At 37.0% G+C, this 112,992-nt stretch overlaps 1 protein-coding gene and 1 long non-coding RNA gene across 6 annotated transcripts; one reads left to right on the forward strand and one right to left on the reverse strand.

Moving 5' to 3' along the window:
• Positions 1–4,441: 4,441 nt before the first annotated feature.
• On the reverse strand, positions 4,442–99,718 carry LOC106054184 (GRAM domain-containing protein 4-like). 5 transcript variants are annotated; one of them, XM_056025802.1, is made up of 20 exons: positions 99,519–99,718; positions 91,216–91,364; positions 90,972–91,098; positions 79,194–79,416; positions 78,720–78,840; positions 65,058–65,137; positions 63,869–64,019; positions 62,816–62,841; positions 57,758–57,849; positions 52,241–52,332; positions 45,977–46,025; positions 45,723–45,838; positions 36,013–36,122; positions 35,748–35,902; positions 29,586–29,709; positions 28,727–28,817; positions 27,995–28,076; positions 27,817–27,885; positions 10,027–10,144; positions 4,442–6,048 (listed from the first exon to the last, which is right to left on the reverse strand). In XM_056025802.1, the coding sequence occupies exons 3-19, from the start codon at positions 91,074–91,076 to the stop codon at positions 10,034–10,036; spliced, it is 1,797 nt and encodes a 598-aa protein (XP_055881777.1). In that variant the 5' UTR covers positions 91,077–91,098; positions 91,216–91,364; positions 99,519–99,718; the 3' UTR covers positions 4,442–6,048; positions 10,027–10,033. The 5 variants fall into 5 exon arrangements, with proteins under 5 accessions (XP_055881777.1, XP_055881778.1, XP_055881779.1 ...); XM_056025803.1 differs by having other exon boundaries at positions 99,450–99,535; XM_056025804.1 differs by lacking the exon at positions 99,519–99,718 and adding an exon at positions 15,903–15,918 and having other exon boundaries at positions 91,216–98,614.
• Positions 99,719–104,989: 5,271 nt separating this feature from the next.
• LOC106068073 (uncharacterized) lies at positions 104,990–108,641 on the forward strand. The gene is made up of 4 exons (XR_008777361.1): positions 104,990–105,351; positions 106,726–106,868; positions 107,289–107,388; positions 108,527–108,641. It is a non-coding gene; the product is annotated as an uncharacterized LOC106068073 (long non-coding RNA).
• The last annotated feature ends 4,351 nt before the right edge of the window (positions 108,642–112,992 follow it).

Raw genomic sequence — 112,992 nt, forward strand, 5'->3', positions numbered from 1 at the left:
TTGGCAACTTGTGCACATCTACCTGGTTCCAGTAAAATACGGACATTTCATATTCCCAAAGTTAAATGATGCCATCTGAATAAGTAGAGTTGTCGGCCTAACAGGATTCGTTCAACTTTCCCTGCACAGCTTCAGAAGTCTCCTTAGTGGAGCTCTACTCTCGCCTCTGACTGTTTGTGTTTGTGTTTTGGCTATTTTTTTTTCCATGGACAGGTTGTTAGCCTATCGCACCTAAAATTATAGAGGAATTTACATTAAAGATGCTTGCACTCCATCATGGACATACGGTGGCAGGACCACACTACAAACAGCGATGTCCTTGCGAACGCCGGTATGGACAGTATAGAGGGACTTCTTATGGTCCGACAACTACGCTGGGCAGGGCACGTATCCCGTATGGGAGACGAACGTATGCAAAGGCAGTCTTTTTTGGTGAGCTAAAAGGTGGTCGACGTAACAGAGGCGCCCCACGGAAACGCTTCAAGGACCAGCTTAGGCGTCAACTTTCCTTGGCTGACATAGAAGACAGCACCTGGTTTTCATGCGGCGTCGGAACGAGACAGCTGGAGGTCACTCACGAAGGCCGCGGGATACACATTTGAGACCAAAAGAAAATCTGCTACCGAGGACAAACGCAGACGACGTAACGAAAATCTAAATCGACCACTTGTGGACAAAGGTTATGCATGTCCTGGATGTGGCAAAATATGCAGCTGGGGATGCGCAGCCACGGGAAATACTGTACCTGGTATTCCTCAATCTTCGGACTCGAAGACAAGCCATATTATCTTCATGTTAAGCGAGACCTCTTGAAATAAGCTTGTTTTGGCCAGCATAAGACAATCAACAGAACGATAGTTAAACGCTCAAAAATATATAATTTTGAATAATGTTTTACTTGAAAAATATTGTAATATGAATTTATAGGCCCTTACTACATCGCAAATACAAACGATTTGTTACTTGAAAAGACACCCTACAGATTTAGATAAAGGCTTTGAGGATCGCCGCCGAAAAAAAAAACAAACTCGAAAAATAATATTTTTTAAAAAAGCTCATTTATAAGTGATACATTTTGTTCAATAGGCCTGTTTGTAACTTTGTTTGTTATAGAACAATAATTCAAAGCTCTAAACAAACGAGTTCGGAAGTGGAGGGAGAAATTAAGTGGACCAATTCAAATCTACTCTAAATTTTTGGCTTTTTTAGAATTCAAGCATAAATTATGAGTTACAGTTTCAACTTCATTTATACACTAGACAAATATTCAGAGAGTGAGTAGTAGGAAATTGGCGACTAGGAAAAGAATTTTGGGTTGAGAACTCATCTCAATTGTTACTCTTAAACAGAAACATTTCGTATGAATTCTAAATTTTCCCAAACAAAGTCTTTCTGAAAATAATTATGATAAACTCAAGTACATAAACTATGTCGCCATATTTAACTATTCTATTTTAAAACGTCATGTTTTCGTTTGGGAAAAGGAGGAGCGATAGAGTGGAATTGATTAATCCTCGCTCCTTGTTATAATTTCTGTGATTGCATTTGGCATTAAAGAATAGGGGTGGGGCGACTCGATATAAGAATTTAATTTAGAGCTTATATTCATTATATTAGTGACAGATTTTTTTTTAAATTTATAATTTCTTGACTATAATACAAAAGAAAAAGTATTGGTTAGTCCGATAGGTGGAGGGCGATCACATGTGTTGCCCCTCCCACCTGGTACAACCCTTTTTCATTTTTATATTTAATCATAAAATATGAGATTAGATTGTGATGCGACATAATATACAAATGGGTTCAAATATCAATATGTAGCGTATATTATATAGATATTCAACTAATTTTGTTCACAAACCTTGATTTCTCCATAAAAGTAGGATCGCCCCCCCCCCCACTCAAAGGGTTTAGATGGGAAGGGCAGTAAGATGTATTCGCCCACGCCACCGGGGAACGACATATTATATGAAGATCGCTTAAAATATCAATATATATATATATATATATATATATATATATATATATATATATATATATATATATATATATATATATATATATATATTTAACAAGCTGTGATTTCTACAAATAGCTTGGACTGCCCCCCCCACTCGAAAATTTATGGTGAGGTGGGGATTGATGCGATCGCCCCCTCCCCACCCCACCGAATCGGTCAACATTGGCGTACTAGAGGGGGGGCGAAACAATCTTAAAATAGGGTGAAATATAACTTATTAATATATATTATTAACATAAGTAATAAATTAGTATACAAATTGTGTGATTTTTTTGATAAAATTCGCCGCCCCCCTCGATCCGACCGAAAGTGCTTCTGTAAAAACCTGGCTCTGGTGTTGATGTCTAATCATAGTCTAATATATACATATAGAGACCTAACAATTTACTTTATGTATTAGATAACCACAATCATAGATCACCACAATCATAGATCACTATTGACAATCATCTGTCAAGAAACAAAAGGCGCTATTGTAAATGAATTTCACCTTCATTTACCAATAATACCAAAACATGCAATGCTTAAAAAAACAGCATGCCCAAGGCTGCCTATGAGTTTGTAAACAAAAACTTCCTTTGTTATCTTGTTTTTATTTCTGTTAGTTTAAAAACAATGTGTATGTTAAATTTTAATTTTATGATTTTAAAATAAAAAATTTATTACATTAACATTTATTATAATTATATGTATAAATAATTTAACCAATAGGCCCACAGAACAATGTAGCCTATGTCAAGAGTATCAATGAGTCAAGTTTTCAAAACACCATGTTCAAGAGTCATGAGTGATACCAGGAATATTATTGTTGATGTTAAAAAATTTACTATAATCATATCACAATAACTGAATAGGAATGGTATAAAGTTTATCAAAAATTACAGTTAAAAACAATAATTGTGTAAAAACATTAAAATGATTGTAATGAAAATAATAATTCAAATATAATTCATTATCTGAAAAATAAGATTAATTTATAATAATTGAATCAACAGTCATCCAAGAATGGGAATCTAATTGGAGCATGTCTTTCCACCCAGAAAAATGCAACTTATTATGAGTAACAAAAAAACTAAAAAAACCCAAGAAACTTCTTATTTTATTCATGGTTAACTAGTTATGCAGACTATAAACTCAAAATGTAATAATAAATGAAAAGTTATCAAGAAATTCCCATATTGATGTAAGTATTAAAAAAACAAACAAAACATTACGGTTTATTAAAAGAATTTTTTACAAATCAAACAGGAACATAGAACTAAAATGCTATTTAACTTTAGTTAGCCCAATATTAGAATATGCATTCTTTGTTAGGGATCCCTCAACTCAAGACAAGAAAGAAACTAGAACAAAAATAAACCTGTGAGATTTATAACAGAGGAACAAAAAAAAACCCCATTCACATTTGATTAGAGTAACACCCCTTTAATAAATCACTAAATTTAGAGAAGCTGCAAGACAGAAGAATAAAAAGTCAAGTAGCTATAAGACATAAAAAACTGAATCATAATTTACAAATAGAAAAAAAACAAACCTAATAAAATACTCAGAAAGACACAAAATGAGGCAAATTTCTTATTCCATATGTTAGGACCATTTCATACAAGTGCACCTTCTTCTCTAGTGCCATTAGAGAAAGGAATGGGTTGACTGACTTAGCCAAGAAAACCAATGACTTAGTAGAGGTTTAAATCACAGATTAACATGCATGACTAGTTTGACACATGAAATGCGTAGGACGTAATTATCTTCTCTTTTGAAATAATGTCTGTAATTTATAAGATAAGAAGAAACAATTTAAATTTTAATAATAAAAGGTTAACAAATGGCTAAAGTGAATCACACATTCTACACACCGATTAAATGTTTCCAAGCACAATTTCATTTCAAAATCACAATTATTTATCAATTCAGCAAATAGACTGAATTATATCTAATAACATATTTTTTTTTTAGTATTGAAAGTAAGGATGGAAAACAAAAAAGAAAAAGAGAACAAAACACTTTAAGACTTATACCTATAATAAAAGTAGAAAACAAAAAGTCCACAAGTGCAACAGAATTGGTGACACAGCCATGGTTTTATGTGTGCTGAATAACAAGTAAGAGTGATTAGAAGTAGGATGTAAAGGTTTCTGTGGCCCACAGTTAACGAGGGTGTCATGTAGCCAGCACAACGACCAACCGCCTCTACTTTTCCCCAACTAATGCCATTAGAGCTGAGTGGACTCAGAGGCGCCCATGAAATATAATATGAAAATTAATTTTGTGGCATTTTACATCTCGAGAGACAATCTTTTCCCTTTGCAACTTCTTGTGTGACTAAAGAGGCCAATGAAACATTAATTAATTTTTTTGATACTGAGAAACATGGTTTATAATAAATAATTAGGCAAATGATTCCTAAGGTAATATAATGGATAAAAAAAACTGAACAGTTTTATAAATTCTTCAAACTGGTTAGTCCTTTTTTTTTTTTTCATAAGTTCAGCTAACTGTCAGGTCTATCATTTTTAGCGGCCCCCGAAAGGGGAAAAGACGCTATTAGTTTTGTGCGAAATGTCTGTCTGTCTGACCATCTGTCCCGTTTAGATCTCGTAAACTAGAAAAGATATTGAAAATCCAACATCACAATATTTTAGACCATTCAAAGTTCTGATGCAACGGCTACTTTTATTTTTTCTGAAAGCGAAAAATCTAATTCTTAAAATCAGTTATGCAAGCAGTTTTTTAAAGAGAAAAAGCTAATTAGTATGCATTTTTATGAACATTTTTTTTATTGCGGAAATTTTTATTTATTTATTTATTTTTTTTTTTTGAGGATTCGAATAAGAGATTGAGCCTTTTCAAAACAATTGGGATGGCTGCCTGGTCGTAAGGTTTGCGCGCTGGACTGTCGTTCGGATTTATCGATGGTCGAGGGTTCAAATCCTGCCCGCTCCCATCCCCCGTCGTCCTGCGGGAGGTTTGGACTAGGAAGTAAACTATCTTCAACTCTGAAGGAACATCCGAAATATGTAAAACATTTTACAAAACAAACAAACAATTGGATCAATTATAAGACATCAGTTAGGCCAAGGGAAGCACGGTGGCTGAGTGGTAAAGCGCTTGGCTTCCGAACTGGGGGTCCAGGTTCAAATCCTGGTGAAGACTGGGATTTTCAACTTTGGAATCTTTGGGCGCCTCTGAGTCCACTCAGCTCTAATGGGTACCTGACATTAGTTGGGGAAAAGTATAGGCGGTTGGTCGTTGTGCTGGCTACATGACACCCTCGCTAATCGTAGGCCACAAAAACAGATGAACTTTACATCATCTGTCCTATAGACCACAAGGTCTGAAAGGGGAACTAGTAAGGCCAGGTTCACATCTAACTTTACATTCACTTTCACTATTCCTTTGATCTGTGGGACCGTTGGGGCACTACACAAGTCTGTTAACCTTCTTTCTCCATTCTTATCTCTCATTTGTCTTTGATATAATTTCATTTGCATGTTCTTTCTGAAAATATTGAAGCCTGCCTGGATGGACCTTTTCGGGGGCCGATTTTGAATTTGTGTTTCCACACAAACTGTCTTTTGTAACCTTGTTTATTAATAAATTCTGAATTTATGAAAAGTAACATTACTAATTATATAAATGAAATCTGAATAAATATTATTCAGGAGTCAAACCTTTATTTGATGGACACATTTTATGTAAAAATATCCAACATTCCAAAACATAAAAAAAAAGGATAAAATCACAGAACAATAAAAAAATTGTATGAAGGATAACCATATAAATTATATAGATCTATATATTGCACATAATAAATAAAAAAACAAATATAATAAATTAGTTATAGCCAAAAATGTAAAAAAATAAAATAAAATAAAAATATTAGAGAGTCATTTAATCTAATGTTACAAATATTTCTGAGCTACTTAAGCCATTTGAGAACAAGTTGCTTATTTTCTTGTGCCCATATGTGATGTTTTTTTTTTCTCCTAATATGTGTAGATGTCTAACTGTGATGTCATAAAAACATCCTGTGATGAATAAAGCATAATTAATCCATAAATTGAAATTTAAAGCCTTTTGTATGAGTTAAATCCATAAATATTCAATTCAAAAGAATTATATTCATTAAGAACTTTGCCACTATACTTGTTAGGTTGAGTTTGACTTTTGAGTTTTTGGCACATCTGCACAATTTAGGCCATGTCCTGCCCATAATCCTTCAAGGATTACTCTCCCTTCATATCACCAGAGCTAAATTCCATACAGTCAAATAATTAAAAGCAAGGCCTATTCACAGTTAAAATAGTAAGTTAATTAAAAATTAAATAATTTAGTAAAAATCTTTTGTAAATATTATATGTTCATAATTTCACAAATCAAACCTTTGTAGACAACCCCACCTCCCGGATAAAGCCCAGTACTTTCCCAGGGTTGACACTATCGAACAGTGTTTTTAAGTTGTGCCCTCTAAAAAATTTTCCCCTAATATCCTGGTATATGGGGCAATCAATGAGGATATGTTCCACAGTGAGACGAGAGTCACAGTCTCACAAAGTGGAGGTTCCTATCTCTTCAGGACAAAGGAGTGCGTGATGTAGGTGTGGCCAATCCTAAGTCTGGACATAGTCGTGCTTCCACGCCTTATCAGACCCTTAGATGTGGGCTGCCACCTGACATCCACCACATCCTGTCTGAGTTTGTTGTGGGTCTCAGCCTCCCACAGGATGTCATGTAGATTTGGAAGTTTAATTTCTGACTTCTAGAAAGTGTAAACAGGATGTCATGTAGATTTGGAAGTTTAATCACTGACTTCTAGAAAGTGTAAACAGGATGTCATGTAGATTTGGAAGTTTAATCTCTGACTACTAGAAAGTGTAAACAGGATGTCATGTAGATTTGGAAGTTTAATCTCTCACTAATAGAAAGTGTAAACAGGATGTCATGTAGATTTGGAAGTTTAATCAATACGAGTAATGTCCCTTTGTTTAGTTATCAGATATGACATTGTATAACAATTATGCTTGTTAAAAACGGCAACAAAAACTTCTGATGATAAATAAAAACCCAAATTTCCGATGGTCTTAGGCGACCCCTGACAAATGGTCATTCGACCCCCAAAGGGGTCATGACCCAAAGGTTGAGAACCCCTGCTCTATGCCCACATGGGAGGGGATCCAGATGAAGGTGACATCCCTATGGTCAGCTGTTATTTGGTCCAATAACTTTAGGCTCTTATATACCAATGGAATGTCAGTCTTTATCCATCCCAAAGCTTGCAATGCAGATTTGGAGTTGGAGCAGATTATAAATTTTCTCCTTTCTGATGCTTTGATGGCCATTAGTGCAAGCGATACTGCATGTAATTCGGCCATAAAGATGGAGCATCCAACAGGGAGTCTACGGGAGATTGTTATGTTCCGAAAGGAGCAGGTACATGCAACCTTTCCATCCATTTTGGATCCGTCAGTGTAAATGGTGCCACAGTCTCGTAGCTTTCCTGCAGTTCCCTAAAGTGGACTTGTAGTAGGCTTGGGTCTGTATTTTCTTTTTTAAAATTAAGCAGGGATAATTTAATTTAGGTTTATTCATCAACCAAGGAGGGTTCTGTGGGATTTCTATTTTAAAGATTTGGTTGATGGGTGGGGTTAAATTTTGGAAGGGGTTCTCTCATCTGAAGGCCCAACGGCTGTATGACGTTAGGCCTTCGATTGTATAGTTCTACATCTGTAGTTTTAATTCTCCAGATGGAGACTTGGGATTGGTGATGTACGAAACGCGCCGAGACAGAGACGCAGGGCAGCATTTTGTATGGGCTCCAGTATTTTTAGATAAGAATTCCTTGCTGCTCCATAAATTATGGATCCGTAGTCCAACTTGGATCAGATTAGACTCCGATATAGAAGCAGCAAGGTATCTCTGTCAGCTCCCCAGTCCTTATGGCTGAGTACTCTAAGTATGTTTAATGACTTTTGGCATTTCTTCTTAAGTTCCTTAATGTGGGGAAGAAAGTTAAATTTGGAATCTAGGGTGAGGCTTAAAATTTTTTGTAGTTTTCACAACAGGGATCTTCTTTTTGTGTATAAATAGTTCAGAGTGTGGGTGAATTCCTCTTAAATTACAAAAATGCATGCTAACTAATTTAAAACCATTATCGTTTGCCGAATTTTGAATTTTATTTAAACATAATTGTAATTTTCTTTCTAGAGTATTCATGTTTTTCCATGTGTGAAAATGAGAAAATGACAAAATCATCAACATAGAGAGAACACTCTATGCCAGGGGACAGAGTCTTTATAATACTGTTTATTTTTATGTTAAATAGGGTTACTGAGAGAATGCTGCCCTGGTGTACACCCATTTCCTGGTCATAAGTGTCAGAAGCGGAGTTGCCCACTGCGACCTGAAATTTCCGGTCCTTTAGGAATTCCCCCACAAAGCAAGGAAGTGTCCCTTAAGCCCAATAAGCTCCAAGTCACGTAGAATGCCATGTTTCCAGGTTGTATCGTAGGCCTTTTGTATATCAAAGAATACAGCTACTAGATGTTCTCATCTAAGAAGTGCATTTCTGATGAAAGCTTCCAGCCTTACCAGATGGTCAGTTGTTGTCTGCCCCTGCCGGAATCTGCACTGGTAGTTGGAGATTATTTTATTTCTCACGAGGTACCAGACCAACCTATTGTTTATCATCCTTTCCATGGTTTTGCAGATGCAGCTTCTTAGTACTATTGAGCGATAGTTAGCTGCGTCAGACCCATCTCTTCCCGGTTTAGGTATTGGTATAACTGTGGCTTTCCACCAGCTGTTTGGGAAAGTGCCTGTTTGCCATATATACATAGTTATAGATTTTTAGCAGGGTTGCCAATGAGGGTTCGGGAAGATGCTTGAGGAACTGATAATGGATTTCATCTTCTCCTGGCGCTGTGTCATGTGATTTGTCCAGCGAGTCCCTCAGTTCTTCAAGTGAGAACGGTTTGTTATAATCTTCATTGTTCTCTGACCTGAAATCAATGGGGTGTCTTTCCTCCCTTATTTTGACTTTTTGGAATTCTGGCTTGTAGTGTGCAGTAGATGATTTATCTGCTATTAAGGATGCAAGGCAGTCAGCTATTTCTCTGGGGGATGTAACAGTTCGTCCTTGGTTTTTCAAATGCCCTATTGCATTTGATTCTTTCCATTTGATCCGCCTTACTGCCTTCCAAACCGCTCTAGCAGAAGTTTTGGCATACAGACTGCTCACAAAATTCCTCCAGGAGTTCCTTTTGGCTGACCGTATGGTTTGTCTAGCCTTCGCTCTAGCTATCCTGAATAGCTTTAGATATTTTCCTGGGAAGGATTTTTTATAAATGCGTTTCCTATCACCAATATTTGCTTTGAAATACCATTGATATTTAAACATCATTCAAGTCATAATATTCATTCATTCATTAAATTGTTGAACATACACTCTTGTTGTGAACTCATGTAACTTAACTTATTGTTATCATTGATAGTGTTTGTGTTGAACAACTGTTGTTCAGTTGAATGACATTTATTCGGTGTTTACTAAGCCATAGTTCTAAAGGCCATTACTCTTTATTTTGGTTTACACTGATTATGAGGGGGAGCCCAGGCAAATACATCATACCCTAGATGAGCCCTCCCCCCCCCCTCCCCCCAACAATTAGAACTAACAGAATCACAACAAATTGATCTAGATCACTTAAATTATAAGAAAGCAATAATATATCTAGGCCTAATAGTTTGTTGCCTTTTCGTGAAGTAGTCTAATTTTAAGATGATTATATTTTGAAAAATTAGAACTGTCAAACCAGAGTTTTCATTGTGAGGCTAATTAGCTTGTAATTATTTTCCCAAAGATATATATGAGCTGTCAAATTTCTATGAAAATCGTTAGCGCCATTTTCAAAATCTGTGTCCACATAGTATCTGCCCACCCTGAAGCCCTGAAGAGTTTGCAAACTACAAGTGGAAACATCAAAGTTCACCTAAGAAATCAAAGATGGTACCTTCAAGTTATTCGGCAGGAGATGGACATCTAGACCATGTAAGCCCTGCTTTCTTACCAGCCATGATCAGAGAGTCATAAACTTCATCTCTATTTAAAATGGCTCCAAAAATGTATGGCTGTTGAGGAAAACATTTTAAAACTATTTATTTAACTATTAATACTCATGTTCAATACAGCAGCCTATACTAAAAATGTGAGAAGTTTGTGTTCAACCAGTCAACATAATTCTAGGATAATTAGAACTAGATAATTTTGAAACCAGTTCTAGATCTATTCATTTTAAACTATCATTTATTGTGGATTTCTATTGTTTCTAGAGGAATAATATGAAAGTTAATCATATTCCTAGTTTATGTTTTTGTTTGTTTGTTAATTTATTTTCAGGTTAAACTCCTTATGCATTAGTAACTTTGTTAATTCTAATAAGATTAAAAATAAATTCAAGTTTCTGGATCACTAGTTTTATCTTATGTGGAACCAATAAACAATACCATATCAATTAACCCATATTGAAAACATGTATAATGTAGGCCAACGCAAATTATTTATTTTTAAGTATTGGTAAGGTGTAATACTAAATCAATGTTACAAATTAACCAAAGTAAAATATTAGGGTACCAACCATTACAAAAATAACCAAGCAAAATTTAAACCAATGTAAAATACTAACAATTAATTTGAAATTCAAGTTTTAAAAAATGTAAATAATTAAGTGAAGATGAAATCATTCTAAATGAAAAAGAAATTCAGACTTAACAAGTTGTTTGATAGCAGTATGTAGATTAGCCTCAGAGTACAAACTTAGGCTGCAGACAGTACCCATACAAGAACTAATGCATTTCTTGCCAACAGCTAAATTTATAGACATTACCAACCAAATGAAGTGTAGTGTAACTGAGTTGATTTTCTGCGTGCGTCCAGCGTGTCTGAAGGTCATGGCCATTGTGTGTGTTTCATGTCCAGTGTGTGTGTGTGTATAGACTGCATCAGTGGTATGCTAGACGTGCTGGTTTCATTCACTGTTTACTGTAGTCTAATTTTGTCGAATAAAGCCATGTTATTGGTATTCTAGTCGTTATCATTTCATTACAATTTATTCGCCAAATTATGTATCTGGATTAGTGTTGGATTCCTTAATTTACAATGGATAAAGTACTCAGACCGAAAGAGTTGCACATTGATCCTAATGCTCCTCTGGCCTCAGAAAAATGGACTCACTGGTATGACACATTTCAGAATTTTCTTTCATCCATCAAGGATATTAACGAAGACTATAAACTAAAGTTGTTGAAGAATCACGTATCTGCTACGGTTTATATGCTCATCAGTGATGTATCGTCCTATTCGATGGCCATAGACACACTCAAGACTACTTATATTAAGGTAAAGAATGACATTTTTGCTAGACATTTGGTTGCTACATGTAAACAGCAGCCGGGCCAAACGGTAGAGTCCTTTATGCTAAAGTTGCGAAGCCTGGCCCGGGACTGTGACTTTAAAGAAGTAACTGCTGAACAGCACAGAGACATTTGCATTAGAGACGCCTTCATAACGGGTCTGGCATCCAACACTATTATACAGCGGTTACTGGAAAAGACATCTCTTACTCTACAAAGCGCTTTTGACGAAGCTAGAGTGTTAGAAAAAGCGACAACGCATGCTCAGGCTTACAATTCAACGAACGAAATCTCCTGTGGGGCAATGAAAACACCAACTAGCTCCCATCTAGAAACATACATTTCTAATGAAGACCAGGAATTAAATGCCATTAAGTCGCTATGCTACTTTTGTGGTAGGAGGAGACACTCTAGGACTGAATGCCCTGCTCGAAATGCCTTATGTCATCAGTGCGGTAAAAAGGGACACTTCCAAACTGTTTGTAAATCAAGTAAAACAACAGCCAACAAAAATGACAGCAAAATATCACTGACCAGTGTGATAACTCCATGTACCTTGTCATCAACGCATTTCTCTGGGCTTACACAGTCTACGGCCCAAGTGAACGTCAACGGGTTGCTGTTGCAAGCTCTCATAGACACTAGCAGCTGTGAAAGCTACATATCAGAAGCCATCGTCAAGAGAAATAAATGGCCAGTACGTCCGTCTACAAACAGAATATTCATGGCCACTACACATCTTTCTGAAAAGACATTAGGACATACATTTGCCGATGTCCAGTACAAGGGAGAACACTACAAAAAGGTCAAACTTTCTCTACTTGCTGGATTGTGCTCGGATGTAATCCTTGGTGTAGACTTTATAAGTCTTCATAAGGAATTGACCATACCGTACGGAGGAAAACGCAATCCTCTACACATCTGTGGTCTTAAAGCAGCACGAGTCGAAACACCGAGCCTATTCAGTAATCTAACTTCTGACTGCAGACCAGTGGCTACTAAGTCCCGAAAGCACTCAATAGGTGATAACAAATTTATTGAGTCTGAAGTTAGAAAACTCCTCTCGGACAAAATCATTGAACCTTCAAAGTCTCCCTGGAGAGCACAGGTGCTTGTGACAACAAACGAGAGACATAAAAGAAGGATGGTCATTGATTACAGTCAAACAATAAATCGCTTCACCTTACTGGATGCATACCCAATGCCCCGAGTCGATGAACTGGTAGAACAGATATCCAACTATTCCGTTTTTAGTACTCTAGACCTCAAAAGTGCTTACCATCAAATACCAATTAAGACTGAGGAAAGGCCGTTTACTGCATTTGAGGCATGTGGCAAACTCTACCAGTTCTGTCGCATCCCTTTCGGTGTTACCAACGGAGTTGCATGCTTCCAGAGAACAATAAATCAAATTATTGAGAATGAAAAGTTGCAGGACACCTTTGCCTACGTGGACAATGTAACGGTATGTGGTCATGATCAAGAGTCGCACGATGAGAATATGCAAAGATTTCTAGATGCTTCTAGAAAGTATGGGATCACATTTAATGAAGACAAAAGTACGATAGCCACAGACAAAGTTTGCCTATTGGGATACGAAATTTCTAAAGGCCTTCTCAAGCCAGACCCTGAAAGATTCCAGGCTTTAAGAAACCTTCCTCCTCCTCATGATATGCGCGCACAAAAACCAATCGTGAGCATGTTGGCGTACTACTCACAGTGGATCCCAAATTTTTCTAACAAAATAAATGTTTTGGCAAATAACACGTCGTTCCCTCTTTCAGAAACAGTAAAGACAGCCCTTAATGAATTAAAGCAGGAGCTGGAGAAAGCTGCCATCTTCACCATCGACTATACTCGACCTCTGACGGTTGAAACATACGCTTCGGATGTTGCAATAGCTGCCACCCTCAACCAGGATGGCCGCCCCGTGGCGTTCTTTTCAAGAACACTCTCGAAAAGTGAAAGGCGGCACTCAGCTATAGAAAAAGAAGCTTATGCCATTGGAAATCGCTTTACCTTTGTCACGGATCAACGCTTTGTGGCCTTCATGTATGACAAACAGAGCAAAGGGAAAATAAAGAATGAGAAAATTCAAAGGTGGAGACTGGAACTGAGCTGTTTCCACTACGATGTCTTGTATAGACCAGGCAAACACAATGTAGCGGCTGATACGTTTTCTAGAAATGGGTGTGTGTCAGCTATGAGTCGAAATGAATTGAAACTGCTCCATGACTCTCTGTGTCATCCGGGAGTAACAAGACTATAGCATTTAGTGCGAGCGAAAAACTTACCTTTCTCTTGTGAAGATGTTAGGCTGGTTGTCAACCAGTGCAGAATCTGTGCCGAAGTAAAACCCAGATATTTCAGTAATTCTAATGGAACTCTAATTAAGGCGATGCAACCTTTCCAGAGACTAAGTATGGACTTCAAAGGACCGCTCCCTTCTACATCTCGGAACACATACCTGCTAACTATAATTGACGAATTTTCAAGATTCCCATTTGCATACGCCTGTTCTGATATGTCGGCTTCAACAGTAATCAGATGTCTAGATAATTTATTTGGACTATTCGGAATGCCTGACTATGTACACTCTGATAGAGGTACCTCATTCATGTCAAGAGAGGTGCAGGAATTTTTACACAAAAGAGGGGTGGCCACAAGCAGGACGACACCTTATAATCCAAGAGGGAACTCTCAAGTAGAAAGGCTAAACGGGTCATTATGGAAAGCTATAACTCTGGCCTTAAAAACTCAAGGACTCCCGGTTTCCAGATGGGAGCAGGCGTTAAACCAAGCCCTGCACTCTCTTCGTTCTCTGCTGTGTACCGCTACAAACGAGACACCTCACGAGAGAATATTCAAGTTCTATCGCAGGTCCACCTTCGGCAAATCACTCCCGACATGGTTAACTCAACCAGGAAAAGTGTTGTTAAAAAGGAAGTCCGTGCATCAAAATATGACGATGGTACAATAGCTGTGGACTTAATTACATGCAACCCACAGTATGCCATTGTAAGACTTCCTGATGGAAGAGAAGAAACAGTGTCACTACGACATTTGGCCCCCGCTCCAAGAGAGGTGTATCAACATATGGAACATGAAGACTTTGAGCCAGAGACAAACCCTATAACACAGATGCAGGTGCCTACTGACCATGTGACTATAGAACCAATGGCTGCTCCTAACACATATGTACAACAAGGGGAAAATGGACATCAAGAAGAAGTAAATGCAGGGGCGGAGTCTCCTGTTAGAGAGCCGCCGATGTCACCAACTCCAAGCGACGGCAGTATTGGTCCTGGTAGATATAACCTAAGACCAAGAACAAGCAGACCTAATTATAAGGTCTAACATTTATTTAATTATTTTTCCATATCACAAGTTCTAACTCAGTAATTGTAGGCTTAATATGACACACTTTGAACTGATCATTTTATAGTGTATAGCTTTTCTAGTTAGACTTTTTGTATTGTATTACTAATTACATTATTATTCAAGACAACTGGTCTTAATATATGTATGCATAAGGGACTGATAATTTTATAGTGTATAACGTGTTTGTTTATAGTTATACAATGCTTTTCAATAGAGTAACTCTGTAAGTATTCTGTAGGGATACTAAGGCCTCTTATATCGCTGTCCTTCACTATTATTCACATGTTTATGTTCCTATAACTTTTAGGCGGGGTGATTGTAGTGTAACTGAATTGATTTTCTGCGTGCGTCCAGCGTGTCTGAAGGTCATGGCCATTGTGTGTGTTTCATGTCCAGTGTGTGTTTGTGTGTATATAGACTGCATCAGTGGTATGCTAGACGTGCTGGTTTCATTCACTGTTTACTGTAGTCTAATTTTGTCGAATAAAGCCATGGTATTGGTATTCTAGTCGTTATCATTTCATTACATGAAGACTCCAAAGTTTCAAATTTTGGTCATTATAGTTCATAACAGAAAAACAAATAAATATTTTAAATAAATGAGCTTTCTAAAAATTGAACAAAGAAAGTTTTATTGCAGCTGAGAACTCTTGAAGTTGAAACAAAGGTTGTTGTTTTCCTGGGACTTTCAAATGCGACATATGTGAACATTTACCTAGAACTTTTCTAAATAAAATTTCACAAGACCTTTTCCATAATACATAAATTACAAAGACTTTTGGTTATTTAAAAAAAAAGATACATTTATGTGTTTTCTCAAATAATGCCAAACATAAAGATGAATTAATAGAGATAAGTAGGTTAGAATGTGCAAAGATGATCATGTTACAGATATTTTCTCCTTCATAATTACAGTGACACTTTTTAAAATATTTTTTTTTTAATTTAGATTTAAGATTTTTTTTTAACTGCATGGTTACATGTAGAAAAAAATTATATTGAGTACGGGTAAACTTTATTAAAGATTTTGACTGTTAACCATGCAAGCATTCAAAAAAAAAAAGAAAAAAAAAGGAAATGTAACATTTAATCATACCTGCCAGAATTAGTTCCTGTCAATAATAACAATCAAAGAATTATGACTGGTTTAATAAACATCATTATTCATAGGATAACGAATAGAGCCATGAATGTTAAATCATGGGTAACTCAAATCATGATGCTCATTTATAATAAAAACAATTCAATGTCAACATTGCCAAGTGTGCCAACCTTGTAATATAAGGAAGTAAGACGCTTTTAAAATTGTACACTAATTTACTCAACAGCAAAATTCAATGAAGCTACACAATGAGATTTGTTAATTCTACAGAAAAAGTTGTCAAGATTTTGTGGATTATTAAGTTGGCATCTTGCCTGGGTGTGTTTCTAAATTCTAATAGGGCTTCATAAGCATCTGATTTACTTTCTTTGGATTTTTTCATCACATTCTTTAATATTTTCACTGCTGCCTCTGCTTTGTCCTGGTGAGGATTTTAAATGATGGGCACCCCATGATTCCATAAATGTGGTAAATTCAACAGATGAAGACTGAGGTCCAAAATCACTGATGCAAACTTTTGGGGACTCCATATCTGGCAAATAAGTTTTTCAGTTTACTTCTAACTACTTGACTTGTTGTCTTGTGTTCCACTTCTATGAAATTTGAATTGTAGTCAACCAAGGCAAGGTACTGTTGGTTTGTTACGTGCGCTGCATAGTGTGAATGTGGAATGGTGTGAATGCGTGTTGAAAGGAAAAGTGGGAGAGAGGCTTTTGAAATGGAGTAATGTAAATGAAGATATCTTAATTGACATATTATTATTTGTTGTATCAAGATTAAAGTCCTCATTATATATTAAATATATATACGAGTATTCCAACTTTATCCCATGGTTTTAAAACCTCATTATGCTGCTAAAACTCATGATCAATAATATGTTGTTCTGTTTTTTTGTAAGTAAATAGCATATAATTGCTAAATGAAAAACTATATACTGACTTATCATGTTTCATTAAAAAATAAATTAGGTTAAATGATTGTTTGAAATCGCATAATTGAATTATATTACCCTTATATTCTTGGACAATACGCCACTATGGTTTAATTACCAATATCAAATTGTTCTATTTTTAAACTTAAAACAAATTTATGTCAAATGACTTTTTTTTTAAGAATATCGACTATTTTAAAATAAGAAAGTAATTTACTAGAAACTATTTTTGAAAATCATTTTTTGGACTCAATTTACATTTAATTTTCTTGCTGAAACATCACTAAATACTTTTTATCGGTAAAGAATGTTCATGATTTTGTTTTGAAAAAGAAATCAATCTAAATTACTTTAATTTTCTTACAAATCATCACCAAAAGTTTTCTGAATTTTTTATGAAAACTCTACTAACACCAAATAACTGTATGAAATCCCTCTTTTAATAAATAAAAATAATAAATAATTTTCTAGGTAACTCGTGGCAAAAACTCATTTATGAAAATCGGTTGTTCTGGATTTTTATGAAAAACATTTCAGCTCTATTTATTTTAAATCACACTTCTATCTTATACTATATTAAATTTTCTAGCTAAAACCTTACAAAATCTAATTATCGTTAATATTATGTTCCGGATTTTTTAGGAAAACAACTTCCTAACACCAAAATATAGTATGAAAATCACTCCACAAGGCTGTGGTACAATCTAATTTTCATACTAGACCATCCCAAAAATTTAATTAATGGTATTTGATTTATCTGGGATTCTCTCTTTCTCTCTCTCTATATATATAAATTAACATGGGGAACAATCTATTATCAATACTTTAAACTATTGCGATGTTTCGGAGGGAAAATTAAAGGTTAATTAAGTGGGTTTTATGTCAATAACAACATGACGGACACACAGACTGACAGACAAAACGCCCCAAAAAATGCGGCTTTTATCCTGATATATGTTAATCTTTAAATGAAATGCTATAAGAACTCGATGCACCCATGTCTATGAACCCTTGTTAGCTCTCTCATGTTAATAAAGACATTTTTTAGTCTAACTAGGTCATGTGACGTTATGATTTTTTTTTCCTTTGATGTCATATGGAATGAGTTCTTTAAATGAAATGCTATAAGAACTCAGTGCATCAATGTTTATTAAACCTCGTCATCAACTTTCTCATATCAGCAAAAAAGGGCAGCAAAGATTACGACTACTAAGAAAACTGTCCTCGTTTAATGTTAGCGAAAAGGCCTTGGCTATGTTTTATCACGCTCACATCTGCAATATTTTAAGTTTCAATATCACTGCCTGGTATGGCAATCTGAGCATTAAAAATAAAAATAAACTTAATAGAATCCTAAATGCTGCTGGCAAAATCATTGGCAAAAAACAAACCCCATTTGGGCAGTTTTTTGAGACAAACATCTATAAAAAAGCTAACAAGGTCCTCGAAATAAAGAATCACCCTTTGTGTCAGGATTTTGTGATTTTACCATCACAAAAGAGATACAAGACACCGATAGCAAAGACAAACAGACACAAACACTCTTTTGTTCCCCTGGCAATCAAATCATTAAATAAGAACAATCTGGTATAAACTTTGTCACATGTAAATTATGAGTGCGTCTGGTGTGAATGTACACTTTGGTTTCTTATAGTTATAATGTTTTTTGTTTGGTGTAATGCACAAATTGTAAGACAAATTTCCTTACGGATAATAAAGATTATTATTATTATTATTATTATTATATTGATAAGACATTTTTTAGTCTAACTAGGCCGTATGAGGTAGTTGATTTTTTTCCTTTGACGTCATATGGAATGAATTCTTAAAATGAAATATTAATAAACCTCGCCAGCTTTCTCGTATCAAAAAAAGACTAGCTTTTTACACTAGATCTAGATTTAAATTCTAATTAAAATCATTGTAGATTCTATATCTAGAATTTCTAAGTATAGTTTAGAATTATATAGACTAGATCAAGATCTAGAATTTCAATTTCTAGATATAAATCTAGACTTAAAGTGCTAAATTAGAAGTTTTAGGTAGATTTACATCCTTATTCTAGCTCCATTTAAATGAAAATGCCAATAGTTCTGTTGATAGCCGTGCTGAGACATCGAGCAGACGTTGCCAAAGTACAAGCTCAATATCTTCTATATCAATTACAAAACAATGCCAAAGATTATCTAAAATTGCTCGTCTCACATACTATACATATTTGGTAGTTGTCATGCCAAAATTTGCAATATATCTCTTTATCAATAATAGGCTATTAGTTTGTTATTAAGTTAACAGCAATGCCTTGTCGTGCGGACTGATTATCTAGGAGGTCCCGGGTCCATAGTCGCTCGCTGCCATCCCCCATTGTCCAACGGGAGGTTGGACTAGGAAGTAGATTATCTTTAACTTTGAAGGAACATCCGAAACATGTAAAATATTTTACAGAAAGAAAAACACCTTTTTACAACGCAAAATGAGTCTTTATAACATTATTACTTTTGACAATCAAAACAAAATCACATCCTCAATATTCCTTGCAAATAGCTGAATTTGATAGGATCTGACAGGGGCTGCCTCTGAGTTTATGTGATAATCTTTTTCAATTTAAATCAAAGTTTGTTTATTCAATATCCTACTGAGATTAAAGCCGAAATGGATATTTAAAATAATACAATCAAACTTTCACTGACTTTTTTAAATATTTGAAAATATTTTTTTTTATTACACTAAAAAAAACAATAGTTTAAAACAAATTAGGCCTAATTAAAAAATAGCTTAACACTTTTACCCACCAGCTAGTCCATTATCATTACAATCTCATTCAAAATTCCAAAAACCAATTCCAGTGAGATTATTATGAGCCCTCAAATCTGATTAAAAATATGATTGAAACTAGTGTCAGTGTGACAAGTCGAAAACTCGCTGTCAGAGTCACTCAATTTTATCACAGCATTAATTATTATTTATCATTATTTATTTATTTTATTTTAATTATTTCCCCATCCTACCTCCAATTTCTTCACCCGCCCCACCTTTTCCTCTCTACCAGGCTAGACTTAGTCCACCACCTTGGAGAAAACTAGGCCAGTCCTTTCATTTATCTGCCCTTGATCGGGGAAAGATAATATCTTTAGTCTTATCCGCGGAGGTCCGCCACAGTTGACATCCCCCTTGGGTGGAATGTAGGTCACTCTTCCCCCCCCCCTTCTTCTCCCACGTCTCTCTTTGATCTAAGAGATTACTCAGGTCAACACACCGCGTGATACTCCAAGGTGCGACTCTTATCGGACTTCACCCACGTGTAAGACAATTCTTAGCCTAGGACATTTCCTGTTTCCGCCCGCATTTTCCAGGCCTATATAAAGTAGATCCAAATCAAATCAGACTCTCTTTCATTTCTCATTCTATCACTGAGCAATCGAGTCTGGACTACTTTATTTATTCTCCCTCCTAGAGGAATACCTGGTGCCTCCCTCAGGTGTCTGCCTATTTATTGGATCAACGATCTATTTACCTGCCTATTTATTTGCTATCGAGAATCACCTATTTGCCACTTAGTGTCTACTCGACACTACTCAACTATTTGCCATTTGCTGTTCAGTGTCTACTCGACACTACTCAACTCTACTACTTGGCGCTATCGGCCTTGCCCGCCTATTCGACAGCCCACCTGTCAACTTATTAGGTGCGACGTCCCTATAGACCCAGATCTGTGTGAGACGTCATAGCTACGCCAAACCCTCTGCAACTCACTGGACTTATCCTGTCATTACACTGCCCACGGCAGATCAGCTCTGCCCGCAGTAACCTTATGCCCATGGTAGCCGGCCACCCGCCCTACTGTGCCCACTACAGATATCAGAACTTTGGATTGAAACTCCACAAGAACTGAATCACAAGCGTCCCTCTATCCGCTAGAGCGCCACCTCCAGCTGCAGAACCTCAAGCCAAGACACAGCCAGCTGCGACATCAACAGGAAAACCAGCTAAGTCAGAGGACAAAGTGACATACTCTCTTATTAGGTGCAGGAGTGATGATTAAATCTAGTATTATTTAGAGATAGATGCAAACCCTCCCCCTTTTTATTCTTATATGTATATTTATGTAAATAAATATTCTTCATTTTTAACTCTTGTATCTATCTTTCATTGCTTGTCCCATTGCGTGTCTGCTCCCGATTTATATGCTGATAGGTTGGTGTGTGATAGCTTTAAAAATAATCATCCCCTAGACATAAAACGCGCCAAACATACGTCACATTTCCCCACCTGTCACAGTCAGACCCAGATCTGCATCTAAGTTGTCATTATAACAAAAGGAATGCTGAACGTTTTTTGTAACTACATAGTCAACAAGAAAAAGAAACTGCAAGAGTCTCTTTTATGAGCATATGAGACTCTTTAAATCATACACCAACACAGAACTATAAGGTGTAGATTATGAGAACTTGAATCCTTTTCAATGAATAATAATGTCAATAATATCCTGAAGAAAAGGCTATTAATTCAGTAAACAATACCTAAAAGTCTTTTTATGAAACTATACAAGGTAAGCAAAACAAACTATCGGGGTCATTATTCAGTAGTCATTGTTCAGTAGTAACTATTCTGTAATGGATAGTTATTGTTCATCAGTATATTCACTGTGCTTTACTTATTTAACAATAATATTCTAACCGTCCCGAGACATGACGTTAAACTGCGCTCCTCTTTCCTTAGCACTTTTGGAGCTCAAAAGTGCCCTACTTCTTTTCTATCATTGTGTCTGCCTCCTCTTTTCCTCAGTCTGCCTTCATTGATCATCACCCTGTCTCCTTATCTCTAAATATCTCACTACGTCCTAGACCAGTCCGTTTGCCGTGGACTGCGACGGGTAAGGGGGGATAAAGAGATCCTGGTGTTTGAGTGGTGGCTATCTGAGGATAAACCACAACAACACAATACTTTGGCTCCAAGTTCCCCTAGACCTGAGACCCAGATGGCCCACTCTGGGTCAACCGGCTGGTCATGCCGAGCTACCAGCATAGGTCGTCGACCTATGCTGGAGGGCGGTGGCTGGAGGGTCAATCAGGGAGCTGCTGTATCGGACACATGTCCGATGTAGCAGCTGACTGAGTATAGCACCTGTGTAGCCCTGGCGGGCTCATTCTGGACATCCGAATGGCCCGCCCCCTTGTTGGACTCGATGGCGGGTGGGGAGCACAGGTGCCGAATTAACAAGTATATATATGGACAAAAAAAACACACAAAAAACTACTTGCCCCAGACCTATGTCTGGGCAAGAAACGTCGAATTGATGATAAAAAAGAGGAGGTCCCAAAAAGCTGTGCCACCTGGCCATCATTTCTGGTGGTTAGGTGCACAGAGGAGGGGAAAAGCCTGACAAAGTTGAGCCCTTTTATTATCTATAAGGGACTCAAGTCAGTAGTGGGAGAGCCCAAGAGTGTGTCTAAGCTACACAAATCAATGGAACTCCTTGTAGAAGTAGACAGCAAGACACACTCTGATGGGCTTTTAAGATGCAGAAGACTCTGTGATCTCCAAGTGGAAGTCATGCCACACAAGAGTCTGAACACCAGCAGAGGTGTAATCAGCTCTAGGGACCTACTGGAATGTTCCGAGAAGGAAATAGTGGAGGGCATTGAAGGAGTCACCCATACCCGGCGCATTACCAGGCGCAGGGAGGGTGAGGAGGTCAAAACCGCCACTATTATCCTCACATTTGGAACTAGGACACCGCCAGAGTATGTGAAGGCAGGATACCTACGAGTTCCAGTGAGGCCCTACATACCTAACCCGAAGAGGTGCTTCAAGTGCCAGGGTTATGGACACGGCGCGGCAGTCTGCAAGAGGAACACTGTGTGTGCCAGATGTGCTGGAGAGGGTCATGAGGACAAGGGCTGCACAGCCCAGTTTAAATGCCCAAACTGCCAAGCTGGCCACTCAGCCTACTCCAAGGACTGCCCTGTGTGGAAACAGGAGGTTGCCGTGCAGGAGTACAAGGCAAGAAACGGATGTACCTTTAGCCAGGCGAAATCGGCTGTACTGGCCCTACCCAAGGGCCAATTCGGCTTGACAAAGACCTACGCCCAGGCTGTTGCTAAGATAGGAAGATCCATAGCCACACAGACGGACACATTGACCCCACCACCCCCTCCTCCTCCTCCAACTCAGAAGAAATCCCCGCCAAAGAACACACCTCTGAAGAAACAAGAAAGCCCTGTTGTCATGCTTAAGAACAGGTTCTCTGTGCTCGCTGATGAGAGAATGGAGACTGAGCAGCATGTCAAAACCAATACTCCGGGAGAACCCGGAGACATCATGTCTGACACAGGTTCTCCTCAGAGAACCCAGCCATACACCCCAACCTCTACAGAGTTAGAGGTTGACCAACTCCCTAAGGGGAGAAATCAAAGCGGAGAGGATGCCCGAGGTGAGAGAGGAGGAAATAACCTCCGCTCAAACCAGAGGGATCTCCCCTCTCCAGAGAGAAAGACTTCCCCCAAAAGGGGGTTGTCCTCCTCTCCATCCAAACCCAAGAATAAAAATACCAAGGTCACTGGAATAAAGGGAAACCCCTCCGGGGGCCTCCCAAGGCCAAATAGCTCCAAGTAGGTCATCTAGAATAAGCCATGGATTCCAGAATTGTACAATGGAATTGTAGAGGCCTCAAGGCCAATTACGAGGAAATGCAGCTACTGATGGACTCTGAGACTCCTGTAGCTGTCTGCTTACAGGAAACATTTCTGAAAGATTGCATCAGCTTCCGAAGCTACCGTGCTTACAGCAAGAATGTTGAGGATGCAGAGAGAGCATCAGGTGGAGTCTGTATCCTTGTGAAGGATAGCATCCCCCATGAGAGGGTAGAACTACAGACCACACTACAGGCCGTAGCAGCTAGGATAACCCTTCACAAGGTTATCACTTGCTGCATCCTGTATCTACCACCAGGCGCTCCATTAAACCGAACAGACATGGAGGACCTATTGAAACAACTCCCCCGGCCTTATTTAATCCTTGGGGATTTCAATGCCCATAACACCATGTGGGGATCCAACAATACCGACACAAGAGGTCGTATGCTGGAGGATATCTTCCTCCAACATGATTTATGCATACTTAATGATGCATCACCGACCTACTTGCACCCAGGAACTGGATCACTCACATGCATTGACCTCACCGTATGCGTCCCCGGACTTCTGGACGACTTTAAATGGTCAGTTAGCAATGATCTACGGGGAAGTGATCACTTCCCAATCATCATTACTAACAATCTCCCTTCATTAGGACGACCTCAGCGGTGGAAACTGAATAAGGCCGATTGGGAACAATTCCAAAAAAGATGCTCCGAGGATATCACAGAAAATATCCTCGATGAACAGAACCCAGCTGATACCTTTGCTAGCAAGCTACTAAGTATAGCCAGGAAAGTTGTACCCCTAACCTCTGCAAACCCAAAACGGCCTAGCAAACCATGGTTTGATACAGCTTGCAAAAGTGCTATTGGCGATAGGAAAAAACGACTGGCTGCATTTATAAAGAATCCTTCCCAGGAAAACCTAAAGCTATTCAGGATAGCTAGAGCAAAGGCTAGACAAACCATACGGTCAGCCAAAAGGAATTCCTGGAGAAGTTTTGTCGGCAGTCTGGATGCCAAAACTTCTGCTAGAGCGGTTTGGAAGGCAGTAAGGCGAATCAAAGGGAAAGAATCAAATGCAATAGGGCATTTGAAAAACCAAGGACGAACTGTCACGTCCCCCAGAGAAATAGCTGACTGCCTTGCATCCTCAATAGCAGAAAAATCATCCACTGCACACTACACGCCAGAGTTCCAAAAAGTCAAAACCAGGGAGGAAAGACACCCCATTGATTTCAGGTCAGAGAACAATGAAGACTACAACAAACCGTTCTTGCTTGAGGAACTGAAGTCACATGACACAGCGCCTGGAGAAGACGAAATCCATTACCAGTTCCTCAAGCACCTTCCCGAACCCTCATTGGCAGTCCTGCTAGGGGTCTATAACTGTGTGTGGCAAACAGGCGCTTTCCCAAACAGCTGGAGGAAAGCCACAGTTATACCGATACCTAAACCGGGAAGAGACGGCTCTGACCCAGCTAACTATCGACCAATAGCACTAACAAGCTGCATCTGCAAAACCATGGAAAGAATGATTAACAGTAGGCTGGTCTGGTACCTGGAAAGGAATAAAGTGATCTCAAACTACCAGTGCGGATTCCGGCAGGGGCGGACAACAACTGACCACCTGGTAAGACTGGAAGCTTATATTAGAAATGCATTACTCAGAAGAGAACATCTAGTAGCTGTATTCTTCGATATAGAAAAGGCCTATGACACAACCTGGAAACATGGCATTCTACGTGACCTGGCGCTTATGGGGCTTAAGGGACACCTCCCCCGTTTTGTGGAGGAATTCCTGAAAGATCGAAAATTTCAGGTTCGAGTGGGCAACTCCGCTTCTGACACTCATGACCAGGAAATGGGTGTACCCCAGGGCAGCATTCTGTCAGTCACCCTGTTCAACATTAAAATAAATAGCATCATAAATGCGCTGTCCCCTGGCATAGAGTGCTCATTGTATGTTGATGACTTTGTCATTTTTACTTATGGGAAAAACATGAACACCTTAGAAAGAAAATTACAGTTATGTTTAAACAAAATTCAGGGTTGGGCAAACGATAATGGTTTCAAATTTTCAGACTCCAAAACAGTTAGTATGCATTTTTGTAATCTAAGGGGACTCCACCCAGACCCTGACCCTGAACTATTTATACACAAAAAGAAGATCCCTGTCGTGAAAACTACAAAATTTTTAGGCCTCACCTTAGATTCCAAATTTAATTTTCTCCCCCACATTAAGGAACTTAAGAAGAAATGCCAAAAGTCATTAAACATACTTAGAGTACTCAGCCATACGGACTGGGGAGCTGACAGAGATACCTTGCTGCTGCTTTATCGGAGTCTAATTCGATCCAAGCTAGACTACGGATCCATAATATATGGAGCAGCAAGGAAGTCGTACCTAAAAATACTGGAACCAATACAAAATGCTGCCCTGCGTCTCTGTCTCGGCGCGTTTCGTACATCACCTATCCCGAGTCTCCATGTGGCGGCTGGAGAACTTCCCATGGATATAAGAATGAAAAAGCTTGCAATGCAGTATATAGTCAAGCTAAAATCCAACCCCACGAACCCTGCTTTCGACTCCATATTTAACCCCACAGAGGCAGAATTATACAATCGAAGGCCTAACGTCATACGGCCGTTGGGCCTTTGAATGAGAGAACCCATCCAAAATTTAACCCCACCCATTGACCAAATCTCTAAAATAGAAACCCCTCAGAATCCTCCTTGGCTAATGAATAAACCCAAATTAAATTTATCCCTCCTTAATTTCAAAAAAGAAAATACAGACCCAAGCATACTACAAGTCCACTTTAGGGAACTGCAGGAGAGCTATGGAGATTGTGGCACCATCTACACAGACGGATCCAAAATGGATGGAAAGGTCGCATGTGCCTGCTCCTTTCGGAACAAAACAATCTCCCGTAGACTCCCCGATGGCTGCTCCATCTTTACGGCCGAATTGCATGCAATATCGCTTGCACTTATGGCCGTTGAAGCATCAGAAAGGAGGAAATTTATAATCTGCTCCGACTCCAAATCTGCATTGCAAGCTTTGGGGCGGATGAAGACTGACATCCCATTGGTACATAAGAGCCTGAAGCTGTTGGACCATATAACAGCCGACCGTAGGGATGTCACCTTCATCTGGGTCCCCTCCCATGTTGGCATTGAGGGAAACAAAGCCGCAGACAGAGAAGCAAAGAGAGCCCTAAATCATGCGGTGTCAGGAACCCAAATTCCCTACTCGGACCTGAGACAAAGTATTGCCTCTACCACCTATCGAGAGTGGCAGAACCGATGGGAGGCTGAGACTCACAGTAAACTCAGGCAGATTGTGGCGGATGTCAGGTGGCGGCCCACATCTAAGGGTCTGACAAGGCGTGGTAGCACGACCATGTCTAGACTTAGGATTGGCAACACCTACATCACGCACTCTTTTGTGCTGAAGAGAGAGGAGCCCCCACTTTGTGAGTACTGTGACTCTCGCCTCACCGTGGAACATATCCTCGTTGATTGCCCCAGATACCAGGATGTCAGGGAGAAATATTTCAGAGCCACTAATTTAAAAGCACTATTTGATAATGTCGACCCTGGGAGGGTACTGGGCTTTATCCGGGAGGTGGGGCTATCTACGAAGATCTGATTTATGAGTTTGTGGACATGTACTATTTACATTAGATTTTTACCAAATAATTAAATTTTTACTACCTTTACTATTTTAACTGTGAATAGACCTTGATTTTAATGATATGACTGTATAGAATCTGGCCCTTGTTGTTTAGAGAGAGAGTAGTCCTTAAGGGACTGCAGGCACGACATGGCCTAAATTGTGCCGATGTGCCTAAAATCAAAATCAAATCAAATCAAATAATATTCTAAGACAGTGAGGTTATTATTCTACTAGTATGAGGGATTTAGGTTAATGTGAATTTGTTCCTAGCTGGATTATATATTTTATTGAATTGAATTTGAAGGCATTAAAAAAAAAATAAAAATTTTCTATTCTATGTTTCTTCAGTGTGTTTAAGTAGAGGCACCTCTGAACCTACATATGTCACAAACTTGAAGAGATAACATTACTCCACCCAAATAAATCATGACAGTGAACATCATTTAGAATTATATATATTTTAGATTCTGTTTTAAACATCTTGGTTAATACCTCTTCCTTAGGATTAGTCATGAATGATACCATTCGAAATGTTATGTTAACATCATTTTAAAAACAAGCAGATTTCTCTAAGAACATATTTTAAGAATAAAGCAACCATACATCTTTTTTTACATAAGCCTTTGTTTTAAACCAACCTTTCTTTTGGTATACTTACTTTATCATTACCTGCTACTCCAATCTCTATGGCCATACCTCCACCAGGCATCCAAGAAAAGGGTTTTGCCTAAGCCAATAGAAATAAATGTACATATTTTTAAGATGTTGAAAAAAAAAATGTTTCTAGTGAACTTTGTACTAAGTTGAAACTGGACAAATTAAAACTTAGGATTTACCTTCTCTAATTTAAGGATATCTGTTAAAGGAATGACAATGTTTTTTATGGAAGGCACTTTAGTTCTTTCAAAACACAAGAAACTGAAAAAAAATTAAACATCTCATTTATTAGGGTCAAAATTACATGAATAAAAATGACACATGTATTATGTGTTTCGCATGAGGTTTGCGGGACATGTTCTACGTCAAAATGAATTACGCACACCAAGAGTTGCGATAACCTGGAAGCCAAAACGAGGAAAGCGCAAACAGGGACGTCCTCGTATTACCTGGCGACACACCTTCATGTAGGACCTCAGAACAGTGGACACCAGATGGGAGGAGGCTTCAGACATTGCCAGTGACAGATCATTATGGAGACAGCTTGCCGCCCAATGCGCCGAACGGCGCGGGAGGACCTAAGTCTAATTATGTGTTTCAATAAAACAATTTTGATTATTTCTTTTGTAAGAGTAAAATAATAAGATGTACAATTTGAGAATTTTAAATAACTGTACTTAAATATTTTAGAATGTATTTATGGGACAACTGCATAAATATAGGGCCAAAGGTCCCAAATTTGATGTCTGATGAAGAGTGAATGGAAGCTTACTCTTTAAGAATAAAACATTATCCTCAGTTCTCTAAAAACTGCTTAATTGTATTAGAATGCGTTTAAACACTTTAAAACCCTAGTCAAGAAAACATTTAAAGTATTTAATATGCATATCTAAGATACAAGCAAGAAATACCTGTGTGTCAGATATAATCTACCATTCTTAAATGCTGCTGTCAAAGATTTGTCCTTGTTTATTAGAATACAACGTTTTCCACCATGCCAACCTGAACAAAATGTAATCATGTGTTTCTTACTATTTTCTAGTACTTGATCATTACTACTTACTAAATGATTGTACCACCATATGAGGATGAACCCACAGTGCTCTAGATGAATATCTTTAGTGTTTAATAGTAATTGATAGTTTTTGATAGTCTTGTTCTATTAACACATTTGCTTTTCCTATCTAAAAGCATTTTTCAAACAATAAATTTCTGTTTTATTTTTTATTACAAGTATAACATAAGACCTATTTTATAATTTTTTTCCCATACAAGAGTAGGTTTATTATTTTAAAATTGTTGTGTTTATCCCAGCTTCATTATCAGAGTTTAGAATATGTAGTGTCCCTTTACAAATTTAAAGAGAGAGAACCCATAGAGATACATTGTGCTACTTACTATCTATATTTACTACTTTTAATTAAAAACTAAATGTTTTCACAATAGTAGCTTCTTCCAAGGTTCTCATTCATTTACATTCTTACACTATTTTTACTTAATCTTTGATTAATATTCTTAGAATCTATTACTTTAATATATATCCACTAATCTTGCCTTATAAGTAGGTACGGTAATGAAAAAGTCAGTCTAGGTAGAGAAAGAATCTCATTTTGTGTGAAAATTACTGAAGAATTACCCCCATATATTCTTTAATAAATAAAGAAAAAAGTTAAGAGTTATTAATTTTGAAATGAATTCATGATTAGATAGTGAAAGAAATACCCCCATTGCACTCTTTTAATTAGAGAATATGAATTATCTCAATGTTACCTTGTAAAGGACACTCTGTTTCAGGTAATGAGAACAATTCACAGAATGTTTTGTCATCTATAGAAACCTGTTCACTTTTAGTTTCAATAATTTCTTCTTTGTCTTCATCATGTGGAAGGATATACTAAATAAAACAAATACAAAATTTGTTGGTATTAATCACATTTTAATTATGCCAAGGCATTCTTTAGAATGACTAGAACCAGGCCAAGTAAAATGTTGATTTACTTGTGAAATATAGATTCTAGTTCCAATATTTAATTATTATCCAATTGCTTATTAAAAACATAATAATATTTCTTTTCAGCAAGTAATCTGAATATTTTGTCATGTTTTAAAAGTATGCAGTTCGTTTTAATTATGACTATCTATGTGTGTTAGCTGTGTACAGATTTATTATGCAAAGTAAATTGTTGATAAAGAAGATGTTTCATATTGTGATGCATGAAAATAATGATACAAGATCAAAGTTAATACAACTACTAAGAAGAATCCATGTAGCTTGACTAAAGCTGCTGAAATGTTTGGAAAATAAAAACAAGTTAAATCTAGTTCAATTATCATTTTCATGCGTGAAATATTTGACAATGCACGACGCTTGAGGAAAAGACATAATGTTGAAATAGCATGTACCTAGTATATATATACTAATAGTATTGAACTTTATAATCAACAGTGGAGCTTTGCCAGAAAAAACAAAATTTTGTTTAAAAAAATATAATAAGGTGTTTTGTGTCTTAAATTCTTGCTGTCAGGTTAATCATCCAGATAAAAAAAAATGATAAAAATAGATTCACAAGTGAGAGCAATTTTTTTTTCACTATGGACTTTTGGAAAAATGTTGTGGTACACCTTATGTTTTTAAGCATGATTGACAAACTCGTCAAAAGTCTGTGAAATATATAGGATGTACTTGGTGTTGTTTTGCAGCCTATGATTTACTGATATTCTACATCAAATACATTGCAAGCAGAGTTTTTAAAGTTTACATAGTTGTTTTATTTTTTTGCCTACTGTAAGGCTTTGTCCTCATTTTTATCCTGTGTTTGGTTACCTTAAGCCTTATGTAACTACACATTTTTCTATTTTACAAGAAATAAAGACTGAGTTGGGAAATGTAAAAATAAGAAAGTGTCAAAACAGAAGATGCAGTAGAAAATAAATATTGCTTTAGAGACATTTTTTTTTAAATTACCCTTTCATGATATAAATTAAAACCATTGATTACAACATTATTTTGATTTTTATATTTTTGATTGGAGAAAGTAAATTTGAAAATCCACTCGGGTCCCACTAAAGAGGGGCCGCCAAATGAGTGTTCAAATTTTATTTTTCATAAAATATTAAATATTACGCCATTATCTCATGTCAAAATGCAGGGGCCCCCAGAGAGGTCAAGCCTCCCAGACCCCCAAATGATGACAACTTTCTAGCTAAGCCACTGGTACCAGGTATGCAAAAAATGCTGTTCTTCATTTTGTATTTTCATTTATCAATATTTTATTTAAGTAATAATTTTTCTAGATAAAAATAAGACTTTGCCTGATGTATTATAAAATAGTAATTGTCCTACTTTGCCTGAAAACACACATTTAATATTAGAATATATGATAATTTAAACATTAAGAAAGGAAAACCAATATATGGTACATAAAATTGTTGTATACATACAATGGCGACCATATGTTTTCTTTACTCACTCATGTAAATGAAAAGACAATATTATTGTATGTTATATATTATATGTGGCAGTGTATGTGGCAGGATTTAGATAGGTCATGTGATAGTAAGAGTTCTGGATGACAAAATACAATGTTTGTTTTAAAATGTTTTAAATGTTTCGGATGTTCCTTCAAAATTGAACAGAATCTACATCCTAGCCCAGTGATGGGCAAACAATGGTCCGCGAGCCAGTCCAGCCCACCAAGTAGTTTCATCCAACCTGCCTAATTAATTTTTTTTTATATCATTTACAATGAAAAAAAGAAAAATGTTAATATTAGTTTAAACACTGAAGTAATAGTGTGACAAGCAATTGTTTCTCATTAGTTATGAAGCTAGGTCATACATTAGGACTATAATTTATCCTGATATTTCACTTTAATATAGACAAATATGACTGATAATGAAAGAAAAAAAAGATTCGAAATCTCCAAAAAGAATTATTAGGCCAGTAAAATCTTTTTCAACAGTTTTATAATGTTCAGAAAGCCAGTGTTTTGTGTATTAAACAATGTATGATTTAAGATTGCTAAGTTTTAAGTCCTTTTAAGAAAAAGGGATTTTGAGAATGTAACTTAATCTTGAAAAACTATAGACATCTAGAGTAAAATCGATGCATAAAATTCTACCATCAAAGTTAAACTCAAAGATTAATAATTTAAGTTCTGTTCCATTACTATGGAAAAAAGTAACTGTTATGTGCGCAGCATAGTGTGAATCTGAAATGGTGCGATAGAGAAATGTAAACAAGGTTATTATTGACATATTATTATTTGTTGAATCTACTGTAGATGAGTGTGTTTGGTGTATGATTAAGAGTCTCATCTGCTCGTAACAAGTGACGCCCAACAGAAAGGTAAAACCCATTTAACCATCTGTACATAGTCAATCTCCTGTCAACAGACAATTGAGACATTAAAATCTAGATCTAGTGACAGTATACTATTTGTAATAGACCATGGTGAACTAGGCTGAGGTAGCAGCATTGAAGGAACAGGGGAGGCTGTTGGATCTTGAAGGATCAGAACAAAGGACATATTTTCAAGAAAGGTTAATGGAGAGATAGAGATTAGCCATACAAGTAAGAAAAAGCAAATTCTAGAGAGTGTTATCTGTTGTTGCACTTGCTATCATGGATTATGACACAGTTTCAGTATAAAAAGAATGAGCGACCTCATTTGGTCCAATTTTCATGTCTTGTGCCATTTTGCCAGGAATTTGGTCTTGGGGAGGCTTATTGTAAGGCTAAACGCTTGACAAGCAGCTGCCAAAGCATTCACAAGCCTCTGTAGTCCTTCTTGTGAATGAGATATGAGTGCTGCATCATCTGCAAACAGCAGCTCCCTAATCAAGATATGATGTCTTTTTATTTTGGATTTAAGATGTGCCAGGTAAAAAGCTTTCTATTGAATGTACTGTGGATATATATATACTCCATCTTCCATGGATTTAAAAGCACTGGTTAGTACGACTGAAAAGAAAATGCCAAATAGTGTTGGAGCCAGAACACATCCTTGTTTTACCCCGCTGTATCAGATATTCCATTCCTTTGGTCACATCAGCTGCGTGGAGAGGGAGTACTGCTGTGTGGGCAACTTGTTCCGACCATAAACAATGCCCAGCTTTCATCTCACTTGTTAGAGATGAACTATCTTCTTTCTACAACTGAAGGAGGCCAATGAGATGAGATGATGGAGAATGGCCTCGTGGCGGAACTTCCAAACTGTATAGTGCCCTGCATATTTTCATGAAAAGCTGACACTAGTTTCCGTAACTTGTTTGGAAAGCCTATTCTCTCTAGTACAGCAAATGGACCGCTTCTGCTAACAAGGTCAAAAGCCTTGTTCAAATCCATAAATGCTATAAAGAGGGACTGCTTTTGTTCTCTGTTCTTCTCCTGTAGCTATTGCTAAGAGAAAATCATATCTGCTGTAGATCTACCTGCCCTAAAGCCACAATGCAACTCTGGATAAACACGTTCTGCCAAGAATTACTCTAGCAAAAGCCTTTTCTACTATGCTTAGCAGTGAAACACTGCTATAATTGTTACACAGAGGTCACCCTTATTTTTATAAATTGTAACTATGTTATGACTGCCATCTTCCTTGCCTTGTCAATCTGCTGAAGATCATCAGTGAGACCAGGACACATTGTCCTGACATTCCATGTGGCCAGTCGCATGACAGGGATTTTCTTTTTCATTTAAATTTTTCTTCTTTCATTGCTTGGTGCAATACTTGTTGTTTTAAACTACGCTCTTCTAAGCACCCATTAGAGCAGGCAGGCTGTGGCGGATTAGCACCTAACTGACTGGGGGCTGTCCAGGTTGAGGCTGGCAGTAGCTGATCAGTGAGGTGCTAAGACCCCTTTGCAGCAGCACCAGAGTTTCCTCTCCGAGGTGCATTCCTGGGTCTTAGATAAAGGGGTCATGGGTGACCCATGCATCATGGTCCCTCTCTCGACCTTACTGCTGTGATCCAAAGGAATGCTTCACATTACATTTGGCACTAGCTCAGTTGCAGAAGCTACTAGAGGGAATATCATAGTTGATACTCCCAACCCCTAAGCGCCTTCACTCCTGATTTTTTCCTCAAGGTTGTCTCCTGAAGCCTAAGTACTGCAAGGCAACTGGAGTTCGAAGTCAGAGTATCCCTCCCTAGAAGAATTGCCTTACTAGGCTGACGAGCTTTATCTGCCCGAAATATAAATTTTATTGATAAATAAATAGGTGCTATCTTATTAGACATTCGAAGAAGTTGAAACAGCAATTCATAAACTCAAAAAAAAACAAAAAACACAAAGCACCTGGCTCTGATGGAATTCCGGTAGAAATATTTAAAATTGGTGGTGTCACCATAACTAAGAGGCTAACAGACTTGTTTGCTCTATACTGGGAGAAGTGTGTGGTTCTACCTGAACTTCGAGATTCCGTAATCATATCCCTATACAAAAAGGGAGAAAAGTCTAACTGCTCATTGGTAGCAGGAAGGATCTTTGCACGATTCTTGCTCGACTGACACTCTTTAGTGGACGAGGTGTTATCTGAGAGCAAATGTGGCACAACTGAAATGCTTTAGAGACCAGCTTAGGCATCAACTTAGTAAAGTTCCCCTTTCAGACCTTGTGATCTATAGAGCAAATGATGTAAAGGTCATCTGTTTCTGTGCCCCACAGTTTTACGAGGGTGTCATGTGGACACAACGACCAACTACCTTTACTTTTCCCCAACTAAAGCCAGGTATTCATTAGAGCTGGGTTAACTTGGATGCACGCAAGATCCCGGAATTAAAAATCCCATTCTTCACCAGGATTCAAACCCATGACTTCGGTACAGAAGCCGAACACTTTACCACACAATCACCGAATCTCCTAGGTGTCAACTTGCTGCAGGTGACTTCCGAACGAGACAGCTGGAGATAAATTACAGAAGCTGGAGGATACTAATTTGAGACCAAAAGAAAATCCACTGCTGAGGACAGACATAGACAGTGAAAAGAAAATCTAAATCAACCACCAGCAGACAATGGTTGTGTTTACGCGGTACGTGATGTTTTGGCGCCGCCGTTTTGGCGCCGGGACGTTTTGGCGCGAGCCGTTTTGGCGACGGGACGTTTTGGCACGAGATATCATTTGACGATAATTTAATAAGCACATACCGGTAGCTTTTTTTTTTATGATCCCTTGAATTCCAGCGACTTAGGCAAATAACCATGGTGTCTATGTATACTTAACTTAGTATTTTGAGAAACATGGTACATGTATTATATTTTTTCTTATTATTAGCAAGTGTTTGGTATGTATAGCTGGAGATACCATACAGTCATTAAATAAACCAATGTTAATGTAAACAAATAATTGCATCAATTTTTAGTCTATCATCGTTTCATTTTGTTTTTAATTTTAAAATCTTAAAAAACTTTTTTTGAAAATAAAAGAGTGCCTCTTAATAAACACACATACACAAGCCAAAATGTTTATTAAAGAAAATGATGTGAAAAATAAACACACATTTACATTTAGTACGTGAAAAATATGTCATAACACAAACACTCATGCAAAACATAGATATGAATAATTCTTTTAAAAGAAATAATACAATAAACGTACATAACGTATTTCGCGCCAAAACGACCTTCGCGCCAAAACGGCGGCGCCAAAACGTCCTGCTTCGGTGTTTGCGCTGGATGTGGCATACTATGTAGGTCACAGCTGGGGCTGCATAGACACGTGAAATACTGCACTTCTCATTAATCTTGAGACTGAAGACAAGCCTTATATTTATTAATTAATTAAAGTAATTAAAAGACAAACAAGAAGTTGTGTGATTGCTTTATAAGTATAAATAAAAATTATGAGTCACATGATTTAACACATAAATATATATTAATAAATTAATTATTTCATAGCCATATCTATCTATAATTGATAATATTTCATTACCTTATCTATCTCAGACTTGATGAATTTTTTTTCAAACTCTAGATCGGTTGGTAGCTCTGCCCATAGTTGATAAGTAGAATCATACTTTCTTCTTACACGAGGAAATCGATTGTAAATGTAATCAATAATAAAAAATTTGATGCCTAATCCAAGACCTGGTGAAATTTTTAAAAAACTATTATACCGGCATGTTAATTCCTGAAATGTCTCTTCTATAAATATCAACATTTCATTTCTTAACAAAAAAGAATGTAAACATTCTTACCAGCATAGAAAAATAAGTAATTGGTGGGTAAAAGACAAGATGTTATAAAAGCAACAAAGGTCATTGACAAAAGCTTCTGACTTGCTTGAGGATGACGCCATGTTAGTAAACTGCAAAATAGTTGTTTTCAAGACTAATTAGAGTACAAATTTAGATCAGTTTAGTATAATGCTGCTTTTGACAAACAACAAAGTGTCAAGATAAACTAATGTCAATTATTTAAGTTGACCAAGTATCTAGGTTTAACTCCAAATTGATGCATTGGTGCTCCTATTGTCTTTGCTTATGTTTTATTTTCTTTCTTCATCAAATGTCTTTCATTGCTGAAAACTTAATAATAATAATCATCTGTAATATCCATAAGGAAATCTGTCTTACAATTTGTGCATGACACCAAAACACATTATAACTATAGAAAACAAAATATACATTCACACTAGATTCACTCAAAAGTTATAAGTGAAATGTTTATATCTTGAATAAGTTTGGTCATATTTGACTATCAAAAAGTCATTCTTCAAGGTACAGTGGAGGGAGCATGAAGAAAGGGTCAGCCCAGAAAAGCTGGTTGGATAAGAATGGACAGACCTCTATCTTGATAACCAGCTAAGAACAGATGCTGACCAGGAAAAATGGAGGGATTAGGTTATGCGAACTGTCAAAGCACCTCTACGGTGAAAGTCAAATGGGCAGATGAGAGATGTGATTAAAATCCTAGGTAAGATTGTTAGAAACAAAAAAAAAATTATCTGAACACCTATTTAAGAAAAATATTATTAAGAAATTTAAAACAGATTTTAAATATAAGGCGATACCCTTTAAGTCATCCATTTAATATTTTACTTAGAGTTGAATTAGACCTAAGAAAAGAGAGATGTGTAACATTTCGGTCTTGTCTAATGAAAGAATGTACGTCAGGAATTCTAAATTCACAGATATAAGGAACAAATTTGTGTAAAAAATGCTTTTGAAACACAAATTTGAAAGTTAATTTTGTTAATGAAATCAGTAGACTATATTTTGTATTTTCATGTGTCAAAGTAAAAAACTATCTGTGCGAAGTGTAGTTCTTAAAATTAGATCTAGATCCCTTCGATTTTGTCTTTGTAAACATGGCCTAGATTCATGAAATAGTAACACTTTCATAGTGTTGGGCAACTTTTTTTTTTTTTTTGAGGGTCTTTAGTTTGTTTTAAGGCTACTATACATATGTTATGGTTCCAGTTAGTACCCAAGGAACATTTATGCAAAGTTTCATCAAGATTGGTTAAATGGTTTTGATTCCTATGCCAGACATACATACATACATATATGCCTTACTTTCTGCTTTATATAATATATAAGTATATACATATGTTTGTTACTCAGTTTTTTGCTCATTTTTCAAAGCTTATACTATTTTCAGTAACATTATTTCTCCCAAACCCAGTTTCGGATCAAGCTAAATTTTGCATAATTATTTCTTGTACCTGACAAAACAAGAATCAATAAAAAATTAACCAATTAGGTAATTAATTATTGGTAATTCATTATTTTGTTTGCTTTCTTGAACAAGGGAAATAAATTGTACTTGACTAAAGTGGTTGCATAAGCTGAATTAGTCCCCTTTATAAGTCGCCCCTTTGAACTTTGAAACTAACAATAGATAGCTATGAAACCTTGTATTTTCATAAACAATGTCACAGTGACAGTCAGGCTTGAGTCCTCAATTTCAAATTCAAGTCTTACAACTTTTTTTTATAATGCACTTATAAACATGATCATGGTAGAATTCACCTAGCTACCACTTTCTTTCTCACTCCCTCCTTCCCAACTAGTTCAGACAAGTGATAGAATCATAGCAGACTGAGAAAGCCAAAAGCATGAAATTGCACTACATAAAAACATTTCTAATCGCACAGATTTATAATTGTTAGTCTAGATCTGTTACAAATTTAATGTCATGACTAATTGATACAATTACACTTAAAATAAGCTTTGTTTATTATATTAATATACAATTTTGATTTACAAAAAGAGAGCATGCATTTTCCTTTTATTTCTAAACAAAATGTAACATTTTATGATTTAAAAAAGTTAATGAACTTTATCAAAATATGGAAGTTTACTACAAAGGGCTAAGTGAATAATTCTGTCAGAATATGGAATTAGTTGAATATTATTTGGCTAGCACAATATACAAACAGTTTTTTTTGTTTTTTTTTAAACAAATTTTAGATCCACATTTAAGTTTGTTTGGAAGAATCAAAGTTTTCTTAAGATTGTTGGATGGTATCAAATTCTTCTTAGAATTGTTGGGTGGTATAAAATTCTTCATAACTCATTCAGTGCGTATTATTTTGATAGAAAAAAAATAGAGTTTTTTCGGTACAAACAAAAAAATTGCAGTAGAAGTAACTTAACTTTTTATTTTATTATATACTATATTTGATTTTATTTTAAAGGAAAATGAATTGACTACAAAAATATAATAAAAAAAAAATAATTTAAGAAAATATTTCTTTTAACTCATTGAGTGCGGAGCGTCTATCCCATAGATGGTCTGACTGCCCCTAAACGCACGGAACGTCTATCCCATAGACGTTCATACCCTACCATTGTTTCGTTGCATTTTTAAATTAACTTTTAAACTAACAACAGTGGAACTATTTTTACTTTATAAAAGAGTTCTTCATCCTTTGTTTACATAGAGATTAGAAGCTTTTGGCTTTATTTAGACATTTATTTTTATTTTTTTTTTACGATGTAAAAAAACGTCGCCATGACTACGCTAGTCCAAGATACACCCACAATGTTTACTACTGAAGAAACTTTATAATTATTCTAAAATTTATCCCAAATAAATAGTAATAATGAAGAATTCGATCTAGATATATAGATTAGATCCAGGTAAGTCTAAATTTAGCATATTTATATCTATATTATTAGTATTTAAAATTTAGATCTGTCTAGATCTAAATCTATTATTGTCAGTAGGCTAGGTGTAGAGTGTAGATCGAGATTGAATAGATTTAGACTCTAGATCTAGATATATCTCTAGATCTAAGCTTATTATAAATAAAAAGAAAGGAAATGGTAGATCTACATCAAATAATCATCCACATTTATGTGGGCATTTTTTGCCCATTTTCTTTTTTTTTATATTATTGTTTATCTGTAAAAATCTACAACATCATGGCTATGCTTGTCCAAGACACATCCACAATGTTTACTACTGAAGAAGCTTTATTATTGTTTTACTTATTCTTCTATGAATTGTAATAATGAAGATTTAGATCTTGATCAAGATTTAGCATAGGATGAAGCAGACTTGGACATTATTAGCATTTAGATTTAGATCTAGTATTGTCCTTAGGCTTAGGCTAGGTCTGGAGTCTGTAATGCGCGGCAATTCCAGATCCCACCTCATCGTGGTTGTCGCGTGAACACCCCAAGTGGGGGGTGGCTAAGTGGAACTGGTTTTTGATTACAGATTTTAAAGGCCAGGTGATCAATGTAAAATTAAAACAGCCACACGTCTCCGCCTCCCACCGAGTGGGGGAGCATGGCTAACTTAGTAGCCACTGTATTTGGCTCACAAGGCTGAGTACGGGGGTGAAAAGATCGGAGTCCAGCGTGCTACGATACGGCGAGCCGTAAACGTTGGGGGACGTCGGGGCCAGTGTTTCCGGAGACACCGGCATCGCACTAAGCCGTCACGCTGACGGCATTGGTAACGATCGTTGAAAGAGACGGTCTCCGAAATTTCACCTCTCTCGAGGGCAAGCTCGCAGTGCCGACAATGGGTTCAGCGGTCTTGGGCACCAGTCTCAACTATCTCAACGATTGGGACAGCCTATGTGTCTTACATGCAACCAGTCCGCCCCCCCCCCCCCCCCGGGGCAAAATTTCTCTCTATCTATGCAAAAGTCAAATGTCGAAAACGCGGGTATGAGCATTACCGGTCTAACAGGCTCCGACCACACAACGGCAACGATAGGTTTGTGGTCGAAAAATTTGCTACTATCGGACAAGAAAACGCGGGACGAAACGGTTTCCTCTGGATGTGAGACAGGTGGCCAGCATCCCTCGGGTACGACGCCCGAGCCCAGCCCACTAACACAGAGAGCCACGATGGCCTCAAGCACATACGGGGGAGTCGTGCCCCCCCAAAAGACCGGCAATACCATAGGATGTGAGTCAGGTGGCCAGCATCCCTCGGGTGCGACGCCCGAGCCCAGCCCACTGTCCCAGAGCGCCACGATGGCCTCACGCACAAACGGGGGAGTTGTGCCCCCTACGAAAACCCGAAAGGTGACCGTACCAGGAGGCAAGGCTAGAGGACGTGGTACACCCTCATTCACCCAAACCCGAAAGGTGAACGCACCAGGAGGCAAGGCGAGGGAGAGTGGTGCACTCTCACCCGGTTACGACCGAAGCAAACAGCTACGGATTATCCACCTCAATCTGAATCGGCAGTTCTCGCTGAAACGGATCGAGGTCTATATGATAGCAGAGCAGTACGAGGCAGATGTCCTACTGTGTCAAGAGACTTTACGCTCAGACGAGGGGCCACCTCTTCTTTATGGCTTCACAGCCTACCGGTGTTCCTGCTCGAGGTGCCAGGTACTTATAACGTTCGTACGTAAAACGCTTACAGCCCGAGTAGTGGAATCCAGCGCCCCTGCGGGACCCGGTGGGACTGACACTTTGACAGTGGAGGTGTACAAATATGGTCAGTGATTCACATGCGTAAACCTCTACAATCCACCTAAGTCTGAGTTGCAATTCAAACTGCGTGAGCCTTTTGATACAAGGATGATCGTTGCAGGTGATTTTAACGCTAAGTCCCCAGCGTGGGGATGCACGGAATCTGACATCCGAGGGCGCCGACTACTTGAGATATGTGACGAAACAAATCTGGTTGTTTTGCAGGGCAAAGACAGTCCCCCGACCTTTCTGCACACCGGGCATGGGGGCATGTCGCGGCCAGATTTGTCCCTGGTGTCAACTGACTTAAGGTCACAGTCGAGAGTGGACGTGCTCAACGACGTTGGAAGCGATCATCTGCCGGTCTTGGTCACAATCGAACTCAAGAAGCTCAACGTGAGTACCCCATACACAGAACCAAAATGGGTGTACAAGCGTGCTAACTGGGATCTGTTTAGGAGTGCATCGGCTGCAGCTCTGAACGGATTGGATATCCAAGCAGATTGCATTAACCGGACATACAGCCTCTTTGTCAAAGCCATCTTAGGTGCTGCTCGAAAAGCTATCCCGAGGTCCTACGGGGGGCGCAAGTTTAGTCACTTTTGGTCTCCCGCTCTGGCACGCCTAATCCGACTAAGGCGGGCTGCACGTAGGCAGCATAGTCGTCGAAAAACCGATGAAACCAGAAGAGCTTACAACAAGCTTATGGCGGAGGTGAAGGAAGCCATTGCGGAGGGTACGAGACCGAAGTGGGCGAAGACATGTGTTAACCTGGATCTTGCGGACGGACAACAGGCATGGAAACTTCTCAATAACCTAACCAGGGTGAAAGAACCAAAAGCAGCTGCGCCCCTACAAACGGCTCGAGGCTTGGTGATCACTGACTCTAAACGGTCGGACGCTCTAAACCATGCTTTTGCGGCCATCTCTAGGATGGGTGAGAGGAGCGAAGTGTCGAAAGCTCTAGACAGCATCAGGAAGGCGAAAGCGAAACGCAGTTACGTCTATGGCGAGGACGAGACGAGCACATTCATCAACTCTTTTACCTACGGAGAGCTAGACATTGCACTTCGGAAGTGCAAGTTGCGCAAGGCACCAGGGCCAGATGGGATCAGCAACTGCTGAAACATCTCGGTCCTATTGGCAGAAGGAAACTGTTGGATTTGATCAATCGTACTTGGACTAAGGGGGATTTCCCTAAGGCTTGGCGCATGGCAACGATTGTTCCCCTGCTCAAAAAGGGAAAGGTCCCAGATCGTGCAGAAAGCTACCGACCCGTCTCGTTGACGTCCAACGTCGGGAAGGCGGCCAAACGCATGGTCAATAGAAGGCTCACATGGTTTCTAGAAACAAGGGTCTCATTGCTCCTGAACAGGGCGGGTTCAGGAGGCAACGAAATGCGATCGATCAAGTGACGTTATTCATGCAGAAAGTGGCGGATGGCTTCCAGTGGGGCAACACAAATCGACCTGGTCAGTCGACGCTAGCGGTATTTATCGATCTCAAGCAGGCCTATGACAGAGAATGGAGGCCCGGCTTGTTGTTGAAACTGATGAACTTAGGTGTCGGTTCATATATGCTTAGGTGGATCCAAAATTTCCTCACGGAAAGAACGGTACAGACTCATGTTGGTAAGCACTTGTCGAGGAAACTTCCACTCGAGCAGGGGGTGACGCAGGGATCGGCATTCAGCTGTACGCTATTTTTGGTCTTTATCAACGACTTGCCGGCTCTTTTGAAATGTCAGAAGCTGTTGTTTGCAGATGATATCGTGTTGTGGGAGTCAGGGAGAGATCGCCAACAGCTCATTGGCACTCTCCAGCAGGCATTAACAACTCTATCCTGCTACGCCAGAATGTGGAACCTTGAGGTAAACCACTCGAAGTCGGTTTACTCTTGGTTTACGCTGGGCCGTGATATATTGAAGGAACCTGTCGAGCTTCGAATGGATGGCAAGATTCTGGAATGGGATAAAAAGCCCAAGTACCTTGGAGTTATTCTCGATCAGAAACTGACTATGTGCGATCATATTCAGCAGGTGAAGGAAACAGCTTCCGAGAAGCTAAACATCGTAAAGAAACTAGCTGGAACGAAGTGGGGAGCGAGAGCTGATGTGCTGAGAGGACTGTACATGGGTGAAGTACGCTCTCACTTGGACTACTGTCTTCCTGTTCAGGTCTGGGGTTCGCAAACGACTCTAGCAAGCCTAGATGCTGTTCAGAACCAAGCCTTAAGACTAATCTGTGGAACCTTTAGGACAACGCCAATTGCCGCTGGTGAGGTTATGGCAAACATCCCACCGTTGAAATTGCGCAGAGAGCGAGCCGTCATACTAGCTCACGAGAGATATATGCGGCTGGAAGATGGATGCCCACTCAGAAGTCAGGTCGACAACTGGGAGGGCAGGAGACGCCTCAAAAACCGGCCCTGCTTCATGCATGTGGCACGCGGGTTGGTCAGAGAGGCGAATCTGCCGGTGGAGCGGGCTGCTCTTTCCCCGTCCGGTTCTACCTTCCCGATGGAGGCTCTCGGCATGCCGACGATACGGAAGAGCCTTCTCGACCCAGTGGTGACGAAGCAGAGTCCCACTACAAGCAGCCAGAGAGACTATCGCATCATATCCAGCCGGAGTAACCACCATCTACACAGACGGTTCTGTGCAGACGCTCGAGGGAACTGTGAAAGCTGGGTACGGGGCGGTAGTTCGACTCTCTGGCAATCCCGAAAGTGACGAGCTCAGTGGATCCTGTCAGCAGAAAAGCAGCCTCGTGGCTGAACTCGAAGCAATGTTCCAAGCACTGGACTGGGTGGCTACGATGGTACGTAACGGGACTGCGTCAGCGAACGACTTAGTCCTTTTCAAGGACTCGGTGGCTGCACTGGAGGCCATAGAACGGCTGGATGAAGGTGCTAGAAGGGTATGGGACGTCCTAACGGTCGGAGGGCGTCTCCTACGATTCGACGTGAACGTTACTTTGCAATGGGTGCCCGCCCATTGTGGGGTGGTCAGCCAAATCAGCTCGCGAAAACCGCGGCCGCAACGGCGCTCGAACATGATGAACCGTGCTCTTATCAAAGTGTACGATCCCTAGTCAACCAGCGCATGTTGACACTTTGGCACGACGGCTGGGATTCTTCGGACAAGGGGCGTGAGCTTTATCGGGCAATGAGGAGACCAGACAGAAGGGATGCATGGTGGCAATTGAATCGTGCGGAACAGGCAGTCCTAGCCCAGTTCCGGGTCGGCCATTGTCCAATTGGTGCTTACCTCGGACGATGGAAGGAGAATTACGACACACGGTGTCCCCATTGCATGGAGGACGATGAAACAATAGACCACATTCTTTATGAATGCAGAGTTCTGCACGAAGGACGATTGGGACAAGGTATAGATAGAGAGAATACTGGTTCATGTACGACACAGAGGCTGTCCTTGTACGGGGACAAGGCAACCTTAAGACTCACTGCTCGCTTCCTCTCACGTGCTCTAAGGGAGTAATTCTCAGCATGTTGTTCGTTGTCAATGGGGTTTCTGACTCGGAGTCTGGAATGTAGATAAAGGTTGACTAGATCTATGCTTTTATCTTTACACCTGGGTAGATCCCTATAGATCTAAGCCTAAGATAAATGAAAACAACAGAAATGGTAGATCTAAATCCAATATTCATCCACCATGCTGGGCTTTTTCTTGGTCTATTTTGTAGCAATTGTTATTTAGTATTGTTTATAAGTAAAAATCATCACCATGACTATAGTCCTACTTATACAGGTTCAAGTTGTACTCTGTCTTGTAAGTACTCCAAAAGGTTTACTACTAAATAAAAGTGAAACATAAAACTATTCTAGATCCATAATTTATTAAAAATGAATAGTAATAATGATCTAGGTCTAGATCTTAGGTATAATGAATTAGAATTTTTATTGTCCTTCAGCTAGTTAGAGATTTATGCTTTGCTCTCTCGCTAGCCTATGTCTTGCACTGGTCTAGTATTAGAATGAAAGATGTTCTAGGCAAATAAAAAGAAGACAAATCTAGATCTATATCCCATTGATTCAAATGTACATAATATTTGAGTGCATTTGGTTGATAGATTTAGTACTGGTAGCTATTGTTATTGGTAGTAATGAAAAGCGCAATAATTTTCACTTTTTTTCTGACTAAAAAACCAGGTAAAAATAATAATATAATCAATGATTCATCATCTTTTATTGACTGTTTTATCACATTTCTTTTTGAAAATGCTGTAAATAGTCTAAATATGCTGTTTCAACAGTAATACAAAGAAGAAAATCTAAATTTAGGTCTCAAAAAATCTAAAGTTGGCATCCATTTTTTTTTCTGAGTGTCATATTATTTAGATTATAATTTGTATCTTATATTTAAATAGAAAGATGTTTACATTTTCACATTCTCCATTCATTTACCTTTACTTTGATACCAAATATGCTATTATAGCATCATTGGTACTTAAGCAATAAAATTTTGTTTTAGCCATGTTTGGAACATTTTCTTTTTTTTTTTTTTTAAAAGTAGCATTTTTAAAAAAAAAAAAAAACACCTCAGTCAATGAGTTAATAAGTCAAAACAGAGTGCGGAAAAACAAAATTAAAAAAAAATTCATAAAAAAAATAATGTAAATATTATTTGTATGGACAGTATAGAGGGACTTCTTATGGTCTGACAGTCACCCTGGGCATGTATCCAGTATGCCAAAAGCAGTCTTTTTTGAGACAAAAAGAAAATCTGCTTCCAAAGACAGAAGTAGACGGCGAAAAGGAAATCTAAATCAACCACTGGTGGACATGGGTTATGCTTGCGCTAGATGTGACTAAATATTTAGGTTGCAGCTTGGGCTGCATAGTCACTGCATTCTTCATTAATCTTGGGGCTTCTTGAAGATAAACCTTATTATTGCTATATAAGTTCTTACTAGCAAAATCTTGAAACAACTTTTCAAAACCAGGTAGTCATTTCAAAAGTAAAAAGGAAAGACTGAGTTCCTAATCATGTTACTTTATACCTTTTAATTTTTTCAAGACAATCAGCCACTTCTCCAAGTATATTTTGGACATTTCTTGCAACTTGCATCACAATATTCAACTTATCAGAAACACTTAAATCTTTGTCATCTGCATCCTGAAATTTAAATTAAATTAAATTAACAGCTAAACAGGCTCTGATGTTTTTTTTTAAATCTTTTCTTTTCTGAGAATATTAAACATTCAACCCAATTTTTTTTCTGAAGAAAAAAAAAGAAAGTTGCACAATTCTTACCTTTGTTTCTTCCACTGTTTCAAAGAAATTAAAATGAATGTTCCAGCCTCTGTCAAGAAATAAATAGATATTTGTATGTTGTATATGAGAGATTATCTACCAGCAAAATAATAAGAGGACAAACTCAAGGTCTTTTATTAATATTAGCACAAAAAAACAAAAACAACTAATGTGAAAATAAATAATTATATTTTTTTTTTTCACAAAAAAAAAATTAAATAACCTGCACTATCTTTAAATCTCACTTAAAAATAAATACATTTTCTAGAAATACAATTAACAAAAAGGTGCTTTTTTTTTAATTAAAAAAATTCAGGATAAACATGGTAAGTACATGTAAAGCAATTTCTCTGTCATAATTTTAATAATCCCCATATTATTTGGAAAGAAAAGGTGGATAATAAAATTGAAAAAAGTAGCATCATCAATAACTATTTTGTATTACAAATCAACCACTTTTAAATCAAAATATGAATTCATAATGTTGTGTATGTAGAAATGTTTTTACAAAGCTTACATCAACTCACTCTGTCTGTCTGGTAAAATATTTGTACACATTATTTCTACGACACCCAATCTTGGATCAAGCTGATAATTTTGCACAATTATTTCTTTTGCCCGACAAAACAGAATCAATATAAAAAAAATTAACCAATTAGTTAATTAACTATTGGTAATTAATTATTTTGTTTAGTTTCTTGAACAAGGGAAATAAATTGTACTTGACTAAAGTGGTGGCATAAGCTGATATAGTCCCCTATATAGGTCGCCACTTTAAAGTAAGTTAGAAACAAACAATACATACAAATAGTCAAAAGCACCTTACTAGCAGAGTGATTAGTATGTCTTGAAGAGGCATGAGCTATAAGTTTGAATATAGAGATGTGGCTGCACTTAGGCCTAAATGTTCCTGTAAAATTCCAAAACTGTGCTTGAAAATGAAATTATATTTAGCTTTTACCTGACCATCCCAGGCCAAATAGCAACCTGCATTTTTTGCCACATTTGATGCAAACAGTGCTATTATCCACAGGATATTGCAATGTCAATAACAAACAAACATATAATACAAGAAATATTAATTGCTGAGTAAACCTTTCATCAGAATATGTGATGATTAAGTGACAGGAGTTTGGACAGTAGACATAATAGTGATACATAAGAATCAAATGATAAAACTCTATCCTATTGAAAATAATTATCTTTCTCTTATTATTATCACTTTTCTAGAACTAAAAAAACTTTAATTTAAAAACATATTTATTTTATAGGGTAAAATTTCTTAAATTGTTAATATTATTAGATCTAAGGTAGGATGAAATCTATAGTCTTACTATCCTATTCAACCACAAACATCAAAAACATTCAAAAAAAACTTAATGGCCTCCCTTCAATCATTCACAAAGCGACTATGGATCATCTCATGGAAATGAGATGAATGCCTGGGCATTAGCTGTGGTCAGAATGATGTTGCCCACACATCAGTTCCCCTCTCTCCATGCAACTGATGTATCCAAAGGAGCAGCAAGTACTGATACAGTTTGTGGTCAGCAGGATCGCAGGCTCTGCCAGGGTATAGCACTGAGTGCTGCAAACTGCCTTATGGTTGCAGGCTTCTGATTTTCCTTCCATGATTGGGTATAGATGCAAGGCAGCAAAGGTTTGAATTCAGAGTTTTCCTTCTTCTAGGTGGGTAGCCAGCAATGGCTAACAAGATCCTTCTGCCTGAAGCTTACTGGTTTAGGCTCTGCTGGACTTAAAATCTGAGCCTCACATGAAGGCCAGGAGTTGGACTGGTTGGCAGAGGCTACTTAAGACACATGCCATTAGGAAGCACTTTATAGGTAGTGGAGTGCTTATATCCATTGCCACTTCTGGCAATGAAAACCTCAGAAAAACTAATGCAGTTAAAACTATAACCATTAGAAATAAAATCCTCATCAATAGCTTTGTCAAAAATTATATAAAGCAACAAAAAATTCATTTCTTAATCTCTTTAAATTTAATAATATTTAAAGGATATCTCTGTAATTTTACCTTTACCTTTACCTATCTGTGAAGAAACAAGTTCCTTTAATTGTAAAGTGCATTTAATTGTAAGGTGCCTTTAATTGTAAAGCATTTAATAGTAACATATTAACAAGGCTAACATTAGATACAAAACAAACCTCTACTAGATGTTCTTTCCTTGCCCATGTTTACAAATACTCGTGACTTCCCGCAAGTCCCCTAACTCTTAGGTCTCTTGACCGTGTGTTACCGTTGACCACACATAGTAACCATGTCAATACACTATCCCTTAGTCTGTTGGACTGTTGGGGCACCATGCAAGATTCATCGACCATTTTCTCCATTACTTTCTATCTTTTGCCTTAGTTAAAACCTCTTTCAGTGGCAGGCCCATCCATTCTTTTATGTTGTCCTGCCATCGCTTTCTCTGTCTGCCTCTACTTTTTTTCCTGGTACTGTTCCCTGAAGGAATGTCTTTGCAAGCCCTGACGATCTTGTAATATGGCCATAGATTTTTAGCTTGCATTTTGTATGATAGCACGTCATCATGTGGTCCAATCGCTGCAGTAACCCTGTCTCTAATCGTTTGGTTTGAGATGCGGTCTTTGAATGTGATACCCCTTCTGTAGCATCTCAATTCCATTGCTAGGATCATCCTATCTAGCTCTGCAGTCAGCATCCAAGAAGCATATAAAAATGTGGCCACGACCAGGGAGAGCATCAGTCTGATTTTGGTGCAGAGGGCTAAGCCTTTGTCTTTCCATATATTTCAAGTTTTGAAAGGGCTGCTGTGGACTGTGCAGTTCGGCAATTTGGGCCAGTAGTTCAGGTTTCGTTCCCTCATCTAAGACAATAGCTCCGTATTTGAAGCTGCGAACACCAGTCAGCTTTTCATCTCCAATACTGATGCCCCTTTTAAAGCCCTGTTGGATATTGGTCATAATTTGTTGTTTTTTTTTGGCATTAATTTGCATACCATATGCTGCAGAAGACTTGTCAATGCGCATCACCAAGTCAGCTGGTTCTTCTTCTGTCCCTGATAGGCCATCAATGTCATCTGTAAAGCACAGGTTAGTAATTTTTCTTCTTCCAAAGCTTACAGTACCTTCATAGCCTTCGAGAGCATCTTCCATTATCCTTTCAAGGAAGATATTGAAAAGTACAGCAGAAGAAATCCTAAACCTCAGAATACTCTGTAAAAAATACCTCCAACACCAAGAGAATCTTTTCCCTGTCTTTATTGATTTCAAGAATGCTTTTGATCGAGTATGGCACGGGGCACTTGTCGTACGCATCTTGTTTGGTATTTTCTTTTGAGCACCATAAGGGTTCGTAGGTTTCTGTTCCTAAGGATGCGTTATATTGGTGTCATTGCTCTCTTGTTTTGCCTTGAGATGGAGTTCTCTTGTTTTGCCTTGAGATGGAGTTCTCTGTGTGGTGTTCTTCCCCAGTATTGGGTAAGTTAGTTTATTTGACTACCTTCTAAATGTCGTAGATCTAAAATCATTTCTTTTATAATCGTGTGAATGGCGATATCAAAGGAGTGTGTATTTTTACCCTGTATTCAGTGTTGGCCAGTAACGGCTTCGATGCCGATATTATTTACTAGGATTTAAACTGTCGAGGTGGGGAACCTGGGAACTCGAGGAACTTATGTCTACCCCGGAGTCAACGAGCTGAAATCCCACCCTGACAGCACTCTGGGCGACAATGGAAAAGTACAACATAAATAAAAACATAATTTAAGTTATCCAGAACCTCTACAAGGATGCCACTAGTGTAGTGTACTTCAACAATAATATTGGGGACTGGTTTAAAACCACAGTTGGAGTAAGACAAGGCTGCCTACTTTCACTGCAATTTAATGTAGTGCAAATATGTTAAGAATTTACAAATAGATGTGTTAATAAAGGGTAAACCCAATAAGAAATTGGCTACATCTCAACTGAAACAACCAGCAAAGTAATGGAAGTTATTCTGCTCAAGTACAGGCTGCCTCATTATAATAAAATTAAATAAGGTTACAAAGACAGTTTGTATGGAAACACAAACTCAAAATCGGCCCCCCGAAGTGATCCACCCATGCAAAAGTCTGTTTCAATATTTTTAGAAGAATATCAGTATTAAATTCTATCAGAAGTGGTCCACTCAGGCAGGTAAAAAGGCAGGTTATTATTATTATTATAGGTTTTATATAGCGCTACTTTCATGCTTATAGCATGCTCAGAGCGCTTTTGGTCCAATCTCATTTGTGGACCAGTGGGGGGGGAGGGGGGCGCCTTTAGGCGCTCAGTAAACACAACTCTGCCCGAGTCGGGTGTCGAACCTCGAGCCCCCTTCTAGGTAGCAAAGCCAAGCCAAGTTCAAGCGCACTTGGCCTCTCGACCATGCTTCCCACAATGGTTTCAATATTTTCAGAAAGAATATCATAATGAAATTCTATCAAAGGCAGACCAAGGAATAGGTGAAAGTGAATGTGAAGTTAGATGTGAACCTGGCCTAACTGATGTCTTATAATGAGTATCTAATTGATCTTATTGTTTTGTAAAGGGTCAATGTCTTATTTAAAGCCTCAAGAAAAAACATTTCCGTAAAAAAAAAAAAAAATTCGTTTAGTTTTATGTTACATGGTGATATGTACACTCTGCAGTTCACGCAATAATATGAAAAACTACTTATTAATTGTTGTTTTAAATTATGTCCAACTTATTTGCATAGTAAATAGATTTTTTCTCTTTACAAAAAAAGTTAGCATTAGTAAATGTAGTATTTAGTATGACAGAACTTATATAACTTAGCAACACAAGTGTAGAAAATATTTTTTTATCGAAAATCTAAAACCATTTGCATAAATGTGTTAAAAAAATGGTAAATACCAATCTCCCTTTCTAAAAAGCCTCCAGTCTTTGTTACTATTAATAGTGAATAGTTGTAAAAATGATGTATTTTTATGAAAAAACTGCTAGCATAATTGATTTAAAAAATAAGATTTTTCTCTTTCAGCAAAGAAAAATGTAGCCGTTGCATCAGAACTTTGAATGCTCTATATATCATGGTGTCAGATTTTCATTTTCTTTTCTAGTTTCTGAGATCTAAACGGAATGGACGGACAGACAGGCCAGACAAAACTAATATAGTCTTTTCCCTTTTCAGGGACCGCTAAAAAAGAGAGATTCCTTCTTGTATACTTAAAAGCTTTCCATAAAAATATCTCAGCATGCAAAGACTGAATAAAAAAGAAGCAATGCAATACAAACAATATAAGAAGACATTACCAGAAAGATACAATGATGACCCTGAAATTGAATTGGCCATTAGAAAGGCATTTACTCATAATTTGAGGACTTTGATTTTGTTTTTTAAAGTACTGTTAAATGAGCTTTTGATTTTAATAGATACACACCAAAAGATCTAAAACTAACTAAAAACAAGAAAATATTAAAAAAATAATTTGAATTGTATCAATTAGTTTGGATCAGTCATGTAAATAAATTTGAAATAGATCAAGACTAACTATAATAAATCTGTGCAATTAGAAATATTTTTACCAATTGTTTTTGTTTAGTGCAATTTCATGCTTTTAGCTTGATCCTATTACTTGTCTGGACCAGTTGGGAAAGGAGTGAGAGGAGAAAGAAGGGGTATCTGAGTAAAGATTAATGTGATCGCTTTATAAATGCATTTATTAAAAAAAGAAAATTAAAAGTTGAATGACATGAATTCAAACTCAAGAGCTCTAGCCTCCTCAAACCAATAAACTAACCAATGTACCAGAGAAGTGCTAATGAAAATAGAAGGTTTAATAGTTGTCTATTGTTAGTTTCAAAATTTAAAGCAAAGTAAAAAGAGAACTAATTCAACTTACACCACCACATCTGTCAAGTACAATTTACTTCCTTTGTTTGATATTAAACAAAATAATTAATTACCAATAGTTAATTAACTAATTTGTTAATTTTTTTATATTGATTCTTGTTTTGTCAGGTAAAAGAAATAAGTGTGCAAAATTTCAGCTTTATCCAAGATTGGGTGTGGGAGAAATAACGTGTACAAACTTTTTACCAGACAGACAGAAAGACAGAGTTGATATAAGCTTTGTAAAAAAACATATAAATAGGCATTTTAAAAAATATCAACATCAAAACGGACAAAACAAAACAATGATAAGGTAATAAGACCATAAAAATAACTTTTGAAGAAGTATTCAAAGTAATATATATAAAAAATAGTAATATACTTTTTAAGGTCACTTACCTATATTTGAGATAGTTAATAAACAGCCTCAATGTAAAGCAAAAAAGTAAAACTGGAAGAAACCAGCCTTGCCAAACAGAGTACATGTAAACCTATCAAAAAAAATGAACATTTATATCTTTATTTACAAAGCTGATATTTTAAACAATAATTTTATTTTTAATTTCCTTAAACTGTCATTTAGCTGCATAATTTGCTCTTTTGTCTGTTATTTGAGCAGTGCTGGCTAACACCTTTTGCCTTGATTCAATGGCACCAATAAAGTTGAAAAAGTGGACCATTTGGTTTGTGTGATCTAATCTGTATTCTTGAAACCTTTAGGTATCTTGCACACTACAAGTGTTTTGTCTTATGGCAATCAACCTTACAAATCTTTCAAGCGTCATGATAGCTTTCAGATAGGACAGGATTTTCCTGCAAGGATGACCATGGGAAGAGGCAGCTGTTTTAAAGAGACATACTGCCATTTTTAGTCATTACGTAATGTGAAAGCTTTGAGACCTTCTTTATACTTGTGTCCTATGTCTTTTTTTTTGCTGCATTGTGAAAACTATTTAGTGCACAAGGAAGGGACCTAATTAGATGTGAGGGCTTATCTTCCTACTCTGTAGGTGACATGGACTTGGGTAATTTGTATGTGTGTAACCAGCTGACACAAATTATACAGGTCAAGTGGTAAATCGTGACTAATGACAAGTGGCAGTGCTTCTGTTGTGAACACTACTCAAGCCAGTCCATCATGTGATGGACAAGTGATGTTTTGTCAGTTTCGGTCACAGTCAACTTGGTTCAGATTTAGAGTCAAGATACAAAACAGCTTCACAAGAATGAGTTATGTCACCATTCAAGATCCCCAGTTCGGTACAGTGTAAAGCGAGTCAGGAACAGAGAATCCAGTACGTCCAAGAGTTGAGTTGGATACTGCAGTATAGAGTTCATATGGCAGTACAGTTATCTACAGTGAAGCATCTGTACAGTCAGTTTTACATGTTGCTAAATGTAAATATTGGATGTTGATTTATTGGACATCATGAGTTATTTGGAACACTGAGTTGTCAACTTCTTTGAGTTGTGAGTGTTGTGTGGTGCAGAAAGCCTGGATAGTGAGAGTATTACCATACATTCTACTGTTGCTTTGTCGAATCCATTGAATTTTTTACTTTAAGATCTTTAAATCCAATACATGACCCGCAAGGCTACATGAAGCCGTCCAAAGGTTTTTTATAATAATTTCTAATGAAACAGTTTGAACAACATTTAAGTATTAGTAAATAAGCCCCTATGTAAGTATATTATTTTACCACAAAAAAAATCCCTGCTATTAAATGTTCAAGTCCCTTGCAGTTTTAAACATTGTATGAATGAAGACAAAATCAACAGCACATTTATTAAGTAGTTTTTTGTTGACTTCCTGAAACTGAAAATCTTCTACTTCTTCATATTGAAGGGTGAGATCTCCTAGATCTGATACTCCAGTCAAGGACTTATTGGACCTATACTAATAAGAGACTGGAAGATTTCTGTTCAATTTACAAAAAAGAAGACCTTATTTTAGATTGATTTAATGACTTAACATATTTACAAGTACAAAATTATATCAATAACAGTATGTTAGTTTGAGTACTAAAAACTGTCCACTCCAATGTAACCTTTGCCTACCTTCCAGTCTGACCCTACTGTCTAACAATTTACAAAAAATCCCCAATACTTTTATCAATGACTCAAAGACAAAGATTTACTGCTGCAGGGGTGAAAAACTGTATAGAAAATACAATAAACATGCATATATGTAACCAAATAAAACAAAAGACATTTGGGCCACAAGGCCTTCATCAGCTACAAAACAAACAAAAAAAGACAACACAAAATAGACTTAAGTTAACTTATTTGTCTGGTGGTGTTCTCTATCAAAGCAGAAAAGTGAGCTAGGCTGGTGTAAAAGCATGGGAAATTGGAAGGGGGCGGGGATGTCAGGCAAAGATGAATGGGAAAAGTGTGTAATGTTAGTGACCATCTTATTTGGATTTGCCATGCTTTTACACCAGTGTAGCTCATCTCTTGTCTGCCGAGATTGCAAACAAGATCGGAAAGATAAATTAACTTAAGTCTATTTTGTGTTCATTGTTTATTTTTGAAACATCTATATTTACAGTTAAATTGAAATATTTTTTTACCTAATGCTTCTGTGGTGAAATAGTTACTATATGTTTATGTTTATGTAACGTTGTGAGAATGTGTTCACAACATTGATTGAGTGTGCTACTGTCCAAGTCCCTTTTGTCAGTTCATGTGTCGTTCTAGTTTAATAAAGCCTTGTTTTAGGTCACTCTTCAGTGTTCCTTTATTTCTTATTACAATTTATTAAACTAGAAATTTTCACTTCTATGGATCTACGTGTCTCGTGTATCTTATTTAGATTTTCGTTCAACACTATTCTCAGTCTGTAAGTAAAAATAGTTATACAAACAGAGTGTCTATTTAAGCCAAAAGAGCTAGACATAGAGCCTAGTTCACCATCGGCAGCCAAGAAGTGCTGCACTGGCTCAGAACATTTGAGAATTTCATCTCCTCAGTCTCTCACTGCGAGATTGACAAAAAGAAATTACTTAAAAACTACATTTCTTCGAGCGTATTTCAGTACATAAGTGAGTGTACAATGTTTGAATAATCAATCAAAGTTCTACCAAATGTCTACATGATAAGTCTTTATCGACAAGAGAACGGACAAACAGTTGACTCCTTCCTACTAAAACTTAAAAGCTTAAAAGTATGGCCAAAGACTGCGACTTCAAAGCTGTCACCGCTGAAGAACACAGAGACATCTTCATAAGAGACGCCTTCATTACTGGACTGGCTTCAAACAGCATAAGGCTGCGACTCTTAGAGAAATCTACTCTAACTCTACAGTGCGCCGATGAAGAGTCAAGACAACTTGAATACGCCCATAATCATTCCATGGTGTATAACATCTACTCTGAAACGCCCTGTGGAGCCAGCGCCGACGTGGAAAGGCTTTCTCCAATGACAAAACCAGAACATGAGGTGAGTGCGGCGACTAGTAAAAGATGTTTCTTTTGTGGAAACAACCCACATCAACGTTTTAGATGTCCAGCCCGTGATGCTACATGCAACTTGTGTGGCAAGAGGGGTCATTTCCAGAAAGTTTGTAGATCGACCAGGCAGACACCCAAATCAGCCATATTGAAAGCAGGTGATGAGACATCACGGACTACTACCGTTGGATCTTCCTGGGCATCGACACCAGCGTCCGGCATAACTAAATCTACAATTTCAATACTCGTCAATGGAGTACCATTGAAGGCTCTCATAGATACGGGTAGCAGTGAAAGCTAAATATCTTCTTCAATTGCTAAAAGGTACAAACGGAAATTAGAAATATCCAGAAACAGAATCTACATGGCCTCTACACATCTTTCTCGCACTACTCATGGACATATTTTAGCTAAAATAAAGTACAAAGATGATCAATACGAAAGTGTGAAGCTCTCACTACTAGATGGACTAGTATCTGATGTAATCTTAGAACTAGATTTCATCAGCCAGCATGAAAAACTGATGATCCCATTTGAGGGAAAATGAAGCACTCTCCAGGTCTGTACGCTGGAAGCAGCACGAGTTGAAGCCCCACGTCTTTTTGTGAATCTTGCTCCTGACTGCCACCCCATAGCCACTAAATCTAGAAAATATTCTATGCCTGACTCCAAATTCATTCAAACTGAAATCAAGAGACTTCTATCTGACAAAATTATTGAGCCTTCCACATCCCCGTGGCGAGCCCAAATAACTGTAACAACAAATGAAAGGCACAAAAAGAGAATGGTTATCGACTCTAGTCAAACCATCAATCGATTCTCTTACCTTGACGCGTACCCCATGCCAAAAGTGGATGAACTGGTACAGGAAATATCTAAATACTCAATGTACAGTACGTTCGACCTCAAAAGCACTTACCACCAGATACCTATCAGGGATGATGAAAAGCAGTACACAGCATTCGAGGCTTGCGGAAAGCTTTATCAGTTTTGTCGCATTCCTTTTGGAGTGACAAACAGAGTTGCTGCATTTCAAAGGACAATCAACACAATAATTGAGGAGGAAGAGCTACAGGATACGTTCGCTTACATGGATAATGTTACCTTCTGCGGACGCGACTCCAGTAGCCACAAACAGAATCTACAGAGATTTCTCAACACCGCTAAGAAGTACGACATCACCTTCAACGATGATAAAAGTGCTATTGCAGCTAATAAAGTGTACCTCCTAGGCTACGAAATCACAAGGGCAATTAAGACCAGATCCTGCGAGATTTTAGGTGTTGAGAAATCTACCTCCACCACAAGACATGAAATCACAAAAGCGGGTGATTGGACTACTGTCCCATTATTCTCAATGGATCCCAAATTTTTCCAACAAGATCCATTTATTGGTAAACAACAAAACCTTCCCCCATCCCAAACAAGTGAAGTAAGCTTTTAAACAGCTAAAACACGAACTTGAAAATGCTGCTGTGTCGACGATAGATTATATATCTCACAATCGCCGCCACTCTTAATCAAGACGGCCGTCCTGTCACCTTTTTTTCAAGAACTCACTAAAAGTGAACGCAGACACTCAGCAGTCGAAATGGAAGCATACGCCATTGTAAAAACCCTGAGAAAATGGCAAAATTACCTAATCAGTAGACCCGTCACATTGGTTACAGATCAACGCTCAGTGTCTTTTATGTTTGACCAGCAAAACAAGGGCAAGATCAAAAATGAAAAGATACAAAGATGGCAACTGGAGCTTAGTAGTTTCCAATATGACGTTGTATATCGACCAGGGAAACAAAACGCAGCTGCTGATACCTTTTCAAGAAACCACTTTGCGTCAGCAATGACCCCGGAGAAGACCTCAAACTGTTACACAGCAACCTCTGTCATCCAGGTGTCACTAGACTCCTTCATTTCGTTCGGACTAAGAACTTACCTTTTTCCTGCGAGGACGTCCGCAAAGTGGTAAACCAATGTAAAACTTGCGACGAACTGAAGCCTAGATGCTTCAAAGTTTTACACATTTTAGAACATTTAATTTCTATTCTTCTATTAACAGACTGAGTATAGGCTAAAAAAAAAGTATCTTGATCCGAAAAGCTGGTCACTAGCTCATCCAGCTAGCAATAAAACTAAGCTCAAACATGTTGGATTGGTTCAGTGAAAAGAAAATTTTTTTTTTATAATGACAGTGATTTTAAAACTATTGAGAAGGTTTCAAATAGATGAAGTGTATCTATGCACCTAAAATACTATGGTGAATATTATTGACCAATTATTTACAATTTGTCTATAAGAATAAACTGTCAATGAATACTGTCAATCCTAAGCCCACAAAAAAAAAATATGATAAAGACAAAATATCATAATTCAAATTTACATTTCAAGATTCAAAGATTAATAAATAGATCTAGAAACCTTAAAAATAAAAATATAGTGTGTTAACAAAATATAAAATACTGACCACAAATACTATTAAAGTATATGGTGCTGCCTTCCAAGCTTTTAAATCATAAATTCCTTTCAATGTATTCAAGTAAGGTTTTGCTTCTGTACCTTTATTAAAATTTAAAAAAGAATGTTAGAATTGCTTTTTGTAAATTGTAAATTATTTAAATCTTTATCAAAGAATACAGACAATATAATGTATAGCATGGGCGTAGCCAGGAGTTTTTTCGGGGAGGGGGGGGGGCTTTAGGGGGTAATTTTTTTCTTCCCCCCACCCAAATATACAAATAAGTATATGTGTGTGTGCGCACGTGCGGGTGCATAAATAATCTTTATTACATTCTGACCCTTCATTCTTTCTTCCTGGAGTTAGTGGAAAAATCTAGACTCCCAGATATCGCCAGCAAAGGGATCTGGGGAGCGCAGCCAAACACTATTTCCGGTAATGAAAGCCAACAAAATGCATATTCTGAAGTATCTACAGTGCATTATCCTGCTATTAAAAGTTTTATTTTGAAAACCTTATTTGCTATTCTAACTTAGTTCCTCCAGCGTCGTTTGGCACATTGGGCGGCAAGCTGATTCCACAAAAATCTGTCACTGGCAATGTCTGAAGCCTCTTCCAACCTGCTCTGAGGACCTCCATGAAAGTGTGGCGTGAAGTTGTACTACGATGTCCCTGTTTGCACTTTTCTCGTAATGGCCTCCTTGTCATCGCAACTCTTGTTATGCTTAATTCATTTTGTCGGAGAACATGTCCCGCAAACCTCATGCGACACTCTGTGACAACCTTACTTAAGGGTCGATTCTCAGTTCGGCATAGGATTTTCTTGATTGAGACCCGATCTCTATAACTGACTTCTAAAATCCGTTTTAGCCATATTTGTTGAGCCACATTAATTAATGGAGCCCAGCCACTGGTAGAAATTTGTAACCTCTCTTGGCTGCACACTTGGAATTAGCTACGCACTTGGAATTAGCTACGTTCATAGAATTTGGTGACTGTAGTTTGCTTTAGAATAAAATTGAAGAGAGAGGTTTTCAACCTCAAAACTCTCTGTATGGGGGTATTTAAACTCAAAACCATCTGGAGGGGTTTTAAACTTAAAAAAGAAGCCCTCTGGAGGAGAGGGCTTAAACTCAAAACCCCCCTTGGCTTGACTACGCTAATAGAATTTTGAGTGTGTAATTTGTTTTTTTTTTATATATTGAAGAGGTATTTTTTAGCTTCAAACCCTGCTGAAGGGGGGTTTAAACTCAAAACCCTTTTGGCTACTCTCATAGCAATTTTTAGGGTGTAATTTGCTTTTTTTTTATATTGAAGAGGTATTTATTTATCTTCAAACCCCGCTGGAGGGGATTTAAACTCAAAACCCCCTTCGGCTACGGCAGTGTTTCCCAAACTTTTGACCACTGTGTACCCCTTTTTGTAATGCTGAGTACCCCTCGGCCCCCCCCCCCCAAACACACTTTAATTTATTAACAGAACATAATAAATGGGTATTTTAAAAAAATCAGCATAGTTAATGAGGTGCAACACATACCCCCTCAAAAGTCTTCCCTTACCCATGGGGGTACGCTTACCACACTTTGGGAAACACTGGGCTACTGTCAAAGCCTTTTGAGTGTGAAATTTTCATTTTTTTTATATTGAAGAGGTATTTTTTAGCTTCAAACCCCCCTGAAAGGGGTTTTAAAGTAAAGAATCCCTTTGGCTACGCTCATAGAATTTTGAGTGTGTAATTTGTTTTTTTTTTATATGGAAGAGGTGATTTTTAGCTGCAAACCCCACTGGAGGAGGGTTTTAAACTCAAAGCTCCTCTTGGCTATGCTCATAGAATCCGCCCGAGCTATGACTCCCGATGCTGTCACTGTGGAGAGAGTGTAAAAACAGTGTTGCATATCTTGTACGAGTGTCCACAGTTCCAAGAGCAAAGGGGGGACGTGTCTGAGCAGTCACTCGACTTGTATGGTAGCTACAAGGCATTATGCCGAACGGCCCTGTTTCTTGTCAGAGCACTACGGGAGGATTGTGTCCTTCCTGCTCTGATTTTTCAATAGGAGTTCATCTCAGGTGACTTATGTATGGATAGTCTTATTATCGTAGATTTTGGAGGGGGTTTTAAAATCAAAATCTTCCTTAGCTATGCTCTCGGAATTTGAGGATTGTCGTTTGCATTGTTTTATTTTTTTTGTTTTTGTTTTATAAATGCAGAACCCCCTGGTAGGGGGTTTTAAACTCAAACCTCCCTTGGCTGTTCTGGGGCAAGTGATGGTTTAGTATTAAAATTTCAAATAAAATAAACAAGATCAAAGCAAAAAATCATTCACTAAATTTCGAGGTTTCATTTCGGGGGAAGCCAACCCCCAGCTACGAGCATGATGTATAGAGTTCCCTTGTTACCTCACATTTCTTTTAGTTAGTGTAAACATTGACACTTGATGCTCCAGATAATTTCCTTACAACAAGATGAAAATCAGGCATGTCAAACACGGCATTCAGGGGCGCATGCGGCCCGCGACCACCTTGCATGCAGCCCGTGGCCACCTCAAAATCTATCAAAATAATGTTAAACTATTACGCTGGAAAATAAAAGATGACAAGCTACTTGAATTGATAGTATTTGTTAAACTGAACATCGAGATTGAGTCTGCAGTGAAAGCCAGCTATATTTTTCAAACTTAATTGCAAGCCATAGCAAATCATTTAGTGAAAGGATATCATGAAGAAGTGTGTCATTAAAGTTGCCGAAGTAATTTGTCCAGAAAAGGTGAAAGTATTCAAAGTAATAGCGTTAACTAGGAACACTGTGGCAGATAGAATAAATGACATGTCAATCAGCTGGCGTGAACAATTAAAGAACGAAATAGATTTTGAATTATTTTCCTTGGCTTTCGATGAGTCAACTGATGTAACGGGTGTAGCACAGTTGGCTATATTCATAAGAGCTTGTGACAGGAATTTTGAGATGCATGAGGAGCTACTTGACCTTTGTTCTATACATAACGCCACAACAAGCGAGGAAGTTTTTGAGAAATAACAGGTGATATTGCAGTACAATTTACCTTTGGTAAAGCTAGCTAGTCTAACAACGGATGGCGCACTAACCATTATGAAATGGTTTTGATGCAAAGCTACTTGCAAAAATAAGAGAGACTAATGCTAATTTTAAATTTGCTCATTTTCATTGCATCATTCACCAAGAAACATAACGCAAAAACAATTACAATTACATGTCATAAGACTGGTTTCAGTCACTACTAATTTTATTCGTGCCTGTGGCTTAAATCATCGCCAATTTTCACTGTTTCTGAATGACATTGGACACGAAATTTGCTGGCTCTCCTGTCATAAAGAAATGAAGAGATTTGTTGTACTGCGTGAAGAAATTGTATTGTTTCCGAACATGAAAGGTGAACCTGTTGAACATTTCCATACTGACGAATGGGTTCAGGATTTGGCATTTGCAATTGATCTCACTGGTCACCTGCAAGACTTGAATTTGAAACTTCAAAGTAAAGACTAAATTGTCAAAACTGCGTGTAATTATGTGAAGCGCTTTCAAGCAAAATTACGACTGTGGGTAAACCAAATATGAAGAGAAAATCTTGTTTACTTCTCAACGTGACGGAAAATACAAAGATTAAATACGGCTACAACATTTGGTAAATATGTCTTACACCTGGAATCGTTAATAGATGCTTCCACTGGCCCTTTTCGTGACTTCGTTTCATACGAGCAAGAAATTTCGTTGTTTATTCCTCCATTTTCATTTGCTTCTGAAAATGCTGCTGGTAATGTGCAACTAGAGCTGATAGAGTAGCAGTCAGATTCTTTGTTGAAAGCGATGTATAAAGAAGTGCCTCGCCAAAATTTAGTTATTTACCTAAATGGTACGTTGAATTGCGGAAATTTGCAGCCAGAATTCTAGCTATTTTTGCAAGCACTGATCTCTGTGAGCAGTTCTTTTCTATGATGAAAGCTACAAATCACCTCAACATTCAAAATTATCTGATCAAAATTTGTTGTCAGTGATGATAGTGTCAGTAGCAAACAAACTTCAACCCGATATTAATAAACTTGTATCCCAGAAAGATGCCAAGCATTAAGACAAAGAAAAAAATGCGCAATTTTTAATTACTAAATTGTACTACAAATTTAGCTAAATAAGGGACATGTATACCATTAATTATTGTATTCTATTGTATTGTTTTTAATTTACATAAAACTAGTAAGCTGTTTTACAACTGATTTTTGGCTGCGGCCCCTAAAGACATAGTAAGTTTTTAATGCGCCCCATTCACCTTAACGAGTTTGAAATGCCTGATGAAAATGAAACTCTTTTGCGCTACTAAGTAAAAATATAAAGAGAGCTCTATACAATGAGAGCTAGATTTGGGGGAAAAAAACTGTCTAAATCAAGTAGTTTGATACACTATTTCTTTTTAAAATCCTGCTTACAATCTGGAAAACTAATAGAGCTCAGCTCTAGACATTTAAAAGATGTGAAACTAGAATGCTTAAACAAATCAACAGCTTAATGTCAGTTTTGAATAAATAAAGAAATGAATGAAAAGAACACTTACAAATATATTAGAAAACAAACTTGTAAAATTCAAGATTAAGCAAAATTCAACAGACCTCTTGGCAGAAGATGAAAATAAATGTCTAGTAATGTCTAATGAAGGAACAAGAAAATGAGATGGCGGTAAGGTACATGTGCATGCATGAGTTGTGTTACTTTGTATAGTTACTAATGCATTATTCATATTTGTACATAATCTGGATATTAACTATTTGTATTTAGTATTAAATATTGTTATTGTTCAACAATTATTGACCACTTATTTACACCTCGTCTACAATGCAACTTAGTTTGTTGTAATTTATATACACTCGCTTGTCGAGGTGGGGGTACCCAGTTAAGTACATCATCCCCTAGTTAAACCTGAAAAACCCACTTTAATCACATCACATCTACATAAACTCAAAAACTAAAGGAAAAACAAGTTAATTTCGCATTGTATGCTGACAAAAGTGCCTTCTAAACAAATAAATAAATATGATTCTTACCAAATCTTTTGACATTTTCTTTCAATCTGAAAAAAAAAAAGTAAATTTTTAAGTAAAGTATCCAATTAAATATAGTTTTCTCAAGACAGTAACTTTAGAAATTTATAAAAACATTGTTCAAAATAACAATTCAAAAGTCTATGTCAGAGGGTAAAAAATAAACAAAAAGTGGTTTCCAAGAAGAGAGTGAGATAGAAAGTCAGTAAGCCAAAGGAAAGATCACTCTCTTATTTCTGCAGATGGTCACCCAACGGAAAAACAAGAGGGGGGAGGGGGAGAACAAGTGGGTATTCACATGTCGATACGGGTGGCTGCACGCTGGACTGTCAAACCCTGCCCGCTCACATCCCCCTTCGTCCTCCAAGAGGATTGGACTAGGAAGTAAACTATCGTCAACTCTGAAGGAACATCCGAAACATGTAAAACATTTTACAAGCAAATATTTTACAAACACACACTAAATAGCAGCGCCGGACTTAACCATTGTGACCAAGAAGTCATGGAAAGAGAACAAGTAATCTACTATGTATATTTACAGGGCCAGACACTGTCCGATACAGCTGCTCCCTGATTGACCCTCCAGCCATTGCCCTCCTGCATAGGTCAATGACCTATGCTGATAGCGCAGCATGACCAGCCGGTTGACCCAGAGCAGGCCATCTGGGCCTCAGGTTTAGAGGAACTTAGAGCCAAAGTACTGTATTGTGGTAGTTTATACTCGGATAGACGCCTACTCAAATACCAGGATCTCTTTATCCCCCCATACCCATCGCAGTCCACGGTCCACTGGTCTAAGACGTAGGGAGATTTTAAAGATAAGGAGACAGAGTGATGGGTAATGAAGGCAGACTGAGAAAGAGGAGGCAAATACAATGATAGAAAAGAATTAGGGCACTTTTGAGCTCCAAATGAATGATTTGTGCAGATGTGTTTATTTTAGTCAGATTAAGTCAAGACTTCACAACAATTAGTGGAATAATCTAATCTTGTTTAAAGTTAAAGAAATCAAAACATAACAGAATGTTAACTTGTATATATCAAGCATCTACTTACGTTTTAACTGCCAGAGGATCACCTTCACTATCTTTTGTTCTAGTTTCTTCTACCTCTTCAGTAAAATCATCAAGAAAATTATAACATACACTTAGCAGGTATTCAAATACAACTTCATAAAATCTTTTTGTCTGGTTCTGATCTTGTGTAACTAGAAATATAATGACATCAATAAATGTTTCCTTATCTTTATAAAAATAGTTGTATAAAACTCCATGAAACACTATTCCTTTGGCCAGTAATGTGAAATAATTTGTTTTGAATCCTGCTGTTTGTGATTTTTGCTATTTGTTTTAGGGTCATGTTATTTATAGGTATTTCTTTTTTATTTCAAATCAAGTATTTTTTTGTATTTTAGTTGTTTTTTGAATTTATTTTAGGCTGATGTAAATTATTTCTATTATTAAAAAAAAATATTTCTATTTATTTTAGGCTCAAGTAACAAAACATTATCACACAAGACTTATGTCATTTCAAATCAAATACAACTTGATCATCTTCAACAAACTCCTTTTTAATGGAGTGCTTTAGATGCTAAAATCCTACCGTTTTAAGCTCTCAAATAAAAAAAATGAATGAACCAAACGTGTGTTTCCCTTCAAGTCAAGAGGTTTAGCAGCCTACTGAATTGGAATTGGGCAAGGTTATGTGCTATGGGATTGGTTAAATATCTTTGGTGCAGTGTCTAGAAGTTTTAAGTATATATTATGCCCTGCTATGTCCACTAATAAGGTAACACAAATGATTAACAAGAATGACTTGACAAAACATAGATGAAAGAAAGTATCAATTGACAGTAAAAAAGTATGAGTGGTTAATAGCATGTATGATATGATATATCTGTTTTGATTAAGCTGGATGGCAACTAGAGCTTTAGTGAGAGGAGGTTGAGAGGAAATATACAATTAAGATGTGCATCATAATAAATTAATTTGTAGTAAATAGAATGAAACTGTTTGATCCACAACTAATGTGTGATAGAGATCATAAATTGTCTACTCTATATAGTATAGAAATACCATGTAGATAATAATTATTAGATTCTAATAATAATAAATTTGAATCTGTTAGTGTTTGATCAAACAGAACAATGGTGAAAAAACTAATTACAATTTCAGTTAGATATTTTAAAAGGTAACAAAAATTGAAAATGAAACCATATTTTTAAAAAAGTTTTTTAAGTTTTTACCTGTTTGACTAGGTCCAGCAATTTGTGCATCAACAAGATTTTTGTTTTTAGATGATAAATTCTGACTGACATGTGCTCTCCTAATGAAATTTAATACTAAAGATAAATTAAAGAAATTTTAATCTTCTATTTACAGTGAAAATTTCTAAAAGATGCCACATTAAACTTGTTGAAATGTTACCTTTGTTTTGGTAGGTGCTAGATGTCCCACTGTATTTAAATCGGAGATAAAGATGTTCTAGGAAATTACAGACCAATATAACCAGTATCACAAGTAAAATAGTAGAACACATAATATGTAGGAACATCAAACTATGACATCCCTGTTTGCGCTCTCCTTGTATTGCCTCCATGTCATCACAACTCTTGTAAAGGATCTTTATAAGATGGCAGAAATCGCTGCTTTTGATTAGGTCTAGCTCTAGATTATCTAGATTTTAGAGCTACTAGGACTACTCAGTATACTAAATCTAGATTGATAACTTTGATCTAGATTTGTTCTCTCTAGATCTTAATTCTAAATCAGTTTGAAGACTAGAGTCTAGAAATAAACTAACACATTGAAAGGAACTCTGGTTTATTTGCATCAGCAAGATCTAGATCTAGTTATTATTTAAGTCTTTGTGCATCAGCCCGCAAAAAAAATATAAAAATAATGTATATCTTGTGGTAGATCTAATAAGAATAATTGACTGGCATTGACTCACTGATCTATAGTAGAATCTAGAGTAGTTTATTTATTCTGGACATTACATGAATCCATACCATTCGCTGTTTTTGTGGTCATTACATTTTTATTTTTATATTTAATATGAAACTAGCATGCTGTATAATGTGCATGTCCATTTTCCAATGATTCTGACCCAATTTCCTTCCATTTAGCTATCTTTTTATATAAGAAAAAAGAATTTCAAATTTCTACGTCAGGTTGTTGATTTTTCCTATGTTACCAGGATGACTTTACCTCTTCCTAGGGTTTATTTTTTGGTTGGCTAAGTCTATGCTAATGAGCTCGCCAACATTTATTCTGTTTTTGGAGCTGATTTATTTGATAAATAAGCCAACCTGTTTGATTCCATTTAAAAAAAAATGAAGGGGGTGTTTGTATTAAATTACAATTTTCTTACCAAAAATGTATTTCAAACAGCCAGTTTTGGACATCAATGTTAATGATGTTATATTATATTTGTTTGTTGGTTGTTGTTTTTTTATAGAGAATACATGGGCAAATGTTTGGAGTGAGCTTGATACATTGAATGAAGTTAAATGCCTAGATCTAGACCTACTAGATAGATCTAGATTTATGTAGAGAGAATAAAATGAGAATTCCTCTATTTAGGCGACAATGGCCATCCTAGCCTAGATCATCTGTATTAGAAATTTATTAAATGAATAAACAAAAAACACAAACATTCAACACAAGTTGGTGTAGATGTCACTACCCCAGTGACCTAATTTTGGCAGAATAAGTGTGTTCATATTTTTATTTTTTGGGTTCGTATTTATGCATAATTTGAAAACATCTTAATGATTTCATGTGAGGGGATCTTAAAATTTAGTTAATATCAATATAGAATTAAAATCTGAGTTTATTGATGCCAAAATATAGAGACTGTTTGAAATAAATTTTGGTGCTTGGATTCAAATAAGGTGTGACAAAATTTGTTTGAATTAAATGAAAACACATGGCCCTTTGACCTTAAATATAATAACAAATATATGTTAGCGGTACAAATATAAGTAGTCGTCCTTATTCTCCCTAAACTAAAGAAGATTTTGATACTTCATTTTCTTTTCTATGTCAAACCATTATCAAATAATGCGCATAAACTACTCTATATGATTACCAACAACTTTTTATTATTTTATTTAATTTTTTTTTTTTGCTTTTGCTGGGGAAATGCATATTTTTCAGGTGATAAACCATACTTCCATATTTTCATGTCAATTGTGTACAAATAATGTACTTGTAGGCATCTCTGCTAATAGTAAATACACAACAATAACCCATTCTTATACCTAAACAACAATAACCCATTTGTTACGGTCATAGCGCAGCACGGTGTGCATGAATAATGGTGCGAATTTGTGTAATGAATGGAAGGGATGTTTAAAAGGGAAAGCCAGGAGTAATTGACAGGAAGAGAAATGAAATGTTCGTATTTACATAACTTGTTGTAATATTAAAGTATTTATAGAGTAATAACCTGAGAGTCTATTATTATTTCGAAGAGTCTTGTGTCGTAACAAGTGGCGCCCAACGGAAAGGCAAGACCTGCGTTATATCGGTATCTAATTCCTGTCTACTGAGGTATTACTAGTACTACAAAGTGTAACAAAATCTCTAGATCTCTAGATCTATTAAGATTGGGAGAGTAGCGTCATCTAAATCTCTAAAGCTATGTACTAGACTCACTGGTAAACATAAACCTTTAGTTGAAACTTAACTAAAAACATTATTGTTGAATTAATCAATTGGATTAACATGTAAATTTAGATTTATATCATTATAATTATTATGACGGCCCATTCTCTACGTTCACCAATGTGAAAACGTCAGGGATTACCCACTGTATTTGGATGGGCTATGAATTTATTGGAAAAAAAAATTTTAAAAAATCATGTCAGTGGCTGCTGAAGTACATGTTCATTAGTCTGGCTGGTCATAGTTCTCAACAATAACCTTTAACATTCAATATTGATGGAAATTTGTACGATTATTAGCACTGCTGTGGGCAACACTAGTGAATTTTGACTACGGTGGAGAACAGTGCCTATTTAGGACCAACGGATATACACTGACCACGGCATATAGACAAATAACGAAAGATTCATATCACCGGCGGAGAATATACACTAGCATTGGCAGTTATACCAGCAGGAAGAAGAGTATTCCGGGAAGTAGATACATATTTGTATTGGAATAACATTAAACGTTTGGTTCATTACATTACATTTAGATATGAACATTGTTGGGTCCAAGCATTAAGTATATGAGAATCAAATATATTTAATTGATATGGTCAGATAACTCGATAAAGAAAAAAATACAAATGGCGGATAAAGCTGAGATAGTTGCTTTGAAAGAAGAAGGGAGACTATTGGAATTAGAAGGAGCAGAGCTGAGAAAATATGTACAAGAAAGATTAACAGAAAGAGAGAAACTAGTCAAGGAAAAGGAAATAGAGAAAGAGAAGTTAGCCATGGAAAAGGAAATAGAGAAAGAGAAGTTAGCCATGGAAAAAGAAAGAGAGAAAGAGAAGTTAGTCATGGAAAAGGAAATAGAGAAAGAGAAGTTAGCCATGGAAAAGGAAATAGAGAAAGAGAAGTTAGCCATGGAAAAAGAAAGAGAGAAAGAGAAGTTAGTCATGGAAAAGGAAATAGAGAAAGAGAAGTTAGCCATGGAAAAAGAAAGAGAGAAAGAGAAGTTAGTCATGGAAAAGGAAATAGAGAAAGAGAAGTTAGCAATGGATAAAGAAATAGAGAAAGAGAAGTTGGCTATCAGTAAAGAGAAATTAGTTACGGATAAAGAAATTGAGAAAGAGAAGCTAGCTATGGAGAAAGAAAGGTTAGCCATAGAGAAAGAAAAGTTGGAAATAAAAAAAGGAAAAGCTAAAGATGAAGGTACTGGAAAGAAAAATGACGTGTCTGGAAATAAATTGGCAAAATATAAAGGTACAATGTTTGATGAGAATAAAATAGACATAGATATTTTCTTAAAGAAGTTTGAAATTGAAATGAAAGAATTAGCTTTTCCGGAAGATAAATGGACAATTTTGTTATCGAAGTCATTGGCAGCGGAGGTACCGTCAAAGATTTGCATGAATCAGAATAATTACCAAATAGTAAAGGAGCAATTACTACGAACATTTGGAAAAACTGAGGCGTTTTATCGTCAACAATATGTTAATTGCACCATTGAAACCAATGAGGACCCCCAAACATTTTTAGACAAGATGAATAGCTACTTTGACAATTGGACAGAGTCATCAAAAATAGAGAAGACGTTTGATGGACTAAAGGTATTTCTTATGCTGGATAAAGTCATTTATGAGAGTCAGGACGAACTAAAAATATTCCTGCTGTAGAGAAAGCCAAAATCTGTAGATGAGATTGTAAAAGTAATAAGGGCTTACAAAGTGGCACATCCTGAAAAAAAGTTAAACAGAGGTAACAATATTGAAGAAATAGTAGCATTTAATAGAGCTAGAGAAACACAAGACAGTTATAGCAACAATAGAAGATTTAGATATGAAGGACAGAATAGGTTTAGAGGACAAGGAAGGAGCCAAATAGATAGTACACAAGGCCAGTATAATAGCTACAGAGGGCGATATCAAGGAAACAGACAGGGAAGATATGACAGCGGAAGAAATAGAAGAGATCAAAGTTTGTCGTTATTGTCGAGTTCAGGAAGTCTAGACTGTTTTCAAACATTTGTAGGAAATAAGGCTGCAAGAACGATAAGGGACACTGGGAGCACTATTGTTGGAATAAACCGAAAATTGGTTGAAGATCATGAATATACTGGAAAAAACAAAGCATGTATTTTGTTTGATGGTAAAACAGTTCGATTACCCGTGGCCCGAGTGAACATTAAAACACTGTATTATACGGGGATCGTAGAGGCATGTGTTATAGACCATGATCAAATTGATTTGATTATTGGCAATATACCAAACATAAAGAAGTGCACGGAAAATGAGATAGAAGTTTGGAAAAATTGTTGTGGAATGGCGACTACTCGATCCTGTAGTAAGGATGTAGAGGAAGGAGATTTGGCAAAATTGTTTGAGTTATCAACTAAGGAAAAAGAGCAATATGAAGAACAACATGAAAACACAGAAACAATAGAAATCAAAGATATAGTATTTAACAAAGAAAAATTTATCACAAAACAAAAAAATGACCCAGAGTTACGTCAGCTGGCTCAGAAAGGAGGTAGAGGAGGAAGATTCTTTATAGAAAGAGGAGCTCTTGTTAGAGAGATTGAATGGCATGGGGAAACAATAATCCAGCTTGTGGTACCTAGAGAATTCAGGCAGCTTGTTATGGAAAATGGGCACGATGTAGCACACGCAGGACATATGGGAATACATAAAACGAAACAAAGAATATTCAAGGATTTCTATTGGCCATCTATTAGTAAGGACATCAAAAACTATGTGACTTCGTGCAGACTATGCCAAATAAAAGGGGCAAGAAAAATAAAAGCACCATTACAAAGGGTGGATATAGCAGATAGACCATTTAGTAAAATAGCGATTGATTTGATTGGTCCAATGCCAGTAGTTTCGAATAGGGGTCACCGTTATTTTTTAACTGTGATAGACGTGTGCTCAAGATGGCCAGAGGCTATTCCACTCAAAAGAATTGAAGCCAGAAACATAGTACAAGCATTATATACGTTGTTTACAAGATTTGGATTTCCAAAAGAAATATTATCAGATAGGGGCACTCAATTCAACTGTCAGCTGACTACAACATTCTTGAACATGTTTGGGATTCAGCAAAGGTTTACAGCCCCTTACCACCCACAGAGCAATGGTATTTGCGAACGCTTTAATGGTACGCTAAAGAAAGCATTATCTAAAGTAGTGGATGATAAACCCAAAGAGTGGGATATGGCTATTCCGTCAATACTATTTGCATACAGAGAGAGTCGTAATGAAACAACAGGGTTTTCACCATTTCAAATGATTTATGGAGGAAATCCGCGAGGTCCAATGACAATAGTGAAAGATTTGATAATCTCTCATGAACATGTAGGAACTAATGACAGTTATGATATTGTAACAGAAACTAGAAATCAGGTTATAAAGGCATGCGAAGAAGCAGGTAGACAGGTACTAGAGAAAAATGAATTAACGCGTTGCAGGGTGAATAAACATAGAAAAATGACGGAATTAAACGTAGGACAAGATGTTTTGGTCTTACTAAAGGATAAGAATAATGTACTGTTCACAAAATGGCTGGGACCGTACAAAATAACAAGGAAAATTAGCGATGTGGATTATGAAATAGACATTGATTCGAAGCTCAAAATAGTTCATGTAGATTTGTTAAAAGAGTTCAGACCAAGACAAAGAAGTGAAGAAAGGAGTAAAGATGAGTCAATGACAATGAGTGCCTGTGTGACGGAAGAAATGGAGACAGAGGAAAGGTTTAGACCAATAGAGACAGTGGCAACAGAAAGTAGGCAAACGTGGAAGGATGTCACGGTGGATGGAGTTTCTCTTGATAGAGCTAAAGAAATCAAGGCACTAATTGAGGAGTATAAGAATATTTTTACGGATTTACCTGGGAAAACAAGTATTATAGAACATGATATCAAGTTAACTGGCAAAGTACCGAATAAACTGCCACAATATACGATCCCATTACACCATAGAGAAACATTACAGAAGGGAATTGATGAGCTACTAACACTTGGAGTGATAGAACCAACTAGTTCACCATGGGCTGCACCAGTCGTGCTTGTTAAAAAAAGTGTGGCAACTTAAGATTGTGTGTGGATTATCGACAGTTGAATAAAGTCACACAATTTGATCCATTTCCAATGCCACAAGCAGAAGAAATGTTTACTAAGCTAAAAAATGCAAAGATTTTTAGCACGTTGGATCTGTCAAGAGGATACTGGCAAGTACCTCTAAAACAAGAAGCTAAACCATTATCGGCATTTAAGACACTTTCGGGCATATATCAATGGAATCTGATGAGCTTTGGCTTGGTAAATGCTCCAGCCACGTTTAACAGAATGATGGCCAAATTATTCAGCCATAGAAGAGACACAATTTGTTATTTAGATGATATATGCATTTTTAGTGAGCAATGGGATGAGCATATACAAAGCCTTGGAGAATTATCAAAGAAAACAATTTAACATTGAAACCAACAAAGATAAAAATTGGCCTAAGTGAAATTTCATTTTTGGGGTATAAGATTAAAAATGAGTACATTACACCATTGGAAGAAACTGTATCAAAAATATTGGACATTAAGGTACCAAAGACAAAGAAGCAAATTAGAAGCCTTTTGGGGTTATGCAACTTTTATAGAAAATTTATCGCAAATTTTTCAGAAATAATTGAACCACTAACAAATCTAACAAAGAAAGGAAAACCTAACAATATAGTGTGGACGGAGGAATGTCAAGAAGCACTGGACATAATTAAAACTTTCTTTTCTGGGGCACCGATTTTGAAATTACCTGACAATACTAAGGAATTTATTTTGGCTACAGATGCATCAGCCATTGCAATAGGAGGCTGTCTAATGCAAAAATGGAATGGTGTCCCACATCCTGTTTTATATGTGAGTAGAAAACTGACAGCATCTGAGTTGAAATATGCTACCATTGAAAAGGAAGGACTAGCCATTGTATGGGGTATAACAAAATTAGGGTTCTACCTAATGGGAGCTAAATTTGAACTATGGACGGATCACGCTCCCTTGGCCTTCATTAATACAAATAAACTAGGGAACAACAGAATAGCCAGATGGGCATTGCAACTTATGGATTATAACTTTGAGGTCAGGACAATACCAGGGAAAGACAATGTGATAGCTGACACATTATCACGGTGTACCTAAGAAGGAAAAGAAATGGAAGTAAGGAAAGGAGCTTGGCCACGTCAATTTTGTTTCTGTTGGTTGGTCAAAAGAATAATGTCAGTGAAATCATTTTGGTGAGAACACAATGAATAGCAGTGTAATGATAGACATCTATAACAGATTGGAACATTTTGTAAATATACACATACTACATGTATATGTAATCGAAGACTGTATGGATTGACGAAGCTTTGTTACATGTGTGAGGTGTCGAGATATTAATATATGGTGTTGTATTGAGAATTTGATGAAACCATTGTTAGAAATGTAAAATATAGTATTACAGTTACATAGTTAATTATAGTTTATAATTGTGAATTATGAGATTTACTCTGATTGGTTCGTTGGGGAAGTCTGGACATTATACATTGGGATAGATGTAAGTAATTTTGAACCTAAAATAATAATGTAGAGAATGATGATGTTTAATTTTGCTGTTGGAGGGTTTTGTTGTTGTCGTTGGTTTTTACCTGGTTTAAAAGAATGAGAATTAATGAAGATAATATAATTATATTGAACAGTGATTTATAATTTTATTTGATATTTAAAAGACGTTCGATGTACATCGAACTTGGCAAACAAGGGGGGTGTTACGGTCGTAGCGCAGCACGGTGTGCATGAATAATGATGTGAATTTGTGTAATGAATGGAAGGGATGTTTAAAAGGGAAAGCCAGGAGTAATTGACAGGAAGAGAAATGAAATGTTCGTATTTACATAACTTGTTGTAATATTAAAGTATTTATAGAGTAATAACCTGAGAGTCTATTATTATTTCGAAGAGTCTTGTGTCATAACACCATTCTTATACCTAAACAACAATAACCCATTCTTATACCTAACTGAACTTAAACAAAATAAAACGCTTATGATCTAAACCAGTGGTTCCCAAACTTTTTTGTCTCGTAGACCCCTTGCCATGTTTTCTGGTTTTTGGTAGACCCTCTGCTTAATTTGTATTGCATTTTTTGCCAATTCATCAACATTTTTTGTTAAACTTATTACTAACTTAAGTAAGTTGAAGAATAAAAAAGTAATTTAAAGTTACAAACCAAGTTATAGAGATCTAGCTTTTTTAGTGATAAAATTTCAAATTTAAACCAATTAAAGTAACAAATATGCATTGCTTGAATGATCAAACACACTGGAAATTTTTTTCCGGGTTTATCATCTGTTGCTACGGATATGTAGGAATTTGTTGTTCTATGAAGTAGTCCTTCAAACATTAAATTATAATTTATTTATTAATTTGCCTTAAGTATTATTGTAAAAGTTTTTGCAAAGCGCAGTTTCTTGTGTATTTCTTGATCTTCCACGAGTGGCACAAATATTGAGTCCGCGAAACTCTTGTCACTAAGGCAGATGGGTCGAAGGTGAGTAACTGGCTTCTAAACCAGTAAGCTTTGAGCAGGAAGAGCTCATTAGCCTTGGCTTGCTACCCACCTGAATTCAAACCTCTGCTACCTTGCAACTATACCCAAATATAAGAAAGCTTTCAGGGGTCATGAGGAGAGATTAGGATCCGGAGACCCTTAGGCAGTTTGCAGCAAGCAGCGCTACACCCTGTCAGAGCCTGCGACGCTGCTGATCCCAAACTGTAAATATGTCATTTGCTAAGAATTATAAGAAGCTTTTTAATTTTATAAATCAGGGCCGGCCTTAGCGCACTGCAACCTATGCGGCCGCAGTGGGCCCTGCACTTCCATAGGCCCCGTGCTAACACTAGGAGTTGTAAATTATTAAATGAAACCATTTTAACTTAACAAGGTTTCCCTGCCTCCTGATTTTCCAGGAGCTCCTGGAAATCTAAAATTATTAAAATATCCTGAAAAATCATTAAAATGTCCTTAAAAATAGACAAAATTGTCATTTTAGGGTGCCATTCAATATGGAAAACACCAATCCTACTTGCGATTAAAAAAACGGCATGTCAACTTTCATTTAATAAAAATAATAAGGCGAATTTTAACCAAAACATAAGTTCATATACTTATTTACTGTAATAGTCAGTGGCATGTAAATATAGATCTAAAAATCAAAAGCGATATTTTGCTAGTCGAAAGTCAAAAAGCAAATTTGAAAGTTTATTGGCTGATCGTAGATGGCTCGTAATTTAATTTGACCTTGATTTTGTACTTAGTAAAGTATGAACAAAATGCAAAGACGTATTTATTTTCTAACAAAAAAAATCTTAATTTTCACTTGTTATCCTTATCCCTATCCAGACTAGGCCCCGCGCAATCCGTTTCACATAGGGCCTAGTAATCTATAGGACCGGCCCTGTTATAAATCATGCCACCGATGTGCCCTTGAACTGTATTGTTGCTTAAGAAATTCTTTAAAGACCAACTGAAGAGGTTTTTATCGAAATTGAGATAACTATTGATTATGATAGTAGATGGTATCAAATATAGTTCCTAAAAATTTGAGTTAAAAGAAATATATATTTATACTAGAAAAAGTCATTTAAAAGTGTAAAAAAAATAACGAGATTTGAAATGGCTCTGTCATGGCCGAAAGCGGAAGTGACGTTATAGTATGGAAATCACGGAAAAATGTCGAGCTCAATACACTAGATCTAGCTAGACCGCCTAGAGGATTCTAGATCTTGTTTTTTTGTTATTAAGACCAGCTTAACGTAGACAATTTGGTCTTATTACTAGATTGTAACTAGATATGGATTTAGATATCTAATAATAGATTTTTAGCTACATAGATCTGTATTTTTTTTTTACTAGAGTCTTAGTTTAGATGTAGATCTAGGAATTCTAGTCGTAGATCTAATTTAGTATAAATAAATTACTATAAAAAATAAATACAAAAAAACAATAATATAGGAATATAAAAATATAGTCTTATGACTTATATAGTGACTAGCCTAGGCTATGGGGCTAGGTCACTTCACTAGTGGTCTTTAATATATAGATTCTATGTCCTGGGGAAGGTTCTGTCTAAATCTTTAGTTGGTCTGTAAAAATAAGTCAATTCTTGTTTTGTAGTAGGGCCTACTACAAGATTTAGAAGACTATTATCACTTATAGTCACTATAGTGTCTATAGTAACAATAGTTTTTAGAAAGCATATAATTTTTACATATCATTCTTAAGGAAGGTATAGATCTAGATTTATAAATTAATAAAATCTAGACTTATTAAACTCTTTCATCAATAGACTCCAAGAATTATAAGATTTTAAGATAGATCTACTATAGACCTTTATAGTATATAATCTATTTATATTCTAGTAAAGTAGCACTTCCTCTAGGCTGATATTAATGTTCATATTCATTTAATATTACTTAATTTTTCATTTATGTGTGTATCTATTACTAAATAAATATATAAATATATTTTTTTTTTATTTATTGTAGAAACCTGACATTGGCTAAAAGATGATCTGATGTGTCCAACAGTGGATGGCTGCCTGATTGTGTGTTATGCCAGCTGGACTGTTATTTTATAAGACTGTTGAGCATCTTTTACTTACAAATCTAAAAGCTGATGCTATGACACTCAATGGCTTAGATTTAGAACAAATTCTGTCAGTTTTATATGGTTATGACAATAATCTTTAATAAATAAGTCTTATATAAGGACAGTAAAGATTATTATTATTATTATCATATTTTCAGTTGGTTTGTTTTAAGCTAACGTTGTCTTAAATTTTTAGAATTAACAAATTTGTTACATTTTCTTTATAAATACTCAAAAGTGAAAAAATATTCTTTTGGATAAATTTCAACTTTGTGGGACATGCCCTTTATATTTAATGCAAGCATAAAGTTATAAGGCATTATCTTCGATTCCGAAGATTAAGGATGAATGCAGCATTTCTCTTGATCATACGAACCCAATTGCAACTTGTATATTTTGTCATATCTAATTCATTATACAGACAAACCATTGGTTTCTTTGGCATATAGGAAAGCAGATTGCCTTTGAAAGAAACAGCTGAAAAGCTCTGACGAGCTTGCTAAAGACAGACGCAGACGATGAAAAAAAATTAAATTATTACAAATGCGGAATGCATAGTTTGTTTATATTTATAAATTAGTTAATGAAATGTAAATATTTAGCACCCAAAAGTTATTTAGCCAGATAAATAATTTAATATTAGAACTTGAAATATTTAATAGCTTGTACCTAACTGATCAAATATATTACATCAGCTGTTTCTGCTCTTATTATCTTATTTAAATTAAAGTATTCTGATAATATTCTAATAGTTATAATGTTTTTTGTTTGGACAATAAAGATAATTATTATTATTATTATTACTTTGAAAATATGTTAATATAAGAAAAAGTAAAAGTGAACTATTAGTTAGCAATTCTGCTTTATAACAGCATTAGGAAAAACAAATTGAGCTCTTCATTGCTATCAGCTTTTCATTGCTTCCAATATGGGAATTACTCATAAATTTTTAGATCATATAAGTTAAGGAAGCTGAATTTGTACTTAGTGTGTAAGTAACTATCTAGCTTTGACTTGTTTCTCCCCACCCCATCTCTACACACAATTACACATTATCATTCCAAGGGCATTTGAATAAGTGAATTCCATTAGTCAAGGAGCTGTTTCTGCAACCATAGTTTCTAGCAAATAGATCTATTTTACTATCATCGTTATCAGAACGAAAAATACCGGTAATTGAAAGAATTGGTGATTAAAAAAAAATGGAGATGTACTGCACGATATGGTGGACAGAAACACTGTGTTGTGGTCAAATACTGGGTACGCATGAATGGATCTAAGTTAAACCGACTTGCTAATTGTAATTAGCTTACACTCATAGTCATAAAAAACCACACGTGGACTGTAACAAGAGGTATAGTAGACTGATCCACGTTGTACGGTGGACTAAAACTCGATAGTAGTACGCTTGATTGGATCTAGGCTAATCCGGCGAACATTAATTCGCTTACCTCTAAATTTAGTAGCGTGACCTAGTTTCCAAACTATGACGTCACGGACCAGTGTAGTGAGGGAGAAAGACATCTCGAATGGCTACGAGACTAAGACTTTTTAGTGTCCCTAAAACCCACATTAAAATGCTAATATCTCATTAACGGCTGAAAAGTTATAGAAAATATTTTGCATACACGTTTTTTAAAGCATTATATTACAGAAAACAAGTATTAAAACGGTTTCTGTGATTGACCCCAAAACCTCTTCAGTTGGTCTTTAAATAATATCAGATGTAGGTTTGTATAAAACAATTTTTAAAACTACAACGGCTGGTAAAATCAATGTTTTATCTATAGTGTTTTCCATATTTTGCTATAAAAGTAAAGAGATATGGTAAGACTCTCACATACCATCATCTTCTCTATATGATGCCGAAGAGTAATTTTGTGGTTCTATTCTTTATCTTTGAGTGTTCGAAAGTTTTTCTAATTTGATTCTATTTTGTCAGTGTGACGTAGCCTCAAATGATCATCCAGCATAATTGGTTTCATATCGTCATAAATCAGACACTTAGCAACTGCTTGTTTGACAAGGAGGGAATGATTGCCAATTTCAAATAATCAATGATGTACTATCTACATTTCTTTTTGTTAAACATTTGTTACATGTAGACAAAATTAAGTTCTTTAAAAAATTATTGGAATTAAATGCAACATTGTTTCATTTGAATAGCAGGATAAATATTTAAATGATAATAACTGAGATAAAAATCATATACTAGCGTATGAAATAATTACATTCATGGATTGTAAAAATTAAAGTCATGACCTGCTTAAATTAAATCTATAATCGTAGACCCCCGTGGACATCTCATAGACCCCCAATTTATTTTTTCACTTTCGTAGACCCCTTGGAAGTCTTCGTAGACCCCTGGGGGTCTATATAGACCACTTTGGAAATCACTGATCTAAACTATCAATTCTTATTTACTTGTTCAATGCAATAACCTGTCAGCAGAGAATTATAGGATGATATTTTGTGAAGACTGTACATTAGTGAAAGAAATATTGTCATGCAACATCTACTTTGATCAAGCTGTATAATATTAATTAAAATATTGTAGAGTAATGTAAAGCACATACTTTTGTTTCATAACTTGTTCCAGTTTTTTTTTCAAAGCTTCACATTTCTGTTGTTCACATGTCAATTCACATTTTAATTTTTCTATTTCTCTTCTATTACCATTTGCATTTAATTCACTCTCTACAAAAAAAAAATTCCATTAATGCACAGTGACAAATTTAATAAATGTGATTTCAAAGTATACTAAGAAATGTTAACAATTCTACAATTCTACAACAGAGTTAAGCTTTCATCTTCATTTTTAAGTAACGTCTGTATTTCATAAGATAAGAAGATAATTATGTGAAAGCTAAATTATTAAAAGGTTAATTAATTTAATTTTTTTCTTTTATTTTGATATTTTCTTCATCCAATGAATATTAATATCTTAATTTTGGCAACCTTCTTTCTTCTGTGCCAAAAATCCAAAATATCAAAAACCCAGTAGCTAATAAAATAATTAAAAGTTAAAAAAAAAACAACATTTTATTTACTTAATGTTTGATTTTCTATCATGACAATCATCAGCTGTTCCTGCAGCTGGTTTAACTGTTCTTCAAATATTTTTTTTTCTTCTGGGCTACTCCATGAAACAGTTGAGAGGAGCTCTTCAGTAGGTAAAGATCCACAACTTTGGGTTTCATCACATAATTGGCATTGTTGTTCTTTTTCAGTTCTTTGTCTTGTTTCACCATCTTCAATAACTTCAAACACTTCCTATTTAGAAACAAACAAATGTAAATGCAATTAAACTATAGAACAATTAGATTATATTTATCATTGTTAATAAGAGTCATTCTGAAGTAGTGAGCTAGAAATTAATATAAAAAAATTGTGTTCAAATAATATAATAAACTAAACATACATATTTTTTTTATAATTGTTAAAATTCTAATTAATATTATCCTTGAGTCACTCCATTGAAAAAACAGAGAATCAGACTTATTTGAGAAAGTGAAGTCATGTAAAGAAAACCAGAGATTAAATTTTACAAAATAAAAGTGTCTATACTAACGGTGATTTTTTATTTTGATTTTAGGCACACGGCACAATTTAGGCCATGTCGTGCCCGCAGTCCCTCAAGGACCACTCTCTCTCTAAACAACAAGGGCTAAATTCTATACAGTCATATCATTAAAATCAAGGTCTATTCACAGTTAAAATAGTAAAGGTAGTAAAAATTTAATTATTTGGTAAAAATCTAATGTAAATAGTACATGTTCACAAATTCATAAATCAGATCTTCATAGACAACCCCACTTCCTGGATAAAGCCCAGTACCTTCCCAGGGCCGACACTATCAAACAGTGTCTTTAAGCTAGTGGCTCCAAAATACCTCTCCCTGACATCCTGGTATGTGGGGCAATCAACGAGGATATGTTCCACAGTGAGACGAGAGTCACAGTACTCACAAAGTGGGGACTCCTCTCTCTTCAGTACAAAAGAGTACGTGATGTAGGTGTGGCCAATCCTAAGTCTGGACATGGTCGTGCTACCACGCCTTGTCAGACCCTTAGATGTGGGCCGCCACCTGACATCCGCCACAATCTGCCTGAGTTTACTGTGAGTCTCAGCCTCCCATCGGTTCTGCCACTCTTGATAGGTGGCAGAGGCAATACTTTGTCTCAGGTCCGAGCAGGGAACCTGGGTTCCTGACACCGCATGATTGCATGCAATTCGGCCGTAAAGATGGAGCAGCCATCGGGGAGTCTACGGGAGATTGTTTTGTTCTGAAAGGAGCAGGCACATGCGACCTTTCCATCCATTTTGGATCCGTCTGTGTAGATGGTGCCACAATCTCCATAGCTCTCCTGCAGTTCCCTAAAGTGGACTTGTAGTATGCTTGGGTCTGTATTTTCTTTTTTGAAATTAAGGAGGGATAAATTTAATTTGGGTTTATTCATTAGCCAAGGAGGATTCTGGGGGGGTTTCTATTTTAGAGATTTGATCAATGGGTGGGGTTAAATTTTGGATGGGTTCTCTCATTCGAAGCCCCAACGGCTGTATGACGTTAGGCCTTCGATTGTATAATTCTACCTCTGTGGGGTTAAATATGGAGTCGAAAGCAGGGTTCGTGGGGTTGGATTTTAGCTTGACTATATGCTGCATTGCAAGCTTTTTCATTCTTATATCCATGGGGAGTTCTCCAGCCTCCACATGGAGACTCGGGATAGGTGATGTACGAAACGCGCTGAGACAGAGACGCAGGGCAGCATTTTGTATTAGTTCCAGTATTTTTAGGTACGACTTCCTTGCTGCTCCATATATTATGGATCCGTAGTCTAGCTTGGATCGAATTAGACTCCGATAAAGCAGCAGCAAGGTATCTTTGTCAGCTCCCCAGTCCGTATGGCTGAGTACTCTTAAGTATGTTTGTGACTTTTGGCATTTCTTCTTAAGTTCCTTAATGTGGGGGAGAAAATTAAATTTGGAATCTAAGGTGAGGCCTAAAAATTTTGTAGTTTTCACGACAGGGATCTTCTTTTTGTGTATAAATAGTTCAGGGTCTGAGTCAGGGTCTGGGTGGAGTCCCCTTAGATTACAAAAATGCATACTAACTGTTTTGGAGTCTGAAAATTTGAAACCATTATCGTTTGCCCAACCCTGAATTTTGTTTAAACATAACTGTAATTTTCTTTCTAAGGTGTTCATGTTTTTCCCATAAGTAAAAATGACAAAGTCATCAACATACAATGAGCACTCTATGCCAGGAGACAGCGCATTTATGATGCTATTTATTTTAATGTTGAACAGGGTGACTGACAGAATGCTGCCCTGGGGTACACCCATTTCCTGGTAATGAGTGTCAGAAGCGGAGTTGCCCACTCGAACCTGAAATTTTCGATCTTTCAGAAACGGGGGAGGTGTCCCTTAAGCCCCATAAGCGCCAGGTCACGTAGGATGCCATGTTTCCAGGTTGTGTCATAGACCTTTTCTATATCGAAGAATACAGCTACTAGATGTTCTCTTCTGAGTAATGCATTTCTAATATAAGCTTCGTATGTCCGTATATCTGAGTACTCTAACTATGTTTAATGACTTTTGGCATTTCTTCTTAAGTTCCTTAATGTGGGGAAGAACATTAAATTTGGAATCTAGGGTGAGGCCTAAAAATTTTCTAATTTTCACGACAGGGGTCTTCTTTTTATGTAAATATAGTTCAGGGTCTGGGTGGATTCCTCTTAAATTACAAAAATGCATGCTAACTGTTTTGGAGTCCGAAAATTTAAAACCATTATCGTTTGCCCGATTTTGAATTTTATTTAAACATAACGGTAATTTCTTTCTAAAGTATTCATGTTTTTCCCATATGTAAAAATTACAAAGTCATCAACATACAGAGAGCACTCTATGCCAGGGAACACAGCCTTTATGATACTGTTTACTTTTATGTTAAATAGGGTTACTGAGAGAATGCTGCCCTGGGGTACACCCATTTCCTGGTCATAAGTGTCAGAAGAGGAGTTGAAATTTCAGGTCTTTTAGGAATTCCCTCACAAAGCAGGGAAGGTGTCCCTTAAGCCCCATAAGCTCCAGGTCATGTAGAATGCCATGTTTCCAGGTTGTATCGTAGGCCTTTTCTATGTCGAAAAATACAGCTACTAGATGTTCTCGTCTTAGCAATGCATTTCTGATGAAAGCTTCCAGCCTTACCAAGTGGTCAGTTGTTGTCCGCCCCTGCCGAAATCCGCACTGGTAGTTGGAGATTACCTTGTTTCTCTCAAGGTAACAGACCAGCCTATTGTTTATCATTCTTTCCATGGTTTTGCAGATGCAGCTTGTTAGTGCTATTGAGCGATAGTTAGCTGGGTCAGACCCATCTCTTCCCGGTTTGGATATCGGTATAACTGTGGCTTTTCTCCAGCTGTTTGGGAAAGCGCCTGTTTGCCACACACAGTTATAGATTTTTAGCAGGGTCGCCAATGAGGGTTCGGGAAGGTGCTTGAGGAACTGGTAATGGATTTCATCTTCTCCAGGCGCTGTGTCATGTGACTTGTCCAGCGAGTCCCTCAGTTCCTCAAGCGAGAATGGTTTGTTGTAGTCTTCATTGTTCTCTGACCTGAAATCAATGGGGTGTCTTTCCTTCCTGGTTTTGACGTTTTGGAACTCTGGCGTGTAGTGTGCAGTGGTTGATTTTCTGCTATTGAGGGTGCAAGGCAGTCAGCTATTTCTCTGGGGGACGTGACTGTTCGTCCTTGGTTTTTCAAATGCCCTATTGCATTTGATTCTTTCCCTTTGATTTGCCTTACTGCCTTCCAAACTGCTCTAGCAGAAGTTTTGGCATCGAGACTGCCGACAAAACTTTTCCAGGAATTCCTTTTGGCTGACCGTATGGTTTGTCTAGCCTTTGCTCTAGCTATCCTGAATAGCTTTAGGTTTTCCTGGGAAGGATTCTTTATAAATGCAGCCAGTCGTTTTTTCCTATCGCCAATAGCACTTTTGCAAGCTGTATCAAACCATGGTTTGCTAGGCCGTTTTGGATTTGCGGAGGTTAGGGGTACAACTTCCCTGGCTATACTAAGTAGCTTGCTAGCAAAGGTATCAGCTGGGTTCTGTTCATCGAGGATATTTTCTGTGATATCCTCGGAGCATCTTTTTTGGAATAGTTCCCAATCGACCTTATTCAGTTTCCACCGCTGAGGTCGTCCCAATGAGGGGAGATTGTTAGTAATGATGATTGGGAAGTGATCACTTCCCCGTAGATCATTGGAAGATATCCTCCAGCATACGACCTCTTGTGTCAGTATTGTTGGACCCCACATGGTGTTATGGGCATTGAAATCCGCAAGGATTATATAAGGCCGGGGGAGTTGTTTCAATAGGTCCTCCATGTCTGTTGGGTTTAATGGAGCGTAGGTATCCTGCCTTCACATACTCTAGAGGTGTCCTAGTTCCGAATGTGAGGATAATAGTGGCGGTTTTGACCTCCTCACCTGGTAATGCGCTGGGCATGGGTGACTACTTCCTTCTCGGAACATTTCAGTAGGTCCCTAGAGCTGATTACACCTCTGCTGGTGTTCAGGCTCTTGTGTGGTATTACTTCCACTTGGAGATCACAGAGTCTTCTGCATCTTAAAAGCCCATCAGAGTGTATCTTGCTATCTACTTCTACAAGAAATTCCATCGACTTGTGTAGCTTAGACACACTCTTGGGCTCTCCCACTACTGACTTATAGAGTCCCTTATAGATAAGAAAAGGGCTCAGCTTTGTCAGGCTTTTTCCCTCCTCTGTGCACCTGACCACCAAAAATGATGTCAAGGTAGTACAGCTTTTTGTGACTTCTGTTCTTCGCCTCTTGCCCAGACACAAATCTGGGGCAAGTAGTTTTGTGTGTTTTTTTTTTGTCCATGTACGTAAGTAGTAATTCGGCGCCTGTGCTCCCCACCCGCCATCGAGTCCAACAAGCGGACGGACCATTCGGAAGTCCAGAATGAGCCCGCTAGGGCTACACAGGTGCTATACTCAGTCAGCTGCTACATCGGACATGTGTCCGATACAGCAGCTCCCTGATTGACCCTCCAGCCACCGCCCTCCAGCATAGGTCTTCGGCCTGGTAGCTCGGAATGACCAGCCGGTTGGCCCAGAGCGGGTCATCTGGGCCTCAGGTCTAAGGGAACTTGGAGCCAAAGTATTGTGTTGTGGTGGTTTATCCTCAAATAGCCACCACTCAAACACCAGGATCTCTTTATCCCCCCTTACCCGTCGCAGTCCACGGCAAACGGACTGGTCTAGGACGTAGTGAGCTTTTAAAGATAAGGAGACAGAGTGATGATCAATGAAGGCAGACTGAGGAAAAGAGGAGGCTGACACAATGATAGAAAAGAAATCCCCAAGGATTATATAAGGCCGAGGGAGTTGTTTCAATAGGTCCTCCATGTCTGTTGGGTTTAATGGAGCGCCTGATGGTAGATACAGGCTGCAGCAAGTGATAACCTTGTGAAGGGTTATCCTAGCTGCCTGTAATGTGGTCTGTAGTTCTACCCTCTCATGGGGGACACTATCCTTCACAAGGATACAGACTCCACCTGATGCTCTCTCTGCATCCTCAACATTCTCTGTAAGCACTGTAGCTTCGGAAACTGATGCTATCTTTCAGAAATATTTCCTGTAAGCAGACAGCTACAGGGGACTCAGAGTCCATCAGTAGCTGCATTTTCTCATAATTGGCCTTGAGGCCTATACAGTTCCACTGTACAATTCTGGAATCCATGGCTTATTCTAAATGACCTACTTGGAGCTATTAGGCCTTGGGAGGCCCCCGGAGGGGTTTCCCTTTATTCCAGTGACCTTGGTATTTTTATTCTTGGGGTTGGATGGAGAGGAGGACAACCCCCTTTTGGGGGAAGTCTTTTTCTCTGGAGAGGGGAGATCCCTCTGGTTAGAGCGGAGGTTATTTCCTCCTCCCTCACCTCGGGCATCCTCCCCGATTTGATTTCTCCCCTTAAGGAGTTGGTCAACCTCTAATTCAGTAGAGGTTGGGGTGTCTGGCTGGGTTCTCTGAGGAGAACCTGTGTCAGACATGATGTCTCCGGGTTCTCCCGGAGTGTTGGTTTTGACATGCTGCTCAGTCTCCATGCTCTCATCAGCGAGCACCGAGAACCTGTTCTTTAGCATGATAACAGGGCTTTCTATTCTCTTTGGAGGTGTGTTCTTTGGCGGTGTTTTCTTCTGAGTTGGAGGAGGAGGAGGGGGTGGTGGGTCCGTCTGTGTGGATATGGATCTTCCTATCTTGGCCACGCCTGGGCGTAGGTCTTTGTCAAGCCAAATCGGCCCTTGGGTAGGGCCAATACAGCCGATTTCGCCTGGCTGAAGGTATATAAATTTCTTGCCTTGTACTCCTGCAGGGCAACATCCTGTTTCCACACAGGGCAGTCCTTGGAGTCGAAGACCTATGCTGGTAGCTTGCCATGACCAGCCGGTTGACCCAGAGAGGGCCTTCTGGGCCTCAGGTCTAGGGGAACTTGGAGCCAAAGTATTGTGTTGTGGTGGTCTTTCCTCAGAAAGACACCTACTGAAACACCAGGCTCTCCCCCCCTTACCCGTCGCAGTCCATGGCAAACGAACTGGTCTAGGACGTAGTGAGATTTTAAAGAAAAGGAGACAGAGTGATGATCAGTGAAGGCAGACTGAGAAAAAAAGGAGGCAGACACACTGATAGAAAAGAAGTAGGGCACTTTTGAGCTCCAAAAGTGCTAAGGAAAAAGGAGCGCAGTTTAACGTATTGTCTCGGGACGTAGCCAGCAAATATCCATTCCGACCAGTAAAATGATTAGGCCTAACACAGCCTCAAAGACATCAAAGCAGTGTTGAGGTCCATGCCGCTGGTACATATAAAAAAAAATATAATAAGATCTAAGTTTTGCAGATGATATTAATACAGTGGTTAGTGTAAGGTGTAACATTTTTTAAGTTTAGAAAATTTGATATTTTTGTGGAATTTCAAATAAAATTAATTTTATTTTTGAAATATATGTTCGGATATCTACATCAAGCTGCTGTCACAATTTTATTCTTGAGTGGTTTGTATTTTACAAACATAATCATTTTTTTCTTATGTCGCGACCCAAGCAGCGCATTAGGTACTGGCCCACTGGGCATTTGCATAGATGCCCATATAACCAGTCCAGAAATTTAAATATAAATGGTTAAAATAATATGGTTTCCTGTCAATTCATCTTTGGTCACTTTATCCCCACTCATTTCATCCTCTGATCCTACAAATAATTTGAAAATGTATGATATTTAATATTAACAATATTTCATATATTTATTTTTATTTACATGACTAAAAGTGTGACACATTAAATAAAAAAAAAAAAAATTAATGTTATTAAAAAAATATAAAAATGTGACATCTATAGACATAAAGCTATTGTAAAAATTAATTTTGATAAATTTAGATAATTTTAATAAATAATCTAAACCAATAGGTAGGTAGGTAGGTACAGATGCTGATCCACTGATTTGCTTTACATGGTTTGTCATTTCTTGCCCAGTGATGCATATTTCTTCTGGACGTTCTTCAGTGCCACAATTTATAACTTAAATGTTATAATGGGGATTAAAACAAAGCATATATAGGCAATATAAATCAGCTCCAGAAAATGGTTGAAGTCAGCATTTATTGGAATAAAAATGACATGCCAATATTCAAGAAAGAATGATTAATTAAAGATAAAGTCAAAAATGGCCATCAGGAAATAAGTTACCAATGGAATGACCATAAGTACTCAATCATTCTTATCTCTCAAAAGATTTCTACTACTTCCACCACACCTTTGATCATTACATCATGCAATATGAGCGGGACAATATTGTCATCACCTACATCAAATAGAAACAAAGGTGGCCGAGCCTCGCTCGGTTAAATAATTTCCTAAGAAAGGTTATATGCCCGAAATCATTTTCGGAATATTTTTGTAATTACGAAAATGAACGATCAGATAAAGACTACAAATCTGAAGAGTTACTTTAGTGTTCTGTTAGTTCTAAATGTAATTGTACATGGCGATTAAATATAAAGTCTCTTAAGCCCTCCTACAGTCTGACAGACCACAGCTCACGTCCGTCTTATAGTTTTGCAATCCAATTTTAGCGTAAAACTATTGTAGGCACACTATTATTGGCTTGGAAGAAAGTCTTTGCAGTGTAATTTCTTAGTTGGTTACGTTCAGACATTTAATTATGGAATTAGTATACATTCATTATGGCTTTAGTACGAAACATCAAGTGGCGCATTTTTTCTTAATAGACTTAAATCATTGCATTAGTTTTCTAAAGAAACGTTTCCGTGGGGCACCTGTGTTAGGCCCTACGCCGTACAATATGTTCGTCCCCCATACGGGATACCTGCCCTGCCCAGCCTGCCTGTCGGACTATAAGAAGTTCATACCGGCTTTTGCCATCCATTGATCCAAGAGATGCTAAAGCCCGTTGAGGGATATGGCCTGCTTTTACACATCCCTCCATTCAGAACTCTGCTGGGCCATCCGTCACCACGCCTTAACCCCAAGCTTTTTACCGAGCTTTATAGTTAAATCAAAAGAGGCTGCAGTGTACGCAAACTCGTTGACCGCTAGCTAGATATCATGTTTAGTGTGAGCAACTAAGGCGTAAAGAAGCTCTTTTATGACCATTTCCTTTGTTTTAGTACGGGACAGTAGACACCGAAGCATGAACACATGGTAATAATTCACCAGCAAAATAATAATAATTTTAAGGTTTGTCTTCGATTCCGAAGATTAATAAGAATTGCAGTATTTCCCGTGGATACGCAGCCCCAGCTGTGACCTACATATTTTGCCACATCAAGGGCAAACATAACCATTGTCCTCAGTTTTTCGATTAAGATTTTCTTATGGTCTCAAATGTGTATCCGCGGCCTTTGTATAGAGGGAATTCTTTAAGTCCGATAGTTACGCTGGACAGAGCAGTATCATGTATGCCAAAGGCAGTCTTTTTTTGGTGAGCTAAAAAAGTGGTCGACGTAACACCGAAACGCTTTAAAGACCAGCTTAGGCGCCAACTTGTTTTAGCTGACATAGAAGATAGCACCTGGTTGCATGCGGTCTCAGAACGAGACTGCTGGAGGTCACCAGCAAAATAAACAACAAAGTTAAAGGTATCTACACCACTCTACGCAATTAAAGTGTAAACACTATTAAGCACTTAAAACACAATAACTAATCATACATTGGCACATTTAATTTCATTACTTTTCTTTCATAGTTCTAAAATAAATCAATCTACAATAAGATGGTGCGCAAATGTTTAATTAGATCTATTGATTCTTTAAAACTCGTTCTTGTTTGCAAAGAAATATTTTGTGTACTGCGGTAAGCCTAGTGACGTAAGCAGCGTTTTCCCCGTTTACGTCATGGAAAATTTTCATTCATAAAACATTCTAGCCAAAATTAATTTTTCGATAATAAGGCGTTTTCAAACCGATATAACGGTCGACCTCGAGTTTTCCCGATGTGGCCAATGAGTTGTGAATTTTTTTCTAACTAATATGCACGTACCTTGAAATTTTAACGAAAATCGTTAGAGCCGTTTTCGAAATAAAATTTATATAAATTATAAATCATATACTCTTAAGCGAGCAATTCTTGTATGTATGTATATATATTTATATATTTAATATTTATATATATAACTGTCAACGAATTTTCATCACACTGCTGCTTTTTTTGGTTAACCTATAAACCTCGGTAAAACAGAAGTCATGTTCCAGAAGTCACCCAATAAAACCTACTCAGCCCAAAGATCACCGCGCATAGACATCCCGTATGGGAAGCATATAATCAAATGACGCATTGCTTTAAAGAGAGGTTGATATGTGATCAGGGATAGTCGTGCTTTTGGGTGCCTCCAAGTGAGAGTGTCGCGAAATAAATTGCTCAACCTGTCTACAAAAATCAGTGTCAACCATACGGTGGCAGGACGCACTACAAACAGCGATGTCCTTGCCAACGCCGATATGGACAGAATAGAGGGACTTCTTATGTCCATGATGGAGCGCAATCTTTGGTGAAAGCACTCAAGACGTCTTAGTTGTTTTCTGTAAAGTGTCCATGTCTCAGAGCCATAATGAATATATTAATTGCAATATTAAATGTCAGTAACCATTTTAGAAGTTACACTACAAAGACTTTTTTCCAAGCCTATAATAGCCCAATAGGTTTACGCGAAAGAAGCAATGTAAAACGTTAAGATGTGAGCTGTGGTTTTCTATAGGTCTACTGTTGGGGGGACTTTCTATTCTAATCGCCATGTACAATTACATTTAGAACTGACAGAACGAAAAATCAACTCTTCGGATTGATAGTCTTTACCCGATCGTTCATTTTCGTAATTACAACAATATTCCCAAAATGACTTCGGGTATATATCCTTCCTTAACAAATTATTCATCCGAGCGAGGCTCGGTCACCTGATATTATATATACATACATACAAGAATTGCTCGCTTAAGAGTATAGGATATCAGAAAATACAAACCCCTCTTTACAATATATCTACTTATTTACGTATATTATTTCATTTTTCAACAAGTATGAAGAGAGGAGGACGAACATTATAAACACAATAATAACTGTCAAAAATATCAAAAAGCATTCTAAATAATCATATTTATATAATAGATCTGAAGAGGGCTTAAAGCCTTAACAGCACAATTACACAATGACTAAGAAAACAAAATATTTAATTGAGGATGAAATGACAAAAGATGACCAATAATCAAATAAAGCTAAAGCTTAAAATGCCATCCGTGTATTTGTAGATTCTATAAAAGTGTCATTATTCTTAAAAATAAGAAAAACTTTTGATGGCTTAAAGAAAAAATATCATTTATTAATACCATTACTATATATTACTGTAGTTTTTTCATATCTACTCTAATTTAACACAAATATATTGTAACATTGTACCCAAAAAAAATGGAAATGGTATTAACAAAGTTTCTCTATGCTGATGATTGCGCCCTACTTGCTCAAACTGAGCACAAGCTCCAGCTCAAATTGGACGCACAGCAGCTTCTTTTAGTTTAACAATAAACCTCGGATAAACAGAAGGCATGTTTCAGAAGAAACATGATAAAATCTACTCATCCCCAAAGATCACTACGAATGGACACCCCCTTAACAGGGAGGAACACTTCACATCTGTGGGAAGCACATTATTAAATGACGCATTACTTCAAGGGAAGTAGATAACTGGCTGGGCAAGGCCAGTAGTGCTTTTGGATGCCTCCAACATGAGTATAGTGGAATAAATCACAACGCCTGCATACAAATGTCAGTGTCTACCAAGAAATGGTTCTCTCAACCCTTCTATATGGATCTGAGACATGGGTACTATACAGAAAGCAACTAAGTCTCCTTGAACACTTTCACCAAAAATGTCTGTGCTCCATCATGAATATAGGTGCCAACTTGCTTTAATTGACATCAAAGAGAGTACCTGGCAGACTTTGGAATGAGACAGTTGGAGGTTTCTTACAAAGGCAGCGGGATACACATTTGAGACCATAAGAAAATTCACTGCCAATGATAGACATTGAGAGTGAAAAGAGAACCTAAATCGACTATTGTTATGTTATGTCTGCGCTGGATGTGGCAAAAAATGTAGGTCACAGCTGAAACTGCATAGCCAGGTAAAATGCCTTATTATTATAACTACTATTTGATAAGTTAATCTTAATAAATAGATATGAGAGAATGAATCTATAATAGTACTTGTGTTTAAAAAAATTCATTATTGTACATACTTCTTCAATTAAAGTTCCATGTTCCTGTCCACTTTTAGATATGACTTTCTGTTGATCATCTCGATCTTTGTTGAAACGTTGCCTCAAGTTTCTAAATGAGCTCATTCTTCAATTTATTTTGATTGTACTGATAAAATGCCTTATTATTATAACTACTATTTGATAAGTTAATCTTAATAAATAGATATGAGAGAATGAATCTATAATAGTACTTGTGTTTAAAAAAATTCATTATTGTACATACTTCTTCAATTAAAGTTCCATGTTCCTGTCCACTTTTAGATATGACTTTCTGTTGATCATCTCGATCTTTGTTGAAACGTTGCCTCAAGTTTCTAAATGAGCTCATTCTTCAATTTATTTTGATTGTACTGAAATATTTATAGAACTATTCTGCAAGGAAAAAATAAATATCTTTAAATACTTGTAGCTAGTATATTTAGCCTTAAAAAAAAGTTCCTAAGTAGGGTTTTTGACTGGAATATTTAAAAAATCTGATATGCGAAGGCAACACTCAAAAGGGCAAGTATGGTTCATAAAAAAGGCTACCAGTAATAGTTAAACTACAATGGTAATGATAATTAGTAGAAAAATGACTTACTTATAAGGAAAGCAAGAAATCTGATGAGTTAACCTTTTTTTAAGTGAAGTAGAGTTGTTATTTTTTAGTGTAAAAAGTCTATACCAATTTCAATATTAAAACTAATTGTTTTGTGTAGGAAGCAGAGAAATTGAGCTTAATAACAAACAATATCTGGGACATTCACAAAATCAACAGCCTTCAATTGATGAAAGACCAATCTAAGCACTTAATACATAGGGCAGTGTAACAAAAAAATATACATATAAGCATTACACACCTACTATGCCTGTTGTTAACAGGCTACATATTATTTATTATGAACAGAACATGCCCTTTTTTTTTTTAACTTCCAATAAACAGTATACATTTTAATGATGCACCTAACAAACTTTTTTAGCCCTTGAATTATTGTATATATTAGCATCTTCCAAGTGTTCAAGCACAAACTTTTCTGCTTTTTAATTCTAAACATAGCACCTTTGGTTAGTTATACCATTTTTTGTAAATCTCTTAATCGTAATGTAAGCAGTTTATAGTATAAAGACTGCAAACATGTCTTTAGACCATCAGATTCAGTACCAGAGAGAAGGACCCTCATCTATTTTTTTAAATTTTCTTCTGCTTCTCAATTCAATATTGAAATATTTAGTTAAACTATATTGCTTCTTATTCAAAATCCTTCACCCCTGCTGTTGTTTTTTTTCATAATACTGTCCCACACAGTTAAGACCCTTAAATTTTCATTTAAGCTTTTCTCCTCCTGTTGAACAGTTCGAAAGGACACCACTATTCACATTTCAGTTCACACTTTATATAAAACTTTTTTTTTAATTCATCAACTTTCAGTCTTCATCCGCCCCAAAGCTTGCAATGCAGATTTGGAGTCGGAGCAGATTATAAATTTCCTCCTTTCTGATTTGCTTTAATGGCCATAAGTGCAAGCAATATTGCGTGCAATTCGGCCGTAAAAATGGAGCAGCCATCGGGGAGTCTACGGGAGATTGTTTTTGTTCCGAAAGGAGCAGGCACATGCAACCTTTCCATCCAAATTCATCAACTTTACATTTAGACTTAACATCAGGCCATTATCTAGTGATACACTTGAACTTTTTCCCCATTATTTATATCTCAAACAGCCCAAAGCTTATTTCAACTTAACTCTGCCTGGGTATATCCTATAGGAGTATCTTGCCAGTCCCAAGCGAGGTAAAGGAGGAGGGGTGATCGTAATGCTAGCAACCTCACATCACTAAACTACTGCTACAGAAACAGCAAATACACCAAACCAACTAGAACTTGGCCAAGGAAGAGCCTATGAATTGTACTAGTGGAAGCCCTATGGAAGCTAGAACACCGACAAATCTTTTGAAGACCAAGACTTCAATCAGGATAGGGACCTGGAACATCACAGTAAGGTCTTTTCCCCTTTCAATTTGTTTTTGTTAATTTTTTAAAGTGTCTTTTTGGTTGAAGTTACGCACAAAAAATTATTAATTCCTTTTGTTTTTATAAACTTTTTACACACACATTCAAGCAGGGAAAAGGAAAGAAAATATCCATAGAAATTGTATGAAATATTTTGTGTTTTTAAACATTTCTATTTATGCTTTATAAACAGCCTTTTGGAGAAACACCAAAAATAAAAAGAAAGGTTTGATAGAAATTTTGTGGGATTTTGAGAATAGCAGTATTTAAGCTGCAAATATGTCAAAACCATGTCTTAGCAAGCACCTAAGAGATAAAAGGAACTTGTGTACAAAATCTGCATACTTTTTAGCCCATAAATATTAGTATCTGTTACAATAAAATGAAATGTCCCACTTTCTTGTTTTTTTCTCCTCTCTTCCATTCTCTCTCTGGAACACCTTTTTTCCCCCTGCGCATCATAATGTTCACTGACATACAAGAATTTTGATTTGAATTGGAATAACCTGCCTTATAATGTTTTCCCCTCCCCAAAAGGTTAATATCTTATCAGAAAAAGAGATTAAACAACCAGATGATGACCTCGAGAATTTCATTAAAAGCCATTTTGAAAACATTATAGAAAATCAAATACAAACTAAATACTCATCAAACAAAATAAATAAATGCTGGTTTAATAATATAATACTGGTACATTAAAGAAACTTTGCAAAACAGAAGGAAAACCTATATAAAAATTTAAAGAAACTAAGACAGAAAGAATTTATAAAAATTAAACACCAACCCAAAAAGTAATCGACAGCTGCAGAGTGAATACATAAATAATGTAATATCTAAGGATTATAACAGAGGGATAGTGCTGCCGACCTACTTGTAGTGTCCTCTGGTAACTGGAGTAATTCAACCCCTTGCTCTCTGTGTTTTCCAAAAAGAACTAACGTTGCCATAGCCCCAACTTTCTAGGCAGACTCTCACACTCTCCTGGTGCAGAGCTCTGCTAAAGGGGGGTTAGGGAAATTGCTGAGCTCTGAATGACATAGCTCCTGCATGCTCGTCTGTGCCTGTTGGGGTCTACAGCTTATGCTGAACTGATCAGCTGCTGTCCTAGAGACTAGTTAAGAGTCAAGCCATTAAAATTTGCAGGCTAAATATGTGGTAACAAAAAAGATCTCCTGCCTCATTCACTCCACTTTCTAGGATTAAACCTGCCCATACGAGTGAGTGGCTGAATTAACTAGTCTTTGGTCGTTTATACATCCAATGTTAATGTCTGGACTGTCTTCACTGTTCACTCTAAGGGGCAACCCAAATCTTCTCCCCATAGAGAACCCATATTTATGTTGAGAATAAATATAAAGAAAAATGGGTCTTAGTAGACCCTAACAGGCTCTGCTAGCCAGGTAAAAGGTGTTAGACCAGGGCATTGAAAAATGTGCTACTAATTGCCTCGCAACGTTGGTACAAAGGGAGAACGGGTCATGTTGTGAAAAAAGGGATACACTGTTCTTCCCAACACACAAACCCAGAAAACATCCTTTTTACCCAAAATAACACAACAAAAAAAAAAAAACACAAGCCTCAGAAAAAATTAATCCAACTGGAAGTATAAATCAACATGATCCCCAAGTTTACAAACCTGATCCTAAAACTTTCAAAGTCCTTCAAAGAAACATCCGATGACTTATTCCAAAGACAATTGAAATAACAAATCTGCACCACAAAGAGTGTGTGAATGTTGCCTTGGTGAAAAAAGAAGTGTCCCACAGCTCCTGTGGGGACTGCAGAGGCCTAATTACATTGGTGGCTAATGCTCTGGTTGCCAAGAAAGTGTACACAGACTTGAGTCAGGGGAGGACAGACAATTGGATGTTTGAAATTTGGAAAAACAATAATCACTTCAAGTGCATCAATGTTATAATCCACCAAAACAAGAACTAGCTTTAGATGTCAGAGATATAATAACTATAGACACTATCATAGCTGGAGCCCATTCACCTTCCAGGGGCTGTAATGACACTGATCTGTCTGGTAAAAAAAAATCCATGACATGTCCAATTCTACTTACCTTTTTCTTTTGCAAACAAACACTCTCCTCCTACTCTTCTGCATGCTAGCAATGGTTGCTCTCATGGCCAGATCTTTCTCTCTGCTAACTTGGAATCTGTCATAACTTATCAAGTACTATGCGATATTGGTAGTGACCACCTTCCAATATTACTGACTGACACTCTTTCTAAAATCAGCACCAAGACCACTAAAGAGCCACGAAAGTGGTACTTTAGTAAAGTCAATTAGGGATACAAGGTAGCTGTTGACACTGCCCTTGAAAAAATCCATGTAGAGTCTAGCTCTGTCGAACTTTTATACCTTCAGCAACAATTCTGGGCATGGCTAAAAAGTTTATACCTCTGACTTACCCTTGTACAAATTTCAAGATATTTTGGACAGCTGAAATCAACAAGCTTGTTATGGCTCTGAAAAGGGCACACCAAAAGGTCTAAAAGAACCCAAACAATCCAATATTCAGGCAGAAATATATCAGACTCAGCCTACTAGTAAAAACATTTGTAAACAAGGAAAAACGAGAACATTGCTAATACACACACAAAAAAAGAAATAAACACCTCCAAGACTATTCTCTGTTCACGCTCGGGACTGGCATTCCGTAAATGCAGCTGAAATAATGGCTAATGTAGATCCACTAAACCTTAGCAGAGAATGACTGACTTGCTTTGAGTGGTATAAATGGCTGGATGTATACCTCCCATCTAGAAAAACTAGTGGATAGTTAGAGATGCAGAAGACGTATCCAGATGCAGTCTTTTATGCCTCTCCACCATCAAACAAAACATTCATAAACGTTTTCATTGCTTTTCCCCTCTGTGTCGCCCAATGACCCAAGACATACGCTTGAAACTAGTACATCCTAGTGCCACTAAGCAATCGAACTTCAAATTCTAGTACTGGAGACCATCAATGCCTTCAAGTCCAGTGCCATTTTTGAATATAGTGATGATTAGGCATCGATAGACTCTGTAAGAGCAGGCTATGGAGCCTACATCAAGTTTCTTGGCTCTGACTCGGTTAAAATCTTTGGACCATGTGGTAGTGTTTGCAGTTTTGATGCAGAGGCCAAGGCAATCTGAAAAGCCTTAAAAATCATTGACAATCAAGTCGGTAAGGGACATTTAGGGGCTACACAGATTGTTGTGGTCACTTACTTTAACCTGTACCACAGGCTTTGCAAAGCCCTGGACAAATGGCCCCCACTTATGCAAAGGCAGTCTTTTTTGGTGAGCTAAAAGGTGGTCGTCATAACAGAGGTGCCCCAAGAAATGCTTTAAGACCAGCTTAGGCACCAACTTGCCTTAGCTGACATAGAAGAGAGCACCTGTTTACATGCGGCCTCAGAACGAAACAGCTGAAGGTCACTCACAAAGGCCGCAGGATACACATTTGAGACCAAAAGAAAATTCGCTGACGAGGACAGACGATTAAGGAGAAAAGAAAATCTTAATCAACCACCGGCAGACAATGGTTATGCAACATAGATCTATCATCTAGACTCCTAGACCTAGATCTATATAGTAGTATATATATATCTATACAATGATAATGAAACTAGAGTTAAGTCAGTCTAGAATACTGAATAGTCTACAAGTCTTTATTCTTAGTCTAGGTCTAGGTCACCACTTGCAGTTTTGAGCAAATTAGATGAAACACCCTCTGTAAAGGAACTGAGCACAGCCATTGTCATGTTTGCACATGGGAAAGCACCCGGAGGAGATGGTATTCCTGCAGAAGCTGGAAAGCATGCCCTAATCAAGCCACTCCATGAATTGCTAAGTTTGTGCTGGGAGCAAGGAATAGTCCCCCAGGAACTGAAGGATGCCAACATAGTAACAATTTACAAAAATAAGGGTGACCGCTCCAATTGTAACAGTTATAGAGGCATTTCACTTCTTAGCATTGTTGGGAAGGCTTATGCCAGAGTAATACTGAAGCGGCTGCAGATCTTGGCAGAACGAGTTTACCCAGAATCGCAGTGTGGCATTAGGGCCAGTAGATCCACAACAGATATGATCTTCTCACTGCGGCAGCTACAGGATAAAAGCAGAGAACAAAGGCAGTCCCTCTTTATAGTTTTTATTGACTTGATCAAGGTGTTTGACCTGGTCAGCAAAACCGGCTTGTTTGCCTTATTATAGAGAATTGGCTGTCCAAACAAGCTACGGAAACTAGTGTCAGCTTTTCATGAAAATATGCAGGGCACCGTACAGTTTGACAGTTCCACCTCTAAGCCATTCTCCATCAAGAGCAGAGTAAAGAGATAAGAGTATATATATGGAAAGCTATTTAACCTGGCACGCCTTAAAGCCAAAACAAAGAGATGACGTATCATTCACAAGAAGGATTGAAGAGGCTTGTGAATGCTCTGGCAGGTGCTTGTCAAGAGTTTAGCCTTACAATAAGCCTCTCCAAGACAGAAACCTGGCACAAGATGTTGCAGAAATATCAGTGATACATATTGGAAATCACACACTTATGGTGGTGCAGGAATTCACATATTTGGGAACAACAATAGCCAGCAACCTAGAATTAGCAGCATTTAGACACTGAGCTGACAAAAAGAATAGGAAAGGCTTCTGCAGCAATGGCAAAACTCTCCAAGCATGTGTGGAAAATTACCAAATTGACTACGGCAACAAATATCCTGGCCTGCGTTCTGAGCTCACTTCTTTATGGCAGTGAGAGCTAGGCAACTTACATGCGTCAAGAACACTGATTAAATAGCTTCCACCTACGCTGCCTGCATTGCATTATGTGCGTCTCCAACCAGGAAGTTTTGACACGGGCCAACATGCACAGCATCTATGCTCTCCTTCAACAGAGATGACTACGCTGGCTCGGTCATGTCACTCCCATGCCAGATGGAAAAATCCCTAAAGACATCGCATATGCAGATCTTGCAGAGGGAGTCAGACCCAAGGGCCGCCTAAGACTAGCCTACAGAGATGTCTGCAAGCGAGACAAGAGAGCCACAGGCATCGACCAAAGTATATATGGGAGGAGACAGCCCAAGACCAGACAGCATGGAGACAGACTGTACATGCTGGTACGAACTTCGCCGAATGCAAGAGAAATGAAGCTGTGTCAGCCAAGAGAAAGAAAAAGAAATCTGCCCTGTCAGCTAGCCTTAGGACAGATGAATATACATTCACAAACTGTGGCAAACTCTCCCGCTCTAGAATTGGCTTGATCAGTCACTCCAGATTCTGCCCCATCTCAAGACGTAACCAAAGCCAGCGATTCATAAGGGCGCATTCAATATCTTCAGAGACAGAAGGAGACATATATACTATATAGGTATAGGTAGATTCTAGATTAGTCTGATATATATATTGTCTCCCGTGTTGTTTTAGCCGCTTTGCAGCAGCACCAGAGTTTCCTCTCCGGGGCACATTCCTGGGCCTTGGATAAAGGGGTCATGGATTAGTCTGATAAGTAGGCAGCAAGTAGGCTACTAGATGTAGAAATCTAATTATTAGATCTAGACTAGATATTTTATAAAGTATAATTAGTAGAATCGTAGACTCTTAGTAATCATCTTCTTTTTTGAAGTAACGTCTGCATTATTAAGCTAAGATTAACACTCTAAATCTATATACTATATTATATTTATATAGAATATTATTGAATATAGTATTAGTTAGTATATCGCATATAATATAATATTATATAACTATAATATACTGTATGTATAGATCTATATAGAATCTATATATATATAATTATTATAATACTTTAATAGTATTAGGCTTAGCTAATACTAGTAATACTACTAATAGTAATACTTAGTAATAATTATATATATATAATAAATTATAATAGTAATAATTAGAATAAATAGATCTAGATCTAGTAATAATATATCTATACTAAAAGACTAAAGTTAAAGACTAAAGTAAAAGACTAGATCTAGTATCTATAATCTATAGACTATAGTCTGAGTCTGACTCTATAACTATAGTAGTATATAGTATACTAGTATACTTATATTTTATATTGTTATATAGATATATATACTGTCAATACTGAGTTATACTTATAGTTACTAAGTTAGGACTCAGGAGGCTGAGTGAGGAGGTATGGCACAGTATAGATATAATACTAATAATAGATCTAGATTGTAGAATCTAGAATTAGTTATTATATATATAGTGATTATAGTCATTAGACTATAAACACTATTTAGACTTATATCTAGAATCTAAATCTAGACTCAAAATCAAAACCTCTATAATATTAATACCTATCTATCTATAATAATCTATATGATAGTATATTACTGTATATACTACATTTAGTATATGAATATGTATCAGTATCTAGTCTAGATTCTATATAGTAGACTAGATCTAATATCTAAAGATAGATCTAAAATCTAGATCTAGAATACTAGAATTTACTAGATACTAGATCTACTAGACCAGATAAAGGCAATAAGGTTGAATAAAGGGTAGTGAGGGTAGTGCTACTTGTTTACAAAGTGAACTGGATCACTAGACTATAGACTCTCTATATATATTATATATATAGTAGCTTCTTATATTAGGCACAGTTCATCGAATTCTCCTTTAAGAAACACGTCGCTTTTTGTGTTTATAATTAATTTGTTTTTATGTTTGGAGCTAAAAACGACGTTTCGGGACAGTGCATGTCCAATTTTACTGTATTTTTGTTCCGCTTTTCCAAAGCAGATGGCAGTTTTTTAGATTCTCGGAAACCAAGTATGTAAAGCTATTGTTTTAACCTCCCCCGGCAATTCATACCCATATAAGGGATGAAGGCTATATTATTAGCCTGTTTGATCGTAGGCTGGTGGATTTATTAAAATAAGCTTCTAAACATCTTTAGAAAGACATTCCAATCACATTCTTACTGTTAGCTGTTAAATAAAATTAAAAAAGGAGGTGTTTCAACGATAATAATGAATTTAACACATTCTCCTATAGTGCACAAGGCAAAATCGTAATAAGAAATATTATTGGGATTAATAAATCTATGATTTTTCAATGAATAAACGTGACCTAGATCGAGATATCTAGAATATATAATTTATGAATGAAAGAAAAAGTGCGGGCTGCTAATAATTTGAAGCCAGAGACCATGCCCACTGCAGGTGATCACGCCAGACTCGGCCAGACGAGTGCTGGTGGTGAGGAGAGGTATACAGACTAAACTTGTAGTGTCACAACCTATCATACAGGCAGTGGAGGGAAGGGGGAGAGAGTCATGAAAAGACAAAGAAAAGCAGCTATGTGAGGGAGGGGATGTTAAGGTGTAACAAAACGAACATCCAAATTATGAAAAGAAGATCGAGGGTCCTTGGATGGGAATTAAAAGAAAGAGACAGAGAATAGGCCTACATGTAGCCTAGTTGAAAATATCATGTTTTTTTTTTTAATTAACACAGATATAATTTATTAGCAATAACATGCATAGTGATGTTTCTTAACGGTGCTCAATGTGCGCTAAAGGAGAAAGCGCAAAAACTGCATTTATTATAGGAGCATGAAGTGACCTACTTTATTTTAAAATAAAATCTTGACTATGAGTGGTAATTCAAAGAAACACAGCTATTTTTATAGTCCTTTAGTTGCAGAATAAGAATCTTCTTTCAGTTTTTTTTTTTTGTAAGTTAAACCGTCACCAAATAAAAAAATAAAATAAAAATTTGACCTAGTTCCCGAATACGGTTTGCCTAATATAAGAATCTACTATATATATATATATATATATGTATATATATATATATATATATATATATATATATATATATATATATTATATCTAGATCTAGACTAGATAGACTCTACAGATACAGTAGAGTCACTATTGCGGAACAGTTTGCTGCTACTTTTAGTTTTCATTTTTTTTGCTCTGTAATGGTTAGACCTATGTAAAAAATAAAAGTATCTAGATCAGTGTTTCTCAAACTGTGTGCCGCGGCACACTAGTGTGCCGCCGAAGATTTGCAGGTGTGCCGCGGGAGTTTTCAGAACGCCACACGTGCAGCGTTACACAGGTCTGTCTACTAGTACATTTTTATTTTACGTTGGGATGACATTCCCACTTACAACGACCAGTAATAGTAGTGGGTCGCTCCATAGTGACGGAAAGGGCTGTTAGCTATTCAGGTTATATTATTATAATGACTAAAAGTTGGCCGCCTTAGCAGACGCACAGCAGTTCTTGAATTGGTAACGATAATAATAAGCGATGTGTTTTATGTAAATTTGTTAAGTGTATGCTAATAATAACAAATTATCAATAAGCATTATTCATTGTTATCCATGGAGAGCAAGAATGAAACTGCTAAAGCGTTCAATGAAAAGCAAGGAACAAAACGAAGGTACAAAGAAGATTACATCGGATATGGTTTCATATCTTCTGGACCTGAAGATTCTCCATTGTCATTCTATCTGATCTGCAATGCAACTCTGTCGAATGAGGCGCTTGTTCCAAGCAAATTGAAGAGACACTTGGAAACAAAATATCCAGCTGTAAAAGCGCAACCGAAGGAATACATTGAAAACATCAACGCTCAACAAAATAAACAAGCTAAGAAACTTACGAAGTACCAAAAGCTGCCAGAAAAGGGATTGATTGCAAGTTATAATATAGCTCAGTTATTAGCAAAATGCAAGAAAGCACACACAGAAGCTGAATCAGTCATTGCACCAGCTTTAGCAATAGTTGTTGAAACTATCCTTGGACCCAATGCCTCCGAAAAAGTTAAAAAAGTTCCTTTGTCAAATGATACTATCTCGCGCAGAATTGAAGACTTCTCGTCAGATTTACAAGATCAAATCTGCGAACACTTCGACGTGACTGACGATGAAGTGTCTCTGCTGTGGTCTCTTCAAGCTGATGAATCCACAGACGTTAGCGACAAAGCCCAGCTGCTAGCTTTTATTCGGTTCATAAAGGATGAAAAATGTGTCAACAAATTATTATTTTGAAAAGACTTACCAACTACGACCAAAGGCGAAGATATTTTCAAAGTGGTGAACGAAACATTTTGCTATTCAAACTACAGTGGAAAAACTGTCAGCGTTTGCACCGATGGCTGTCCTTCCATGCAGGGAAATAGAAAGGGATTCGTCACTCTTGTGCGTCAAGAAAATCCAAATGTATTAGTTGTTCACTGCATGATCCACAGAGAAGCTCTTGCCTTCAAATCTTTATCGAAAGATTTGATGTCTGCTCTGGATCAAGTGATTGAAGTTGTAAACTTCATCTAATCTCGACCGCTTGCATCCCGACTTTTCTCAGAGCTTTGTGAAGGAATGGATTCAGACTACAAATATCTCTTGTATGATGCTGTATCACTCCAACATTCGTTGGCTATCCAGGGGAAAAGTATTAAAGCGCGTCGTCCAACTCAAGGCTGAGCTGATTTCATTAAAAAAAAAAAAGACTTTGGATTTTCTATTCATGACGAGATCTAGTGGGTTAAGGTGACATTTCTCTCTGATTTATTTGACAAATTAAATTCATTGATTTTTATTCTTCAAGGACCATCAGAAACCATCATCACTGCATCTTCAAAACTGAAGTCATTTGGTGAAAAATTGTCTTTGTGGCAAAGTAAGATTTCGAAAGGAGTCCTCGACTGCTTTCCTACTTACAATGAATGTGCTTAAAATAAAGAAATCACCCCCGAAATTCTGGACACTTTGACACACCTGCAGTCAGCATTGCAGCATTACTTTGCAACAGTTGGAAGTAATGAGAATGGATGGGTCAGCTTTCCATTTGGAAACAATGAAGCTACAAATCTTACAACTGAAGAAGAAGAGCAGCTCATAGATTAAAAAACAAAACGATGCAGTTCTTAAGTCAAGTTTTGCCGAGAAAAGCCTGGATATGTTTTGGATTTCAATCAACAAGTTATATCCTGCAATCAGTTTAAAAGCAATCAAAATAATTCTTCCATTTGCATCTTCATGGTTTTGTGTGTTTCGATTTTCAGCACTGACTGAAATCAAATCTAATAAAAGAGAGAGACTTCTTACAATAGACGATGAAATGCGAGTTTGTTTGTCGACTCTGGAGCCTCGATTAGATCGCATATGCTCTCAAAAAGAGGCACACCCTTCACATTAAATGTAATACTTAAAAACGGGTAAAATATTGTTTTCTTTTTTTTTTAAACAACTGTTGCTTTTCGTGGTGTGCCGCGAAATTTTTGTAGTTTTTTTTACTGTGCCGCCAGACAAAAAAGTTTGAGAAACACTGTAGATCCTAGGCATTGCCCATCCATTTTCCGATAAAAATAGATGCATTAATTGTTTAGTTTTGAGACACATATTTAAATTTTACATTCAAATCGAATGAGATTATATGGTCAGTCACAATTACGGAACAGGATTTTTTAAGCTGTCACAATTGCGGAACACGGTAAAAATGTCGGAACAAAACCTAGCTATATAAAGCACATATTTTATTAGTCTTATATAATACTTGAACTTCTTATCTCTTACATTAATTTTATTTTTATTAAAGCTAAAAAGACATTGTCACTTTTAGATCCTTACCTCTTCTTTAATTGTAATTGACTACCCTGATTTTCCTTATTAGCCTACAAGTTTTTTTTCCCACTATTCTTTAATTCTTTTTTGTTATATTAATAGGCCTAATTAATATCAGGTGGCCGAGCCTCGCTCGGTTGAATAATTTCCTAAGAAAGGTTATATGCCCGAAGTCATTTTGGGAATATTTTTGTTATTACGAATATGAACGATCAGATAAAAGACTACAAATCTGAAGAGTTGCTTTAGTGTTCTGTTAGTTCTAAATGTAATTTAACATGGCGATTAAATATAAAGTCTCTTAAGTCCTAAGCTCCTACAGTCTATCTAAAGTCTAGATAAACCACAGCTCAAGTCCGTCTTATAGTTTTACAATTATCCATTTGTTGCGTAAAACTATTATAGCCTTTTGTAGGCCTACTATTATTGGCTTGGAAGAAAGTCTACTGCAGTGTAACTTCTTAGATGGTTACGTTCAGACATTTAATTATGGAATTAGTATAATATTCATTATGGCTTTAGTAGGAAACAACAAGTGACGCGCCAAATCTCTACGATATAGGGTAAAACAGGCACTTTGTGACAAAGCAAACTTGACGCATTTTTTCTTAATAGACTAAAATCATTGCATTAGTTTTATAAAGAAACGTTTCCGTGGGGCACCTCTAGCTGTTACGCCGAACAATATGTTCGCCAGAATCGTCCCCCATACGGGATACGTGCCCTGCCCAGCCTGACTGTCGGACTATCAGAATTTTAAGTTCATACCGGCTATTACCATCCATCCATCCCAGTGGTGCTACAGCCCGTGGAGGGATATATGGCCTACTTTTGCAGACCCTATAAACAAAGCCCTATCAAAACCATTCTGGCGCGGTGTGGGGTAATAAGGTTTCATTGGGTAGATAGACCTACTTACACTCGCCCATATAAAAACGTTAACGGATCGGTGTGGGATTTTAGTTATTGGGCCGTTAACGTCTTTCCGCTTTCGTGCCTGTGTGGAATTTCCCCAATCACGCCAGAACCAACATGATGAAATCTTTATTATAAAATAAAAAACAATATTATGATGTTTTAAAATTTAGTATTAATTGTCTTAAAGCTAAATGTTGCTTTGAATCCTTTTTATAAGTAATATTAAGATTTTAAAAAAAATTAATTAGGGTTCTATTGGGGAAATCCCTAACTGGAATAGTGAAGTTTTACCCGTATGGGCCCAATGCAGACTTTTCGTAATCAAATAGTGTATGTGTGTGTGTGTCTGATTTTTTAATGTGCACACTAAAAAAATATATCTATATCTAGTAATATTTAATCACACATAGAATCTAAAGTTAATAGAGAACATATTCGTTTTTTTTTTCTAGATTTAGATTAAAAAAAAAAGTTTTATACATGTTAACATTTTTTTCGACCAATGAAAAAGAAGCATTTATTTCTTTTAAGCTCGCAATATTCGACACAAACTGGATTATTCAGTCTTCACTCTAGAACGTACACACGTGGATCAAATTAGAGCTAGCTAGATCTAGATCTAAATCTGTTAAGTTATTAGTTATACTACAAGTTATAGAGCTATAGATCTAGGTCTAGTCAATCTAGACTTTCATTAATATAATAGATCTATTATATGAGCTGTATTTCTTGATATCATATGTTCTTCAACTCAACCCAGCACTGGCAGCAGCCATGGAAATTCGGAATGGTCGTAACTTAAGCCTATCACAAGTACTGTTGAAGTACAGATCATCATCAGAGGACGAATCTCTAAGTACTCTAACACTACTAACAGATCTAATCTAGATAGTAGATAAGTCTAGATTTAGAATAGATATCTAGATAATCTAGAATACTAAGAATCTAGAGATAGATCTAGATAAAGATTCTAGATCTAGATCTGGCTAGATGATGACTAGATCTCTCTAGACTAGTTTTATTATAATATCTAATAGGCTACTAGATCTAGTACGATATAATATTATTAATATAATATATATATATATTATATCTAGACTTGAGACCTATTAGATCTAGATCTAGACGACTTAACTTAAGTGATTAACATGCATTCGTTATGACTAGATTTACTATTTAGAATAGATTCTAGATCTAGAATCTACCATGAAATGCATCTGGATCTGCAGCATAGAATTAGATTTAGTTAGGGACTTACTAGATCTTAAATCTAAATTTAGACTAAATCTACTACCTTTTAGGGCAGAATATTAGATCTAGTCTATATGCCTATCTAGTCACGTAACTTTAAACTAATACTTAGACTTAGGACTTTGGTCTATTAATATAATAATTATTATACTCATACTCATAGATTTTAGTTCTATTCTAATTCAAATATTTTGAGGTTAGAAAAAATTGACCTAGACTTATAATATAAGATACCCTATAAACATGCCCATTACGGCCCAGTATCAGTTTTAATTAGGGTTATCCCCCTTTGCCCTAATTGCAGCCCTAAATAGCCCAAATCGCGCCCTAATGGGCGCGCATACCGTTTGCACATTGGCGTCATTAGGTTCCCATAAGGGACCAATACGGGCAACCCTAATCGTGCCAATATCGGCCCAGAATGGGTAAACCCACTTCCGGATTCATTGGGGATTTAAGATCTAATAAAAGATAGTCTAGAATAGTCTAGATTCTAAATCTAGAATAGATGTTAGTTGTTATTAGAAAATTTAGTAGATATAGAATAATATTTAATATATTGTTAATACAGACTAATCTTTAATTTTTTCATACTATAGGCGATGGGTCATTCAGATTTAGATTAAATAATTCTAGATCTAGTTACAATCTAGTAACTAGTTATAGTCATAGACCTATAGACTTATGATCTTATAATATAGATATTTACTTTGTAGAGAATAATGTACAATAATTATAGGCCTACACTCCAGATCTTGAGAATCTAGTCTAGAGTTTAGATTGTTTAAATTTACACAAATAAATAAAATCAAACGTTTATTTTGGTTTTAAAATCAGATATATATTGAGATATGTCTAGCTAAATATGTATATAGTATATCTATATATAATAGACTAACGGCTAACCCTATAGCCGCTATAGACTATAGCCCTATATTGACATTGTTTTTTTTTTTGTTTTTTTTTTATGTTCCTTCAGAGTTGCAGATATCTACTTGGTAGTCTAAACCTCAAAGGAGCTTAGGGAAGTGATGGCAGTTGCGGGGTATGAACCAGACGACCATGCAGAGACCATCAAGGCGACTAAACAGTCCATCGTGCATACCACATAACCAGGTCCAGGTAGCGTTAGATCTTTAATCACCAATACTCAATACGTTAGATTTTATTTTTTGTAAATTTTAAAGACTCTAGGCTCTAGGTAATAGAATTAATTATTAAATAGATCTATACAGACCTAGAAATTCTAGATCTATAAACTAGACATAGATCTAGATTATCATATTTAGATCTAGCTAGAATATCTAGAGGTCTTAATACTAATTATTATATTATACATTTTTCTACAATTTGATCTAGGATTCATTCTATAGGCTTAGCCAAGGCTTAGGCTTTTTTTAAATTTCATTGTGTGGATACTGTTAAAGAAAAAATACAGTCTCATTATTAGGCTATAGCAACAGTTTTTCTTATACACCATACCATAAACATTTCAGGATTTGTCTTTATTGTAATTTTATTTAGTTTGTATTTTTTTTTTAGAATGCCAGTTTTATTTAATGGCAGCTGACAATAAGAATTGTCTATGTATGCACTACAGATGCTGTTCAATATCTTTTCATGAGGAAGCCTGCTCAAAAAGGTACGAAGAATACATTTTTCTTTAAGATTACTGATCTTATGAAACAATGGTCGAGACCAATATCTTCAGCTTTTTGTCATTTCACTGAGATCTAAGTTCATTATTAATTGCATAAAAAATTATAATGAACATTTATACAATGAAAATAGGGCCTACATAGAATTGTTTTTGATCTAATGTCATTATATAGCAACAATCCTTCTTGTATATAATACCTTAAACATTTTGTGTTTTGCCTCTATTGTAATATTATTTTTGTTTGCATTCTTTAAACATTTTTTAGGTTTTTATTTATTTTTTATTTTCCGATCGACACATTTTTCTTTAGGGGAAGTTGACATTACTCTTTTAGGTTAATAATAACCTATGCATGCAGTACAGATGCTGTTCATCATCTTTTCATAAGCAAGCCTGCTCAAGAAGTTAAGAAGAATTAAATTTTGCTTTTAGATTACTGATCAGCAATCTGAAAGAAAATTGTTAATGGGATGGAATTGATTAAATGTAAATAAAGAAATGCTATCCTAATTTTGAAATATGCTGGTTGTGTTTTTTTTGTTGTTGTTTTTTGTTATGTTTTTTAAGTTTCACTGTGATCATTGTTTATTTTAATTCTAGAATAACTTTTCAGCCAACTTATTTTTAAAATTACCATCGAACTCTAATTGCAACAGAATATAGTTGTATTAGTAAGAGCCTGTGATAAAGTTAATATAAATAAATTGGACAAAAATAATATTGAATGAATTGAAGCCTAGCTAGATCTAGTCTGCCATTGATAAAGTTAATATAAAAAAATTGGACAAAATATAATATTGAATGAATTGAAGCCTAGCTAGATTTAGTCTGCCATTGCACTTTTAGCATAGTCAAATACCAGTGCCACATTTGCTGACACCAATTCATAACATTTAATTTAAGGAGAAGATTGAACTCCAAATTTTGAAATACCATTAATTTTTGTGTTGCTTAATAGGCTATAGAAGCAACCTAATTTTTTAGCACCATTTATCATCAAGGGCTGGAAATATAACCGTTAAATAGTATGTCCACATAGATAAATGTAAGGTCTTCTGATGTTAAATTGTTAGATTTTTTACATGACTATAATATTTGTTTGTTTGTTTGTTTGTTCCAGCTGCTGCATGGAAGTCAAAATATGAATTATTGCCACCAGTCTTGAAGTCAGCTTGTAAAGAATGCTAAGGATTGAATGAAAATGCTGTCTTGATATCTTGTTTGTGCTGTTATAGGCCTATTTGTCTTTTGTGTTGGTTAATTATTCCATGAATAAAAAATAAAAAAAAAGTTAATTGTGTAAGTTTGATTTAAGAATGAATGTCTTATATAGTACATTACCAAAAATTGTATTGTTTGCCAGTGTTCAAACCCAAAAATGTAATATAACATGTCCATTACTTTATAAATATGTTGACATTATAGCTAGATGTATATAGAGATCATGCAGATCTCTCTGGGGCCTTCCGTCTTCAAGGCCCTATAACTCAAAGCTTTTTACCGAGGTTTATAGTTAAATCAAAAGAGGCTACAGGGTACGCGAACTCGTTGACCGCTAGATGGATATCATATTTAGTGTGAGCAAGTAAGGCGTAGAGAAGCTGTGTTATTATGACCATTTCCTTTGTTTTGGTACGAGACAGTAGACACCGAAGCATGAACATAAGGTTATAATTCACCGGCAAAATAATAATAATAATAAGGCTTGTCTTCCAGTCCGAAAATTAATGAGGATTGCCCGTGGGCACGCAGCCCCAGCTGTGACCTACATATTTTGCCACATCCAGGGCAAGCATAACCATTGCATTGTCCGCGGTGCTCGATTAAGATTTTCTTGTAGCGTCTGCGTCTGTCCTAGGCAGCAGATTTTCTTTTGGTTTCAAATGTGTATCCGCGGCCTTTGCTTATAGGACGAGGAATGTGCCTTTATCTTTGTGTCTTTCATCATCATCATCATCAAACTCCATTAGAGTGAGGGCTTGAGAGGCTCAAATCCTCTTTTGCAAAAGCCCTGGACAGAAACCCTGCTGTCTTGCGTAGTGCATAAATGTCGCCATACAGGTCGAGAATTTTGGGTTTCCCAGACCTGTCGAGACAGAGATCAGCAAGTCTGGGGCAGTCAAACAGAATATGAGGCACGGTTTCCTCTTCTTCCCCGCAGCGGGGGCACCGTGAATCAAAATTTGGCCATAGCCGCGAGAAATATGAGCCAACAGGACAGTGGCCTGTCCTGCACTGTGCTATAATAGCTTGCTCAGGTCTGGACAGCCTCCTCCACAAGGAAGTGCGGTCAGGGCGCCTCATGCGCTCCCAGACTCCACGGGCTTTTTGGGACTTGTTCCAGCACTCAAATCACATTTCCATTTGTTTTTTGTATTATAGCCAGGGCTTGATGAAAGCTTACAGCCTCATCAGTGGGTGGAATTTGCCCTCCCTGGTGGCCAAAGAGTCTGCAATTGTGTTTGTCAGTCACACCTATGTGACTCGGTACCCACTGCATAATTACAGGGGATCCATAGCGTTGTTTAATGTTATGTGAAGCCATGATGACAGTGTTAATATTGGGGGGCCATGGTCCGGGGCTTTGCAAAGCCTGTAGTACAGATTTTGAGTCAGTGACCACAACAATCTGTGTGCCCTCAAATGTCCCTCGCCGAGTTGAGAGTCAATGAATTTTAACGCTTTACAGACTGCCATGGTCTCCGCATCAAAACTGCAAACACTACCACATGTTCCAAAGATTTTTACTGAGTAAGAGCCAAGAAAGTCGATGTAGGCTCCATAGCCTACTCTTCCAGAATCTATTGATGCCGACCCATCAGTGTATGCAAAAATAGCACTGGGCTTGAAGGCATTAATGGTCTCCAGAGCTAGGATTTGAAGGTCGTTAGATGAACGGCTTTGCTTAGTGGCATTAGGGTCTACTAATTTCAAGCGTATGTCTGGGGTCGTTGGGCGACACCAAGGGGGAAGGGGATGAAAGCGTTGAATGTTTTGTCGGTTGGTGGAGAGGCCAGCTTCATCAGATAGTCTAGTGGCATGATGCATAAAAGACTGCATCTGGATACGTCTTCTGCATCTCCAACCATCCACTAGTTTTCATTTACTGGACTTGTCCTAAAGGTTCCACAGACAAATCTTAGTGCTTGGGACTGTATTTTATCAAGTTGTTCAAGAGCAGTCCTAGAGCCATAAATTTGCACAGGTAGGCTGTAGTCTATCTGTGATCGGACTGCTCCTAAATACAGGGATCGGAGCATGTCTGCTCGGGCTCCCCACTTCATGCCAAGTTTCCCTGAGGCCTTTCTTACAACATCCTAGATGTGCTCACACATTTTTAGTTTGCGATCTAAAGTTACACCAAGGTACTTGGGTAGCTTTTCCATGCTGAGAGCCACTCCGTTGAGGAAGAGCTGGAAAGGTTGCCTGAGAATGCCAGTCCCGAGCGTGAACAGAGAATAGACCTTCTTGGAGATGTTTATTTCTAGGATCCATTTTTGTGTGTATGAGCAGAGCATATGGAGATCTTCTTGTAACACTTTTTGTATAGAGGTTGCGCTCCTTCCCGATTTCCAAAGGACAATATCATCAGCATATAGCAGCTTTTGGCATTTTAGCTGAGCCGGTAGGTCAATTATGAAAAGGGCGCATGACAGGACGGAGCCCTGGGGGAGGCCGTGCTCTAGGGTAATTTCCCCTGAGACTTCTCTGTACATCCTTGTTCTTATTGTACGCTCTTGTGGGAAGTCTCTAATCCAGTAATATATCCGTCCCCGCACCCCAACGGCTCTTATCCTATGAAGCAAACCAGGCCGCCATACTTTATCATATGCCTGTTTTAAGTCAATAATGACTGCGTATGTGCTTTCGTTCCTTTGGAATCCATCTGCTACGCTATGCACAAAGATGTTGACTTGGTCTATAGCGGACATTCCAGCCCTGAAACCAGCCTCTTCTGGAGCTATAAGACGGGCACTCTCAAGGTACCAAACCATACGCTCATTTACCATTTTTCCAGCCATCTTTCCCACACAAGACGTAAGTGAGATGGGCCTGTAGTCCTCAGCAGTGGAAGCCTCTTTTCCCCTTTTTAGTATAGGAATAATGGTGGCACGTTTCCAGGCCATCTGCCCAGGTTCTATTTACGAATGCCAAGAGCACGGCCCTTCCTTTTCCCCCTTTCTCAGAAGACTCCAGGCCTTAGAGCTATCCGTTAGGTCTAACTTTGCACAGGTGTTGGCCCAATGTTCTCGTTTTTCCCTGTTAACAGACGTTTTGACTAGTAGGCTAGTCTGTTGTATTTCTGCCTGAGTGTTGTATTGTTTGGGTTCTTTTGGACCTTTTTGTATGCCCTTCTCCGAGCCATAACAAGTTTGTTGATTTCAGCCGTCCAAAAGTTTTTGAATTTTTTACAAGGGTAAGTTCGAGGAATAAACTTTTTAGCCATGCCCAGGATAGCTGTTGTTATTTGACGGTACACAAGGTCGACAGAGCTAGAGTCTACTTGGATTTTTTCAAGGGCATTGTCGACAGCTGTCTCGTATCCTTTCCAATTAGCCTTACTATAGCACCACTTTCGTGGTTCTTTAGTGGTCTTGGCGTTGATTTTAGAAAGAGTGGCAGTCAGTAATATTGGAAGGTGGTCACTACCAATATCGCCTAGTACTTAATAAGTTATGACAGATTCCAAGTTAGCAGAGACTAAAGAAAGATCTGGTCGTGATAGTGAACCATTGCTAGCATGCAGAAGAGTAGGAGGAGAGTGTTTATTTTGCAAAAGAAAAAGGTTAGTAGAATTGCATAGGTCATGAACTTTTTTACCAGACTGATTAGTGTCATCATAGCCCCAGGAAGGTGAATGGGCATTTAGATTTCCAGCTATGATAGTGTCTACAGTTATTGTCTCTCTGACATCTATAGCCAGTTCTTGTTTTGGTGGATTATAAACATTGATGCACTTGAAGCGTCTATTATTTTTCCAAATTTCTAATACCAAAGTGTCTGTCCTCCCCTGACTCAAGTCTGTGGACACTTCCTTGGCGACCAGAGCATTAGCCACCAATGTAACCAGGCCTCGGCAATCCCCACAGGAGCAGCGGAAAACAGAGTACCCGGGTATTGAGACACTTCTTTTTTCACATATCAGACATTCTTGTAGTAAGGCAACATCTACACACTCTTTGTGGAGCAGGTTAGTTATTTCAAGAATAAGTCCTCGGACGTTACATTGAAGGACTTTGAAAGTTTTAGCATCAGATTTGGAAATTTGGGGATCATGTTGCTTTATCTGTCCACCTAAATTAGTGGGGGGGATACTTACTTTCCCAGTATGAAGTGTTAGTGTTGGGTTAATTTTTTCTGAGACTTTTGGTTTTTTAGCGTCCCCCGAAAGGGAAAAAGACGCTATTAGTTTTGTGCGAAATGTCTGTCCGTCTGTCCGCCCGTCCCGTTTAGATCTCGTAAACTAGAAAAGATATTGAAAATCCGACATCACAATATTTTAGACCATTCAAAGTTCTGATGCAACGGCTACTTTTTTTTTCCCTGAAAGCAAAAAATCTAATTTTTAAAATCAGTTAAGCAAGC

This window comes from Biomphalaria glabrata, chromosome 4 (assembly GCF_947242115.1).
Source record: "Biomphalaria glabrata chromosome 4, xgBioGlab47.1, whole genome shotgun sequence".
Classification (NCBI taxonomy): domain Eukaryota; kingdom Metazoa; phylum Mollusca; class Gastropoda; family Planorbidae; genus Biomphalaria; species Biomphalaria glabrata.

What these genes read in the sequence shown, in the direction of transcription:
- LOC106054184 (XM_056025802.1), bottom strand. Translation starts at nt 91,076, where the DNA reads ATGAGCTCATTTAGAAACTTGAGGCAACGTTTCAACAAAGATCGAGAT. An exon ending in AGAAAATGTCAAAAGATTTG is followed by an intron (nt 57,850 to 62,815) that starts GTAAGAATCATA and finishes ATTTTAATAAAG; the next exon opens with GTACAGAAGCAAAACCTTAC. An exon ending in ATATCCTTAAATTAGAGAAG is followed by an intron (nt 27,886 to 27,994) that starts GTAAATCCTAAG and finishes CTATTGGCTTAG; the next exon opens with GCAAAACCCTTTTCTTGGAT.